This window comes from Acartia tonsa, chromosome 12 (assembly GCF_053477335.1).
Source record: "Acartia tonsa isolate MP-2025a chromosome 12, ASM5347733v1, whole genome shotgun sequence".
NCBI lineage: Eukaryota > Metazoa > Arthropoda > Copepoda > Calanoida > Acartiidae > Acartia > Acartia tonsa.
The window spans coordinates 19,765,132-19,872,832 of NC_137271.1; the positions used below are offsets into that span (position 1 = coordinate 19,765,132).

Genomic DNA, 107,701 nt, shown 5'->3' on the forward strand with positions numbered 1-107,701 from the left:
ACTCTATAATCGTTACCAGAAAGTCCGTACATCCATTTATAACAAGCTGATTTTTACTTTTTTGACAACAAATAATGGTTTTGAATGTTAAGAATATCCTGTTCATCTGATTTTTTTAATACTGATTCCTATTTCAACGTCTATTGTTATAAGCGAAGCATCTCTATAATCAAGTCCTAAAAACATCAGTATGTCCTTAAACAGTAACATGTATTTAATCAGTTTTAATTACAATTTTGTATAGACATGCATTAATATTCAGTTCTGACACTTCACAAGTGTTAATGTTCGTTTGTCCTTCCATTTCAGAGCTTCGCTTCTTTCATTGATGTTGTCATCCTTGTTTAATTACATCTTGGGGCAAATCCCCTAGAGGCTAGGGGCGAAGCCGCTAGTGTACATATAAACAGTAAACAAGAATCATATAATATCATTATAAATATAGATATTAGTTAATAAAAATTTATGTTAATCATGCCCACATTTATAATGGATTTATTAAACATAAAAATAAAGTGAAACTTGTAGCTTGCTAAAATCCACCCCCATTTACACCATCCCCTCCCCTCCTACTGAAATGAATTCCATGACCCCAAATTTGACACTTTGAACACTAAAATTGGACTACAATTAACCTAGTTACACTTTAAAGGGCCCAAAAAGCTAGTGATAGGGTAGCTGCGCTACTAAAAAATTCTCATATTGCTCTGATAACCAAAACCCCTAATTAGACATTTTAAACACGAAATTCAAGATAGTTGATGGATAGATAGATGGATAGATAGATGAATAGGTAGATGAATAGATATATGGATAGATAGATGGATAAGTAAATGGATAGACAGAAGGATAGATGGATGGATAGATAGAGGGATAGATTGATGGATGGATAAATTGATAGTTGATGGATAAAGAGATGAATAGTTGATGGATAGATAGATGGATCGATATATAGATGGATAGAGAGATGGATATATAGATGGATAGATAGATGGATAGATAGATGGATAGATAGATGGATAGATAGATGGATAGATAGATGGATAGATAGATGGATAGATAGATGGATAGATAGATGGATAGATAGATGGATAGATAGATGGATAGATAGATGGATAGATAGATGGATAGATAGATGGATAGATAGATGGATAGATAGATGGATAGATAGATGGATAGATAGATGGATAGATAGATGGATAGATAGATGGATAGATAGATGGATAGACAGATGGATAGACAGATGGATAGATATATGGATAGATATATGGATAGATAGATGGATAGATAGATGGATAGATAGATGGATAGATAGATGGATAGATAGATGGATAGATAGATGGATAGATAGATGGATAGATAGATGGATAGATAGATGGATAGATAGATGGATAGATAGATGGATAGATATATGGATAGATAGATGGATAGATATATGGATAGATAGATGGATAGATTGATGGATAGATAGATGGATAGGGTAAGGGGGGGCTATTTTTGGGAGGGGTTGATCTGGTAATTTTCTATCTACCTTCATAAAATGACCTTTATCTCCATGTTCCTTTCAAATGACAGAAAAAAACATAAAAGCAAATTTGTTTGTTGTCAAATTACCTACAAAAAAAGATAAAATGAAATTTTTGTGAGATGAATTTTAAGGGTACTAAATAATTAAATCCCCTTTTTGGTTGATTTGCCCCAATGTGCATTGTCTCATTCCATTAGTTCCCTGATGGTCATAGAAAAGGGGTAAAAAATGTATATTTAAATAAAATCTACATAATAAGGTATTTTTAGTAAAGCACGGCATTTGATAAAATTATTTTGTCCTTCTGTCTTCGCGTTATATAAAACCATGTTTTGATTTCTTATATATATGGAGCATAAAACTTCCCAGGACCTATAAGAAGCATCACTATGAAGGAGAGCCTTATAGCAAAACAGACACACATCCCGTTATTTTTACATAATTGTAATTGAATCTTACCCCCAAACTTTGTGTATACAATTTGTTTTTAGTAGCTAAGATTTTTTTCGCATAGATATGATACAAATTTTAGATTTACGTGATTAAAAAATTCGCACTTTTTTGCTAAATCTTATTTTTTTCCTATCATAATAATCAACTTGATTTGATTTTTTTCCCCATAAGACTTGACACCTTTGCAAGAAAAACATACTTGTTTTTTATCAAAGATTATTTCCAAATAGTTTAATAAATTGAGGGGAGGGGCTTAATACCCTACCCCTCATGTACATTATAGTATTTTGAGGAAGGATTATTAATGGGATAGATCAATGAAAGATTAGTTTTTTCTTGCATCGTATTATAAACAGCTTTCCGAGGATAAAAATGTACAATTATAAGATTAAAAGAACTGGTTTTAATCATATGATAGTATATTTTTAAATGCGTAGAAAACTGGTGGTATGAGAGCTGTTCTTTGGTATGAGAGCTGTTCTTGCACGAAGTGTACCTGCCAGTGGTTCAAGGAAGTGGAGAGCAATACTGAAGGTTCTACCATGCAGGAAGGTCGCCACAGAGGATCCAGTCTAAACGCAGCTCACCCCCTACCCCTACGGGGGGTTCAAGAAGGGCTAACTCCCCATCTTGGTAGAAAAACATAGTTACTGAAATGTTTACGAATCAAAACCAAATATTACCTGACCAAAGTGCACAAGAAGCTTCAGAAATGGAGAACAGGATGGCTGGCTGGCAAACCCAACGTGGACCAGACAGGCGGATGATCTTGAGCACAAGGTCTTCAGTTAGGATAGGATGCTGGAATGTTCAAACAATGTTTCAAGCGGGGAAAACCGAAATAGTGTTAAATGAAATGAATAGGTACAATGTTCAAATTCTGGGATTAAGTGAGTCAAGGTGGATAGGAACAGGTGAAGAAAACCTCAGAGATGGTGTCAAGCTACTTTACTCTGGTCACAGTCAACTAAATGCAAAACATACCCAAGGAGTTGCATTTATGCTATCTAAAAATGCACAAAAGTCACTCAAAAGCTGGGAACCCCATGGACCAAGAATCATAGAAGCATTTTTCAAAACCTCCATGAAAAATATTAATCTGAGGGTTGTCATGTGCTACGCTCCAACAAATGAAGCTGAAGATTTAGCTAAAGACAACTTCTACAGTAAGTTGGAGAGTGTGATTCAAAAAAAGTACTCAGCTAAGGATATCCTTATCCTTATGGGTGATATGAATGCAAAAGTTGGAGACAATAATGATGGTTATGAAAGAGTAATGGGTAAACATGGCCTTGGAACTATGAATAATAATGGTGAACGGTTTGCTGACTTTTGTCTGGAGAACAACCTGGTTGTTGGAGGCACTGTTTTTCCTCACAAAACAGTCCATAAATATACATGGACATCACCTGGTGACAGAGTTAGGAACCAAATTGACCATATCTGTATTTCCAAGAAATTCAGAAGATCTCTTTTAGATGTAAGAACTAAGAGAGGTGCTGATTGTAACTCAGACCATAACCTAGTCATAGCAAAAATACAGCTAAAACTTAAATTTATGAGAAATGAAAATTCCTACAGAGAGAAGTACAATTTAAATAAACTAGTCAATCCTGAAGTCAACCATGAATTTACATTGAAACTTACAAATAAATTTGCAATTCTGACAAATAACATAGATACAGATGACGAAGATGATGAAAACTCTACCAACAACTTAGATACTGTTGATACAACATGGGAGTACATCAAAAAATCCTACAATGAAGTATGCATAGATGTTTTGGGTAAGAAAAAAAGAGAGGAGGAAGAATGGCTTTCAGTTAATAGTCTGAATCTTATTGAACAGAGAAAAGAGTTAAAGTTAAAACTCTGCAACTCTGACAGCTTGGAGCTCAAGGAATCCTACAGAATCCTGTCAAAAAGAATCAAAAAAAGTGTCAGGAGTGATAAACGGGACTACATTGATGCACTTGCTACCAAGGCTGAAAGTGCCGCAGCAAGAAATGATTCAAAAGAAGTCTACAATATCACTAAAAAGCTTATCAATAAGAAAGCATCCTCCACCCCTCTCATAAAGGATAAAGAAGGAAATACTCTCTCATCCTTTGAAGAACAGCAAGCCAGATGGGTTGAACATTTTAATAATGTTCTGAATCGGCCCCCTCCAGTAGGTAATATCAATATCCCTGATAACGATGAAGACCTTGCTGTGAATGTGGCTGCACCTACAAAAGAAGAAATCCTTAAATCAATTAGCTCTCTAAAAAATGGTAAAGCAGCTGGTCCTGATGATATACCAGCAGAAGCCATGAAAGCCAGCCAAGAGGTTTCTGCAGATGCAATAGAAGTACTTCTCAAGAAAATTTGGGAGAAAAACGAGATCCCTCAAGACTGGAAAGATGGACATCTTACTGTCCTTCCTAAAAAAGGTGATCTATCCATCTGCGATAATCACAGAGGCATAATGCTTCTGTCAGCTCCTGGCAAAGTGCTTAGCAAAATACTGCTAGAAAGATTAAAATCTGCTATTGACCAAAAACTGAGGAAAAACCAAGCAGGATTCAGGTCAGGAAGATCTTGCTCAGACCAAATAGTAACACTAAGAGTTATTATTGAACAATGCTTAGAAATGAGAAAACCCTGTATTATTAACTTTGTTGACTACCAAAAGGCGTTTGATAGCTTGGACAGGAACACCTTATGGAAAATACTGGCCTTCTATGGTGTCCCCAGAAAGATTATTGATATAATTAAATGCATGTATGATAATCAAAATGTTAAAGTTCTCTTCAAAGGCAAGCTCTCTAACTCTTTAATGTACTAACAGGAGTTAGACAAGGCTGTCTATTGTCACCATTTCTATTCCTCCTTGCAATAGATTTCATTCTAAAATATTGCAATACTGGAAATGGCTTTCCTTGGGCTGAAGATGAAGAACTGGATGACCTAGATTTTGCCAATGATCTAGCAGTAATCTCTGACTCAGTTAACAAGATTCAAGACAAAACCAACGAAATCAAAGATAGATCAGAAGCAGTAGGATTACTAATCAATGCAGCTAAAACTAAGATTTTAAGAATTAACATTGACGACAACACACCTGTTCTGTTGGATAATGAGGAAATTGAAGCTGTAAACAGCTCCACATATCTAGGAAGCATTGTCAACAAAGAAGGTGGAACTGAAGAAGATGTGAACAGCAGACTAAAGAAAGCCAGAAATGCGTTTGGAATGCTTACTAAAATATGGAGATCAACACACATCAGAACAAATACAAAAATCAAAATATTTAACTCAAATGTTAAGTCTATTCTATTATATGGATCCGAAAGCTGGAGTCTTACTAAGAAACTAGAATCAAAAATACAAGTTTTTATAAATACCTGTCTCAGAAGAATATTAAAGATATTTTATCCACAAATTATTTCTAATACTGACCTCTGGAACCTTACCAAACAACCCCCCGTACATATGCAAATTAAGAAAAGAAAATATAGATGGATAGGACATACTCTGCGGCGACCTATAACCGAGGTGCAAAGAGAAGCTTTGACCTGGGAACTAGAAGGCTCCAGGCGGCGTGGTGCACCAAAGCTTACCTGGAGACGCAAGCTCATATCTGAACTCAGAGAGCTAGACAAAACCTGGGAGGAGATTGAAGCCTTGGCACAAGTCAGAACATCTTGGCGAAGATTCGTGAACAGCCTAAGTCCCCCTGTTGGATAATATGGCTGTAAGTAAGTAAGTAAGAAAACTGGATATAATATCATGCTAGATGTAGCTTTTAATCCAACGGATATTAACCGGTTTCGAAAGAATACGAGAAAGATTGTTTTTCTCATAATGAATTGAAAACTAGAGAATAAGTATATTTCACCCTGAGCTGGATCTTTAAATAATTTTGATGGTGATTTAGATCGGGGTGCGCCGAATTTCAGCCAATCACAGCGCGGCATTTTTAAAATGCCGCGCTGTGATTGGCTGAAATTTGGCGCACCCCGATCTGGTTCACCACTAAAATGATTTAAAGATCCAGCTCTGGTGTCCGATGGCTAGGGACAATAACAAGTGCTCTATGCTATGATTTTTATATTTTTACAAATCCTACAACAAGGTGTTTGTTTTCCATACGGTTTAGAACCGGTTCAAATCTAAATGCTATAAATCTGATAGAAAAATATTTATTTTAAGTTAAAAGCATTATAAATCATAGTATGATAGTTTAATTTTTAATACCTTCTTGAATGAGGAGCGCCAAAAAATTTAGAATAATTGTGACTATTTCAAGGCTATCCTGTAATGGTTTTAGGCTATTTCATGCAGTTTCAAAGATCTTAAGTGCATATAAAGAATATGCTATTTGTTTCTGTAGTTTATAACATTTTTATTCATCTAATTATCTATTATATTATCCCTCTACCTTTCCACATTACATCTATCTATATATCCACTTTTCTATCCTATTCCTTCTATCTATCTATCTGCCTATCTTGTAATTTGTTATAATAATTTTCTCACATCAAATTTCATTGTTTTCAAGTAGTCAATGTCAAATGGTTATCAGCGTCAGAGCTACTCTATAATTAGGCTCTTACAGTGTCCATACGTCCGTTAGAAAACGTATCTAATATTGTAAGACATTCTTTAGTTTCGGATTGATTTAAAGGGTTAAGGCAATGGCCGATTAATTTATATACATTCCCAATGTTAATACACAAAATTACCCATTCTGAAGATTACAATAAGTGGTTGAAACGTATATGTAAATACTCAATTTAATATACCAACCAATCAAAATTCAATAAAAGTCCCCAAAGTTGTTGAGCCAATAAGAAAGCGTTATCATAAAACTTTTGGGACCTGTGTAATAAACATTTCCCCCCCTCTCTCTCTCTGGCATAAAACAGTGAATATTCAAAGAGTTTTTGGTATTGAAGTTAAATTTACTGATGCGCTACTTATGGCCATAATTGTCCGTGTTATCCTTATTTTTTAAGAATTGTATGTATAGAAAAGCGGTATTTCAAATTCTGCACTTCATAGCCTGATCAAAAAAACATATTACATTCTTAAACACCATTTTCATTCTCTCTAGCCTCTAGCGGGGTGAAAAAAAAACCTAATAAAACCCCTAGACAATGTAGAGCATTCCTAAAAAGTAAAACTATGTAGTATCCAATAATTTATTTTCAAAAGAAGGTGTATCAACTTTTTTTTTTATAGCTAGCCGGTTCTTTTAGTAAGTAGTAGATGTAAAATTTTTCATAGAATTCAGATATGCAATCGGTTTTTTTGTAGACCTCTTATTTTTAAGTAATTTAAGTTTTAAAAAAAAAACAATTAAGTCGGTTTTAAGGTACTAAAACGCAACAAAATAAAAGAAGAAAATGGCCAGTAAGAACAAAAATAGTAAGATCTTTAATTTGACACCTTACTTTTAAAATTCTGTTGAGTAATTATTGAAAAAATCTATTTTTTTAACCTCGGTTTAATAAAAACTTTAGACCTAAATATTTTCTCAAACAGACATAAAAAACATGGGTTCATATATACCTTTAGAATCAGAAAAATATTACGAATCCATTGTAAGCAAAATTGAAAAAAAGTAAAAAAATATAAAAATATAAAAATGGCCAATTGTATTTTTTGTTCTGGCAACACTATCGTCTTCCCTTTTTTACCCCCTCTTTACCCCCTCTATACCCCCTTCCAATTTTTATACTCAATTCAAAAGTTAAGACGTTGCCTGTACAATATAATATGATATTTTCATATAATTCCTTTTATTGTAGTTTATATACTATATTGTAAACTTTTTTTTCAATTTTGCTTACAATGGATTCGTAATATTTTTCTGATTCTAAAGGTATATATGAACCCATATTTTTTTACTTGTGAAATGATAAAATTGAGTTCAAAGTTTTTATTCTCGTGGGTTTAAAAAAATCGATTTTTTCAATAATTACCTGACAGAATTGAAAAAGTAAGGTGTCAAATTAAAGATCTTACTATTTTTGTTCACAATGGCCATTTTCTTTCTTTTTTTTGTTGCATTTTAGTAACTTAAAATCAACTTAATTTTTTTTTTTAAACTTAAATTACTTAAAAAATAAGAGGTCTACAAAAAAACCGATTGCATATCTGAATTCTATGAAAAATTTTACATCTACTACTTACTAAAAGGACCGGCTAGCTATATAAAAAAAAGTTGATACAACTTCTTTAATGATTTATTAATAGTAAAGAAATAAAGAAAACAAGGATTAAAACATCCATAAAAACGAAGCATAACAAAACATACAATAAGACAAACAAAGATTTTGATTGTTTATTGACAAGGCTATTTTCATGTCTGTATGTATATTTGTATGTCTGCTAAGATCTCGTAAACGGCTATACTGGTCGTTTTCAGATGATTTTTTCATTAGTCTAAAGAAAGTTTTTAGGGAAGATGGAACACAACTCCCCCCCCCCCTACGAGAGAAAATACTTAAATTTAGTGGCATTCTTTCATCCACTTCTTGTGTGAGGTCCCCAGAGCTTGGGGCGCAGCCATAAATAAAGAAAAACTTATCTAAAAATGACAAACAAAAATTAAAAGACACAAAAACTGATAAAAGCCTTTGTTTACCTATTACATAAACTTTTGAAATAAACAAAATTGTGGGAAATCTAAATATTATACTTTAGCACAGTTATTGCCAAAAATGATTTATTAGGTATCTTAAATGACAAATAAATTGCCATATTTTTTTATGGCAATTTTCAACATCCATAAAATCGATGCTCTGAAACGGTAGGACAAACGATCATTAACTCTTGTAGAGTGTCAGAACTTATTAAGCAGAATTTAAATGTATAAGTTTTAACAAAATTATACGCAAAATTTGTTTCAACTGTTAAATACAGGAAACTGTTTAAGTACAAACTTAAGGACTTGATTATTGGGATGCTTCGCTTTTAAATGGACGTTCGGGCATTCTGGAAAATTAATAGATTTAAACCAGTTTTGTTAGACCCGAGGGACCCATGGACCTTGCCAACAAAATTAGTAAGAGCATTACCTCTATCTTTGTTTATTTTTTGTTTGTTTTGTGCTTCTATATCTAATTGCAATTTTTCACAATAATTATAAACTACAACAACTTTTGCCCTTGTTAATGGAAGGTTAAAAAGACGCTCTGTCCTAAAGAAAAATAGTTTTATTTCTAAAGAAATTATGGATCATGGAAAGAAAACGAAGTAGCTGGTTTCATCGTATTTTCGCAGTAGCTTTAGGTTATGTTAGGATAGGTTATGCTAGGTAAATGCCATGAATGCCCCACAGGGTTAGGAAATTTGGCCCCGCAGGGGTCAAAACTAATGGGAAAGCTATTGTGAAAATACGACGAAACCTGATACTTCATTTTCTTTACATGATCTGAAAATATATTATGAAGTCAATAAATACTAATAAGATTAATCTAAACATGACATCAGGGAAGGAATGGATTTTGGACTGTAAATTATACTGGTCCCTAAAGTTTCGTTAGACTAAAAATTTTTAGAACTTTTATTAAATTATGATTGGTTGGTGCATACTAGAAGTGTCCAAACTTTTTATACCAATAATTGTTATTTACAGATTTGTTAATTTATTTATCGGCCATTGTCTTATCCCTTTAGATCCCTGCTTGTTAAGGCATTGACATTATATTTAAAAGTAAGAGTGTGCAAACAAGCGAAAAACAGGCAGGACGTACGAATATTCCCACGGTGTATTATAGCTGCGATACTTTTAAAACAATGATGACATCATCCATAAAAGCGAAGCTCTGAAATGGCAGGACAAACAAACATTATCACGTTCAATAATAGAAATGTCACACTCACATTTTTAAGAATTATTATAAAGATGCTTTGCTTATATTTGATATTGTATACCTTGTTGCATTAGGAATCAGTATTCTAAAAATCAGACGATATAGAGCAATTATATTAAATAAAAAAATGTTGATATAAAAGTTAAAACAACAGGATAGTGTCCTTTGAAAATAAAATCAGTTATATCTCTTTGTTCATAAATTATCAATACAACATTAACATTATTTACAATTAACTATTTAGGGAAAAATCATCAAAGGGCTAAACAATTTTTCATGGTGAATTTAAAAAAAAAATCTTTATAAATGAAAACACAATAGTGATCCGAAAAGTAAAAGAAGGGGATATTTGGCTGTTTACTACACAAGTTATATAATAAAGTTTTCTTGTTCGTTGGATGAAAAACTTTGGGGACTTTTATTAAATTTTGATTGGTTGGTTTATCAAGTTTAGTGTCCAAACGTTTCAACCACTAATTGTAATCTTCAGAAGTCGTAATTTTGTGTATTATCATTGGATTAATCAGTGTTTTGCGAAGGGGGTGGGGCATCTCCATTTAAAATTTTAATTGGGTGTAAACACCCCTTTCCGCATATCAAAGATTGAAAGAATTTTTTTTGGGGGTAGGGTGTCTATTATAGGTGCGATTTCTCTTGGGAAGGTGGAGGTACCCTCCCCAAAAATAGTCATATACGTTTCCTGTAATAATAGGTTACTGTTCATGTAGTGAGAGAGATACTTTAACAAACAGACAGACAAGAAATAATGATATTAAGGACTTTTAATTTCTTACTAATTAACGTCAAATAAACATAAAAAGCTAACTAAGACCTTGAAATGATAACAAATCTAGCAAAATTACATTTCCCTGTTTATTCTAAGCGTAAATTCTCTACAATTTTGCTACAATAGTTCTTTTCTTTTTATAAAAGAAACAGTATATAAGTATTACTGTACCGAGTGATCTTTCTATTCTAACCTATGAGCCAATATGTTTCTCCTTTACAGTGAAGCTTCTTGTACTAAAAGGTAAGTTTTTGAGATATCATGGGTAAAATAAAAGTCCTCTATATGTCCTTACTTATTCTTCATTAACTGCACTTGTTTTGAAAAAAATTGTGTGTCAGCATTAATGTCTTTCAATACGACGAAGTTTTTAAAGAAAATTTCAAATATAAGCTTCGCACCTTAACAATTGTGTCATCCTTGTTTATTCCATGTTTAATTTGTATTTCTTTTTATAATTTTCCACAGGGAAATTCAAATGAGAAAAAATAATAATAATAATCTTGGACATTTCTAGTCATTAGATAACATAAACGATAACATATACCAAAATATTAATTTCCCTATTTTTGATTAGTCAATGGAAGATAAATTTATTGGAATCCGGTAGATTAGAACCGTTCTCATCTATACTGAAAAATTATGTATAGCATCGTATTATTTCTAGGATTCTATCTAGGATAAAAACAGTTTTTTTTAGCCGCGGAAAGCTGTTTGTAATGTTTTTAATTGTAGACTTCCTGCCTTGGTATTGTTCAATCTATTTTATTTACGTTTCCATTGCTTCCTGTATTTCCTGTATGTAGTAATTTAGAGTGCCATCAATTCCACCAACTTTATAATACAATCATAACAAGAACCGCAAATTGTTACAACAGCACAAAGCGCTTTTCCCCCTATTATTAACTCCTTAAGTGCAGGGTTGTCTTTCAAATTTTAGGTGATCCTTTAGATAATCCAGAGAAGCGTCCGCTTGTAATGGGATGCGATACTCTAAATCCAAAGAATATTAGGTTAAGTCACATCCAACAGACACCTAACCCTTTAATAGCACTACCTTTGTCTAAGAAGTCCTACAAATGCATGGTGATGAGCTGTGCCTGTCAATGGGCACCTTAACTATTTATGTCGCACACCTGACATAGAACCGTTTTGAAACACTATGCGAAAATGGGGGAATTGATTGCACACAATTAAGTTAATTCTTCATTTTTAAGGTGCTCAACCGTTAAAGGTCAATTTCAACTACACTTCATAAAATAAAACAGGGTCATTTAGGTTAATAAGTAACGAGATATATGATTTTTGAAAAGCAAAGCTTTCTATAATTAGGGTAGGTCCGTCCATCAGTACGGTCATAACGGTTAGCTCTTTTCTTTTCTATTGATTTTAAACTTTGCAAGATGATTCCTATAACAGTTAGGTATGACTTAGAAAGCAGAAAGCATAAGAACTGTGTAATCGTTGCCAAAATGTCCATTTAAAACATGATGTTTTTAACTTTTTTTGGCAACAACTTTTTGTAAGATATAATTATCCTACTTATCTGTTTTTTAGAGTACTGATTCCTATTACAACAAGGTACAATTTTATAAGCTACGAATCTTTATAATCAATATATTATAAATTTTTATTTTATAGTTGTTTGAGTTTTAATGATTAGCTCTCATATTTTACTCGTCCCCAAAGCTTTTTAATAACGTTTTCTTATTGGTAGTCTCATCAACTATTGGGACTATTATTGAATTTTGATTGTTTGGTTCATTAAGTTGAATGTCCAAACTTTCAACCAGTTATTTAAATCTCAGGGGTGTATATTCTGCATGGGATCCCCGGCTCAGGGGGGGGGGGGAATAAAAAATAAGTGGTTGGAGGGGAAAAAAATGTAAAAATTAAGAAAAATAAAAACATTTTTTCCATTTCGCCCCCCTCCTTGGTTAAAAAAAACTAAAAAAATGTGTGGTAGGAGGGATAAAATAAATAAAATATAGAGTTTTTTAAATATTTTTCTATTTCCCCCCCTACTTTTTAAGAAAAATCTAGGGGGGAAAAAAATAAAAAATTTTGTAGCAGGGGAAAAAAAAATAAATCTTGTGCAGAATATACACCCCTGTTAAATCTACAGAATGGGGTAATCTTGTTTGTCACCATTGCATTGGGGATGTTCATCAATTTGTATAAACAGACAGACTTGCAAACATTTTGTTACTTGTGTATAATCTTTTTATTATTATTTGTGTTTGACCTCCAACAGTTAATTTGAATTGATATTTAAGCTTAATGAACATCCTATAATTATGATAATTTAAGTGCAATTAAAAACTTAAACAATAAGATTGTGGATAAACTTTTATCAGCTTCAATTGTTTATCTCCTTTTTTCTATTTTACTTTTCTCTCTTTCTCTCTCTTTTCCTTTCTATCTCACTAAGATTTTTTTTATGTCTTCCTTGATGATATTTAGTATTGTTTTTCAGTATTGCTTAGAAACAGGTTAATATTCGCTGAAGCAGCTATACAAAGTGTCTCATAAAATCAGCGTGACGTTATAGAAATGAGGGATGAGAGAGGAAAGTGGAAAAGAAAACCCATAAAAAGAGATGGATAATCCCTCATTTTTATGACGTCACATTTCTGACTTTTTGAGACACTTTGTAAAGCTGCTTTACTGAATTATAACCGGTTCTTAGCAATACTGAAAAGTCATGTATCGTAAGATATTATAGAAAATTTTCTATGAATAACATTAAATTATAATACCAATTTTGTTATCATCATGCAATCATCATACAAAGTTTGAAATTGATAGAACAATTTTAGCATGTCTAGATTAATAAAAAGAGCTAACCGTTACGGACGGATAAACTGACCTCAATTATAGAAAAGCTAGACTTGTTTATTAATGTTATCTATTATCAATTTATGTTTATTAATAATAAATTATATTGTGCCTAATTGTTCTAGGAATTCGTATTTTTAACGTGGTTAGAGTTACATATAGTTCGTGTCGTCTCTATCAGGAATCTAAATGGCTAAGACAAAGGCCAATAAATTGATGTACATCCCCAATACTGATACACAAAATTATCCCTGCTGTAGATTAAAATTAGTGCTTAAAATTAATTGAGCTAACCAATCAAGATTCACTACATTTTCCAAAGTTGTTAAGCAAGCGAATTAGTTATAATGGTTGTAGTTGCACCTCTAGAAACAAGGATGGCAACATTCCTTAAAGAGAAGCTCTGAAACGGTAGGACAAACGAACATTAACACTTGTAGAGTGTCAGAACTAAATAATCAGAACACTAATGTATAAAAGTCGAAAAGAATTGCAAGTCAATTTGTTGAAAAACTGAATAAATATAGGATAATGTTTAGGGATATACTTTAATTTTTAGGACTTGATTATAGAGAGGCTTCGCTTATAATATTGTACTTTGTTGTCCTAGGAATCAAAATCATTCGGATAATTATATCATATAATATTTGTTGTTACAAAAAGTTAAAATCGTCATGTTTAAAATGGACGTACGAAAATTCTGGTAATGCTCATAGAGTTGCTATGCTTTCTAAATCGTACCTAACTACTACAGGAATCACCATGCAAAATTTGAAATCGATAGGACAATTCTAACAAATTTTCAAAAAAAAGCTATCTGTTCCGGACGCACGGACGGACCAACCCTAATTATAGAAAAGCTGCGCCTCTTGAAAAAAATGTGGTGAATAAACATATGAACATATGCATGCATTAATGAATACAACTTTGACCTTAACCACACTTTAAACATAATTTTCTTTAACAATTCAAACATGAAAAATACAAGTAAAACACATAAAAAATCAGGAATCAAAAGGGATAGGTCAATGACCAATAAATATTTGTTGATACACAAAATTAGCCCTTCTGTAGGTTAAAAAAAGTAGTTAAAACGTTTTAACATTCGACTTAATGAACCAACCAATTAAAATTTAGGAAAAGTCCACATAGTTGTTGATTCAACGAATAAGAAAACGTTATTATCAAACTTTGGGGACTAGTGTAATAAAAAGCCCAATGTTCCCTTACTCCCTGCAAAAAAATACACAAACACATTTACATTAACAAGCAACAAGTATATAAATCAGGAATAAGACAATAGATTATATTTTGAAAAACATCCCCATTTATTATAAACAAAATATTCTCTATAGTAGATGAAAATTATTGGTTCAAAAGTTTGATCTCTGCTAGGCGGAAGCAATTATCAAGTTTTAATGAAAGTCCCCAAGGTTTTTAAGCCAACGAATGAGATAACCTGTTTATAAAACTTTGGGAACCAGTATAAATTACAGTCCAATGTTCCATCCCTCCCTCTACATTAAATTGAAACAATCTTGTTATTATTTTGGAACTTTATGGTTAGCTGAATTTTATTATGAAAATATTTTCTTGTGGTGTGCTTTCACTTCTGCATATTCTTAGTGCTTCATAACGCAAAAAGACACAATAGCAAATAAATAAGAAATAGTGTGATATCAAGAAGCAATGGGGATATTGGTAATGCTGTTATAATAATCAGAGAGAGAGAGAGAGAGAGAGAGAGAGAGAGAGAGAGAGAGAGAGAGAGAGAGAGAGAGAGAGAGAGAGAGAGAGAGAGAGAGAGAGAGAGAGAGAGAGAGAGGTAACAATGGGCTGTTTATTACACTAAAGTTTATAGTAACGTTTTCTTATTCGTTGGCTTAACATCTTTGGGGACTCTAGTAAATTTCGATTGTTGATTTGATAAGTTGAGTGTTTAAACGTTTCAACCACAAATTTTAATGTAAAGAAGGGGCGTCATCATTAGGGATCTACATCTTTTTGTCGGCAATTGTCTTATCCCTTTAGATCCATGAATATTAATACCTATATAAAAGTAATAGGATCTGTGTCTGTGTACCGGAAGGAAGGATCTCGCTGAACCGATATGGTTCTCTTTTACAATGTAGCTCCTCATATGTCCTGAGAAGGATTATAACTATTTTTGGGGAGGTTACTACCACCTTCCAAGATAAATCGCCCTAAAACTTAAAATAAAAAAAAGGGTTGGGGGATGATTGGCCGCTAGTGTTTTGATACATATGCAGAAGTGAAGGAACGCCTATCTTCTTGTATTTAAATACTAGCGGCTTCGCCCCTAGCCTCTAGGGGCTTCGCCCTATATAGTTATGGGAAGTCAACCCTCCTTAATAGAAATATTCAAAAAAAATATTCTTTGTTTAATTACTCTGTGGTAAAATTAAACCCAGGTTGTGCGCTTTATGCACAAAAAATTTAATTTGTACAAATTAAACCCAGGTTGTTTGCCGTATAAACAAAAATTTCAATTCGTACAAATTAAACCTAGGTTGTTCGCATACACAAAAATTAAAATTGAAAAAAAAATATTTTTATTTTTTTTGTTGGGGGGGGGTGGATTCATGGGGGCTTTGCCCCTTGTTGCAGTGGGGTTCCCCCACCCCAATTACTGGTTTTTGTTTACAAAAATTTTAAAAAATTAAAAATTTTGGAAGTGGGGATTTTTCTTATTTTTGGGGGGGTTGGGGTGTCCCACCCCCCCCAGAAAATAGCTTAAAACCACCCAAGGACCAGTAGGTATATTCCCAGAAGAGTAGAGCCCAATTTGATCAGCAGTTACTGAGATTTTACAAAAAATGTAAAAAAAAAATTTGGGGTTTTTATTTTTTTATTTTTTGGGGGGTTGGGGGTGTCCCACCCCCCAAGAAAATAGCCTAAAACCACCACAGGACCAGTAGGTATATTCCCTGAAGAGTAGAATCCAATCGGTTCAGTGGTTACCGAGATCTTAAGGGACAGACAGACAGACGGACAGACGGTCAGACGGACAGACGGACAGACAGACATCGTTCTACTTTGTATTATAGATATATCACGCCAGGCTACAATTGAATCAAGACAAAAGTAAAACCAAAATATTTCAGCGGGATCTTTTTGAGAAAATTAGATTTGAAAATTTCAAATTCAATTTTCACCCCCTAGTAGTTGCTGCATAATCATGACAAGAAAAGCAAAGATTATATATTTAAAATTTTGAACAACTTTGCTTTTATTAAGTCTTTCATAAAACCTATCTACATATGATTTATTTAAGGCTGAATTTCCGTGACCTTAGCAAAGCAACTGATAAAAATGGCAATTAATTAACTCCCTTCAGGAGTAGTTTTATGAAAAACTTTATAAAAGCAAAGTTGTATAAAATTTTAAATAAATGATCTTTGCTTTTCTTGTCATGATTATGCGACAACTCCTAGGGGGTAAAAATCGAACTTGAATTTTTAAAATCTAATTTTCTCAAAAAGATCCCGCTGAAATATTTTGGTTGTACCTGGAATCATCATGGTTTTATGTCTAATTTCACCATACATAGGTCCCAGAGCTCGGCACTTACTTTTGTCTTGATTCAATTGTAGCTTAGCGTGATATTAGAGCAATGCAATAATAGATGTAGAATAAACGTGGATATTATGTCTGGGGAAAAATTTTCTTAAATTTAGGTTGCTAACATAGACAATGACATTATTTATTGGTAAATTCATTCATCCAGAAGGAAGGGAGGAGATGGGATAAAGAGGGAGGATCGTTATTTTAACCAGCTCCAAGATTCACTTTATTAGAGTACATGATAATCTGGTGTAAGATCCAAGTAATAATAAATCCATTAGTGCAATGGTTCTCAGGGGTTTTAGAGATAAATCAAATTTACTAATTATAAAATCAAATAAATTTTGATATTATTTTATGGGCGATACTTTATATTTATCAATTAGCTCTTTTATACTTGAACGACTAATTTACTGAATATTGAATGATAATTCATATCTATTTCTGTATTTCGGTTTACTGTTATTTGCAAAACTTATTTTTTATTATTATTCGTTTTTCCCTTTTTCCCATTGATTGCAATGGTATAACTGTTATAAAGATATAAAATCTTATAAACATATACAATATAATGGTAAAAATATTTGGAATCTGATTTTTCTTATTGTAAGTTGCAAAACAGCTCTATGAGTAAGTATATCTGTCCTCCTGACTTCTGTAACGTTTTCTTATATTTTTTTTTTATTTTCTTATTGGGACAAACAAAAAAACCTTACTGCTTTTTATTGTAGGATATATATCTCTCCCTCTCCTCTTTTTCCTCTCTGTCTCTCTCTCTTTCTTTCTCTCCCTCTTTCCCCCTCTCTCTCTTTCGTATATATTCTCTTTTTTCCTTTAAATTAGAATATGAATTAGATAGTTAACAAGAATTTGTTTATTGTAACTGTTTATCCCATTTATTAAAATTATATTTAAATTATTATCATAAATATGTGTTAATACAATATAACTATTTTTAAGAGAATCAAACGTAAAAAGCGATATGTTAGAACTTGGATGCTGCACCAGATTTTTATGTATTCTGTAAAAGTGAAGCTCGCAGCTGGCTAAAATAACGATATCTCCCTCCATCCTTCTTAACCCCCTCACCTCTCTTACTGACCAATAAATAAGGTTCATATTAGGAAGTTGAAACAAATTTTCTCCTTTCATAATATCCACATATATCCTATCCTTATGATAAAGTAACATTATGTTTGTTTGTACCGATGGAGCTATCTAACCGCTGAACCGAAATGGTTCTCCTTTACAGGGTAGCTTCTCATAGGTCTCAGGAGGATTTATAATTATCTTGCCAACCCCCCTCCCCAAAAAAAAAAAATTTGGATGGGTTGAACTTTTTCTATTTGACATTAAAACTAGGGTCCCCCCCCCAATCAAATCCTGTTATCACTACTTTTACATAATTGTCCTTCAAATTATAAGTTTTTGCAACATCGTATGCACATATGTGGCTTTATTGATGAATGGATTTCAAAATTAATTGAACTTTTATACATTTACAATGATTGTTATGAAAAAAAGTATAAATGCATATATTCATTTACTACATATTAGAAACATCATATCCATTTAAAACCCTTAAAGAGCATTCGATATATAATGATTCAGAATAAACTTCAGCTCTATAATTGTTTTATCAAAGACTATGCAACTATTATAAATATTCCAACTTTTATATTGAATATTTATGAGTAATTTCAATGATAACAAGAAAATAGCTTCAAACCAACACAGGACCAGTAGGTATATTCCCTGTTCAGTGGTTACCGAAGTCTTAAGCTTCAGACTGCCGGACAGACAGACATTAAACTACATTGTATTACATAAGGGGTAATTTTGATTATCATCATTTGGAATGTATATCTTATTTCTATCCAATGTCTTACCCCTTTAATACCTGCCTTTTATGAATGTTAGGTTTTATTCTCTCTAAGTAATTCTGTGATAATTTTAACATGTTGATCTATTAATTCTAATTTAAAAATTGACAATGATAATATTATTTTTATTAGTTTATTATATGGTAATTATTTTAATTACTTTAGTTTGGTTGATATTCAATAAATGTGTAGCTCTGAAACGGTGGGACAAACGAACATTTACACTTGTTGAGTGTCAGAACTGAATAACCAGAATATAAATTTATATAAGTCTAAACAAAATTGTAAGTAAATTTGTTGAAAAACTGCTTGATTCAGGATAATGTTTATAGACTTGGACATACTAACATTTTTAGGACTTGATTATAGAGTTGCTTCGCTGATTATATCATACTTTGTTGTCCCAGGAATTAATATACCAAAAATCAGATCAATCGGATGATTAGATCACATTGTTGTTAAAAAGTAAAAAAATCAACATGTTTAAAATGGACGCACGGACATTTTAGTGATGATTATAGAGTTGCTTTCTAAATCGTACCAACCTATTAAAGCAAACACCATGCAAAATTTGAAATCGATAGGACAATTCTAACATGCCTAAATTAACGAAAAAAGCTATCCGTTACGGACGTACGTACGGACGGACCGACCCTTATTATAGAAAAGCTTCGCTTTTAAAAATTGACAATGATAATATTATTTTTATTAGCTTATTATATGGTAATTATTTTAATTACTTTAGTTTGGTTGATATTCAATAAATGTGTAGCTCTGAAACGGTGGGACAAACGAACATTTCCACTTGTTGAGTGTCAGAACTGAATTACCAGAATATAAATTTATATAAGTCTAAACAAAATTGTACGTAAATTTTTGCAAAACTGTTAAATATAGGATATTGTTTAAAGGACATACTTACATTTTAAAGACTTGATTTTATATTTGCTTCGCGTCTTTGTTGTCCTAGGAATCAGTAGTTGAATTTATTGGTGGAATAGTTTCAATGTCACTAGTAAGTACAACCCAATCCTCCACGTTTATGAGCCAACAAATGAGAGATTATGTTTGTTGGTTCCAGTATCATTTTTAGCCAAATGTCCCCCTGCCTTTTTGCTTTCGCTACCATACATTGCATTTAATTTTGATTGTTAAGCTTGTGGCGCGGGCAGAGAGGTTGTTTTATTGGGAAGGAATAGTTATTTCTTTCATCGTATTATAAACAGCTTTCCGCGGATATAGAATGTACAATTATAAGATTAAATCCAGTTTTTAGCCCCGAGGTGCCGAAGGCACGGGCTAAAAAAACTGGTTTTAATCTTATGATTGTACATTTTTATATTTGTAGAAAGCTAGATATAATACGATGCTAGACATAGTTTTTTCGTATGTATGAAAACCGGTCCCTATCCGCCGGATTCGAATGAATACGAGAAAATTTTATAACAATAGTCCCCAGTGTTTTATAATAACGTTTTCTTATTGTTCGGCTCAAAAACATTGGGGACTTTAATTGAACTTTAATTGGTTAGTTCATTAAGTTGAGTGTCCAAACTTATCAACCACTAATACAAATCTACAGAAGTGTTTTTTTTGTGTATCATCCTTGGGGATGAACATCAATTTATCGGCCTTTGTCTTATCCCTTTAGATCCCTGGAAAATATTCCTTCCTAAAACTTGTTTTCCATAACATGCACATGATATCCCTGAATTGAATATTCATCTTACATGGCGGAAATGATTAGTAGAGCATCTCTCAGGGAGACAGGGAGAGTTATTCTCAACAAAAATATTTCACAAAGATCTTGTTCTGTTAATTGAAAGTGAATATTTGTGAACAGACAACCAACCCTTTTATTGAGTTATGAATAGCGCCTGTTTCTGGTCAAAGCATCACTCTAATCTTACTATTAGTGTCATGCGTCGGACATATATCAGCAGAATGTACATTTTTAGACCTACAACTTCCTGATGACAAAGGACATATGAACGTTGACACTGAACACGGATACTCGAATCCGTGAAAAAATTGACAAGGAAATGTTAATTTTTTTCAAATCGGGAAGCTGACAATTAATATTTTGGACGGATGGGAATATTGCCCCTAGCTTTCCCGTGCAGTTTAACATGTATAGGGAGCAAACCTACCCTATAAGTTAGTTTGTCCGTACGTATTTTTGTTTATTTGAGGAAATAGCTACGTTAATATTACTTTCTTGTTAAATCTTAAACTATTCTGTTATATCTGTTTTATAAAGTAGTAAAGTATTTTTGTATAAAGCTTAAGATTTTGCTGCTTTCTGAACCGATTGAGTTCTTCTTTTGAGGGAAGCGTCACATTTGTCTCAGAGTGGTTGTATGCTATTTCATTTTTAGATTTAAGTCTTTGGATGGTTTTAAACTAGAACTTAAGCCTTAGTGCATAGGATTTAATTGGAGAAAATGTACATCTTTGAACTTGTTTGACTCTAGCAATATTGCATGATAATTGGAATGTCTTCTAGGATACTTTAGTGGTTAATTGTTTTTGTATTCAATAACCTAAAAACTGTTTAAAAATTATTATATTTTGATATATCATCATATGCGTTATTTTAATATTTAATTTTAATGTAAAAATTTTCAAGTTAATTAAATGACAACATTCAAAATTAGTATAACCAGATTGCAATAATTATGTACCTTATTAAAATAGGAATCAGTATTCCAAAACTCAGATGAATAGGATAATTATAACATACAAAAATGTGTTGTCAAAACTGTAAAAAATGAGCATGTTTTGAAGGGATGTATGGACTTTCTGGTAACTATTATAGAGTAGCTACGCTTTCTAAATCGTTCTTAATTACTATAGGAATCATCATACAAAGTTTGAAATTGATAGGATTGATTCTAACCTGTTTAAATTAACGAAAATACTAATCCCGGACGGACCTATCCTAATTATAGAGAAGCTCCGCTTTTAAAAAGTTTTCAACCAACAATTTTAATCTACAAAAAGGTTAATTTGTCTACCTGTATGCATAACATGGATGTGATCCGGATATAAAAAAGTTCGAACCACCCAAAGTTTTAAAATAATTTCATGTAACTTTTATTTGACACGACATACTACATAGAGTGCAATTGTTAATACACTCCATTAGTTATACAGTGGCGCCGCCTAGTAGGATTTAGATTTTTTTGGGTTAATTCTCTAGGGAGGGTGGTGGTATTCTTCACCCAAAATAGCTATAAACCTTCCCAGGACCTATGAGAAGATTCACTGTAAAGAAGATTCATATCGGTTAAGACTGACATTGTTCTCCTTTTCAGTGAAGACTCTTACAAAGCCAAGAGAGGTTCTTGAATATTTTTGGGGGTAAATCCGCCTCAAGGAAAAAATTACTGTCCCCCCCACCCCTTCCCCGAGATTCATTTTACTTTTCTACTAAGACAGCGTAGAGATTTTAATGGATATAGAAACGAAAAAATAAATCTAACTAATTTAGTTTAAGAAATCTCAATGAAAATGTTTGTTAGGATAATTATTTGACATTTTTGCTTCAACAAAGCATCATTTTTATAATTCATTATTATTTTTAAAAGCGAAGCTTTTCTATAATTAAGGTCGGTTCTTTGCATGGTGATTCCTGTAGTAGTTTGGTACGATTTAGAAAGCGTAGCAACTCTATTACCGTTACCAGAATGTCCAAGTTGATTTTAATCTTTTTTAACAACAAATTATTATGTGATACAATAATCCGATTTTTGGAATACTGATTCCTAGGACAAAAAGTACTATGTTATCAGCGAAGCATCTCTAGCATCAAGTCCTAAAATGTAAGTATGTCCTTAAATATAATCCTGTATTTAAGCAGTTTTGAAACAAACTTAAATACGATTTTGTTTCGACTTTTATACATTTATATTCTGGTTATTCATTTCTGATACTTTACAAGTGTTAATGTATGTTTGTCCTACTGTTTTAGAGCTTCGTTTTTGTGGATGTTGTCATCCTTATTATTTTCAATTTATTCTCACGAAACATAGCAAAAAATCACTATTAACACTAATGATATAAATATTAAAAATGATCTTACTGAACAGTTAAAATCATAAGATAATTGTTGATAAAAGAAGTTGATTTATTACATAACGTAAAGCACATTAAATTAGGACATTTTAACACTTTCTTGTAAGCTATATATTAGGTTTGTGACTATTTATGTAAATTTAGGTCCATTATTTAATTTTAAGTACACAGGGAACTAAAGGGATAAGACAATGACAAATGAATAAATATATATCCCCAATAATGATATCCCTTCTGTAATTTACAAATAGTGATTGAAACTTTTGGACACTTAACTTAATGTACCAACCAAATTCATTAAAAGTCACCAAAGCCAACAAATAATAAAACGTTATTATAAAACTTTGGGGACTAGTGTAATAAACAGTCCAATGTCCCCTCCCTCCCTGACTAACGTAACAATTGGCAATATTGTTTAGTGAACAAAGACTTGCGGAATTAGATAAAAATATTGAAATGTTGTGCGATGCTATTTTATGTTTTATGCTGTTTGTTGGTCTTTCACTCTTGGATCTAAAGGGATAAAAGACAATGGCTGATAAATTGATGTACAACCCCAATGAAGTTTTATAATAACGCTTTTTTATTGGTTGGATTGTAAGCTTTGGGTACTTTTATTGACTTTTGATTAATTGGTTCATTAAGTTAAGTGTCCAAACGTTTTGACCACTTAAAGGAAAGGGCATGATGATTTAACCAATCAAGCCTTGACTTGGCACCCCCACACAGGAAAGAGGAAACCAGGTAGACCATAAACAACCTGGAGGAGGGAACACTTATGTATACTGAAAATTGAGAAAATCAAAATCTCATCTTTCAGTGATCCCTCAAAACGTGCCCAATCCTAGGGAGATTGGAGAACCATTGTGCGTGGCCTACGTCCTGACGAGAACTAAAAGGCAATGATGATGATTGGGGATGAACATAAATTTATCAGTAATTGTCTTATCCCTTTAGAACTCTGCGTTCATGTGATCTTTGCTTTACTTTCTTAGTATACAATTGTCCTTGTTTAAGAACAAATGAAAGAATGAATGATTGATAATGAAATGAAACAAGAATGCCAACATTTGTAAAATTGAAGCTTATAATTAACAAAGAATGTGCTAATAAATGTATAAGTAAAGATGTATAAACTAAACAACTACCTACTTTAAGTTTTGAAGACCCTTTTCATCTGCTAGCAAATTCCTTTCTCTTCTTTTGTAGGGATTCGGCTGTGTTTATATTTCCGACGCTAATAGCTGATTTCAAAGACCCAATACAAAATTGGGACAGGTTCCCCGCACTCAGGGCAGAGTTTCATAAAGCTAATACCGCCTTGATTCTTTTATTTTAATATTGTGTTAGACAAATGACAGCATAAACATTTGTGTACAAGGGATCCAAAGAGATAAGACAATGGCCGATAAATTGATGTACATCCCCAATAATGATAAACAAAATTGGCCTTTCTGTAGATTACAATTAATGGTTGAAACATTTGAAAAGTCAACTTAATTAACCAAGTAATCAAAATTCAATACATTTCCCGAAATTGTTGAGCAAACGAATAAAAAACGTTAATATAAAACTTTAGGGACTAGTGTAATAAACAGCCCAATGTCCCCACCCTACCTGGGTTTATACGCTATCTCTTTTTTTAGTAGCGAAGCTACTCTATAATTCACTTTGTCCGTCCGTCAGTCAGTCAGTCCGTCAGTCAGTCCGTCAGTCCGTCAGTCCGTAACGCTATGGAGGAAATGGGATTTACTCAGCTTCTATATAAGATAGAATTCTGAAATTTTTTGACAACATTCCCATCATTAAGGAGCACAATTAACTATAAAACATCACTGGCGGTCGGACGGCTTTTTAGCAGGTTTTAGGCTATTTTTAGATTTTCCACATTTTCCCCCATATCTTTGGTGTTTATGGTCCGATTTTCAAAATTCTTTCAGTTAAAGATATCAAAATTAAATTTTCCGTCGTTTGGAGAAAACAACAATAACGGTCAGACTGCCTTTTTGCAGGTTTTTAGCTATTTTTACATTTTCCACCATATCTTTGGTGTTTATGAACCGATTTTCAAAATTTTTTCAGTTATAGATATCAAAATCAAGTTTCCCGTCGTTTGAAGAAAACAACTATGAAGGTCAGACTGCCTTTTTTGCAGGTTTTTGGCTATTTTATATTTTTTTTACATTTTCCCCCATATCTTTGGTGTTTTTAGTACAATTTTCAAATTTTTTTCAGTTAAAGATGTTAAAATTAAATTTCCCGTCGTTTGAAGTAAACAACAATAATGGTTAGACTGCCTTTTTGCAGGGTTTTGGCTATTTTCAAATTTTTTACATTTTTCCCCATATCTTTGGTGTTTATGATCCGATTTTCAAAATTTTTTCTGTTTTAGATATCAAAATTAAATTTCCCGTTGTTTGAAGAAAACAACCATGACGGTCATTCCCATCCACGAAATTTTGTGCTTCGCTACTTATGGATGTTGTCATCCTTGTATGCGTTTAAGTCATTTCAAAAATTAAAAAACATACAGAAATATGTTACTATAATATAAATTTTTGTCCAGGTTTAAATTTCCAGTGGGTTTTAAAATTGTTACATATTAAGCAAAATTAAATGAAAATTGCATAAAAATCTTATTATTTTGTTTTAATAATGATTATTTTATTTTCCAGAGCTTGAAAATGTGAAGAGAAAAAAGAAGGAATTTTAAAAATGGAGAATTATTATCTTTGGAGACCTGCCCCTCCCCCTAGAAGGGTAAGTATTCAGTGATATGTCAATAGAATATTATTTAATTCTCCCTTCCTGAACCTTAACAAGTAAAAAAATTTCCAATGGTTAGAGATATTTAATTTAAATACATGTGTGACAACAGATCTATGTATACAAGTAATTACCTCCCCCCCTTTTCCAATGACCTTTTTCATCTGCTAGCAAATTGTTTTCTGCTACTTGGCTGTATTAATATTCCCGACACAATTGAGAGTCGGCACAAGGTCATAGGTATAGAGAAATACAGTTGTTTAACCCTTTATCCCCCTAGGGGATAGAAAAATAGCTTAAAACCGTTCCAAGACTTAAATATGAAAATATGAGGCTTACCCTAAATAGAGAACTTAATCGGTTCAGTTGCTGAGATTTTAAGCTTCAGACGAAAACCTTACTACTTTTATTACAGGATATTGCACCATGAAATATACAAAAATAGACGGAAATGAAAATTAAATCCAAATCATATAATCAAAACCTGGTTTATTGGTAACTTTACAAAGGAAGATGAGATGGATATTCTCTCATTTTATGACGTAACATGGCTGATTTTTGAGACGCTTTTTATTAAAGTTACGTTTATTGGCCCGCAATTCCGGCATTGATCTAATAACTTTCATTTTAATATCCACTGAAAACTATTTGATAAGTAACTATTATAAAATTTTAATTATCTTTTAAACTTAAACTTAATTTTTAATTTTTCTTTGTACTTTATTTGATTATATTTTTAAAAAAACATGAAAATATTTGATTACTTACAGTTTAAGCGAGTGGAAATTTTTTTGACAGTTTTGGTAACGGTTTATATTTATAAAATATTAGTGCTGAATGATTTTTTAAAACAAGGATTACAACATTCATAAAAGCAAAACTTAACAATAAATTCAATTTCATAATAAAAAAAATTCAACGTTGCTTAGAAAAAACATATTATTTCTAGTATGGCTTCAAAACCGATCAATATCCGCTGGATTAGAACCGGTTCTCAGCCATAAAGGTCTTCATGCGAAGTATCGTATTATAGACAATTTTCCACTGATGATAACTTGAAAATTATAAAACTGATACCAGTTTTGTTCGCCCGGGCCTTTAAAACTGGTTATAGTCTGATATTTTTTCACTTTAATATCCGTGGAAAGCTGTCTATAATACGATTCGATAAATAACTATTAAAGTTTCTAACATATGGACTACTAATGTTTGGTCTAAAAAGACCATATAAAATCATGATTTAAAGCTTGGGGGTATAAAATATATAAACAAACAGATTTTAAAATGACGGTCAAACGCACAGTCGGCCAAAAAGTCATATACAAAAGCGCTGTATCTTTAAACATGTCGTTTAAGCAAAAATGTTTGTAGTGTTTTTAATAATTTTAATAGCGTAGCTACCCTATAACAAGGGTTTGGACTTACTCAGTATATTATTATGTGTCAACCACTTTTTTTGACTATTGGACCATTACACTAGTTAACTAAATATTAAGCTTCAGACAAAATTCCATCAGTTATTAAAATCTTAAGATTCAAACAAAAATCCTTACTTCTTTATATAATACTATTGCTTTTAATTTTTTCTACGGGTTATTTCTATTGGTAGGGGGTTGGTACTCTCCCCCATATTAGTTATAAACCATCCCAGGACCTATAAGAAGCTATCCTAAAAGAAGAACCATATCAGGTTCAGTGATGAGCGAGGTCCTTCGGTACAAACAGACAGACAAACAGACACACTATCTTCATAATACAAAGTAGAACGATGTCTGTCTGTCCGTCTGTCCGTCTGTCTGTCTGTCCCTTAAGATCTCGGTAACCACTGAACCGATCGGATTATACTCTTCAGGGTATCTACCTATTGGTCCTGTGGTGGTTTTAAGCTATTTTCTTGGGGGGTGGGACACCCCCAACCCCCCCAAAAACCAAAAAATCTCCCCCCTATTTTTTTTTTTTTTGAAGGAGATTTCCATGGTCCTTTACGATTTTCGCCATAATTTTTTTTATCACCTCTTGGGGCAAAGCCCCTAGAGGCTAGGGGCGAAGCCGCTAGTATTACTATATTATAAGAATGATTGTTGTGTGTTTACTGTTCATGCAATGCACTTAATTATCCTTACTTTTCCAGAGAATACATATAAACAAAACGCTTAAACGTCATGTTATTACTGCGCTACTTATGAACATATTAGTCCTGGTTTCTTGGTTCATGTGCATTCATGTGTTACGAAGATTATTGTGTGCGATAACTTCCGTACAAATATATCACATTGTCAAATTAGCAAAACCGCTTAACCCGGTAATGTTGCTTAACACGTAACGCATCAACTCTGCATCGGGGAGGTGATAGGTTCGAATCTCGACTCAACAATGCATCACAACTAAAGACACTCAAAATAGTTCTTATTGGTACTATATCAGATGCGCGACTTTAATAGTTAGATTAGTGTGAATGCCTTGGCTCAAAACAGGAGCAACCTATTACTATGCACATATAGGCGTTTTTCGAGAGCGGTTTATTAAGATAGGGATAATTTGAGATGAACCAATTTTTTTAAGCGAAGCATTTCTGAACAAAGTTTTAGTTTTGCTATTTTGTCGTTTGGCTGACCAGTGTCGTTAAGAAAATTCTGTGGAAACAATAGGACACTAAATATTATAGACCATGGTCAAATAAGTTCTCAAACTTTTACAGGAATAAATTGTATGATAAATAAATTAGGTAAAGACAATGTCCTATATAAATCAATGTACATTCGCAATGATGATACACACAGTTACCCCTTCTGTAGATTATAATTAGTGGTTGAAATGTTTGGACACTTAAAGTTGTTAATCCAATGAATAAGAAAATATAAATAGTTGAATTATATAATAAGCTATCAGTTTGTCTGTCCGTCTGTCTGTTTTTATGTCTGTCTGTAAAGGACCTGCGCTACAAGGCGATTTTACTTTTTTGTTTATGTTTGAAACAGTTAATAATCGTGTTGTATTATAGAGAGTTTTTCGGTGGATATTTAAAGAAAATATATAATACTAAAAACCAGTTCTGTTAGCCCAGTTTAGCCCAGGCTAACAACTGGTATTGATTTTATATTTTTTTACTTCATGTTCTAGGAAAAATGTCTGTATTATGATGCTATAAATGATTTTTCAGTAAGACTGAGAATCGATTCTAATATAGCGGTGATTAATCGGATTCGAATCCATACTGGAGATAATTCTAAACTTTAATAGTTAATTAATAATGATTAATAATGAATAAATAAACAACGCTTAAACTGTTTTTAACCTATTTTTGAATGGGGAGTCAAAAATATACTAGGACACCTATAGAATCAGACTGCAGAGCCCAAATTTGAATTAAGTCCCCAATAAACTTTTTTTGGGGGATTTAAAAATTAATTTTTAGTGTTGCTGTAATCATTTTGACTGAAGCAATAGCTCTTTTTTTACTTCGGGTAATATTGTGGCTTACAGAACATTTTTATAAAATTCACTTTATATTGATACAATAAAAAAAACATTACTCTGTTCATTGGAAATATTTTTTTTTTCCAAAACAATTAATTTCATTGAAAAATCTAACATTTACAATAAAACAAATAATTCTGAAATCTAACCAATAAGATGTCTTGTTTTATTTCAATTCCTAACAATTTAAAAAAAAAGAGTGTTTTCACAAAGTGACTTATTTCCAATGGAGTTAAATAATTTTTATTTAATTAAAATGAAAAAAATGAAAACCATACACATAAAAGATACATTCTTTTTAAAATTATTTTAAAAATAAGTTTGAATAATCTTATTTTATAACGCATTTGTATATGTGACAAAAATAAATTTGTTGTATTGCATAAACATTTGTTGTCATTTAACCCTTTACAGCCATTTTTTATATTTTTAAAATAAGTGAGAGAACACAAACATGTTAATGTTAATTCGTTGATATATTATAAAGAAGTAACTTTTTAGTGAATTTTTATAGTAAAATCATAAGGCCTAATTTTACTCTATACCAGAATACAATATTTATGAAGCAAAGCACTCTAAAAGCTATGAATTTTACCCAAATAAAAAAAAACCTTTTGCTTCGGTCAAAATGATCACGGCAACAGTAAAAATTAATATTTAAATCCCCCCAAAAAAGTTTATTGGGGATTTAATTCAAATTTAGGCTCTGCAGTCTGATTCTACTGGTGTCATAGTATATTTTTTATATACGTTTTAAAAATAGGTTAAAAACAGTTTAAATAATAAAAGACGTGCAATAAAGAGCTACTAGCTTGTACACAAGTTTTTAAAAGCGAAGCATTTCTATATTTAGGGTCGGTCCGTCCGTACGTCTTTCCGTCCGTACGTCCGTCCGTCCGTAACGGATAGCTTTTTTCATTAATTTAAGCATTTTAGAATTGTCCTATCGATTTCAAACTTTGCATGGTGATTCCTTTAGTAGTTAGGTACGATTTAGAAAGCGTAGCAACTCTATAATCATTACCAAAATGTCCGTACGTCCATTTTAATCATGTTGATTTTTTTCTTTTATAACAACAAATTTTTATGTGATCTAATCATCCAATTGATCTGATTTTTGTTATATTGATTCCTGGGACAACAAAGTATAATGTAATAAGCGAAGCAACTCTATAATCATGTCCTAAAAATGTATGTATGTCCATAACCATTATCCTGTATCAAGCACTATTTCATCAAATTTGTTTACAATTTTGCTTCGACTGACTTTATTCTGATTATTCAGTTCTGTCACTATATAAGTGTTAATGTCCGTTTGTCCTACCGTTTCAGTGCTTCGCTTTTATGAATGTTGTCATCCTTGTTTTTGTATAAATATGTTATTTAAATAATGTACAAGTGTACATTTGTTTATTTTGTTATAGTTTAATAAGTTTCTAAACGTTATTGTTTACTAATCAATCATTTAATTAAAGTTTTTATGTTGATTTTCCTTTTGATGTAATTTAATATGAAATCATACACTTTTTGATACAGTTTGAATTACAAAAAAAGAAGATAGACACATGGAAAATTTGCTGATATTTACAAATGAAACCTTTTAATATCCGCTGGTTTAGAACCGGTTCTCAGACATACTAAAAAATCTTATATAGGATAGTATTACAGACAATTTTCAACCAATAATAATAAAAATCTTAAAATCAATACCAGTTTTGTTAACACGGCCATTTTACTACCAACACCTGTTTTAATCTTATATTTATTAATTTTAATATCAGCGGAAAGCTGTCAACAACACGATGAAAAAAATAACTAGTATTATTACCCATAACAAAATATACAAAATAAATAGACATACTATATATAGATTACGCTTCTGACCCGATTTTTCGTCAAATCTTAACAGAAACATTATTAGCAGACGATAGTATTGTTTACTTTCGACTCAAGCTGAGGTGGATTCTTTAAAATAAAATAGACTTGCCACTCGATGGTGTGGCAAAATTATTTTTGTGAAAAATCCTCCAAAAGCTTATTAAAAATCTACAAAAATTAAACAAAATCATATGTAAATAACCATTGTATGATTTTATTTAATTTTTGTAGATTTTTAATATTTGAGGATTTTTCACAAAAATAATTTTGGCTCACCAGCGAGTAGCGAGCCTAATTTTTTTAAGAATCCACCTCTGTTTGAAGCTTTCTCATTTATGACGAAATTTTTGAGCAAGTAAGTTTGATTCAGTAAAGCTTTCTACTAAGAAATTATAATGTTTACAGCTGACTTTTAACATGTATGAAATGAAAAAAAAACATGCATTCATAATGAAATGTGTACATAATTTCAACCAATGAGATATAATGTAGGTTCCGATGGGATTCTCCTATTGGCTCAATCAGACATTACCTCTCTTGTCTTACTACCTTTATTACAAAATATTAACTTACTAGGCAAATTTAGATATAGGTCGCACAAACCTTCAAATTGTGGCGAAAACATAAAAAAAAATTGTTCAAACAAAATGTAAAGTCTAAGTGTTAAAACCAATATATGTTAAGTTTTGTTTATCTGCAAATTTATCCAAGCGCAAAACCACAGTAAAATTGTACAAAAGAAAAAAATTAATAAAAATAACAAAGAAATTTTTGGCAGGGTTAGAAGTTTAGAACATTTTAGTGCTTTCCTAACAGAGACACAGATAGTTATTCTGAAGTTAAAACAAAAACCTTTTGGAACGCATCTTTTAGTAACTACAAATGCAGTAACAAAACAATTTATTTAAACGAAATACGAAATAATATCCAAAAAGGTATATATTTGGTTTTATAAGTAAATCTCTAACTCTTCACACAATTTAAACAGTTTTTTACCTTTCCAGAACCCAACTGGAGGCCTGAAGCACCTGAACCTAAGGTCAAAATCCAATATTTAAAACATATACGAAACCACATCCCAAAAGGAAACTTTTTTACCCAAATAACCTATTCTCTCAATTCTAAGATAAAGCCTATGCTCCCTGTTAACAAAAAAGGGTCAGAACTCCCCCCCCCCCCTCAACACAAATATTTGATTCTGTATTTCATTTTCGACATATTATAACTGTGTTAAACTGTATAGACAGCTGTCCGTGCATAAAAAATAAGATGGTATCAACTCAATTTTTATTGTCTCTTAATGAGCCATAAGCCTTATCCAATCAAATACGATTTTATATTGGGACTTTTAATTGTTTTTTTTTACTTAAGACAGTAAGGATGTTAATGAATTTATTCTAATCTAGTCGTTCTTATTATTAATTGTATACTATAATTTTAGAGGCAAAGCTGCGATGTTTCGCTATCAACTGGAGTTCTCGTTCTTGGTGTCGTTGGAGGAACTTTAGGTAAACATTTTCCACTATGGCTTTTTATCCGGTCAACTTTACTGAATTAGAATCGCAATGAAAGATCATGGATCGCATCGTATTATTGAGAATTTTCCGCAAATGATAAAATAAACTTAATGCATGTTAGTCACGGCCCGATGAGTTAAAACTATTATAAAGAATGCATGCCAATGATATGATTTTTTGAGTTCTTCAGTTCTCATAATATCATACAAATCTTCACTGTAAATAAGATCTATATAGGTTCAACAGTAAGTTAAATATTTCGGCACAGACAGAGACAGACAGACGCTCATTGTGTTACTTTTTTATGTACAATTTTCGTTTTCTTTAGTTTTCTTTTATGGATGTTTTCATCCTTTTGATTTAAAGTTTCACCATGTTGATTTTGATTCATAAATTGCTTGGAATTCTGAGTAATGCAAATCTCGACAAGCTTTTAATAATTTAAATTTTTCCGAGAATAATGAATATAGCATTTGAAAATTTATAAAAGTTTGTCCAAATGAGGTCCAAAAATAAAATAGCTTTTGGTTTAAAAGTATTTTTATTTCATTAGAGTCATTTTTCCAATTATATAAAGTAGTAAAATTTTTTTTGTCTGTAATGAAGGATCTCGCTAACTGCTGAACCGATATGGTTCTCCTCTACAGGGTATCTTCTCATAGGTCCTGGTAAGGTTTATGACTATTTTTGGGGAGGGTACCACCACCCTTCCAAGAGAAAGCCCCCCTAGTTGCTATGATAATGTAGTAAATATTTTAATGAGGGACAAGGGACAGTGATTCTGACAAACAATTCTAAATGAAAATTTTCCCACAACCCTCATCCTCCCCACTTCTTACTCTCTTCCCTTTAGTTACAGCACAAAACAAGTTTTACTCCAAATGGCATAACACAGCTAGAATATCCAAATTTACAGCCCCTGAGCTGGATCTTTAAATCATTTCAATGGTGCGCCAAATCGGAGTGAGCCAACTTTCCACCAATGAAGGCACAGCATTTTACGAAATGCCGCGCTGTGATTGGCTGAAATTCGGCGCACCCCGATTTGGCGCACCATTAAAATGATTTAAAGATCCAGCTCTGATTATAATTGAACCGGGTCAATGACGTACACATAGACTCATAATTTTGTATATGTTACTAGATGCTAACGGCGCAGCCACTAGTTTATTTATAGTATTGCATATTTCTATGTAAATTTGCAAATGTAAATTATTGTCATGAATTTGATGGTGTACCTTAACTTTCGCAAATCATCTTTACCTTAATTTTTCTAAGTAGCAAAATGACATAATAGTCAGTGAGATGGGGGGAGGGGGGGCATTGGGCTGTTTATTACACTACTCCCTGAAGTCTTACAATTACGTTTTCTTATTCATGGATTAACAACCTTGGGAACTTTTATTGAATTTTAATTGGTTGGTACATAAAGTTGACTGTCCAAAGCATAGACGTCCAAGGGGGGGGGGGGGTAAGGTGGGGATTCCCCCTCCCCATTTAAAATTCACCCCTACCCTGGCACCCCCAACCATTTAAAAGGGGGTATTTACCCCCCCCCCCCTATGAAAATTTTTTACCCCCCTCCCAAAAAAAAATTTAGACGCCCCCTGGTCCAAAATTTTAACCACTAATTTTAATCTACAGAAGGGGTAATTTAGTGTATCATCATTGTGGATGTACATCAATTTATCGGTCATTATGTTATCCCTTTAGATTCCTGCATTAGAGTTACTTAATATAGAAGGGGGAGCAAAATTACGTTAAAGAAATGATGAAGGTTGATTTTGTGCTTTTTTAATATTTTGATAAAATTTACCAATTGCAGAAGTGTATGCTCACTTTAAAATTTTTCAAATGTAAATTGTTGTCCAACATTAAGTCATGAATTGGGCGAGGCCATAGATATCCAATAATCATCAATCAAAACAGCAAATTTTAGAAACAACAAAAGATAATTACGTCCAATAGAGAGGGGCTGTTAGTTACACTGGTCCTAAAAGTCTTTAAACGCGTTTTTATTCATTGGCGTAACAATTTTGGGGACTTATAATGAATTTTGATTGATTGATCCATTAAGTTGAGTGTTTAAATGTTTCAACCACTAATTTAATCTACAGATGGGATAATCTAATGTATTATCATTGGGGATGTACATCAATTCATCGGCCATTGTCTTATCCATTTAAATCCCTGATGATATAAGGAGAGCCAGATGTTATTATTTGTAGAGTAGCTTCACTTCTAAAAAAAATAATTACCATTAAAATTAATGTATAAGTTTAGATGTATAAACCGGACAAATACCTGGTTCCAGTGGTGGAGACCTCTTTTGTCCGTTAGTAAATTACTTTCTGGTCTTTTGTAGCGACTAGTCTGTGTTAATATTTTCGACGCTATTGGCTGATATTTCAAGGCCTACTTGAAAGTCTGCACAGGGTCCCCACTCTGTAAACTTACAGTTATTTCACCCAAATCCCATTTATTCTTTTACTTTAATACATTTATAGTTATTTATCGCATCGTATCATAAACAGCTTCCCGCGGATATAAAAATGTACAATTATAAGATTCCAACTAGTTTTATTACCCACACGAGATGCCGAAGGTACGGGCTAGCAAAATTGTTCTTAATATCATGATTGTATATTTTATGTTCGTAGAAAACTGGATACAACACGATACGATACATGATCTCTAAGTATGGCTCAGAACCGGTTCTAATCCAGGGGATATTAATCGGTTTCAAAGCCATATTGGAAAAACTTTTCTCTGAAGTTGACAATAAAAGTTATTTTGTTTGGACATATTATTGTTTGCTTTTATATTCATGAAATTTTAATATTAAATTAAAAAAACACAAAAATAATAAATAGAAAACAATATTACACAATTTTATAGCATGCTATAAATAATGCGTTAAACTTTTTTAATTCAACAATGTCCAAAAGTAGCGAAGCATTTACTTGCTAAAATATAGAATTAGTTTTTGCAGTAATTGTCAATAAATCATTGAAAATGACTTTTAACTTTGGTAACCCATGAAATTTTAGGTTATTATAGCTGTTAATTTGTTGAAATTAGCCAATAAACAAGACAGACTCATCATACAGTATATTTTAGGACAATGACGGACGTACAAACATCCCAAGTAGTGTAGTAGCTGCGCTAATATCTAAACACAAATGGCAGAGTTTAATTGTTTATAAATTGGCAAAGAAAATATTTTTTTTGCAATGTTAAGTTATTTTTAGTAGCGTAGCTATTATTATTAGAATAAAATCGTTGGTCTGTCCGGTATTCGTTCATTTTGACATCTAATCTAAATGATTATATTACAATGCATACCGATGTAGTTAAATTAGGCAATATTTAATATTTCAATACTTTACGTTTGTTGTTACCATTATAACCTTTACTGAATATTTCGGCAGGTTTTCATTAACTCGCCTTTGGAAAACAAACGAACTTTTAAAAAATCATTTGGAATGTTTTAGGTTACGACAGATTAAAGCTCCACAAAAATTGGGAAATGGTCAAAGTTGCCCATTTATTAATAAAAGTATTTAACTGTTGCATTTTTCATTAAAAAAAAGTTGCTGCGCTATTTATGGACATAATTGTTCTTGTAATTAATTGCAACATTTTTACTGTAATAATTTTCACATACACAGTTTTATAACAAGTTTAGACTTATCATAAAATACCGGCCCTGAAATATGAAAAAAAAATATGCCACAATCCCTCCCACTGGTTTTTTGTTCACAATAAATAGAAAAATGCGGGGGGGAGGGGTGAGATTTTTTCGGGGTATAGTTTTATTGTTACTATATAAACATAAGACTATATTGCTAATGCAGTTATGTCTAAAAGTATAAAGTATAAACTTTATATAATTATATTTCTTATTGCATATTATAATAGTGAAACTATATCTTACTTTCAAAAAATTAAATCATTCCTTCTTCCATCGGATGAAATATTACGCGATTATTTCTTTGATTACTTTCTTTTGATATGATTATGAAAGTTTTATGTCATTAAGGTGTAACAAACAAGAAATAATTTTATATTTCTTATATTAGCCTGGTCCATTTTGATATCATGTTACCTAAGTTTTTGTCATTATAGTGTAACAAACAAGAAATAATATAGTTTTCCTTTATTAGCCTGCATCATTTTCATATCATGTTATGCAAGATTTTTTGTCATTATGGTTTAACAAACAAGAAATAATATAATAGCCTGGACCATTTTTATATTATGTTATGCAAGTTTGTTGTCACGACGCTGTAACAAACAAGAAATTAGACATTTCCTATATTAGCCTGGACCATTTTGATATGATTATGCAAGTTTTATGTCAATAAGGTGTAAAAAACAAGGAATAAATTATATTTCCTATATTAGCCTGGACCATTTTGATATCATGTTATGCAAGTTTGTTGTCATTAAGGTGTAAGAAACAAGAAATAATATATATTTCCTATATTAGCCTGGGACATTTTTATATCATGTTATGCAAGATTGTAGTCATTATGGTAACAAACAAGAAATAATATAATAGCCTGGACCATTTTTATATTATCTAATGCAAGTTTGTTGTCAAAACGATGTAACAAACAAGAAATTAGACATTTCATATATTAGCCTGGACCATTTTGATATGATGTTATGTAAGTTTGTTGTCATTATGGTGTAACAAACAAGAAATTAGACATTTTCTATATTAGCCTTGATCATTTTGATGTAATTTTATAAAAGTTTGTTGTCATTATGGTGTAACAAACAAGAAACAATACATATTTCCTATCTTAGCCTTGGTCATTTCCATAGTATGTTACGCAAGTTTGTAGTCATTTTGGTGTAACAAACAAGAAATAATATAATAGCCTGGACCATTTTTATATTATGTTATGCAAGTTTGTTGTCAAGACGCTGTAACAAACAAGAAATAATTTTATATTTCCTATATATTTTTTTCTATATTAGCCTGGACCATTTTTACCTGTATTATGTAAATTTATTGTCATAATAAGCTTGGATAATTTTGATACTTTAAAAATAAATGTTTTTATCATTATGTCCAAGGGAGACAATGGATGTAGAATATATGTGGATATATGACAGGTCAAAATTGTCTTTAGGTTGTTATTTCATTTATTGGCCAGTTCTTTCATTTAGTAGGAGGAGAGGGGATAGAGTTTAAGGGGGAAATCGTTATTTTAGCCAGCTTTGTCTTTCACTTTATTAGAGAACATGTAAATCTGGTGTAAGATCCAGGTAAAAACATCCATTATAGAAACGAATTAAAAATCACAGATGACACAGCCCTACAATTAAATTAGTGCAAATAAAAATGCAATTTCTGTACCAGTCTACTATAAGTGTGTTGTTATAAATAGTTGATTGGCACACCTAGAAAGGCAACAAAAATGCATTATACAACATTTTCATTATCAAGATTGTTGCATTCGTGTATTATAAGATCTTAAAAACGGATGGTTCTTCTAAATTTAATATATCTTTAAATTAATTTTCTAATTAGTAGGTTTTGACAAGTTTTCATGTTCATTTTTTCTACCGTTTGACTTCAGAGCCTCGCTTTTATGAAAGTTGTTATCATTGTTCTTTTAATGACAGACAATTAAAAATCTATTTTTCTAATTTGTGGGAATTATTTTTAGAGAAAATCTATGTTTAAAATTACATTTACTAATCATTCTAACTTTGAACTTGAAAAATGTTGGCGGTTTCCATAAAAGTGTTATTCGAGCACATACTCTCCCCCCCCTTCCTTTTTTAAATATTGAAATAGGGGGGTACAATGTAGCCGCGCAGTGTTAGGGCACAGTACGTATTGGCCCCGCAGGGGATATTTTTAATTTATTTGACAAACAAGGGATGGAGTCTCCGTGCTCGCAAAGCTTTTGGAGGGAATGTGCCAAAATATTAGATAAGACACAACACAATTTATGATTCCCTTTAAATAAAAAAGAACAAAATAATGTCTGTTTAAAAGAAAAATGGTGACAACATCCAAAATAAAGAAACAAAGTTCAAATATATCTACACAAAATTAAATTGTCCTAGGATTCTCCATTTCAAATGATTTATGATTTTTTCAAGCATTTCTAAATTGTGAAAATTTAACATCCTCATTAAAATTCATTATAAAGTACTGGCTTTCCCTTTCTCAGCCCCCTTGATGGTTTTACACCCCCTGTTGAATCACTGTGCACGCCACTGAATAAAATGTTTTTTTTACAGGTGTAGCAGCGCTTGTTGCCTATGGGATTGTTCAGCCGCCAACTATAAGGTAACTAATTTAATGTTCTTAAATGAGAGCTATCCTATCAAAGAACGTATTTATATCAGTTTATCCATCTATCTATTTCTATAAGTACAACTCTATCTATTTTTCTATTTATCTAATTAGCTTCAACTCTATTTAGGGGTCAAATTGGGGCTCACTAAATCTCATACAGATCTATCTTTTCATCTATCTAACTATCCATCCATCTATCTATCCATCAATATCTATATAATTAATCTATATATCCAATAAAACTATCTATCCAATAAATCTATCTATCCAATAAATCTATCTATCCAATAAATCTATCTATTCAATAAATATATCTATCCAATAAATCTATCTATCCAAAAAAAACTATCAATCCAATAAATCTATCTATCCAATAAATCTATCTATACAATAAATCTATCTATCCAAAAACTGTCTATTTAGGGTTCAATACGGAGCTTATTTCAATACTACATCTCAAACAGATTTATATATTCATCTATCTAACTATCCACAAATTTATCCATCTATATCTATCTAACGATTCATTAATCTATCTATGCAAAAACTATCTATTTAGAGGCCAATTTGGAGCTTATTTCAACACTACATCTCAAACGGATGCTGATAGTATACACAAAATTGCTTATTCGTAAGTATTTAAGTATAATTCTTTTCTAGTATGGCTTTTAAACCAATTAATATCCGCTTGATTAGAACCAGTTTTTAGCCATACTGAAAAATCTGGTGTAGCATCGTATTTTAGACTATTTCCACGAATATTAAAATAAAAATCATAAATACAGATTAATTATCCCGGACCTTTAGCATCTCCAGGCTTACAAAACTGGTTTTAACCGCCAGAAAAGTGTATTTTTATTTTCCCTTCTAAGATTAAGAAGTACCCCTAAGAGCTTCTAGTGGCGTAACCGTTAGTACTGTATGATACTTTTGTATTCTTTTCTTGTAGGTTAGAAATAATTGGAGTAGTAGTTGGAGGAATTCTGGGAATTCTAGCAAATATTTTACTTATCTATGGAGTTATTAAATCAAAAAGGTAATCATTCTATCTATCTATCTATTTATCTATCTATTTATCTATTTATTTATCTATCTATCTATCTATCTATCTATCTATCTATCTATCTATCTATCTATCTATCTATCTATCTATCTATCTATCTATCTATCTATCTATCTATCTATCTATCTCTCTATCTATCTATCTATCTATCTATCTATCTATTTATCTATCTATCTATCTATCTATCTATCTATCTATCTATCTATCTATCTATCTATCTATCTATCTATCTATCTATCTATCTATCTATCTATCTATCTATCTATCTATCTATCTATCTATCTATCTATCTATCTATCTATCTATCTATCTATCTATCTATCTATCTATCTATCTATCTATCTATCTATCTATCTATCTATCTATCTATCTATCTATCTATCTATCTATCTATCTATCTATCTATCTATCTATCTACCTATCTATCTATCTATCTATCTATCTATCTATCTATCTATCTATCTATCTAGATGGTACCTAGTGCACTGGTTGATATTCCACGTGGTATTGATAGCTGTTGGTATAGCTGCTAGTCTGCTTATTATTCTACTTCAGGAACATACGGATACATAATGCATACCCCCCCTGAAATCTGTTGGCAGGGATAAATTTTCTTTACCGCCGCCAAAATTTACCCCCGGGGTAAAATCTTTTTGGGGAAATTTAAATATTATTAAATATTTAGTATCAAAAATGCGCGCGAAGCGCGCAAAATTTTTTTTTGGTAGGGATTATTTATTTGGGGGGGGGGGGGGTGTCCACAGCACTCCCAGGGTAGGGGTAAATTTTAAATGGTGGGGGGATAAATTAAAAAAAAATAGGGAAGTAATCCCCACTTTACCCCCCCCCCCTCTTGGACGTCTTTGTTTCCAGGACCTATGAGAAGCTACCCTGTAAATGAGAACCATATCGGTTCTGTGTTTAGCGAGATCCTTTGGTACACACAGATCCTTTTACCTTATAATAAGGATTAAAAACCATTATTAGAAAGTAGGACAGGGAGATTATTCCTAACAATATAAAGGCTTCAATATGTACTGAATTTCCATTGTCCTATCCCTATATCCCTGCAGAGAGATTTGAACATGTTGTATGCTGTTATACCTGTCACCATGACGGCCATTGTCATTTTCAGCTGGATTAAGGTAACTGGCGGAAATTATAGTATACATGTTTTTTTATGCTTTAAGCATTTTTTTATACATATGGTATGTTAGTACGTCTCGTCCGTATCGGCTAGCTCTTGAGTTAATCTAGGCATGTTTGAACTGGCTTATGGATTTCAAACTTGATTTCTGTATTAGCAGGGTACGTTTTTGAGAGCACTAACTAAAAAGTCAAAAGGTTCATTTGAAACATGTACGTTTTTAAAAACTTTTATCTAATATACTTTCTATTCATTTTATTTTTGGGGTAATGATTCATAGGTCCACCTAGTCAAGCACTTTATTAGTAAGATATAGTTTAGATATACATAAACAAGGATGACAACATCCATAAAAGCGAAGCACTGAAACGGTAGGACAAACGGACATTAACACTTGTACAGTGTCAGAACTGAATAATCAGAATATAAATGAATAAGAATCAAAGCAAAATTGTAAGTAAATTTGTTGAAAAACTGCTTGATTCAGGATAATGTTTATGGACATACTAACATTTTTAGGACTTGATTATAGTGTTGCTTCGCTGATTACATTATACTTTGTTGTCCCAGGAATCAATATACCAAAAATCAGATCAATCGAATGATTAGATCACATAAAAATTTGTTGTTAAAAAAGTAAAAAAAACAACATGTTTAAAATGGACGTACGGACATTTTGGTGATGATTATAGAGTTGCTACGCTTTCTAAATCGTACCTAACTATTAAAGGAATCACCATGCAAAAACCGAAATCGATAGGACAATTCTAACATGCCTAAATTAACGAAAAAAGCTATCCGTTACGGACGGACGGACGTACGGACGGACGGACCGACCCTACTTTTAGAAAAGCTTCGCTTTTAAAAAGACCTAAAAGCTTCCTCTAGAGGTTATCCATTTAAATTCAATTTACTAATAAAATGCATATGTGTATGTATTGACATCTAGAAGGTAATTCATATTGATATTTAGGTGTATCAATTGTTTTGCTTAATGAAACCAAAGTCTATTGGACAATGTAAGGTAAGAAATTTATTTCAGGTACTCAAACCCACAAAAAAAAACAAAAAATCCCCCTCCATTTTTAAAAGAATTTTAGCGAATTTGCTAATTTGCCATTTTTCGCGAAAATTTGCGACCCATTCGCATTTTTTTCTGTTTGTCTGTACTGAAGGATCCCTCTAACCGCTAAACCGATTGGGTTCTCCTTTACAGGGTAGCTTCTCATAGGTCCTGGGAAGGTTAATAACTATTTTGGGGGATGGTACCACCACCTTCCCAAGAGAAATCGCTCCTAGAAACCCCCCCCCAAAAAAAAAAAAAAATATTGTATCAAAATTTTAAAATGAAAGGTTTGGTGATTTTTCTTAGGTGCATTCCCGTGAATATTTGAATGGTTCTATGGGAGACCTGGACTGGATGCCTCCCGCCCCCACTTATGGAAAAATATGGCTGCCACCTCCAAAACAGGTATCCAAATTTTTATAAACATTTTCTCGTATTAGTAGGCTTTAAAACTCTGGGTACTTTAATTGATTTGTGATTGATTGGTTCCAAACTAGTACAGTAGAGTCCAAACTTTCTTAAAATAATTTTGATCTACAGAAGGTGACATTTGGTTGATCATCATTGGAGATAAATATCAATTTATCGTCTATACTAGCGGTTACGCTCTAGCACCTAGGGGCTCTATATTTGAAGGGATAGGGAATGGCAGAATAAAAGTCTAAACCCATACCCAAACTAAAAATGAAACACTCTTAACCATATCAGGACCTAATAGAAGTCTCACTGTAAAGGAGAACGATATCTGTTAGCGAGACCCTTCGCTACATAAAAGCTTACTACTTTTTATAATATCCATAGACACAGTGTTTCGCCCATTTAGGGTTCATCAGTATGGCTCAATTCATCAGAGTTAATTTTATAATTGGAAGATCCTCATTAATAATAAATATTTTAACTACAGGATGATAGAACTGAATTCTATCCACAAGACACTCTTACAAAAAGTCTTCAGGTACAATTTTTTTTACAAGGTTTAGGAGGGTTGAATTGGATGATACTAGCGGCTACGCCCCCTAGGGGCCTCAAAAGGCAATTAAGGCGGTGCAGAATTAAATTCGACTTGCCCATTTTCTTTGAAAGGTAGGGTACCCTTCCCCAAAATAGTTATAAACCTTCTCAAAACCTATGAGAAGCTACCCTGTACTGGAGAACCATTTCGGTTCGGTGGTTAGCGAAAACATTGGTACAAATACAAAAACAGACAAAGACATCCAGGATTGAAATCAGGGAATGTTGATGCCAATCTTTCTAGTGTCTGTCCGTGCCGCGAGCAGACTCTCTAAGATTAAAAAAAAACTTGACGAACCCCAAACTGTCCCAGTTTTGAGCAAGACGATTCCTGCGACGTCATATAAAAAGGGAAGGGGAGAAGAAAATCTCTTCCCTGTTCTCCCATCTCTTTTGAAGAGATTTTCTTCCCCCCTTCCCTTTTTCTTTCCCGAAACGTATATGACGTAACTGGAATCGTTTTGCTCAAAACTGGGACAGTTTGGGGTTCGTCAAAAAACTTTCCTGTAAAAACAGCCATGACATTAGAAACTGTAAAAACAGCCATGACATTAGAAACTATAAAAACAGCCATGACATTAGAAACTGTGAAAACAGCCATGACATTAGAAACTGTAAAAACAGGCATGACATCAGAAACTGTAAAAACAGCCATGACATTAGAAACTGTAAAAACAGCCATGACATTAGAAACTGTGAAAACAGCCATGACATCAGAAACTGTAAAAACAGCCATGACATTAGAAACTGTAAAAACAGCCATGACATTAGAAACTGTAAAAACAGCCATGACATTAGAAACTGTAAAAACAGCCATGACATTAGAAACTGTAAAAACAGCCATGACATTAGAAACTGTAAAAACAGCCATGACATTAGAAACTGTAAAAACAGCCATGACATTAGAAACTGTAAAACAGCCATGACATTAGAAACTGTAAAAACATCCATGACATTAGAAACTGTAAAAACAGCCATGACATTAGAAAGTATTTGTTTTAGGAGAGACTGTATGAAGTGCCTTGGTGGGATAGTTTCAGGAGACCCAGCCATGACAGAGAACATATCTATGTAAGTTTACCTATTTATTTTTACACATTGGATATATGTATTATTACTTGGATCCGACACAACCCAATCTTTCCCGATTTTGTATAATTTTTTGAGGAACACGACTCCAGTGACGTCATATTTTTCTTTCCCGAAAAAGGGAAGGGGGGAAGTAAATCTCTTCAAAAGAGATGGGGAAAACCCCCTTTTCTCCCATCTCTTTTTTTCTTCCCCCCTTCCCTTTTTCGGGAAAGAAAAATATGACGTCACTGGAGTCGTGTTCCTCAAAAATTATACAAAATCGGGAAAGATTGGGATGTGTCCTTGGATCCTACACCAGATTTTCATTTTCTCTAATAAATTGAAATTTGCAACGGCCTAAATAACCCTTTACTCCCATCCCCTCCCGTCTTACTGAATGAACGAACTGACCAGTAAATGATGTCCATGTTAGAAAGCTAAAATCCACGTAAATTCTACCTACATCCAGGAACGTCCAACAAGTTAATATTTTGTTTGCTCTTTTATTGAATGTAGTCTAATTTTTTTTATATGTAATCTAAGTAATTCTTCTTAAAAATTTAAGGTTTTAATTATATTTGCAGTATGGCTTCTAAGTCGATTAATATCCAGAATATTAGAACCGGTTTTCAGTCATATTGAAAAATCATGTATTTTCTACGAATATTAAAATAAAATCATAAAATTAATACCAGTTTTGTTAGTCTGAGCCTTCGGCCCGGTAGGTCTAATAAAACTGGTATTATTTTTATTTTTTTTCATTTTAATATCTAGGGAAAGCTTTCTATGTTACAATGCGATAAATAACTGTTAATGTTTTAGGACAATACCTATATTTATTATGGATCCGAATCTACTGAAAGCAGTATTGTTCCTTATAACAATGATAGAAAAGGTATTTTTTAAATCTTTTGTAAATCTATTTCTCGTATTCATTCGAATTTATGGATAGGAACCGGTTCTCATCTATACGAAAAAACTATGTCTCGCATCGTATTATATCCAGCTTTCTACGAATATAGAAATGTACAATCATAAGATTAAAACTAGTTTTTTTAGCCGGTGACTTCGTCACCTCGGGGCTAAAAAAAACTATTTTAATCTCATAATTGTACATTCTATATCCGCGGAAAGCCGTTTATAATACGATGCGAGAAATAACTATTATACAATCATAATTTGCTCTATCTTATTGCTGCTAAAATTATTGCTGGTTTCCCTCAAAGCGCGTCTATTGAGCCAGAGGGTAGGGGATATTGGGCTGTTACACTAGCCCCCAAAGTTTTATATTTTCTTATTCTTTAAACAACAACTTTGGGTACTTTTGATCGGTTGGTTCATTAAATTGTATTTCCATCCAATCACTAATTGTAATAAACATAAGAGGTAATTTTGTGTATCATTATTAGGAATATACATCAATTTATCAGCCATTGTATTATCCCTTTAGATCCCTGCTATCGAGTACCGACACCTCCACCCACCCCCCATTACCTTTAAAAAAATAAATAAGGGCTGCTAACTTTGATGGGCCCAAACCTTGCGAGGGCTACACAGTACCCACTATAAGCTAACCTAACTTGACCTAACCTAAAGTAGCAAACAAACAAATGAAAAAGTGGTATGAAATTTAATCGAGAAGTCATTTTAGGGAAAATTGTCCAAATCATTATTTAAAAATTAATACGCTACACGCTTCAGACTATGATTATCCCACGATGCCATCAACAGCTCAAGTTGTTGTACAGTGCCATCTCCATGAAAACCGGTTCTGCCAACTCTGTGGTCAAAATACTAGGGAGACCTCTATTGAGGTAAATTTGAACCAATAATTTAGCATTAAAGTTGATCAATTAAAAAAGCTGTTGATTAGCTGTACATTATGTAGTAAATTATCATGTAAAATTTTAAGTATTCTGAAGTAATCATAATGACTAAAAAGTTACATGGTAAAAAATCTTAAAATATTTATCAAAAATTTTAAAAATGGAGTTTTTTAAAGATCACCCTGTATTTAGACAGTTTTTTTCATCATCCTATACAATATTTTTGAATGGACTTTATGCTTACTGGCCATCATAAATAAGATATGAATTGCAATGCATATCTTTAATTCAACATTCAAAGTTATATTTGTTTTATTTCCTAGAAAAATATTTAAAAATAACGGAATCTTTATAATGATTATCAAAGAATTTTTGTCAGTGTATAGTAATTGTTTGTACTACTCCTATATCAGTGGTTCATTCTTTAAAAAAAACAGGTATCACTGAACAGGCTATATGGTAGCTAAATCATCAAAAAAATCATATGCATACTATTCTAAAATCATTTTGAGGGTCTCCTAAAATGTATATAATCTTATGTTCATAACTCCAATATGATTTTTGAACAATTTTCTTTAAACTCATCTATAAAGTTAAACAAAATAAAATTTTGTGATCTGTCTACCAAACCGATATAGCTTTACTTGTTTCTTCAGATTTGCCATATTTATTAGGGGAATGCCTGGCCTCATAACTTATATCTATTAAATATCTTTTGTTAAAATTTTGTTACACTTTTATTGTAGATTTTCTTTGTGTTTAGGAAGAGAGAACAGTGATTAGAGCCACTGCAGGGTATATTGAACACAAAATTAGCCAGGTGGGCGGGATCTTGTTTAGGGTTTTCCATAGAGCCCCAACTAAAAAATTTCCCTTTTTTTTTGTAATTTTATAGGTGGAAGCTTTGGAAACTGTTCTTTTGTACAAACCTATTCAATCACTACCCTCCAAGTTTATAAGCTAACGAATAGCAAAATGGGCTTTGGAAATGTGGGTTGATGTAATATACACAAATCATTATTATATTCTAGGACTTCCGGAAAAGGGTTAGGATATTAAAGGATTTTGCCAGTCGAGTATTCTAACATGGTCTGACACATGTCATCTGTAGAAAGACTTGGTTTCCAGTTTTACCGCATTAAAATATTTAAATAATTTATATTGATTTTTTAACTGTCCATTTATTTTTAGGATTCTGGCAAAACTGACCCTGCTCTTACAAATGCTGAGATTTAAATACTTGATTATAATTCTAAGTAATATAATTTTCAAATTTTCAAAAGTCGTCTCTAATTCAGTTTTTTTTACTGCGCTATTAAAATCAAGAAATACTTTAGGATTTATTGCCTTTAATCTATGTATATTATGTAAGAAATGCCAATTATTTTTTTTTGAATATCATTATTTTTATTGATAACAATTCCTGCATTTTCTAGGAGAAAAGGACTGTTTAACTTACCCTAAATTATGATTATTTCTAAGACAATGGGTCAAATCCTGGCAAGCCTAATTTTAAAAAATAGGATTTGGCCTAATGGAAAGATAAAATTAAAAATTAAATTTGATATTGTTTTGATTTATCATTTATGTATTTTCCTAGAAATGCTTTGCTTTTTCATTTAAATCTATTATACAGATAATCAAAAATTGTTATTATTTTATGATATATTTGCCTTGTAATATAATTAAATATGTTTTATTGTATATTTTATGCCAAATATTATTACTACAAATCTTCCAATATTATTTTATATCTCTTTTATGCCAAAGTTTTTTTTTTATCTTCCATCTAAAATGTATATAACACAATAGATAAAAATAGTTTTTTATTCAAATTAAAATGTATTAAATATTTTCAATAATACAATTATAAAAATATGAAATAAAATCTTCTAAAAGAAGTGATTCTTAAGTTTGTTGATTTTGAATTTAATTTCACCAATTACCAAACATTGTTGGCCTTAGCTGTCCAATGCTCCCAAAAGAGAAGCATGGAACCTAAAATAATATTTAATTAATAATGGATGTTATTTATGATATTTGAAAATTGTTCATTTTGAGGATATTATAAAAAAATTTCAAAATATTAAAAGGCTTACGGTGCTGGACAATAGAATTTTCTGCCTCTCCTTTTTAGCTTAACACATGAAGCATCCACTAAATTTTTAAAAATTTAGAATATCAACAAACATTTTTTTTATATAGTTGATATAGTTCTAGATAATAGAATGTTACAAATATTTGATTTTGATAAAAATTTCTACCTATGCAGGGTTTGTAGCTTGGGCATGAATTGCTCAAAGTACCCACGGATGATGAAGATATGAAAGAAGAACCTATGCAATAAAGAAATTAGTTTAGAATTCTTTTGCCTATTTTTAGTAATATAAATTTGATTTTTTAAATAATTGCAACCTGCTATTGAAGATCCAATTGTCAACTCTTCAGCTCCCCCGGCGCCCATACATGGAGTACCTTAATGAATACTTATTTATTTTCTTCATATATCCATGACTTACGTTAAAAACTGATAAAAGTTAATAAATATTTTCTTCCGTTTTAAAAATTGTTTTATACATTTGAAGGAAAAATGTGAACAGGATCATAATGTAATTTTAAAGATAAAAATTACCAAATCCTCTGGTGCAGACATTGGCTAGTTTGCTCTTTGCACTTCGATCACTCTGTATTTTTGAAAATATGATATAATTATATTAATATGTTTTAAATTTTAGTCCTGATCTTTTAAGGTCAGTTGACTGGGGGTAAGGTCTTAAATGGTTATTTATCTCATTTTCTGCAAGTTAAATATATAGGGTTAAGTTTTTTGAAATTTTTTTATTTTAACTGAGAGGGGAAATTTTTTTTGAAGATCTAAACCTGGCGGGCACATGATGCCAGCAAACCTGCCAGGGTTATTCAGGTAAGAAAATAAATTTATTTTTTAAGGGTCGAGAAGATTGCTCAATTGATTGATAAATTCTAGTGATAATAATTTATATGAATTTAAATTTTAAAACTTAGGTTGTGTTTTATAAATTACCTGCAAATCTTTGATCTTCAAATATATATTCCTTAATAAAATATGCTTTTATTATTAATCCGCCTCTTTTAGCATGACAATAAGATGAAAATTCATAATAAATTACATTAATTCAAATATGCAAAAAAAACTGGATCAGTATAATATGACTAAAACAAATTTACCCGTTTTTTAGTGTCTGGTCATTTTTGCTAAACATATTCCGAACCTATTACTCATGGAAAAATTTCAATAAGATAAACAAAATAAAATCAATTTATGCTTGTACTAAATTTTTATTTAATTTAAACATTTGTTGAGAAATCAATCAAAATATAATGAAATAACCTGGTTGAAATCACAACTCAAAGCAACTGGTACAGCACAATCTTCTAAGTATTGAATGAATTTTTAGTAAATATCTCATCATTAGTTCTTATAAAATAAAATTTTATTTTTAATTCAGGTTTAACTTGAATACATAATGGAAAAATTTAGCTTAAAAATATATTTTACAAATAATGTAAAATAATTTTTAGTGTATTTGAAATTATTAAAACGGATTTCTGAATAGAAATAGCTATTTGGTAAATTTATTATTTTTTCTTTAACCCTTACAGATCGGGCCCCTATTCCCACCTTAATAGATGGGGGGGGGGGCATATTGACCCCCCCCCCCCTCTATCTCGGCTTCTGTTACAGATAAAGACGTAAATTTTTTTTCTGTGGTGGTTTATGTGTATTTTTAGAGAAAATTACTTTTTCTAGTCATAGCAATCAGGCCGCTCCTTAGCCGCTTTTTAGCGGCCAGCCGCTAAATTGTAAAACAGCTGTAGAGCGGCCAATTTTGCAGCTAGGATGACCAAATTTTAGGACGAACTTTTATTTTCATAACAAAAAAATTACTTTTTCTGATCATCGCCAAAAAACGGCAAATAACGGAAAATAACGGAAACCGGTAAAACGGCGGTTGGCGGCGCCAATTAATATTTTTATCTGTTAATTATTGCTCAAGGATTTACCAAAAAAATGTATAGGTCTCTAGCTGTAATAGAAGCTCAATATTCATGATATATGTCTGTAGTAAAAGCCGGACAAAAATCGGTCATAAGGTCGGTCAGGGTGCGGTCAAACGGTCATAACACCACTTTTCTCATTCACCAAAAAATTTTTAGGTTTCTACCTTATATACAAAGTCATAATGTAGAAATTAAGATTTATCTAGAATTTTTTTAAAATTTCGGTGCTACCCAACCGACTTTGACCGGACACCACGACCGACACAGAACAGATATCCTAATAAAATCAACTCTTGCCGACGTATAATTACTAAACTTAAAAAGTCATGAAGTCACAACTCTCTATCTTACCTACAAAAATATGACATTGAAAAAATAGAGGGGGGGGGGGTCAATATGACCCCCCCCCCCCCGAACTGTAAGGGTTAAACTAGCGGTTTTGCCCTAGAAAATAGCCTAAAACCACCACAGGACCAGTAGGTATATTCCCTAAAGAGTAGAATCCGATCGGTTCAGTGGTTACTGAGATTTTAAGGGACAGACGGACTGACGGACAAACATCATTCTACTTTGTATTATAGATAGTTTCTTACTTAATTTTCTTAGGATACATGACCAGTCAGAATTTTTTTGAGTGCAGTAAACAGTTTCCTCATAAAAACTACCTGCGTCAACATTTTTCATGTACAATTGATTTTTTGTAAATTGTATTTCCAGGTAAAAAAAAATAATTTCATATCTTTCAATCAACTAATAAAACCTGTAAAGATGACATCTGCAGGATAGCATCCTCCAATCAGAATCACCATAGAAATGTAGAACAATCCTAATAAATTTGTTTTTTAATAAAATAATACATATATCTTTTTAAAAGAATTTCATCGACAATCCATTACTTTGATCTTAAAGGGACTGTGAACGTAAATTTTTCTCATCTTAATATCAAATCTTAACATCATCTCATTCATAATATCTCACAGATTGAGCAAAACGCGCTTTTGTTTGCTTAAAAAACGGCTTGTTCCGACGATTTTTATAAGGTACAGGGAAAGGAAGAAATTTTCCGTATTATATAAAATGTGCATTAAATTGCTTTTTTTTCCCATTATAGCTAAAATTAAACTTTTTCACATAGTTCTAGATTTTTCCTAACGGTTAAGCTGACTTTTAACATAATCCTTGCTTTAAAACAATGTATAGTTACTTAGAAATTGATAAAATAAGCAATATTTTTTATTGAAAACCAAATACAATAACAAAGCCAGAAACAGGTTTTTTATTATTATCCAATTAACTTTAGATGGCCCATCTCTCGCCCACCTTTAATTACAAATTTGTTAAAAATAAAGACGCAATATTTCTTTATGAACAGTCTGATAAAAGTGTAAACTAATTCTCCAAAGTGGGTTATTTATTGTCCAACACAATAAAAAAGGATATTATTATTTTAAATAACCTATGAGATTCAACCCTTTGTAGACAGTGAGGTATTTTTTTGTCAATAATACGAATTTAAAATAGGTCTTTATTACCTAATTACTACGTTATAAAAAAAAACTAATTGGCAATTTTATAGCATAAAATAAATCCTTAACAGTAAGTAAATTGTTTCAACTATATATGACACGTTAAATATCCCTACAAACATTATAAGAAATAAAAATGTTCAGATTTTCCCTGTTTTTTCCTTTTTCCCTCCCAAAATACCATAAAATCAAGGCATTATTCCTGGATATTTTTGTTAATAGGACGTTTTTGGTTGATCAGTGTAGTGAAATGTGCTTAGAAAATGTTAAGATTTGATAATCAGATGAGAAATTATTACGTTCACACTCCCTTTAACAATACTTCTCAAAAATGTCATCATACTGTACTAACAACCGTTTAAATGCTCTTCATAACTTGCGGCTTTTGTGTGTGTCAAACATAAAATTCTAGCCGAGCGGCAAAAATAACAGTATTTTCTTGTATTCATTTGAATCCGGTGGATAAGAACCGGTTCTCATCCATACGAAAAAACTATGTCTAGCATCGTATTATATCCAGCTTTCTACGAATATAAAAATGTACAATCATAAGATTAAAACCAGTTTTTTTAGTCGGTGCCTTCGGCACCTCGGGGCTAAAAAACTAGTTTTAATCTTATAATTGTACATTCTATATCCGCTGAAAGCCGTTTATAATACGATGCGAGAAATAACTATTCCTTGCCTTGGCGCACTTCCCCACAAACAAAAAAAATGGGGGGGATTTTTGTTTTTTAGGGGGTTGGGAGTGTCCCACCCCCTTAAAATAGCTTAAAACCACAGGACCAATAGGTATATACCCTGAAGAGTAGAATCCAATTGGTTCTGTGGTTACCATGATCTTAAGCTTCAGACGGACGGACGAACAGACATCATTCTACTTTGTATTATAGATTGACAGTATACACTGTTGTTCTTACCTAATTTAAAATGGCGCAACATTTCCAAGATTATAGTGACAATAGTCAGACTTGATCTGAAATACTTTTAATTGGATTCAGTATTGCTCGGCCAACTAATGAATGTATTTGGAAAGGTAACTATGCATAAACAAGAGTAAGTTATTTTGAGCACCTTCCAGCAGTGATTCTAAATATATTTTGGTGAATATATTAGGGTTATGTTTAATATCGTTAATTGAATTTTAAAACTGAAGTTTCACCATGGTTTTATATGAAAAAAAGTTCCAAATGTTGGGCATATTTTGACCAAATATCATCAAATGTTTTATTGAGTTCAAACTACTGTGTCACATAAGTAAACTTTTTCAATGAACAATGTTAATTTAGAAAAAGGGATAGTAACTTGTAATATTTAAACAGTTACTGTACTTTTGTAACTTACAGCAATTGACTATGTTTTGGCATGTTATTTTATTTGAACTTTTGAACTCTACAAAAAATTTCATGACATTTTGTAAAAAATGCTTAACATTTCAAAGTTTTATTCTTAGAAAACCATGGTGAAACTTAATTTTTTGTAGTCGATATAACTATATCAAACATAACCTAAAACATAAATCACTGCTGGAAGGTGCTTAGACTCACTTGCTCTCGTTCGTGCATAGTTTCTTTTAGCTCGAAAGGTTTAGAAGAGGCGTGCATAAGTTGAGAGGATAGGATGCAGTCGCAACTCATTACTATGCATTGCACAGCTAGGCTTTCCTTACAATGGTCATGCAATTAAAAGGTTGGTTGTAAGTTACTTAACCTTAGTATCCTATTACGGCTTTATTCTCTTAGAATTTTTTTTTCAATTTTGAAAATTTGAGTACCCATTCCCCCCCCCCCCCCCCCCCCCCGACAACGACGAACAACTATTTTAGGTTAGGTTAGGTTTTAGGCTAGGGAGCCGAGCGCTGCGGCTAGGCAGGCAAGGGGGCCGAGCGCTGTGGCTAGGCAGGCAAGGGGGCCGAGCGCTACGGCTAGGCAGGCTAGGGAGCCGAGCGCTGCGGCCAGAGTTCATGTGGGGCACTTGCACATTCTGTCTTTTCTCTCTCATTCGAGCTAGGTTTGAGCTACATAAGATCTAAACACTAAAATGACCGTCTCAATGAGCTTGACTTGCGTATAAAATTTGGGGTCGAGATTCCAACTCCTTCCCTGTCGGACCCTACTGTTTGCACTTTCAAAATTGAAAAAAAATTCCAAGAGGATAATACCCCTATTACAAACGGATGGTGCCCATGGGATATCTAAAATCCCTTGAAATCAAAGGAGAAACACATCACAATGAGGTAGTTAACTAAGTGAAAAACAAAAAAAATATTTTTTAAATTAAGGATAGAACAAAACCCTATGCGGACATCTTTTGGTTAAATGTAATACTTACTAGAGCTGAGCTTAAACTAAACAAGAAACGTGTTCAAGTTACTCCTTTTAAAGGAGATTGGCAACAGGGATAAGCCTATACTATGAAAAATAAATTTACAAGTTGGGACGTTCATTATTTTGTTATTGAAACTTTTGTCTTTTTGCACATTTATAGTAAATTTTTTAGTAAATTATTTGTTTTTAGTCCCTGGAAAGGTCCGTGGATACACAAACTTTCGAATTAAAATCTGCAAGAACAAAAACACTCCATTCTCGGACAATTGTTGGGGACAAAAATATAAAGGTACACACATATTAATTCTAGATTGTTTTAAGTGAGAATACAGAAAAAAAAATAATTAAAATTGTTTGGCCCCTAGCTTATCTGAATATTTCGGGGTATGCCTCCCATAAACTATTCTATCAAAATTTTATATTTTAAGTATAAGGGTTTTAGGATATGTAAATATATCATATGATGTTCGGATTGAATTTTAGAAAGCATACCATGAATACATGTATAACAACCTAACCGATTGTTTAACATAAAAACAAAAAAATAGTGCCTTTTTGTAGAAAAGATTATTGATCGGCGCAAGGGTGAAAATAAGCTGTTTCATAAATTCACGATGTACTTTAAAGCACATTTTATACATAGATATTCTATAAAAAATAATGTTGTCCTTGCCTTTTATTACATTTCTTTGTACTATGGTCGAATCCTGCCTTTCTAATACAAATTGTAAAACATTAAATAGACCCATATAAGCTTTCCTAAAAATAGTACGAGTCATATATTGCAGAGATTTACTCTAGTTTTTATAAATCTTTTATGTGTCCATGAAGGATCCACGTGATATTTCATAAGAATACAAATTACGTGCTGTTTGTAGCACAGAGCATCAAACTTAAGAAAAAACGACCAAATTCGAAAAACTGCTTTTTATTTCTATATTTTATTTCTTTTTTTTTGAGGGGGGGGGTTGGAGGAGGTATTGGTTACTTTATTATGACAAAATTTAAATAATACGCGCATTCAAGAATATGGACAATACATACACTGTTACTATGCCTAATGTACAACTTTTGTAAGGAAAGTCTTGGTTCAATGTACCATTACAACACGTACACACTTATAAAGAATAGTTATTTCTCGTATCGTATTATAAACGGCTTTCCGCGGATATAGAATGTACAATTATAAGATTAAAACTAGTTTTTTTAGCCCCGTGGTGCCGAAGGCACCGGGTAAAAAAACTAGTTTTAATCTTATGATTGTACATTTCTATATTCGTAGAAAACTGTATATAATACGATGCTAGACATAGTTTTTTCGTATGGATGAGAACCGGTTCCTATCCACCGGATTCGAATGAATACGAGAAATTATTTTACTAAACTCTTAGAAATCTAAGAACTTCAATAAAACATTGTGCCCCTGCAACGTTTAACAGTTAGGGAGTTGAATCCATTTTTATAGAAGCAGAAATATAATCTATGATTATGGTTTGGACCCTCTAAAACTGTAATCTACCTTTCCACTTTCCCCTCTCTTGGTGAAGATATCTTCAACGTCGATACGATTTTTGAAATGTAAGATTCTACTTTCCCTTCTCTTGGTGAAGATATCTTCAACGCCGATACGATTTTTGAAATTTAAGATTCCACTTTCCCCTCTCTTGGTGAAGATATCTTCAACGCCGATACGATTTTTGAAATTTAAGATTCCACTTTTGCCTCTCTTGGTGAAGATATCTTCAACAAGAGAGACAAAAGTGGAATCTTATATTTCAAAAATCATATCGGCGTTGAAGATATCTTTACCAAGAGAGGGGAAAGTGGAAGGGTAGATTACAGTTTTAGAGGGTCCAAACCATAATCATAGATTATATTTCTGCTTCTATAAAAATGGATTCAACTCCCTAACTGTTTAATATTATTATTATGTCAATAAACGTTATGTCATTGTAATGTCATGTTTTCATGTTTTGTCTTTGTATACTTTCAGTGAATAAAACCATTAAAATTTCATATTAACAGAATATAACAATTTTAAAAAGGACTATCAAGCTGGCCTTTTTAGACACGTTTTAGTAATTTAGACACAAAATATAATCTTACATCTAACCATCCGCAAACAAATACAATTATGTCCATAAGTTCTATTTAAAAATTAAACTAACATCTATATAATAACTATAGTAGAGTATCACACTTTAATCTTCAAAACATTAATTTCCAAGTCTAAACAAAATTGTATGTAAATTTGTTGCAAAATTGAGTAATTATAATGGATTTACTTTCATTTTTAGGAATTTATTGTAGAGTTACAAAATCAGCATGTTTTAAATGGACGTACAGACTGTCTGGCAAAGATATTGAGTTGCAACGCTTTCTTTATTGTGCTTAACTGTTACAGGAATCATCATGCGAAGTTTGAGATCTATAGGATAATTATTAGGGTTGGGCCGGATATCTGGCCAACGTTCAATATCCGGCAATTTACCGGATATCCGGCAAGATAACCGGATATCCGGCGTTAAAAATCAGCCGGATATCATGTAACCGGATAGTTTAAATATCCGGTATCCGGCCGGATATTGAAAATGACCGGATATTCGGCCCAACCCTAATAATTATTACTTGTCTATCTTAAAATTATATCAAAAAAGCAGCATTTTTTTAACGGACTGTCTGGTAATGATTATAGAGTTGCTATGCTTTCTAATTCGAAACTAAGTTTTATAGGAATCACCATGCAAAGTTTCAAATCGATAGGACAGTTCTAACATGTCTAATTTAACGAAAAGAGATAACTATGATAGGACGAGGGATGGACGGACAGACCCTATTTATAGAAATGTTTGCTTTTAAAAAGTAAAATTTAATAATGAGTTAGAAGAGGGAGATAGAAGAGAGATAAAAAGTGAGTTAATTAGAGAGCAGTCTGGCTGATAATGTTACTAAGTGGTAAAAAAAATATGCTTTATAATGGGTACCCTGGAAAAATCAGGCAACATTTAATAAAGTATCTGATAAAATTAAATTCTTTTATACCTACTGAAACGGACGGTTCTAATTATTCAGATAAAGTAAATTATAAACTTGCGGCTGAAACGGATATGTAATAGGTTAAAGCTTTTCATAAAACTTTTAATTTTTTTATTTACTTTATTAAACAAAATTCAATTCAATAAAACTTTGGTTAATGCTTGTAACTTTATAAAACAAGGATGACAACATCCATAAAAGCGAAGAACTGAAACGGTAGGACTAACGGACATGAACACTTATATAGTGTCAGAACTGAATAATCAGAATATAAATGTATAAGAGTCGAAGCAAAATTTTAAGTAAATTTGTTGAAAAACTGCTTTATACAGGATAATGTTTATGGACGTACTTACATATTTAGGACTTGATTATAGAGTTGCTTCGCTTATAACATTATACTTTGTTGTCCCAGTAATCAATATACCAAAAATCAGATCTTTCGGATGATTAGATCACATAAAAATTTGTTGTTAAAAAAGTAAAAAAATCAACATGTTTAAAATGGACGTACGGAAATTTTGGTAATGATTATAGAGTTGCTACGCTTTCTAAATCGTACCTAACTACTAAAGGAATCACCATGCAAAATTTGAAATCGATAGGACAATTCTAACATGCCTAAATTAACGAAAAAAGCTATCCGTTACGGTTTTAAAAATAATGAAAAAGTGTAAACAAATAAAATAACAATTTTTAATTTTTGTAAAGTATGATTTTCCTATTCATCTTATCTTAAAATAGAAACAAGATATAATATTTATAAGCGAAGCATCTCTATAATCAAGAAAAAAAATGTAAAACAGTCCTAAAGTATTTTACAATTTTACAAATAATTGATATTATTTTGGTTTATACGTCAACAGACACTCTACAAGGATTGGAGTTTTAGAGCATTGCTTCTATAGATATTGCTATCCTCGTAAATTGTTGTAAACCTTGAAATATTATTTAGATATAAACCTTTAAGTTCCCACCCAATGAAAAAACAAGATATTAATGTTTGATTTCTGTCAAGGGTAAGTGGATCAAATAAAACAAATTATTCAATTTATTTTAAGAGGAACACTATCAAATATAGTTTTAAATATCCACACCAGATGAGTTACTCAAAATACAATAATTTATTTTTCTGCTGTCCTAAAAAGTTACTTTAGGAGCCTATAAGTACAAGTAAAAATGACTGGCATTGCGTTTTTATGTTTATTCACCAATATGTTGGTTTTTAACTCTTATGCATACTATTTAAATTTACTATTAACTGCATCCTAAACTATATTTACTATTTAGACATACATCTCGATTGGTCATAAAGACGCTGCACGAAAAGACAATAAGAAAATTTATTTCAATTTCTATTTAAATAAATGTTTTTCATCCTTTAAAATGCAAAGATTGATGACAACTAGTGTCCAACTTAGTTTTTTCAAATATGAGGATTTATACATCTCATTGATTTAGTTGAAAGTCTACATAGAAGCTGTCATTTTCTAAATTAGATTTTTTGACAATAAAATTTCATTTCATCATTAATCTTTGCATTAAAAAGGAAATAATACTGATTAAATGATGATATATGTTGGGTTGATTAATGACATTAATGAAGAAATTAAAGATATTTACATGTTATACTTTTATTTGTAGTATTGAAATAATAAAATAAAAAAAAAGCATGATATACCTAAAGAACATAAAATATTTTTTATAAAAAAGATTATTTCTTGAGTTATTTTAGATAGATATTTAACTATAGCATTTGAAAATTTAAAGGCATGAAATAAAATGGAAGGAAAATTAGTTTTTGGTTGATTTTGGAACACAGTAATAGTGTCTGACTGATTATGACGTAACAAAAAAAATTAGCCAATGAGAGGCCGTTATTGACCAATGGTAAAATTTATAGTCGCCTCTCATTGGCTAATTTTTTTTGTTACGTCATAATCAGTCAGACACTATTTCTATGTTCTTTCAAATACATAAATGATTTAGTTATTTAGAAAATCTGTGAATTTAGAACAGTCGTCTGACTTTTAATGCTGAAATGATTCTATACATCACATTTTCACTTATTATTTCATAGTAAGAAACAAATATGTTTAGTATATATGTAGAAAGAAACATGTAACATAAAACATTTTTTAATTTATTATTTGGCAAACAAAATTTCTATATGCTGATCTTCTGAAGTTATTTGTAAAGGTATGTATTCTTTCCATAAAATTTATTAGGTTCCCAAGAAAATTTCATAGCCAAAAATAGAAAAAATATTGTAGTGAAGATCAATACACAATTGAATAAATAATTTTTAACATTAAATCCACGAGAAATTTTAAATTTCAATAACATTAAACTTTAAGGGAAATAATTATTATCTTTAGCATTTCATCAATAAATTTTAATTTTGTTGAATTAAACCATCTTCAGATAGTGCTGTTCTCACTAAAGATTTAAGAAAATAATTCATTTTCATGTCTCATATTGAGAGAGAAGCCAGCACATGAAAACTCAAATTTAATTCACAATTCATGTCAATTACACTCTCACTAAATTAAATTAAAGTTTTATGAATTTTGAATTAAATAAGTTTTTTTTTTAACTTCACTCATCATTTTCCTTAGAAGTTCCATTTGTAGTTACTTTGCTGTTTGATGACACCATTGATTCAAATTCTTTATCCATAAGTTCAGATGCTAAAAAATAAGTATGAAAAAAATATTTGAAAGAAAAATTATTTTATAGATAAAAACTCAAATTAACCAACAAAAAATCAGGGAGATTCTTTGATTCTTTTCTTGACAATGATGCAAATTTTGAAATATGAAAAAGGTAACTGATTAAATGAATAAATAAGAAGTTTTTTTACTTTGCTAAGAAAAAAAAATACCAATTATTTCATTTTTATACCTACCATAAAATACTCAGAGAAAGATATTGTGGTATGCGGCAGCTCTGGACCATGCAGAAACCAAGACATTATAGTGATGCTACGCACCTAGTTAAATCCTGTTATTCTACAATTATGAAGCCACCTGAAAAGATGTCAGATAACGGTACTGATTTTATCTCTCAGTTGTCCTGCAAATGGAGGGAGGGGTGTTACCCCTCCCTCTCCCATCTTAAGCACCGGAACCTTCCCCTTCAACCACCAAGTTATCAGCACCACCTCAACCCTGAGGATAAAGGATCTAAACCTGCCCCCACACAGACTGTTGTTGTCACAAGTAATCATCAAACCTTCCCTCTTTAGTACCCAGACCTACCACTCAACCCCTCTATGCTTATCTACCTATTGTGCTGCTCCATGGGCTATCCTGCCTGCCCCAGACAGGGATAGCCATCTACCTAACCATTGCAATCATCTATGTTTTACTGTATGATTTATCTTTAACCATCTTTATTCCTAATCCATATGTATTTATATTATGGTTAACTGTATTCTTAATCCCCCCCACCCTTTCCAGGGATGGGGAATCATGATTGCCCAAACTGACTATTGTATATGTATTATAATGCTTTTATGTTATGATCATTTATTCCTATCCATGTAGTTATTGTTTGTTGTATATAGCTTTAGTATCCTTTACACCTTCAATAAAGTGACAACTGAAATAGATGTTGATTCTTGTCTAGTGAATGCTAGAGAAGCGTAGCTTCTCTATAGTAAGGTGTCCACGTCTGTTCACACTGCCGTAGTCTTTATTCGAACTCTGGTGTCTGCCATTTACCCTAGGCAGATACCACAATATCACTTTCAGAAGATGTGCCTGAAAATTTTAGATTTCTGTACAATTATCAATATCATTCAGCTATTCAATACTTTAGCACACTTTTGTCATATATTTTTGTGTGAAAAAAAGAACACCATTTCTATCTTCAATTAGAGTAGATGAAGATGAAAATAACATATAAGTATACAAATGCATATAAGAAAAAGAATCAAACAATCACACTGTAAGACTAAGTGTTCAGTAGATGATTTATTTCCTTATTGTATAAATTCAAGATGATTTCATTATGCCATTGACCATATCTTTTTAATTTAGCCACATAAATCTTAGTAATCCCTAAAAAAACGTAAAATTGAAACAATTTAAGTCCAGATTAAAATCATCAAGAGTGCAGAACTTTTAATTTTATAAACATATGATAAGGTTATTTAAACTTTAAATAAGTCTAGTTTATTTCAACTGAATAATATCTAATAATCATCTCAAGTTATATAAAAAAGGAAAAAAAATATTTGTGTTAAGTGGTAACTATAAAACTCTACAAAACAAACTGTGCTAGAATTATAAATGAATGAATTAATATATTATAATATAATATTAATACAAAACAATGGTTTAATTCTGATTTATTATTACTTACTTTTATTTGACTTATGAATTAATATTAATTCTAAAACTATTCAAAGAACTGCAACAAAAACATATGATTTTACATGGTTCAAAACAAACAAATAAAATCCACTTTTGATTGTTTTTAGAAAATTTAGGTATAAAAAGCTAAGAATTTTGAAAGTGGAAAATATTTGTTGAAAAAGAAAATCATTAATTTTCACTGTGATACTATTCTACAAATACAAGTGCTATAAAGACTTTTTCACTGTGAGTTCATTAAATACTAATTTAAGTGTATTGAGTCTGTACTAAAATTTCTAAATCACAAGTTTAATCGGTGTTGCTGATCAGTTTGTTTTCGAAGAAATATTTCTACTTTTTTATCATTAATTTATCGTGTTTTGTGTTGGTGTAGCTGTGAAGTATTTTCGTGTAGGCAAAATGTCTCAATATTGTTTCTAGATTCAACTAAAACCAAATATGACTAACGTCAGATAAATTGAGCAAATTTGAGCACGTGGGATTATATATGCTACGCGGCAAATGCACACACAAACAAACGGCACGCCAAAATAGAGCGCCACAAATGCGCAGGTGTTAATATTTATTCATCTAGATATTCTAATTCCTCTGCCTCAAATCTGATCATTTCACCGATACTTTGATCACATGCGGCACCTCCAGAATTTAGAAGCTTCACAAGGTCGTCATCCTGCAGGCAACCCTGAAAATTTATAATTTCTGAATCAAAGTTGTTTGTTACAATAGATATCGTTGCATCATCCTCAAGATTTGATGAAAACGGCTGAATTCTATATAAAATTGCAAATTTAATGTTAATAAATTTTTATAATATTTCAAAAGTGTTTTACATTTATAACATTTTATAATGTGCTATCCTTCCAAGTTCCTACCAAACACTAAAAAAAGGAAGGATTTTTGGCTGCTTTTTAATTTAGATTAGGTTAGGTAATTTTGGGTGGCTATACTCAAAAAACGCCTATCTCAAAAAACGCCCATCTCAGAAAACGCCTATCTCAAAAAACGCCTATCTCAAAAAACGCCTATCTCAGAAAACGCCTATCTCAAAAAACGCCTTTTTCATAAAATGCCTACTACATTTTTAAAAATTGTCTTGTAGACATGGCAGTCTAAGGTATTGTGAATATTGTACAATATGTACATTATAAATCTTCTTATCAAAATATCTATCCCTAAAGTATAATATCACTCTTGTACATTCCTTAGGCACTTTTTATTTTTTTAAGCATTTTGAGCAACAACATACTAAAGGTTTGCTGTTTGAAAATTGATCACAATTGAATAACAAAAACTTTTACATAGTAAATTCATGTTTTAAGTTTCTTTACTTCATATATCTACTGTTTACTTTTCAGTTATTACAATAAGATGAACAACTATTAGCTCTATAAAACATAATTCTTATTTATTATGCTATCATTTGACCTAATATCTTGAATGAACAGAATATCAAGTTGAAATGTTGTAAATATGACTAAGCCTAATAAATTTGTTAAGAGACATTCATAAAGATGTTGTGTAATTTTGTTCTAGTTTTTATTTTGCTTAAAAGAAGTTTTAGATTCATGTTATATAATTATTAACATACACAAATAATATACAAAATATTTATTGAGTATGATATGCTTTAAAATTATCAGAATTATATAGCTGTTCCTCAAAATAAAAAAAAAAATTTAGAATAATTATTATAAATTATAAATTAATTATAATTATATAGCTGTTCCTCAAAATAGAAAATAGTTTAGAATAATTATCATAAATTATAAAGCAATTTAATATTTTGTTAAATCTTACTTTCCATAGATGATGAATTTTGGGGGAAAAATAGGATGAGGGTATTTTAATGTCTTTTCCCTATATTCCTTTTTATTTTTATTAGATTAAAAAATGATGTACTTTTGAATAAGCTTCAATAATTAAACCCTTTCCTCTAATGATTTCTCCCTCCAATAATTTTCTCCAATCCCCCATTTTCCATTTATTTAAACCTTCTCTATTCTCTTAAAATAGCAGCTACTCTTAAGTTTACCATTTTATCCATCTTTGTACATAGTTTATTGACTGGTTGATTTGATAACTGTTTATTTGTGTTTTAAATTATAGATCATGAATGACAAGTATTTTATTATTCTATTGAATACTAGTTATAAATTAGGCTTTATTTTTTTTTAAATGTAGTAGGCATTTTATGAAAAAGGCGTTTTTTGAGATAGGCGTTTTCTGAGATGGGCGTTTTTTGAGATAGGCGTTTTCTGAGATGGGCGTTTTTTGAGATAGGCGTTTTCTGAGATAGGCGTTTTTTGAGATGACCCTATTGGGTACTGGCTAGGTACTGGGTATTGCCTCGCAGGGTAAGGGCCCCACGCAGAGGTTAGGCATGGAAAATATACCCTGTCTTAGTATATTGAATTTTATTGAAAAAAAGATGGATTTATAAAAAAAATTGTATTGTTTTATTTTACAGTTTTACCAAGTGTAACACTTTGTAATTTTACTTTGTATTTTGACCTGCCCTTTATTTACTTGGAATGCAATGATGAAGGACAAACAAGTAACAAGGTGTTCAAAGAAATCAATAAATATTAATATTAAAAAGTATATTATTTGATTGTCCTCTAATATTTAGTATCAATGATAATTAACCCTTTATTTTCAGTTTTGAAAATGCGTTTCTGGGAGATTCAAAGGTCTGTGACCCTTCTTTAATTTATCTGTCATTGTCTTATACCCTTAGATCCCTGCCTATCTTTACAAATACTACAAATCTTTTACTGACTTAACTTGAAATAAGATACAAAAAATATGCTTTTTTAGGCCCTAGGACAAACGCAGGAGTCCCAAACGTCGGAGTGGAAACTTAACCTATTTTAGACTATCTTATAGGTCTTTAATGCCTAACCCTAATGCGTGGGGCTTATTTGTATATTCATATCTTAAACTAACCTAACTTGTATAGAAACACTTAATTAAATGAATATTTTAACACTCCTGCGTTGGTCCCCTCCGACGTTTGGGACTCCTACGCTTGTCCTGGAACCTATTTTTTTATTGTTGAAATATTATTCATATAATTATCAAAGAAATTATAAAAATATTATAAGAAAAAAATTGACCTTTTATACCGTAGTTAGGAGGCCTTAGTTTATACCTGGGATCTAAAGGGATATGGCAATGGCCGATAAATTACACAAAATTACTCCTATTAATCAAAATTAGCGGTGAAACATTTAACACTCAACTTAATTATTCAACTCAAGTCCGCAAAGTTGTTAATTCAACCAATAAGAAAATGTTCCTAACACTTTCGGAACTAGTGTATTAAACAGCCCAATGTCCCTTCTCCCTGAGTTTATAAAAACCCACCAACATTCTGCTACTTTAAGGGTATTAAATTGGTTAAATTGTTTGTTAGTGAAACACCTTTTTAAAAATATGCAATGTATTTAATTTAAAACTTTATATGTTTACTAAACTTTTTATAATTAACACAAAGTTAGAATTTGTAATTTTATTATTTAAAATGACCTGCAGACAGCTCCATTCCTACTGCTGGGAGGGAATAAAAGATTATTGCAAGCAATATCTGTTTTTGGAATGACGTCAATTCACCGGAGTGGAGACATTTGTCCCTTAATTTATTTAAAACATATTGGTTAAGTTGCTCTTAATGTCAGCTCACACTTTAATTTGAGTTATTTGAGTCCTTCAAAAAGCCTAAAACTTATGATGAATTTGAATAATGCTTTATGACGAGAAGGAAACTGTCCCAATTTTGTATAATTTTTGCGGCACAAGTTCTAATTACGTCATATAAATAGTAAGAGTTGATAGTAATAAAATTAACAACTTATTTTAAAATTACCAATTTTAATGCTTTAAAAAAATATTAAAAATCATAAAAACAATCAATAATTTAAAAAAAACGTATTTGCTTCCTTCGTTTGTAACAAAATTATTTTTTTTGCTACTTTTTAAATAAATTAAATCTTCAATTTTCATTGCTGATCAAAGATCAACAGCTGATCTTTATTTTTATTTTTGTTTTTATAGTTAAAGGGGCGTGTTATAATTTTCATAACAATTTTAAAATTTGTTGTAAATATTAAAATTATTTTAGAAATGCATTATTTAGATATTTTAATACTAAAGTAACAGGATGTTTGTCTGTCTGTGTGTACCGAAGGATCTCGCTAACTGCTAAACCGATCGGGTTCTCCTTAACAGGGTAGATTCTCATATGTCCTTGGAAGGTTTTTAACTATTTTGGGGGAGGCCCTGAGATGGTTTTTGACTATTTTATTTTTATAAATAAGCCTGGGTATGGTTTTAAGCTATTTTTCTCCCCTTCCATATCACTTCGAATATGCTAGGGGCGCAAACGCTAGTTTTAAGAAAAGTGATTGTTCTCATAATTATTTAATCATATGGTCTTGCTGTCTGTCTGTTTGTAACGATTAGTTTTAGGGTCGGTCCATCCGTCCGTCCGTACGTCAGTCCGTACGTCCGTCCGTCCGTACATCTGTCCGTACATCCGTCCGTACATCCGTCCGTACGTCTGTCCGTCTGAGATAGATAGCTTTTATTCGTTAATTTAGGCATTTTAGAATTGTCCTATCGATTTCAAACTTTGCATGATGATTCCTGTAGTAGTTAGGTACGATTTAGAAAGCATAGCAACTCTATAATCATTACCAGAATGTCCATACGTCCATTTTAAACATTTTTCTACTTTTTTAACAACAATTTTTTATGTGATCTAATTATCCGTTTGATCTGATTTTTGGTATATTGATTCCTGGGACAACAAAGAACAATACTATAACCGAAGCAACTCTATAATCAAGTCCTAAAAATGGAAGTTTGTCCATAAACATTATTCTGTATCAAGCAGTTTTTCAACAAATTTACTTACAATATTGCTTCGACTCTTATACATTTTTATTCTGATTATTCAGTTCTGACATAATAAAAGTGTTAATGTCTGTTTGTCCTACTGTTTCAAAGCTTCGCTTTTATGGATGTTGTCATCCTTGTTTGGTTATATTTAGGGCAAATCCATTACAAAACTTATCTCCACATAATACTCTTTGCCCCTCCAAAACATTTTCAAACGGTTTTAGCCGGTAGTTGCTGGTACTAGAAATCTATAAAATGGTTTTTGGTATCATTTCACATAATTTGAAGCCAAAAAAAACGACTAAACGTCAGAGCTGCCAGCCCTTACTGTTCCAACTTTAATGTTCAATTTATTTTTCCCCCTTATTAGCTTGTTATGCTGCATTTTTTTTCCAAAACTTATTTATCCACTGGTCCAGGGTGGTGGTGGTGGATCCAAGATGGGGGGAGTTGGCGGTAGTAACTCCACTGTCAAGATTATGGTCCTTGGCAACAAGGTGAGTTGAAATAAAATTTTAAATTTATGGTTGTTCTGTTTATAAACTGAATGATTTTTTTAGATAGATTAATAATAATCAGGGATAGTGATCTGATGCATTATGCACATTGCATATAATAGGATTCTCAAATTATTGTCGGATTAATCCAAAGGGGTAGTTTCACGAAATGCATTTGAACTTAATTTAGTGAACCGCATATTTTTTGCTAGTTAATAGGTTTGTCTATATTTATATGGCATATATTTGAAACAATTTAAATTTTCTACCACGTAGTTTTTAAAATATCAAGACTTGAAAATCGTCTTTTTGTGATATATGCAATTTAACTGACGATTTCTAAGTCTTGATATTTTAAAAACTATGTGGTAGAAAATTTAAATTCTTTCAAATAAATGCCATATAAATGTAGTTTAACCAATTAACCAGGAAAAAAATATGCAGTTCAATAAATAAGTTCAAACGCCTTTTGTGAAACTATCCCTTTGTTGAAAAACTGCTTGATACAGGATAATGTTTATGGACATACTTACATTTTTAGGACTTGATTATAGAGTTGGTTTGCTTCTTTGTTGTTACAGGATCAGTAAACAAAAAATCAGAACAATTGGACAATCATATCACATAAAAATTTGTTGTTAAAAAATTAAAAAGTCAACATGTTTAAAATGGACTTACTGACATTATGGTAATGATTATAGAGTTGCTACGCTTTCTAAATCATACCTAACTACTACAGGAATCACCATGCAAAGTTTGAAATCGATAGGATAATTCTAACATGCCTTAAGATTAACGAAAAAAGCTATCCATCTCAGACGTACGGACGGACCAACCCTAATTATAGAAAAGCTTCACTTTTATAAAGTGTTAGGCAAGGCTCTTCATTCAATTTTTTGTTCCAGGATCGGCCCGGCAGCTCACAGGACTCTAGAAGGGATGATAGGAAATCCATTGAAAAGGTATTTAATATTTTCATTTGAAACCAGTGGATTAGAAACGGTTCTCATCAATACTAAAATTATATCCAGTTTTCTACGAATAATGTAAATGTACAATCATAAGATTAAAATAATTTTTTTTGTCCATGCCTCCGTTGGGGCTAAAAAAGGTTTTAATTTTATAATTGTACATTTTATCTCTGCGGAAAGCTGTTTATAATACAATTTGATAAATAACTATTTATTCAATACTTCAGGTATTTCCCCTGCCCCCGCAAGACCATGACCGCCAGAAGTCTGACGGTGACAGCAACCAGTCCCCGGGCACAACTACAACGGTCCAGACTCCATGAGAGGTATCACAGACGGCCTACCCCAGAGGGAGGGGGGTAGACGCAAACAATAGGATAAAACGAAGGTAGCAATTCATCCTATTGCATAAAGTATTAGGTTTTTTTGTCTTTTGCCTAAGATATCAATAACTACTGAACAGATTTAGTTTTCCATTCAAGGGAAGCTTCTCTAAGGTCTCGGGATGGTTTTAGGCTATTAGAGATTTAAGTTTGGTTTCCTTTCACTTTTCAAATATTGAGCCCATAGATGCTAGTGGTGCTGCCGCTAGTATGAAAAAAACCCCACTCCCCTCTAATAAGTTTGAGGCTAAAAAGGTTAAATAAAAATTATTAATACGATTATTAGCCATGCTGGGTTTTAAATTTTCTCACAACATGACAAACAAAAGCACATGTATAATAAAATTATTGGTCGACAGATTTGGACACAATATATTTGGAACTAAACATCATAATTCAAGAAAAGTACCAAAATTTTTTGTAGTAATATTTTCATATCGAATATGTTTAGGAGATTTCAAACTGAAAACTTCGGATAAAAATGTGCCGCCAATTTTATCGCCTTCCAACGTTCCCCCGACGGTCAGCATAAATGCCTCACCGGCAATGGGCAATGACCAACAGGTAAAGTTTTTATTTCTAGAGTTGCCACATCATTTATTCTTTCTTCCTTACAATTCAGAATTTTACCGAATCAAACATCAATATAGAGTTTGATTCGGTAAATATGTACTTCAGAGGTGTATATTCTGCACAAGATTTATTTTTCCCTGCTGCAAAATATTTGATTATTTTCCCTCCTATTCCCCCCCCCCCCCAAGGAGGGGGAAAAAAGAAATATTTCTAGTACTCTTTATATTATCCATTTTCCCCCCTGTTATTTGTTTTTCTTGTTTTTTCCCATCATGGAGGGTTAATAAAAATGGAAAAATGTTTTCATGACTGCTTATTTCTTCTGTATGCCCCCCTTCAACATATTTTTTATTTCCTTCCCCCCTCCCTTTTTATCAGGATCAAATTTCATTTGCAGAATATACACCCCTGAAAATATATTAAAGTGAGGATCACTGTTTTTGCTGCATTTCACCATATTATTTATGTTAATTGCCTATCTAGGACAGCGGACGGCAGTCTGGCAGCCGTCCTCATGACCAGCGGCCGTCCATCAGTCCCAGAGATTCCACTGGACCTACCCCTAATCAGCATGACAGGAATGGGTTTCATACATTTGATTTAATGATTCAGCAATAATCTTTGAATTATGATATGTTCAAATGTACCAAATTCTGTTTTTTTAAAATACCTATTGCTCATAGGCGTCCAAGGGGGGGGGTAATGGGGCGATTACCCCCCCCAAACGATTTTGGGGGTGCCGTAGGCACCCCCAACCATTTAGGAGGGGGTATTTACCCCCCCCCAAAAATAAAAAATCTCTAATAAAAAAAATTTTTGCGCGCTTCGCGCACATTTTTAATACTATATATTTAATAAAATTTTAATTACCCCCTCCCAAAAATTTTACCCCAGGGTAAATTTTTAGGGGGGTAAACTAAATTTACCCCTGCCAACAGATTTCAGGGGGGGTAATTACCCCCCCAAGCAAATTTTACCCCCAGGGTAAAAATTTTGGGGGGAGTAAAAAAAATTTGCGGCGCGCTTCGCGCGCCATTTTACCCTCCCCTAAATTTTTTTACCCCCCCCAAAATAAAAAGCTTGGACGCCCCTGCTATTGCTAACCCCTGCGGGGCCAATAGATCCAGTGCCCTAAAGCATTAGAAGAAAATTATTGGCCCCCACCCCCTGCTTTTAATTTATTTCATACACAATAGGATGGGAGTAAATTTGAACTAAATATTATACAAGGTACTTTGAGAAAAAGATTAAGCGACATTTCTTTAATTATAGATAGGTATGATTTACACAAAATTGCTCATGAAATAAAAATGTTTGAAAATCACAAATGAATACAGGAACAGTCCCCGTAATAGCGTGGCTACCGGCCTGCCCCCAGGAATGGGAGGACCCCCCACGGATGGCGGAGAAATGGGTGGAGCAACCACACCAAAACCACTTTCTATCCGTAACCAGGTAAAAAATCTCAATATGAAAATGTAAATCAAAACTAGAGAGTAAAACACTAGAGGGGGAAGGGGTTAGATAACTGTTATGTTCCCATCCCAAGAGCCTTGTGTCAACCTACAATTGGGTCTTTAAAAATCAACCAATATTGTCGGGAATATTAACACAGCCAAGTAACAGAAAAAATAATTTGCTAGCAGACAAAAAGGTTCTTGGAAAAGGGGGACAGGTAGTTATCTGTATACATCTATACTTACTATAGATCTTTTTATCAAAACTAAACACTGAATCACTTCATTATGCAATTTACATTTTGCTAAATTTGTCTATGGTAGTCCATAAGTGTACAGCTTTACAGTACATTGTTTCTACTTGTTAAAGCAACACATATGATAAAACAAAAAGATTCTGTTTAGAGTAAAATGCTTATGTATCAATCAAAAATTATATTTTTTGATTTTGTACTGATCCACTTCATTTTGCAAATCCAAAGAAAATCAATGGGAAAACATTTATTTTGCAATTTTCTCCTCTTTTAAACATTGATTCTGATAAAATAACAATTTCTTAAACTGTTTTTAACCTATTTTCAAATGGGGTGTCATAAATATACTAGGACACCTATAGAATCAGACTGCAGAGCCAAAATTTGAATTAAGTCCCCAATAAACTTTTTTTGGGGGATTTAAAAATTAATTTTTAATGTTGCTCTGGTCATTTTGACTAGAGCAAAAGGTCTTTTTTACTCGGGGTATTATTGTGGCTTTTAGAACAATTTATATAATTAAATTTTAAATTTTGCCACCCCCCCCCCCCCCCCCCCCAACCCTAACCTTTTTTTAACCTGGTCTAGAACATTTTATGTTTCATTAATCTGTGTTATTTTAAGGTAAAGAAGCCCTGGTCTCATTGTAAAAAGGAGTTTGCTACGTCTTATCTTAGTGTGCATATCAGACAGGTTAGTTCACTTTCATTTGGGAGGAAGGGACTAAGTTTGATCAAATAAAAACTTTGGGAACTTAAATGAACTTTTGATTGGGTAGTACAAACTAGCAATGTTAAAACTTTTCAACAAAATATTTTAATCTTTAGAAAGGGTTGTTTTGTTGATCATAATTATTTCTTTCTCAAATGTTACAATCAATTCGATAATGACATAATTTTTATGCTTTAAAAGATATGAGATGAAAATAATTTTCCTTCTGATAAAGAGTATAAAAATTTAGAATGACAAAACCAATATAAATTGATATTTCATAAATATAAATCTTGTAGAATACTTTTATGGTCTTAACCTTTCTTCTTAAAAGCAAAGCTTTTCTAAGATAAGTTTTGCGACAAATTACTTTGGTACAATTTTGTTTTGACTTATGAATAAACTTTTTTTGGCCGATACAATAGAAGACAGTTAGGCAAGCCTTCCATGTGTAATACATTTGAAAGGTTTAAAGGTAATTTATCTTGTCATTTGTCTAAAAGTTAAATCTGATTTCAAGTAGCAGCGCTACTCTTTAATTGGTACTCACTATTGTGTTGTCTTCACAAGTGTGTGTTATTAGATTTTATTTTTAGTAGCGAAGCTACTCTATAATTTTTATAAACCAAAACTTTTAAATCTCTACCTAACCTTAGCTTATCCAAAAGAGGATTTGTGTCTAACAAGTCTCCAGATACTAATGCTACAACAATATTTCTAGTGTTTTTGGCCAATATATTGAAAGATTAGATGTGAAATTGTTTGAGAATATTTTTTCTTGTGAAATTTCAAAGTTAAAGGACGATTCTAACATGATTTAATTCACTAACGCTTATTCTATGCATGTATCAAGGTATACCTATATAGAAAAAGATTTGCCTAAAAATTATAAATTAATATTTTCAGGCTCACTTGAGTTCTTCTCTGACGAGTTTTTCCAGGCTGAGATTCAAACTGGAAATGGTAAACCTGTTCCAAGCGGAAACTTTGAACTTGCTGAGGCCCTCAGCTTGTGGTGCTTCAAGGTATAAGAAGTTAAAATCAACATTCACAAGTTTTGATAGGTTTATGTTTTTAAGTATAAGTGAAAATAAAGAAAGATGTATTATATGACTACAAATAAAGTGGACTGAAAGATAAATAGATACCTAAAATGTGGGTAAAGTAATTTTCAACCTAATTTTTTAACCATCATTTATTGAATTTTAAACATGTAGGCGACCAAAAGTTTAATTATTTTAAGGTCTTAAGTATACTTTTAATCTAAAGTGTTTTTATCATTGAACCCCCCTTCCTTACTCTTTCGATAAAACGGTATAATAATGAAATTAATGTTTTTTTCTTATTCAGGAGCGTGGAGTTCTCCGTGTGGATGGAATCCAACATTCTAAGCTTGGTGAAGGAAGTGCCCCTGAGTTCTATACTATCAGGTTTGTCACTTATTTATAAGCACATTTTAATAATTTGTTACCTACCTCTATGTAATGGATACTTAATTACTTGGATCTTACACCAGATTTTAATGTTCTCCAATTGAGTGAAACTTGTAGCGGGCTAATTAACGATTCCGACCTTCCTCTTCCTTTTTTCTTCCCCTCCCATCCTATTGAATAGACGAACTGACCAATAACCGATTCCTTTAGCAAACTAATTTGATGACAATTTTTCCATTTTTATAAGCTTTCCCAGAACATATAAGAAGCCACACTGTAAAGGAGAAACATATCTACACACCCACAAAATTTTTATTTCCTTAGGGAGATGGTTCAGTTCTATATTGACGTGAAAGAGAAGGTGAATGGAGAATGGGTACCCTACCAGGCCACGGATATGCAGGTCAATATTTTATTTTTCATACTTCCGAATTGTTTTAGTGTTTATAATCTTAAACTAAATTTACAAATTGAGCTTAAGTACCTACCTAGGTACTTTCCAAGTTCGTTTGCTTAAACACCTACATCTTAATTGGTTTGTACAAATAGTATTGTCATAACTTTTCAACCAACTTTTGAAGGATAATTTTATATTGTTTATCATGATTGAGGATGCACATCAATAATTTATTTTCCATTATCTTTTCCTTGAAGATCCCAGAATTGTGATCATACTCTTAATTTCAGGTTGAGTTTGTTAGGATTGACCCCTTTGTTCGCGCTAACATGCAAGTGAGCAAGGGAGGTCTCATCTATTTACTCCAAGACAAGGATCTAATAATATTTTAAAGCAAATTTTACATAAAAAAAGTAAAAAAAAATCTGAAGTAAGGGGGGGGGGGGGTTAATGGAACCATCTCGTTTAAATAATTCTTGATAGGGTAGTACAAAATAGCAGCGTGTGCAAGCTGTAAATCAATAAATAAAAGGCGTATATCAATTAATCCTTTATTGTCTTATCCCTTAGGATCCCTGATTATGATAATAGGATATAAGTGGATATTATGACAGGAGAAAATTAGTTTGCTAACATGAACATCTTTTATTAGTAAGTTCGTTCATCCAGTGGGATGGGATGGGATTTTATTTTAGCCAGCTACAATTTTCACTTTATTAGTTCATTTATCCAGTTGGAGGGGAGGAATGGGGAGAATTGTTATTTAATCCAGCTACAAGTTTTACTTTATTAGTTAATTTTTCCAGTTGGAGGGGAGGGGATGGGGAGAATTGTTATTTCAGCCAGCTACAAGTTTCACTTTATATAAAAGTAACAGGGTAAATGACTGTCTGTGTATATCTATATAAAAGTTTGGGTACCAGTAAAAATCAGTAAGAAATAGGGGACAATGGGCTGTTTATTACACTAGTCCCCGAAGTTTTCTTATTCGTTGACTTAAAAACTTTGAGGATGTTAGTCAATTTGATTCATTGATTCATTAAGTTGAGTGATCAAACATTTTAACAAGTAATTTTAATCTAAAGAAGGGGAAATTTTGAGTATCATTATAATATTATTGGGGTTGTACATCAATTTTTCGTCCATTGTCTCATCCCTCTAGATACCTGTTAATTCACTCTCCAAAAATTTCCGTCGAAAGTTTAAAAGAAATTAAAACTGTAAGTGGATGGGGGTAAATATTCTTTCTCTCTCCCCCCTTTGTTATACCATGAAACAAGAAAACGTAATTATAAAATATTGGGGACTAGTGTAATAAACAGCCTAATGACCTAATATTTTTTTTTTGGGGGGGGGCGGGTCCTAGGGGCGCTTTCTCTTTCCTTTCTACTTTCTTTTCCCTTCCCTAAAAAAAGAACCTTAGGTCCTTAGATGCTATCCTGTAAAAGAGAACCATATCAGTTCAGGGGTTAGCGAGATCCTTTGGTATAATCAGACAGACATCTTGTTACTTTATTATAAGGATATGATTTAAGGTTGAGGAAGGAGATGGTATATCCGCTGGATTAGAACCAGTTTTCAGTCATACTATCTGCATAATATCCGAGGAAAGCTGTCTATAATACGTTGATATAAATAATATATAAAACTTAGGGATCTAAAAGGGATAAGACAATGACGGATAAATTGATGTACATCCCAAATGTTAAGACACAAAATTAACACTTTTATAGAATACAATTATTGGTTGAAACGTTTAAAAACTCTACTTAATGAACCAACCAATCAAAATTCATTAATAGTTAATATATTTTTTCAGAAAAGCCAACCAGAGGCCGTGGGAGTGTCCTACAACTGCGCATGTTGTAGCGGTCATGGTGGTAACGGCGGAGGCGGCAGTGTAACATTCAACGCCGCATTTAGAAGCCGTTTTTGTGACATGCAGTACGCTGGAAAAAATGCGGAAGTGTTTAGTAACCGGACAACAGTTAAAAACACCGCCGTCGATAAGGGGGAGGGGGGTTAATGCAACCATCTCGTAATCAGTGAGCAAATGGTACTTAGAATTCGAATTTCGATCTCAACTTTTGTATGAGTAAATCCTTGATAGGTCTATTTTCCCTAAATCGAACAAAAAGTTGGAAAAGTAACGGCTAACAGCTTGCGGATAGCCGTTTTGCCATTTTTTGGATATCTATATTGCAAATTAGTCATGAAACCTATCTCCACATAATACTCTTTTCCACTCCAAAACGCTATTAAACGGTTCTAGACGGTAGCTGTTGTTACTAGAAGTTTTAAAAATGGTTATTGCTATCATTTAACATGAATTAAACCAAAAATATGTTTAAAAAGTTGATTCCTACATAATTGATGATGGATTTACCCTGAAAATACGCAAAAAAACGACTGAACGGCTGAGCCGCCAGCCGTTACTTTTCCAACTTTTTGTTCGATTTAGGAAAAAATATACCTACCAAGGATTACTCATGCAAAAGTTCAGATCGAAATTCGAATTCTAAGTGCCATTTGCTCACTGAATACGAGATGGTTGCATTAACCCCCCCCCCCCCCCCCCTTAGTGAAATTTTAATGAACCTGGTCCAATCCGTTAAAGTCACACCACAAAACTCATGTATAGAATATCAACTATATAAATGATTAATTATCACAAAAACAAAAAAGAGTAACCTTACTTGATAAAATTAATTTTAGAACTTTTAGATTATATACCAGTTTGTTTGAAATAATTGCTAGTCTAAAAATATAAATTATGCATATCTTTTTGGGTTTTTTTTTGTACAATTTCAATTGTTTGTTTAAAAAAGTGGAATGGAAATATGATTTTACCCTTATTTTCATATGAAAAGAGTTAATTTTTGATGTTTTACATAATGAAATAGTTGTTTATATAAATGTTAAAAAAACAGTCAAACCTTTTTTACTATTTGTCTCAGGGTATGTAAACATTGCATTTACTTTTTAAAAGCGAAGCTTTTCTATAATTAGGGTCGGTCCGTCCGTACGTCCGTCCGTCCGTCCGTCACGGATAGCTTTTTTCGTTAATTTAGACATGTTAGAATTGTCCTATCGATTTCAAATTTTGTATGGTGATTCCTTTAGTAGTTAGGTACGATTTAGAAAGCGTAGCAACTCTATAATCATTACCAAAATGTCCTTACGTCCATTTTAAACATGTTGATTTTTTTACTTTTTTAAATAGCTTTTTTCGTTAATTTAGGCATGTTAGAATTGTCCTATCGATTTCAAATTTTGCATGGTGATTCCTGTAATAGTTAGGTACGAGTTAAAAGCGTAGCAACTCTATAATCATTACCAGAATGTCCGTAGGTCCATTTTAAACATGTTGATTTTTTTTACATTTTTAACAACAAATTTGTATGTGACCTAATTATCCGATTGGTCTGATTTTTGGTATACTGATTCCTGGAACAACAAAGTACAATATTATAAGCGAAGCAACTCTATAATCAAGTCCTAAAAATGTAAGTATGTCCATATTCATTATCCTGTATCAAGCAGTTTCTCAACAAATTTACTTACAATTTTGCTTTGACTCTTATACATTCGCATTCTGATTATTCAGTTCTGACATTATACAAGTGTTAATGTCCGTTTGTCCTACCGTTTCAGAGCTTCGCTTTTATGGATGTTGTCATCCTTGTTTACATAAAAACTAATTAGAAAACATGGACAAATCAAACTTTTCATTTTAAAAAACTAAAGAAAAGTTCCCAAAGATGAAAACAAAAAATATACCTTACATAATCAAAAGCTTTACTTTTTTATCCCTTTTTTATTTAATTTTCAAAATCTAGTTAATGTTGTTTATAATTGTTTTTTTTTTATTGTGATAAAGTATAAAATGTTGTATTTTTTGTATATTAATAGTCATATATTGTTTTATAGTCAGCTTTCTGTAGATAATGAAAATTAAAAGCTTAAAATCAGTTTTGTTATACCTGCCGTTTAGAGCTTCGATTTTATGGATGTTGTCATCCTTGTTTTCACCATGATTTGTGAAATTATATAGCCTTTTTTAAAGTTTGTAGTTGTTATGTATATACAATTATTTATGTTTAATAAAAATTAAAACTGTTATTTTTTTTCTGTTTTAAGACTTTTGAAAAACTATTTGGTAGACCCGGTCGACCGATACACATTGCCCATAACTAAGAATATTTAGACAGTTTAGGCTTTTAGGTAACGTTAGTTTATAAAGGTTATAATTGACCCGCAGAGTTAAGCTCCTCGATTAGGTAATTAAAGGGGTAGAAGTGCCTTGGAGAGTTAGCCACCTATGGGTGGCTATAAATAGGTGAAAAATGTCAAATTAATGGGCATTCGGGGAAATGTAATTAAATCAACTAGATCCAGAAAGTCTAGTGCAGATAATATCCTCTAAAAATTTAAGATGCCGTCATAGCCATGGGACGCAGTTTTTATTTCAATACTGTTTCCATGCTTTTCTGAACACGAATAAAATATAACGCATAATCCTTATACTAAAGTAACAGGATGTTTGTCTGCTTGTTTGTCTGTGTGTCTGTACCAAAGGATCTCGCTAACCGCTGAACCGATTGGGTTCTCCTTAACAGGGTAGATTCTCATATGTCCCGTGAAAGTTTTTAACTATTTTGGGGGAGGGTACCACCACCCTCCCAAGAGAAATCACAAAAAATCGAAATACATAGACATATTTTAAATATAAAAAAAAATTAAGTGCCACTAAAGGCATCTAGGTGCGTAGCCGCTAGCAGTCATATATTTCAGTTCTGTTTTTAAAAATAAATTAGTTCGAGTAAGAAGAAAGTTCTTTTTGTACTTCGTTGATTTCTCTTTATGTTGTCTATTTTCTCTATGTTAGGATATGGCCCTGTAGGGGCAATAAACAAGCAAAATACAAAATTCTACCTATATCCTATCCAAGCTGGATGAATTTAAAAGTTAATTATTTTCTAGAAAATACAAATTAATTTATCTATGGAAAGGCAACATAAAGTAGATTTACAAAGAGCATAGCAAACATTGCAGTTTGCACTCGTTGCATCTTTATATATGATTTTTTTTGTCTAATCAACTCAGCCTATTATAGTAAGAAAGCCCCCTTTTCTCCCATCTCTTTTGAAGAGATTTTCTTCCCCCCTTCCCTTTCTCTTTCCCGAAACGTATGTGACGTAACTAAAACTTGTTCCGCAAATATTATACAAAATTGGGACAGTTTCCTTCTCGTCATGCTTTATGTTTTGAGAAAAAAAATGGAAAATAAAAGGCAGGGGGGCGGGGTGGAAGTTTTTTCCTATGCATTATACCTGTAGGGGAGCCTAACCATGCGGGGCTACCTAACCTGACCTAAATAAAAAATAATAAACCACACCCTATCCTCCTTATTTTCGATTTAGTTCTAAATGTTGGACCGGAGGGGATGGTTTCGTTCTCAACAAGACACTATGAAGGTAAACACCAAATTTTATTTTGTATTTTGTTCTAACTCCTTTTCAATAAAAGTATTAAGTGGGTATTGTTTAACTTATATATTTTCTTTTTATAAATTTGTTTCAATTTATTCCCAAAGTTTAATTTTACAATAAAATATTTTCATATTTTTGAATAATAGTGACCTCGCCCCAAGCGAAAATTTATTCTATAGTAAACCCATAATTTTTATAGAGGCCCTTTCTCTTTTATAGAACTAGCGGCTGCGCTCCTAACATCTAGGATCTATGTATTCAAAGGAGGAAGGAAAGTAGAACAAAACGACCTAAACTAAACTATTGACTTTTATTGGATCATCCGTTTTAGATTTGTTTTTAATTACATATGTTGTAAAATGTTCACATAAATGTTAATCACAGATATGTTTTTAAACTTTAATAAATATGCAGATAATAATTAGAACATGTAATTAAGAGCTATAGAAAAGCTATTTGACTATTATAGACAAGGAATTAGACTTATATTATAATAATTAGCAATACAAAAACACTTAGACACTCAATGCAGCAAAATACCTTGAAGGCAAAATGTTAATCGAACAATACTTCATTAACAACCTAAATGTTTTAGCATTTTCTTAAAAATCTATTGGAAGATTTAAATATGATTACCCTCTAGATATTTCCCCCCCACCCCCCCCCCCCCCCAATCAAAAGTGTTTTTTAATTTCCCCGGGTGTAAAACATTGGAGCAGTAAAAAAGATTAAACCCTCCCCCCTCAAAAAAAGCCTAATTATCTTCAGACCCCCCCACAAAAAAAAACATCTAATAGTTTTTATTTCAACTTTTGTGATTTTGTGTGGGGTAGTTCGAAAGTTATATGCCTAAGAAACTCCTAGGATGCTCTTTATAAAGCCTAAAAAAGGGAATAAATTTAAAAGCTTTTGGACAAATTTTCCTGAATGACGTCATATTAGAATAATCTGTTTCTCTAATAAAGATACTTCAGCAAATATTTTTTTAAGGGGGGTGATTTTTTTCTCACGTTTTCAGTGTTGTGTTTAACTGTTTAGTCAAATGAGCTTATTAAGCAAACAGTTCTTTTATGATAATTTCATATATATACATTTGGTCATAATTAAGAACAGTCTGATCTAATAAGCACATTTGACTGAACGGTTACATACAGAAAATACACAAAATAATGACCTTTTATTCCCAATTTTTAAAGGTACCGATTGAAACAAGCATTGAGCTGAAAGTGTTAGTTTATAATAATAAAGAAATAAAGATTTTTTATTCTCTAAATAGAAAAATAGAACAAAAAGTATTACTTTTAACTAAGGTGTAATAAACCTTGTTGTATAACAGAAATTGTAAAATCCAATATCAGAAACAAAATTAGTTTTACCTTACAACTAAACAAAAACTAGTGCATTATACAGCATGACCCTCGAAAAAGTATTTTTAAGCATCTGCAGCCCTTATTTCTCAATGAATTATTAAAAAATGCATATGTCCTTGTTCTCCATAGTATTCCACGTAAGTAGATATAAAAATATTTTTTTTACCTCCATTAACACCGGAGATTTTTAGAGCTAAAGTTTTGAAAAAGTGACTGAGAAAAAGAATTTTTTTTTGTTTCTCTTATTTTTTGGATAGTTATATTATGTTTTTCTGGCAATTGAATAATGAGACACAAAGAAAAACAAGTTAACTAAATATTTCTTTTTTATTCCACCAAAAAATATAAATTTTTAATGGCAAAAAATACTACTGAATGAATTGATTATTTGCAAATTTTAGGTTATTTATTAACCCTTATTTATAGAAAAGGATTAATTATGACAGTTGCTCCGCCTACTTTTCTGACATCTCAATTATTTAATAAGGGGTAAATTAAGCTTTTTAGACTAAAAAATCATTATGTTTTATTTTTACTTCTTTATAACTTTTTTGTTATTAAAGTTAGGATTGTGAAACAAAAACAATTTTCCTGCTATATTCATAGAGATTTATTTGGTTTTTTAATCTTAAACAATTTTGCCTAATAAGTAAGTTTTTCAAAATATCATTAAACTAAAAAGACTCAAAAAATATGTGTAAAAAAATGCTTTTTACTCAAAAACTAAATTTTTTATTTTATTTTTGTATAAAGTTTCTGCTAGTAACAAAAATAAAAGGATTTCTAGCTTAATTTTGCTAAAAAAGTCGTATCATGTTAAAAGTTACTTTTTCCTCAGTCACTTTTTCAAAACTTTAGCACTAAAAATCTCCGGTGTTAATGGAGGTAAAAAAAATATTTTTATATCTACTTACGTGGAATACTATAGAGAACAAGGACATATGCTTTTTTTAACAATTCATTGAGAAATAAGGGCTGCAGATGCTTAAAATTACTTTTTCGAGGGTCATGCTGTATACAGATTTATTTATTGCATTTTTTAAAGCAAAGCTTTTCTATAATTAGGGTAGGTCCGTCCGTCCTATTCATCTGATTTTTGAAACACTAATTTCTAGAACAATAGAGTACAATGTTATAAGCGAAGCTTCTCTATAATCAAGTCTTTAAAATGTAAGTATGTAAAAGTTTTGCAACAAATTTATTCAAAATTTTGTTAAAAATAATATATTTATATTCTGCTTGCTTATTCTGGAAAAAGTTTTGACACTCTTACAATTGTGAATGTTCGTTTGTTCTATCATATAAGTTCTTCACTTTTATGGATGTGGTCATCCTTGTTAGAGATTATCGTCATTTCTAGTGATTATATGTATGTAAATTAACCCTTATATAAAATAAAATTGTTGGTGAAAAAGTTTAGACTATGTTACTTGTAAAACAGTCAATCATGTATCAAACTTGTTCTGTATTAGTTTTTTAATTCAACGAATAAAAAAACGATCTTATGTTGTTCTTAAACTTCTCCGTAATTTAATGCTAAAATAGACCAATCACATGAAGGGATCTAAGGGATAAGGCAATGGCCGACAAATTGATGTACATCCCCAATGATGATACACAAAATAAACCCTTCTGTAGATAACAATCAGTAGTTTAAACATTTGAACACTCAACTTAATAAATTATTCAATTGAAATGAAAGTTCTTAAGGTTGTTAGAACTACGAATAAGAAAACGTTATTATAAGACTTTGGGGACTTGTGTAAGAAACAGCCCAACGTTTCGATCCACCTTCCCTGAATCTTATGTATCATTGTGTCAAAAGACATCCAATAATAATTTGTTTTAGAAAAAACTAGACACATGATTGGTTCAATTTGAAAAGTAAACACGTGATTGGTTCATTTTGAAAACTAGACACATGATTGGTTCATTTTGAAAACTAAACACGTGATTGGTTCATTTTGAAAACTAACTAAACACGTGATTGGTTTATTTTGAAAACTAAACACGTGATTGTTTCATTTTGAAAACTAGACACGCTATTGGTTTATTTTGAAAACTAAACACGTGATTGGTTCATTTTGAAAACTAGACACGCTATTGGTTCATTTTGAAAACTAGACACGCTATTGGTTCATTTTTTCGCCATATGTGTCCTTGTTTGCTCTTACCTTTGTAAATTCATCCACGTCTAGTTCTCCATCCCCATTGATATCCAGAGCGTTGAATATTCTGTGCGCCCGAGATGCTAAAATAATATTAGCCTATAATCTTGAAACGTTCATAATATCTTTATTACAAAGTAACAGTATGTCCTGTCTATTTTATTAACCACTAGCGGCTACGCCCCTAGAGGCCTCTAGTGGCATTTAAATTTTTTTTTATTTTAAATATCTAATTTGAGAAATAATTTGTCTCTGTTACCCAGGTTGTTTTTAGTATAGGTAGAATTTTTTTTTGTATTATAAAAATTATACAAAACATACAAAAGTACTATTGTATAATTTTTTTTTAAATTTTGTACAGTAAATTTTTTTTGGCAAAGTCCCCTTGTACATGTTGTATCAATTTTGTATATAAAGTTTGGGACTTAGCCTGATAATTGAAAAAGTGTACAACATATTAAAATTAAATTAAATATGTTACTATTAAACATAAAAGTACTATTGTAGACAAAATTGATACAACATGTACAAGAAAAAGATTAAGGGACTTAGCCAAAAAAAGGACAGTACAAAATTACAAAAAAATAATACAATAGTACTTTTGTATATTTTGTATAATTTTCATAATACAAAACAAATTCTACCTGATATTGTTCAAATTTTTGTTGCTAGGTGTCTTTCACTTTTTAGAATTTTTTTTTTTTAAATATTGTCTAACTCTACAATTTCAATTTTGTATCTTGGTTTTTTCTAAGTACAAAAATGGACTGTACAAAATTACAAAAAAATTAACAATAGTACTTATTTATGTTTTGTATGATTTTCATAATACAAAAAAATTCTACCTATACTAAGAACAACATGGAAAGACTCTTAATCTTCTTATTATATAAAGTAGTAACGATTTTTTGCCTACAGCTTAAGATTACATAGACTACTAAACTAATTGAATTCTCCTTTTAAGGGAAGGTTCACATAGGTCCTGTGATGGTTTTATGCTATCTTATTTTTAGATTTAAGCCCCTAGATGGTAGAGGCTATTTTTATGTCTCCTTATTACACTAAAAGGGGGGCAGCTGCACATGGACGTCCAAGGGGGGGGGGGGGGGGTAATGGGGTGATTACCCCTCCAAATGAATTTTGGGGTCACCCCCAAAATTTTGGATTTTCATTTTTTACCCCCCCCCCAAAAAAAATACCTCTATGAAATAAAGATTACCCCCCCCCCCCCCAAATAAAAAAGCTTGGACGCCCCTGCTGCAAGTGAATAATAACAAGGATGACAACAGCCATAAAAGCTAAGCTCTGAAATGGTAGGACAGATGAACATTAACTCTCATAGAGTGTCAGAACTTTATTTACAAAATAGAAATATAAAAGTTTTGAAAAAAATATATGTATATTTGTTGCACAACTTTTTAAAATACAGATTTCTGTTTAAGGACATACTGGCATTTTTAGGATTTGATTACAGAATTGCTTTGCTTGAAATCTTGGTACCTTATTGTATTAGGAATCAGTACTCCAAAAATCATATCTATCCGATGATTATATCACATAAATATTTGTTGTTAAAAAAGTTAAAAATCACAATGTTTAAAATGGACATACGGACTGATGCTAAATATAGAAAAGCTTCGCTTTTAAAAAGATATACATAGAGAAATATAAAAAAAGAATTCTATTATATAAAGTAGTTTAAGGCTTTATGTTCTGAAGCTTAAGATCTCAATAACTACTACTACTGCTTAAGCTTTCTATTTCAGGTAAGCCTAATATTTGTCTTGTGATTGTTTTAGGCTATTTTATTTTAAGTCGTAGATTGGTTTTTTGCTATTCTATTTTAAGTTTTGGGAAGGTTTTAGGCTTTTTCTCTCCCCTTTAAATACAGAGCCACAAGATTGTAGGGGCGTAACCGCTAGTATTATATAATGGATTATTATTAAATGGATTTCACACCAGATTATCATATACTTTAATAAAGTGAAACTTGTAGCTGGCTAAAAGAACAAACGCTCTTATCTACCCACTTTACCCCACCCCTCCCCTCCTACTGGAAGAACAAACTATCAAATCAGTGATATTCAAGTTGTGAACCATCCAATAAAAATTCAATTAAAGTACCCAAAGTTGTTAAGCAAAAAACAATACTAAGACTTTGGGGACTAGTGTAAAAAACAGCCCAAAGTCCCCTCCCTCCCTGTGTATAAAATTGTGGCGAGCTGGCTTTTATTCCTTTTTCAATGCACATTTAAAATGGATTGTAACAATTTTCTACCTTATATAGTTAAAATTTTTGCCGCTAAATGTCTCTTACTGTTTAGAAAAACTTTATTTTTAGGGGTTTTAAAAAATATGTATGGTTGTTTAAAAATGCAAGAAGTAAATCTTATTTAAATTTGTTTCCCTTTTAATTGTTTCTTTCAATATTTTGAAATATTTTGATTTTAATAGTTACAAAATTTAAACTATAGAGGTAAGTCAATCAAATCCAGTCTAGAGTAAAGTCAAGCCATGATAGAGTTGAAAAATAAAAATTTACACCCTACTTCAAATTATGAAGCTAAGGATGAGAATATTCCAAGTACTCTTATTATGCTAAAACAGAGTTAAACACATGGAAATATATCCCTTAACTCATTAAATTTTTTTTGATGAAATATAATTCTGTTCAAACTGTCTGGATGGCATCACATAAAAATTACAAAATTGTTAGTTCTTTTGGATAGAAATGTTAACAATTTGGGCTTACTTTTGCATCCCTTCGTATCAATTTTTTAAATGTTGTACGAAATTTGCAAGGGGTCCTAAATTTTTTCTTTTAAATTTTTGTATACATTTTTTGTGCTTTGTACTAATTTTTATTTGTATTAATTTTTACCGCCTCGTACTAATTTTCTAACCCACTAGATCACGGCCGAAAAGAATTATTGCATAACGATAGTATACTTTCGTAGAACCAACAAATTTTCTATACTATAGTATAACAAAATTGATACAATTTTAGAGTAAGACCATATATACTATCGTAAACAAAATGATTTACGAAAAAAAATTTCCACCTATACGAATGATAACCTGGGTATCAGCTGTTAAATTCATGCCTCTACGCAGCACGATTTTATTGCGATTTCTATTGGAAGGGTGGTGGTACCCTCCCCCAAAATAGTTAAAAACCTTCCCGGGACATATGAGAATCTACCCTGTTAAGGAGAACCCAATCGGTTCAGCGGTTAGCGAGATCCTTCGGTACAGACACACAGACAAACATCTTGTTACTTTAGTATAAGGATCTAGATCTTAAACTATCAACCCAGAAATACCTTCCTTCCTATGCCCCCTCCCCCCACAAAAAATACAAAATAAACCCATTCCTTTTTGACGCTAAGGGCCAGACAAATATTACATGGCAGTTTAAGTGCCTTATTGAACACAGAAACCCCACACTCATTGTCGGTTGTTTATTTATTATTGTAGGTCATATTAAGTACTGGGTAGCCACGAAGGGTTTGGGCCCTTCACGATTGTTAGGCAATTATTCCTGCTAATTTTCAATTTATTTCATGGGCAGGTGAGGGGGAGTGTTTCAGTGTTTGATGGATACATTGAGGGAAAGTAGCGACCATATTTACCTGCCGTATCAGTACTAACACCCTCCATACCATACAAAGTTTCAATAATTTCTACCATTTCTTCTCTTTCAATTGTTCCTTTAAAGTAGAATTTTTCAAATTTATAATTATTGGTAGTTACTAATTTAACAGATTTTTGTTTTAACATTAAAGACATAAAATCAATGTAATGAATTATTCAACCATGATATATTTAAAAAAAAACCATTAATTTAACTTAAGCATGTCTTTAGCCTTTATCAATTGATTATGTTGATTATAATTCTATTCTGAGCTGTATCTTTAAATCGTTTAGTTGTGCGCCAATTCGGGGCGATCCAGTTCGGCGCACCTAGATATAATTAGATTTCAATCTTTAAATCAAAATGGAAGGGCAAATCAGTGCGCCCAGTGGCGCGGTACTGGCGCGGCAATGACACTTAACTAGTGTCATTGCCGCGCCAAACCGGGGTGAACTGGATCGCCCCGATCTAGCGCACCACTAAAACGATTTAAAGATCCAGCTCTGAACAATAAACAGCTATTATACTTTGTGTATCTTTGACTATAACAAAGTGTTTGACTGTAATTTAAGTTTTAATTTCTTAGTAGAGCAACTTTTCTTTAACAAACCCGCGACCGTACCTGAACACGTAGCGCATCCGCTCGACGTCAGGAAAGTGATAGTTTTGTTGGTCCATAAGAAGGCGTAAATCATTACCATGCACAGTTAGGACTTCTCAGACAAAGGTGTGCAATCAAAGGATTTTTTAAATGTTAGATGTTACCTAACCTAATATCCACCAATCGGCCTTAGAGTATTGCATCTTATTACATCAGATGATGCCCTTGCAATCAAAGGAGAAACTTTCACCAATTAGATAATAGGTAATAACAACCTGAACCATCTTTATCATACATTTTGAATGCCCATCTCAGCTTCTCCTCTGGTGTGCCACTAGCTGTCATATCTGTTGCCAGCATAAACTCCTAAATAATCATCAGCATCGGAGATCTAAAGGGATAAGACAATGGCCGATAAATTAATATTCATCCTCTATGATAATACGCAAATTACCCCCTCTGTAGATTACAATAAGTGGTTCAAATGTTTGGACACTCAACCTAAATGAACCAACCGTTCAAAATTGAATAAAATTCCCGAAGGTTGTTAACCCAACGAATAGGAAAACGTTAACAGCCTAATTTCTCCTTTATCAAATTTTATGTATTGTTTTTTAATTGAAATAGTAGCAAATACAGGGACCGTAAGGGATAAGGCAATAGTAAATAATCTAATTAACCCCCTAAATAAATATATCTCAGTATCTCAATTATGTTTATTGTTCAGTTATCCCTGTGTTCAATTGATTGAGCTTTGTTTCTATTGCTGTTATCATCCTTTTCTTTAAACAATTAACAAGTGTCCCACCAACCAAGAAAATAGCTTAAAACCATCACAGGACCAGTAGGTATATTCCCTGAAGAGTAGAGCCCAATCGGTAGTTTCAGTGTTACTTAGATCGTAAGCTTCAGACGGACAGACAGGCGGACAAACGAACAGACGGACAGACAGACAGACATACACCATTCTACTTTGAATTATAGATAAAAGTTTAAATACTCACCCTAAAATCAATGGATCCATTGCCGTCTTTGTCAAATATCCGAAAGATTTGCTCAACAAAAACCTACATCCATATTTTATCAATAAATATCAATCAACGACTTACCGGGATTTGAAGGGATAAGATAATAAACGCTAAACTGTGGCTAAAGATATATGCTAAAAATTAGTTTGTAACCAGCAGGGCTCCAGAGGGATAAGACAATAGCTGATAAATTGATGGTGGTACACAAGATTACCCCTTCTGTAGATTATATTTAGTTTCATAAACGTCTGGACACTCCAACTCAATGAACAAACCAATAAATTTTCAATAAAAAGTCCCTCAAGTCGTTAAGCAAAACTAAGAAAATGGCATTATAAAAAATTGGGAACTAGTGTAATAAACTGCTCAATGACCCTTCTATGAAACAACTTCTAAAAAATTCAATAAATTTACCCAAAGTTTTAGGTAACGAATAAGGTATATTAATAAAACTTTGGGTACCAGTGCAATTTACAGACACACAGAAAACTGTCCCGAATTTGTATTAATTTTGAGGAACAAGACTCCAGTGACGTCATATTTTCTTTCCCGAAAAAGGGAAGGGGGGAAGAAAATCTCTTCAAAAGAGATGGGGAAAACCTCATTTTCTCCCATCTATTTTTTCTTCCCCCTTCCCTTTTTTTCTTTCCCCCTTCCCTTTTTCGGGAAAGAAAAATATGACGTAACTGGAGTCTTCTTCCTCAAAATTAATACAAATTCGGGACAGTTTTCTGTGTGTCCAATTTACAGCACAATATCCCCTCCCTCCCTTGGGGCTTGGCAGCTACAGCTGTAGTCAGCTGCAAACTAAAGAATCAAACCTTATTGATCTGTAAATGGGAGTCTGCCGATCAAATATGCAATGCATACAAAATATTTAAATTAGAATTAAATCATTTCTAAAATTATGATTATTCCAATTTTGAAAAATATTTTCCTTATTAACAATAAAATGCCTCTTTTTTTAAAGTCCGACCTACTCTATAATTCACTTTGTCTATCTGTCTATACGTCCGTCAGCCAGTAACGCTGTAAGAGAAATGTGATTTTCATGGCAACTATTTAAGATGGATGGCAGATTTGTTTTTGTAAATTATTTCCTATACCAAATGGGTATGCCCGTAGGTCTACCATTGATGCTAAAAATATAAATATCTTGTAATATAAAAATGCGTTTGAAAGGTTTCGTAATTTTCCGCCAATAAATATTAAAATATCTGCTTTATAATTTTCTTCCATGTTTTTTTGTGCTTCACAATAACATTTTTGTAATAGTTATTTAACCCTTCAAACAGATGATTTTCAACAACCACCCAAATTTTGACCATTTTGACCGCCTGTATTGTTATCAAACTAATTTTCCCCCAAAAAACTCATTCTATTCTTGACAATGCACGAAGATACTGCTAAATTTTATGTGAAAAAATGTATATAAATAACCATGTAAGTTGTTTTATTTTATAGAATTTTTTTATTACATATTTTAAATTTACATAGTCCTGTTGTTACTACGCTTTTTGTTGATATAATTGTCCTTGTTTCTTTAAATTTTGACCATTTTGCTAAAATGATTTGTTATGTTATTGTGTATATAACCATTTCTTATACTTTTTTGTGAAAAAAATTTAATATTTTTTTAGACCCTGATGATGTTTATGCCAATAAACGAAAAATTTCGGTGCCTGATGTGTTGATTTTTTTCCTTGTTGGGGAATAGAATAGTTGGTGCGCGTCCTTTTTATGAATATACTACTTATGGATGTTGTCATCCTTGCTTTTTTTTGTGATTTGTAGAATATTGATAAAATATGTGCCTGTGCATTTGAGGCTGGTAGGATCATACTGTACATCTCCAATATCTGTGCAGTGCAAAAAATTGAAACTTTTCAATATTATTAAAGTAAAAGAAAAGAGGGGGAAGTGGTTAAAAAACTGTATGTCCCCACCAATAGTGTCGGGAATTTTAACACAGCCAAGTCACTACAAAAGACCAGAAAGCAATTAGCTAACAGACAAAAAGGGTCCACAACAATGGGATCCAGGCAGTTGGATGATTATATATCTATATTTATAGCTTTTTTTTGCAATATTGTTTTTTTGCTACCAGTTTTTCTTGCCAATTTAAACAATTGTTGCCAATGTCGTGTCGCAAAAGCTTTTGTTTAGTGGAAGAGTTATTCTATAACGAGGTCACTCTGTCACAATTGAATTTTTAAAAGCGAAGCTTTTCTATAATTAGGGTCGGTCTGTCCGTCCGTCCGTCCGTCCGTCACAGAGATATAGCTTTTTTTCGTCAATTTAGGCATATTAGAATTGTCCTATCGATTTCAAACTTTGCATGGTGATTCCTGTAGTAGTTAGGTACGATTTAGAAGTCGTAGCAACTCTATAATCATTACCAGAATGTCCGTACGTCCATTTTAAATATGTTTATTTTTTTATTTTTTAACAACAAATTTTTATGTGATCTAATCATCCGATTGATCTGATTTTTGGTAAGTTGATTCCTGGAACAATAAAGTATAACGTTATAAACAAAGAAACTCTATAATCAAGTCATAAAAATGTCAGTATGTCCATAAACATTATCCTGTATCAAGTAGTTTATCAACAAATTTACTTACAATTTTGCTCCGATTCTTATACATTTATATTCTGATTATTCAGTTCTGACACTATACAAGTGTTAATGTCCGTTTGTCCTACCGTTTCAGTGCTTCGCTTTTATGGATGTTGTCATCCTTGTTTGATGATAATTCTACGAAACTGAATAACATCCGCTGGATAAGAACCAGTTCTCAGCTATACTAAAAAATCATATATAGCATCGTATTACAAAGATTTTCCACGATTATGAAAATAAAATCATAAAATCAAAATCAGTTATGTTAGCCCAAATCTTTTTGATTTGGATATTTGTGGAACTCTGTCTATAATACGATGCAATAAATAACTATTTATTGGTTTATTTCAAGTTCTTGTTTATTTTCAATGTTTCGCTACTTTTGAACACAGTTGTTATCTTCCTTGTTTTTTATTTTTCATTTTTTAACATTGTCGCATTGCATCTCTACAATAATGGATTTATCATTACTTGAATCTTACACCAGATTATCAAGTACTCTAATAAAGTAAAACTTGTAGCTGGCTGAAATACCCCCCCCCCCCCCACCATCCACCTTCTTTACCCCATCCCCTCCTACTGAATGAATGAACTGATCAATAAATCAATCCATGTTGGCAACCTAAATAGACGAATATTTTTCCCCTGTCATAAATTCCACGTATGTTAAAATTTTTTCTTGTTGTATGTATATCTAAGAAACAAGTGCATAATTTCGCAGCCATTCGTTCTCCAAATAACCAACTAATTGTAAGGAAGTTCTAACGGGAAAAGTGATCGTATAGAGCAGATGTTCCGTGATTATGAAAAAAAAACAGAGTGAGAAAATGAAGGATGTTAGAAAAAAATAAAACCTTTAAGAAAAATATAGCAAAGCATTGCATGGCCGAGAGACCTACGGACCAAACTCTTGATGCTTCTTAGCAAATAAATTATTAGTATGCATTGAATATAAATCTCAAAGAGTTACTGAATGACGTACATACACTGTAAAATATAGAGTAACATCGCAACTAAATACTATTAATAAAAATATACAATTGGCCTTCCCCGACATATATTGTATTAATAAAAAATATATAAATAAAACAATTATAAACTTTTCTAACCTTGACTTATAATAATAAAAAGTTAGCGAGTAAGTTTTTATGCGTAAAGTCATTTTATGAATCATAATATTTTCAAAAAAAAATTTTTTTCGTTGGTTTATTATTCATTGATTATCCTTTCAACATTTAATTTTTCTGAATATAATTAATTATAGATATTTTACCACGTTAAAAACGTTAAATTGATTTGAAAAACTTTGTATTTAAAAAAACCGTTAAGATGAACAAGGTTGAACAAATTTACCTCCCCATCTCTTTACCATAGTTATTTTAAAGAAAAATTAAATACATTTTTTTTGTTTTCTGTATTCCGAATCCGTACAGCGGGCCCTAGCCCTGCGAGGCATAAACCTGTAAGGCCTTAATCCTTTGGGGCGACCCTAAACCAATCAAAATCTAACTTTACCTTACACATACACATAAAAAAACTACCCGTACCTTCCATAATTTGGTTCTCTGAAAAATTTCCTAAAGTTAAAACTGTTAAAAATTAGGATATATAAATTGGAAGGAATTTTAATGTCAAGGAGATTTGAAATCTGCATCAAATTTTAAGGATTTTTTTGTATAAAATTCGTTTTTTGTATAATTCTTCATCTAAAAGTGGAAATACAATTTAAGTTCATAAATTTTGACCAATAGGATAGGTGGATTGGAAACTACCTGTGCTCTGATTGGTTGAATGATGTGCGACACTTAAGCTTCTCCAATCAGAGTGCAGATAATTTTCAATCCACCATCACAGATGTCAAAATTAATTAACTTAAATTTTATTTCCGCTTTTAGATAATGAATTATACAAAAAAACGAATTTTGTAAAAAAATAATCCTTAAAATTTGATGCAGATTTCAAATCTCCCTCTAACATTAAAATTCCTTCCAACTTATATATCTTATTAAACATCTCTTTATTTTAAGCAATTTCACAACAGTTGAATGAAAAAGTTTATTTCCTTGTCTCTTTTTAGCTGTCCATCTGGGCAATCTTGTTTGAATCCTCTGAAACAAAATATTTTTAAAATATTAAAATAGATATTTGTCGCATCGTATTATAGACAGATTTCCGCGGATATAAATATAAAAGATTATAAAATTGAAACAATTTTTAGCTCCGAGGGGCCGAATCCCGAAAGTGGTATTAATCTTATAATTTTTTTTAATATTCGTGAAAATTGTCTGTAATACGATGCTAAACATGATTTATCAGTATGGCTGTGAACCAGTTTTAATCCAGCGGATATTAATTAGTTTTGAAGCCATACTAGATTGTCAAAATTTTTTTTTTGACTTTCTGTAATTTTATCCATTAAGCTAAAACTAACTACTGGACTGAAACTTCATGCTTTTAGAAAATGTTTTCATCTATTTGGTGAATAGGTTAATTTAAAAATATTTTTTAAACCTAGACGTGATTTTCAGCTGTCGTTGGGGGTTAAAACATAGTAAAATTGGCGACCTTTACATCTGCCCCTCCCAATATTATTTTAAATGTATTTCGCTTGTAGGTTATACCTTTTTCCTGGTAATAAACAGCTAAATGTCCCCTCCCCCACTAGGATAAACAAGTTTTTTTTATTTAATTATATTTAGTTACTTAGACTAAAGGTTAGCCTTTGATAATAATTTTTAATATTTTTTTTTTAAATTAAAGATAATTTATATTAATGTTTGCACACTACGGGGTTGTACAACTCATTAAAGAATAAAGATTTTATAAAAGATCCCAAAATCAAAACCAATGAAATCGTGCTCAAAAAATTTAATTAAAACTTTTGGGTATAGTCCTTTCCACGACATCCCTCCATAAGGAGCGATTCTTCGTATTTTTCACAGTGGCTTTTCTTCTATTTCTAGCCCCTGCGGGGGGCTCTAACCCTGCGGGGCCAATTACCTAACCCTGTGGGGCAATCACCTAACACAATATAACCTAACCTAACCTATAAAAAGCCATTTTAAAAATACGAAGAATCGCTCCTTATGGAGGGATGTCGTGGAAAGGACTATACCCAAACTTTTTTTTACAGTCAATTGTCCCCCACCTACCTTGCTTAAAAACTTACGGAAATGTATAATTATTACATAAAATTGAATATAATAGGTTCTATTATTAAAGCAACTATTAATAGATGCAGATAATTTACAAAACTTTATATTTAATAGAAAAACATGAATATAGTAATTAGAAAATAATCTACTTTTCTGCTAAAGTGACACAAATTCTGGAAAAAAATATAATGTTTGATATACCCTTATAATAAAGTAACATGATCTCTGTTTGTGTTTGTATTGAAGGACCTCGCTAACCGATATGGTTCTTCTTCATAATGTAGCTTCTCATAGGTACTCAGAAGGTCTATAAGTATTTTGGGAAGTGTTTCCTCCAAAGATATATTTTTCTCGTTTAAGCTAAAATTAAAATAGGGGTATGGTCAACTCCCCCCCCCCCAAAAAAAAAAAGAACTTAAATAAAAATTGGGTCTCCGAAATTTACCATACCCCCCCCCCCCTTCAAGTATCCCTATAGAACTCTAGGGACGTAGTCACTAGCATATAAATAGATAAGTACCCAGTGAGAGAGTTGACTTTCCACTTTAGAAGAGAAATTAAAACTTAGAACTGGATATTTTTATTCTAAGAAAGGTGAAGGTACCCCTTCCCAAATTAATTCTAAACCCTCCCTGGACCTAATCTCCATGCACTGTAAGAAAGAACCCTATCATTCTTGTGAGACAATGCATATACTTTTTAATTCGAATAAAACTTGTATATGTCCCTGGGTTTCCCCATTGATAATTGCGCCCTGGGTATTTACCAAGAAATTTGCCAAAAAGCTTTTTAGAATTGGTTAGAAAATTACTGCGACAACAGTACTCTGACATGTATTTAGGCACCAGTGGTCTTAATATTTGTTATTGGAAGGAGACAATTTGAAGAGGGATCTAAAGGGATAAGACATGGGCCGATAAATTGGTGTACATTTCCAATGATGATAAACAAATTTACAACTTCTGTAGACTACAATTTGCTGGTGTAACGTTTAGACACTTAATGAACCATCTAAGCACAATTCAAAAGTCCCCAAAGTTGTTGGGCCAACGTATAAGAAAACGTTATTATAAAACTTTGGGACCAGTGTAATAAATAGCCCAATATCCCCTCCCTTTACTTTAAGTATAAAAGTGACCTACATTTGTAGGGGGAGGTACAAACAGAATAATAGCCTAAAACCATTCAAAGTATTAGATATAAAAAAAGAATAGCCTGGGATTCAATTTGATTCAGAAGTATTTGAGATCTTAATGTACAAACAAATATATCTTACTACTTTATATACTGGGATTATATTTCTCCTTTGATTATTAATTATCCGAAGCATGGTGAATTATGTGGTATAATTACATATTTTTGTCTGGAAACTTTTTTTGAACTCAAAAAGAATGTTTTTTGTTTTATTTTTAGATCAGTAAAAACACATAAATATACAGCATGAAATTATATATTTCATACTTTTTACTCTAACAAACTAAATTAACTAATTTTGTAGAAAAAACTCTAAAAATGCGCAAGTTTACAAAAAAAGTTAAAAATAAAAATCTATATTTTCTTACTTTTAACATAAACTTATAGCTAAGGCTCGATGGACCTTTAAGGGTAGGGTTTGGGATGTCAGTTGACTATATTTTTTTTGTGGGAGATGTGAGTATGTAAGTTTTTGCCATTTGCGAAATTTCTTAGGAGAGTTAAGTTACCAACCCCTAAATAAATGAAAACATTTCTTGGATCTATGAATAGCCTCACAGTATTGGGAAACAACAATTGGTTCAGTGGTTGGCGAAATCTTTTGTATTCTACCTTTTATGTAAAGTAAACTTTTGAGTAATTTTTTTGATTTACCAAAAGCATTTGATTGTATAGTTCCTCATTAAACATAATTTAACAATATTTTAAATTACAGAGAAGAACAGAATAGCAAAAAGATAGATAAGAAGTCAAAGTAGCGTTACACTTACGCATAAAACTTTATAAATGTAATATATGCAATGTCAGCAAACGTTACTCTTTTTATATATAGGATCAACGTACAGATTAACTGTTAAATTATAGAATAGCTGCGCTTCTGAGAATGAAATTGCATTCACCTGTACCACTCTTTGATTTCATTTTCATCATATCTAGTATTATCTTTCAGATAATCCAAATCAGACTAAATAAAAATTTAATTCAAAATTTGGAAATTCATTTAATATTAGTCAAAACTTCAATTTTTACAAATTGTCTGAGATTGATGTTTTATTAGGTTTGCTTCTTCTTTTAAAAACTATAAGTTTATTATAACGTTGCAGCATATTTTGAGGTGTTCGGAATATATATAAAAATATAATTATATCATTAAATGCCAACTACAAGTCCTAAGATTTGTAAAGTATATTTGCTCTTAATAAAACAAGGATGAAAACATCCATAAAAGCGAAGCTATAAAACGGAAACTGTTTAAAGGACATATTTTCATTTTTAGGACTTGATATTAGAAATTCTTTGCTTATAATATTGTACTTTGTTGCAGTAAAAATCAGTATTCCGAAAATGTATATAATATTCATTTAATTCATTTATTATTGTAGTTTTTTTTCTATGTATGTACACTCAAGAATAATAAATCTAATCTAATCAAATCTAAAGAGGGAATGAAAAAATCTTACTTGTGAAAGGCTATGCTTGTGTTTCTTTGTGTGGCCCTTCTTCCATTTCTTACCTTTTAATATAAAAAGCTCTTCATAGTGCATATAAAAAAATGACGTCATACAATGAGCAATGACAGGCCAATACACAGACTAAATTACCAATAGCAGGCCAGTATACATTTTAATTGAGCAATGGTAGGCCAGTATGACGTCATTTTTTACAGGCACTATAAAAAGCTTAGTGAGTAAGGGACAAAGGACATTAAAATCAGGTATCTAAAGGGATAGGACAATGGCCGATAAAATTATGTACATCCTCGATGATGACACACAAAATTACCCCTGCTGTAGATTAAAAATTAAAACGTTTGAACACTTAACTTAACAAACCAACCAATCCTTATTAGTTAAAATCTCCCATAGTTGTTAAGCCATTGAATAAGAAAAATTTTAAAACTTTGTGGACTAGTGTAATAAACAGTTCATTGTTAAATCTATTATTCGTTGACTTAAAACATTGGATACTTTAATAAAATTGTGATTGGTTGATAGAAAGTTGGAGATTCAACCACAGATTTTAATCTACAGGAGGGATGATTTTGTATATCTTCTTTTCCAGAAGGAAGAAAATTCTATTTAGAACACCTTCCCATCCATAAAAAAAGATTTTAAAAACATGAAATAGGGTTAAAAACTGGAGGACAATTATAATAATAAACTTTTGTTTGCTAATAAAGTACTGTAAAAGATCATCTATTAACAACTTTGACAATTGCTAAAACTTTAATTAACACAATTTGATCAGAGATATAGGGTATAAGAAATTATAAGAAAAAATAATATATTCAACTTAAACTTAAGTTGTCAGTAGTTTAAATTGATAATGTTTATTACAAATTTTGAATGGCCGCAGTCATATTTTGTTTACAACAACCTAAACCGGTATCTTAAGAAACTCAGGCATTTTGGAGAATCCGCAGTAGTTATTAGGTTAAAAATCCTCCAAGCCGCTTTTTCCAAACAAACTTTATCATTTTTTTAAAAGTATTTTAAATCCGAGGTGCTAAAAGGTCCAGCTTAACAAAACATGTTTTTAGAATTTTGTTTTAATCCAGAGAAAATTTATTGGAATTGGAGCCATACTGAAAAAAAGACATTTAATTTGGCCCTACAATGATTACTCCTTGCTGTGCCTATAACATCTAAGGGAGGTTAGTAAAACAGCCAAAAACAACCTCAATACACATATAAAGCTTTCCTAAAAAAAAATGAATTCGTACCATTATTTCCCGAGATATTCTGTATCAGACAAAAAAAATACTTACTACTTTATAAAAATACTAGCGGCTACGCCCCCTAAAAGCCTCTAGGGGCACTTAAGTAAGGAGGGGGAAAAGTCGACCTCATCCCATATTAAATTTGAGTTTCAAAAGAATAAAAAAAATATTTTTGGGGGGGAGAGGGGTGAAGACACCCTCCCCAAAAATAGTTTAAAACCTTCCCAGGACCCATAAGAAGCTTCACTGTAAAGGAGAACAACATCGGTTCAGCGGTTAGCGAGATCCTTCGTGACAGACAAAAAACGCTTACTACTTTATATAATAGGATTAGCGGCTGTGGCCCTAGAATCTAGGGGGCTCTTTATTTTAAGGGTTATACATGAGGCAGAAAAACAGCCTAAACCATATTACGGGTTAAATCTAAAATTAAAATAGCCTAAAACCTTCCCTTGACATATAAGAAGTTTCACTGTAAAGGAGAACCATATCGGTTCAGCGGTTAGTAAGATCCTTTGATAAAAACAAAAAAGCTTACTACTTTATAATAGGGTGATTGTAAATGACGGGAAGTAAATGAATTTTTTTTTTTATGGATCCATAACACTTATATTCTTTCCACTTACCTTTTCTTCCCTCTCTCGGCATTTTGATTGTCTTTATATTTATTTCTTTTTATATTTTTTTCCCTTCTTTTTAGGTTATATGCATTTTTAGAAATTAGGTTGAAATTAAGTTTATTATTCACTAAAATTAAGTTTGAAATAACCACGTTTTTTTCTACAACTTTGTATGAGTTTTTGTATGCAGTTGGTTTGTTATTTGTTGATCAAGTTACATGCGTCATTTTAGTAATTATGTATGTCTGAAATAAAAATGGATATATAATATATGTGGAGGTTATGACAAGGGAAAAATTAGGTTGCTAACATGGATATCATTTATTAATCAGTTTGTTCATACAGCAAGAGTGAAGGGGGCGGGGGTAAAGATGGTGGATTAGGAGGATCGTTATCTTAGCAATTTACAAGTTTTACGCCCCCTAGAAGCCTCCAGTGGCACTTTAGAAAATTATTTTTTTGTTGCGTTCAAGTTTATACGATATGTTGCGTAAGAGTTCCTTTACCGATACCTCGCGCCAATGTTACGTAGGGTGGTGTTACCCTTTCCCAAAATAGTTATAAACCTTCCCGGGACCTATGAGAAGCTACCCTGTTAAGGAGAACCCGATCGGTTCAGCGGTAAGCGAGATCCTTTGGTACAAACAAACAAACACACAGACACACAAACAGACATCCTGTTACTTTAGTATAAGGATCAAAGAGATTTAATAATAAAATACAATCAAACTAGGCATAAACTTATGATAAAATAACATTCTCTAATCATAACCCATTAGTGCCGAACCGGGCATTAAAACCCGGTTCAGAAAAATGGAAAAAAAACAGTTTCCGGCTTCATAATTGCATCATTCTCAGTATGAATCCCCCCTCTACTACCCTGGCTTTCATTTCCCCCTGGAGCAGGCAGTTTAGCTTACTTCCGTTTGCCGGTATAGCTTAATAAAATTTGAAAATCATGAAAATTCAAAATACCCCTTCTAACTTTTTTGTTTTTTTAGTAAACTCGCTGATTTTTTTCGTGAAATCTAATGTTTATTGACAAGTACATCTATTTGTGAATTTGTTTTATTCAAACTATTATTTTTTATATGATTTTTTTATCGTTTTTTTACGCCCTATTATGACCCGGTTTGGCTTGGCCATAAATACCCGACAGTTTTAATTACCGGTTTTTATTACACGGTTTTAACTTTTCAACCAATAAAAATAACAGTTTACGTCATTAGTAAGGGTTTGAGTCACCCTAATAACCCTAGTAATCTCTATATGTGTCACCCAATAGTTTTATGCTCGTTTTCTGGTATGTAACACACAAATTTTATATGTTCTTTTTTTGTAGTGTGTGTCTTTTAAACCGGGTTTTTTTTAACCAAAAAAGGTGGTACCTATAGCCAAAACACTAAATTTGAAATAAATCGCTTTGTATATTACTTGTAGCTCTATAGATTACATGAGGTTGTGTAGTTTTCAATTACGGATTGTATCAAAGTTCTAAAAAGTGTTCATCTCACTTTGGGCGTTCAAAAATTACATTTTTCAATTTTTGGTCGAAATAACCGGGTTTTTACTACAAAACCGGGTTTTAATGCCCGGGGAAACCGCCCAAAACGGGTCATAATGCCTGGTTGGTATTTATGGCCAAGCCGTACCGGTTTTTTTTTGCAACTTTCCTGTGCACGCCACTAGAGCAAAACAAAAAAATTGAATTCCGCTTTTACCATTATAAAGCTTCCCTGAGATTTTCAGCTCAATCGGCCCATAAAAGTGGCGCTCAGCACTAATGGGATAACTTAAAAATTATCAAAATATAATTTTTAATGAACAATATCTAAATCTTAAATGAAACAGAATAAAAGGTACAAAATGCAAGGTGAAATTCAAAATAATGTTTCAATGTTTTTTTACTTCTTTATAAAATTGAATTTTTAGGTAATATCAGCCATCATGAAAGGGAAGAAAAAACAGCTATTATTTTCTGGTATCTGTAAGTTCAATACTTCAAAACTAAGTTATAAATTTCACAGAATGGGGAGGAATAAAATTTAAAAAATATAATTAAACAAAGCTATAGTGACTTGGTAAGTTAATTGTAAGTAAAATGTAATAACAAATATGACATACCTATAATATAAAGTATTGGAATATTTTCAGAAATCTAATATTTTTTTTTTTTACAGCTGTAACTATTATTGGTGTTTTCATTTTTACATAATTTGGTACAGGCTAGCTAGCCCAAATCTTCTACCTGTATTTATATCTTTACTTTATTATCTTTGTGTTAAATCTAAATCAATCTTTAATCTTTAATACAAAGAAGAACGATGTCTGTCTTTTTGTCTGTCTGTCTGTTTGTTTGTCTGTTTGTTTGTAGCGAAGGATCTCGATAACCTCTAAACCGATTGGGTTCTCCTTTAAAGGGTAGCTTCTTATAGGTCCCGGAAAGGTTTATAACTATTTTCTTGGGGGGTGTGACACCACCACCCCCCCCTCCAAAAAAAAATAAAAATAACCCCAACAAAAAAAAATTCTTTTTAAAACTAAAATTAAAATAGTGAGGTCGACTACCCCCCCCCCCCCAAAAAAAAAATTCCTCCCCAAAATTTTTAAAAAAATTTTCCTTTAAATCTAAAATACGAAAAATTGGTTTGATCAAACCTCTTGGGGCAAAGCCCCTAGAGGCTAGGGGCGAAGCCGCTAGTTTACAATAAAGTATGTGTAAATTCAAAATCAACACAACTTTTATGCTTGCATCTTTAATGACAATACTCATTTGACCAAGAAAGTTTAAAAAGTACAAGGACAAATATTCTTTAACATACTCAAGCTCATTTGGGGGGGGGGGATAATCTTTATTTCATAGAAGCATTTTTTTTTATTAAGGGGTGGGGGTAAAAATTAAAAATCCAAAATTTTGGGGTGTTGCCTACGGCACCCCCAAATTCATTTATGGGGGGGGGGGGTAATCATCCCTTTACCCCCCCCCCTTGGACGTCTATGAACATACTTTTAAAAGTTTAATCAATATTTGATTTCCAGAATCTCTTTGTTCTACCATGCTTATTGAATAAAACCTTTTAAGACCAAGTTCAAATTTCATGATCACTACAAACGTTGAAAATGGTTTCTTATGCTGCTTTGTCAGGTATGGGTATGAGTGTAATAAGAGGATGGGTTGTTTGTAGGTCTTTTTAACCCGTCACCATCCTATTATGAAAAGTAGTAAGTTATTTGTTTGTTGCAAAGGATGTCACTAACCGCTAAACACATATGACTCTCCTTTACTGTGGAGCTTTTTATAAGTCCAGGAAAGGTTTTTAACTCTTTAGGGGTAGGTTATCCACCCCTCCCCCTAAAATAATATTTTATCTTTTTAAACTCAAACTAAAAATGCGGTGGAGGACTCTCCCCTCCCTTCTACGAGCGCATCCACTAGTAATTTCATAAAGCATGATGATAGGTTGATACAAAAATTACATGTTTTTTTTATTTTAAAAAAGATCTTACTCAAGGTTTGAACTTGGTTGACAAAATAGAAAGGATATTGGAAATTGCATTTTATCAAAAATACTTTCTCAAATCCAAGCAGACATTTTATTAAAAACAATTATGACAACATCCATAAAAACGAAGCTCTGAAGCTGGAGGCCAAATGAACATTAACACTTGTCGAGTATCAGAACTGAATAATCAGAATTTATGTAAATGTATAAAAGTCGAACAAAACAAAATTGTAAATAAATAAATCTGCTTAAAAACTGCTTAAATACATGATAATGTATAAGGATATACTTACATTTTTGGATTTGATTAAAGGTATGCTTCGCTTATAACATTCTACCTTCTTGTAATAGGAATCAGTATATTAAAAATTAGATGAATTAGATGATTTTAACATCAAAAATTTTATTGTCAAAAAAGAAAAAAAATCTTCATGTTGGAAATAGACTTTCTGGTAAAATTTATAGAGTTGCTGCTTTCTAAGTCGTACCTAACTTTTATAGGAATCATCATGCAAAGTTTGCAATCGATAGGACAATAATAGGACCCTAATTATAGAAAAGCTTCGCTTTAAAATAAGGTTTAAAGGACAATTATGTTCATAAATATATTTTTATTAAAAGTATCAGAATGTTTGTCCGTCTTTGTTTCGTGAAGTATCTTACTAACATCTGGTCTGATAAGGTTCCACTTCACAATGGAACTTTTTTAGGTTCAGGGAAGCTTTATAACTATTTGGAGGGAGGGTACCCCCAACCTCCAAAGTAAAATCATCCCCCAAATAAACAACTCCTCCAAAATATATTTTACTCTTTCTTTTTTAAAACTAAAAAAATTGCTTCATTAATAAGAGGCCTCTGGGGGCGTAGTTTACATAGAAAAAGAACAATGAACTTATCCTTATACTAAAGTAACAGGATGTTTGTCTGTTTGTGTATCTGTGTGTACCGAAGGATCTCGCTAACCGCTGAACCGATCGAGTTCTCCTTAACAGGGTAGCTTCTCATAGGTCCCGGGAAGGTTTATAACTATTTTCTTGGGGGGTAGCCGCTAGTAGTGTATATAGGACTAGAATATCCATTGCATGATAGAAAGAAACTGCTATGCCGTTCCTGTGTTTTTATTTCTCAGACCCAATTCACAAAACGGACGGACCAGCTAACCTTAATTCTGTAAAAACTCCATATAGTATTCTATTTGCATTGGTATTTAAATTTTATTGCAAAAAAAGACATTTGTGATGCAAATATTTTTTTTAATATTAACTGGTTTTAAACTAGATTTTGCTTTCGTAGATATATTTGGCCCCATTTCAGTTGAAAAACTGATTGATTTTATTTCAATTCTTTTTACTTCCTGAATTTATATTTCATTGACGTAAATAAAATGCATAATTCTCTTTTTTTTTGTTTTTATTGATCAAGTTCCAAATCTGTGAAACTATTTCTTTTCAAAAGATTAATAATAAAAACATCTTTTGGACTTTTATCAGAATTAGGAACCAGCTCTTTCAGCCGCTCGCCTTGTTAAGGAAGTCCGTTTTTTTAAGTTTTTTTTCGGGGATGAGGGGAGAGGATGTGCAAAAATCCGGGGAGGGAGGGGAGAACTCCTCCCCCTCCCCACAGAAAAAATTACCCACATTAAGGGGTGAGCTGTGGAATAAAAACACATATTTTATGTGATAAATACCACAAATTTTAGAACATTAAAAAAGGGATTTCTAATGTCTTGAAGGTAACAGGGGGGGGGGGGGGGGGGGTGTTGAAATGCAAATGTCTAAAACTTCAGACAAAAAAAGCCGTTTACCTTAAATGGATAAAAAAAAAGTACTTTGGTTTTAGGTCTCGTTGGTTCTTGAAAATATATTACGTTGTCGTTTATACGGCCAAGGCAATTACTGGGCTGCTTGTTACACTAGTCCCCAAAATTTTATGATAACGTTTTCTTATTCATTGGCCTATACATAACCTTGGGGACTTTTGGTTGATTTGTTTATTAAGTTGAGTGTTCGAAAGTTTCAACCACTAATTTTAAATTACAGAAAGGATGATTTTGTAATCATCATTGGGGATGAACCTCAATTTATCTGCCATTGTCTTATCCCTTTATATCCTTTCGTATATCTGTATATCTTTCCTTCAGTCTGTGATATAACATTTTAGATTTCCGTTTGTCTGAAGGATTAATTTTAGTTAAAGCTAGACCAAAAGTCCACTAATATTTTGTAAATGTACCAGTAGTTTCATAATTTTCCAGAAATAGGTCGTCAATAAATTAAGAAATTTGGCGCTATAAAAGAAATAGCGTGAGGGAATACCCTCCAACCGTATTCCAATTTGTGTCCTTTTCTGGTTTAAGGCTGTTTAAATCTGACACTTTTTTCCGCTTCTAACAAAGAGCTCATAGATGCTAGTAGTAGTGACACTAATCTTATTTTATCTTATTGAGCTTTATTTCCCAAATGAAAAAAACATGCAATCGGACAGAGTGTCTAAAAAATCAGCCATGTGAAGTCATAAAACTGAGGGATTATCCTTCCCTTTTTAGGAGTTTTCTTTCCCAATTCTCATCTCCTCTCCCTCATTATTATGACATCACATGGCTGATTTTTGAGACACTTTGTCCGGTTACGAAAAACATAAATATAAAACAACTTCGCTTTATAACATCAACTTTTAACAAAAAAAATATTGTAATAAACTGTGCATTATTCACATTTAACAATATAGAATCAACTCTATCTACAAAGAGAAGACAAAATTTTAAGTACAGTATTGATCATCAAGTCTTATGTAAAGTATTGGTCATCAATACGACTCAAGAGGACTGGATCTATAATATACATGGATATTATGACAGGGGAAAATTGTCATAAAATTAGGTGGCTAACATGGAACTATCGTATTGGTCAGTTCGTTCATCCTGTAGATAGGGAGGGTAAAGGGGTTGGAAGGGGGTAAACATTATTTTAGCCCGCTATGTGTTTCACTTTATTAGAGTACATTAAAATCTGGTGTAAGATCCAAGTAATAATACATCCATTGCAAGATGACTTACACACAATGCCAATGGCTGCTGTTGCTAAACTGAACTTTACTCGTTATCCTCCCAATAAGAGTGTATACAGTACTGCACAAAACAACAAAGCTTTTTTTATAGCTGAAATTTAATTTGAACAAAATATACATTTTAATAAGGCTTTGATGGTGATTAACAATCTAGAATAGTTATTTATTGCATCGCATTATAGACAGATTACCGCGGATATCAAAATTTGAATTATAAGATTAAAACCAATTTTTTTCGCCCCTCCACGAGGTCTCAAAAGCGATGTTTTAAGCGAAGCTTCTCCATAATCAAGTCTTAAAAATGTAAATATGTCGTTAAACAGTATTATGTATTTAAGCCGTTTTGCAATAAATTTACAAAAAAAATTTTGTCGATTTTAATAATTCATATTCTGATCATTCAGTTCTGACACTCTACACAAGTCACGGTTGGACCCTCAGATGTCAAAACTTTATTTTAGTGTTTGGCCAAAATGACTTTGCAATTGTATCTGTAAGTACGTCTAATAACACCCTTTGCTATTTTTAAAATCCTAGAAAATTTTTTTTGCAAGAAAATTGCATAAATTCGCAACCTTTTTTAGAACCACTACATAACTCGAGTTTTAAAACTTTTTATATAAAATCCTTTTTACAAAAAATATCAATAATTACTGAAAAAAATCTCATTACACATGTTAATTTGCATGTTTTAGGTCTTTTTTTGAGGAAAGTATAACTTCCACATTTTTGACAATAATTATATTTTTTTAACATTTCAAAGTAAAATATAATAAAACTTAAACGATTTTTCTTGAATTATCAGTTGAAAATTTCATCAAACATGCAATTTAAGTGATAAAAATTTAATAAAATCATTTTTTGAATGTTTAGAATTACCAATTTTCTACATTTAAAACAAAATGTTAACAAAATTTAAAAACATTTTAACATATAACTTCAAAAATCAATAACATTTTATAAAAAGATGTTTCAAAAAATAAATCATTAAAAGGTATTAAAATGCATTTCAAATTACTTAAAATTAAAACGAGAACATCTTTTTACAATGTATTCTGTGTAATAGAGTTTAAATGACATGATTAGTGAATGAAATATTTCCTAAACTCATTAAGCCTTTTTGTGACTATATTAAAAATAATTTATTTTGTTTTATAGTGTTTTTTTATTCAAATATTTGACAAAATTTTCCCTACGTCAATAAAATAAAGTCAGTTTTTTACTGTTTCCAGGTTTTTCTTTATAATTAAATATAATATAAATCTTCATTATCTTTTATTTGAATTATCATACACATTAAAATGTAAAGTATAAGCTAGAATAGCACTTTTTTTAACGAATATTTTAATGACATTATATCAAAATAATTCCTCTTAAATATCACACAACATATGATTGGGAAGTATAGCCATTTCTTGGAGGTATAATATTTACAAAAATACCATTAATTCTGTTTTTATCAGAAGTTAAAAAAATTGAACAATTCTAAAACAATGGTTGGCTGTCTAGATATTGAGTACACTAAGACTACGGCTCTGTTCTATTGAAATAACGTTGCAAAAAGAGGGTTTCTGAAAGTAATCTACCTAATTATTTTTAAAGAACCAACAAGTACTGTCAGTATCTTTTTTCTTGTAATCTAGCAGACAATCAAATCATAACACAATTTTCATGATAAAATATTCAGGTTTCTACTTCACATTTTAAAAAATATACTGATCAATAAAATGTTCAAAATTTTACTTTGTACTAATTGAAAAAATATGTTGTAATTCTTATTTTAAAGTTACATTTTTATCCCTGACAAAATCATAGACGACTTTTAAAGGCATCTTATCTAAACTTTTTGAAGAAAAACTTAAAAACGTTAATTAAGTATTAAAACTATTTTCTTCGATTTTTCTGAAGTTATTATCACATTCTATGGGTTTTTTATCATCATTTACTTATATCGAAAGTGCCAAACATTGTACCCTAACTTATTCATTTAATAAAAAACCAAGCGTGAAGTGTTAATGTTCGTTTTTCATACCGTTTCAGAGCTCCGCTTTTATGGATGTTGTCATCCTTGTTATATTATAGGATTTATAAAAAATAAACATTGTGTATGGACATAATATAACAGAAGACACTCTGGAGGAGAAATATAAAATTGGGAATAGTTTTATTGCAATGAAGGTTGTCAAGTGTAAATTAAAACATGGAGAAAGGGGATAGTAAATTGTAATTTAAACTGGTACCCAAAGTTTTATCAGAAGGCTTAAATAACCAATTCTAAATCTTGGTTGGTAGGTTGAAACTTCAAAACATTTCCACCAATTTATTTCTATCTACTGAGGTTGTATTTTGTCTATAATCAATGGGAACGTACAAAAATATATCGTCCATTGTCTTATCCCTTAGGATCCCTGAAAATAAAGTGTAGAAATTGGTATATGTATGTGTCCGGTGCTCAGTTTTATCGATTTCACAAGGGTGTGCATGCAATTCCGCATAAATATCATATAATCCCAGGGATCTAAAGGGATAAGACAATTGCCGATAAATTGATGTAAATCCCCAAATTTGATCACAAAATTACCCCTTCTGTAAATTAAAATTAGTGGTTGAAACGTTAGAATACTCAACTTTATGAACCAACAAATCAAAATTCACTTAAGTCCCCAAAGTTGTTGAGCCAACGAATAGAAAGATGATAAAACTTTGGGGACCAGTGTAATTATTAGACCATTTTCCCCTCTATATAATCTGAAGCGGTATGCACTCAATTCCGGACAAGTATCATATCATCCTAAGTGGTGTGCACTCAATTCCACAAAAGTATCATATTATCCTAAGTGGTGTGCATTCAATTCTACAAAAGTATCATATTATCCTAAGTGGTGTGCACTCAATTCTGCACAAGTATCATATTATCCTAAGTGGTGTGCACTCAATTCTACAAAAGTATCATATTATCCTAAGTGGTGTGCACTCAATTCTACACAAGTATCATATTACCTAAGAGGTGTGCACTCAATTCAACACAAGTATCATATTACCTAAGAGGTGTGCACTCAATTCAACACAAGTATCATAATATCCTTAGTGGTGTGCATTCAATTCTCCACAAATATCCATATTATCCTAAGTGGTGTGCATTCAATTCTGCACAAGTATAATATTATCCTAAGTGGTGTGCATTCAATTCTGCACAAGTATAATATTATCCTAAGTGGTGTGCACTTAATTCTGCGCAAGTATCCATATTATCCTTAATGGTGTGCATTCAATTATGCACAAGTATCATATTATCCTAAGCGGTGTGTACTCAATTCTACACAATTATCATATTATCCTTACTGGTGTGCACTCAATTTCACATTAGTACTATATAATTCTAAGTGGTGTGCACTTAATTCTACAAAAGTATCATATTATTCTAAATGGTGTGCACTCAATTCTACAAAAGTATCATATTATCCTAAGTGGTGTGCAC

At 31.8% G+C, this 107,701-nt stretch overlaps 4 protein-coding genes and 3 long non-coding RNA genes across 8 annotated transcripts; 4 read left to right on the top strand and 3 right to left on the bottom strand.

The window, feature by feature from the left end:
* The first annotated feature begins 2,693 nt into the window (after positions 1 to 2,693).
* Positions 2,694 to 5,710, top strand: LOC145333230 (uncharacterized). Its single transcript, XM_080178370.1, has 2 exons — positions 2,694 to 4,779; positions 4,863 to 5,710. Exons 1-2 carry the CDS (start codon positions 2,694 to 2,696, stop codon positions 5,708 to 5,710), a joined length of 2,934 nt encoding a protein of 977 aa, XP_080034496.1.
* A 19,968-nt stretch (positions 5,711 to 25,678) lies between these two features.
* On the top strand, positions 25,679 to 47,529 carry LOC145333496 (uncharacterized). 2 transcript variants are annotated; one of them, XM_080178649.1, is made up of 15 exons: positions 25,679 to 25,776; positions 32,579 to 32,645; positions 38,922 to 38,970; positions 39,539 to 39,610; positions 39,929 to 40,015; positions 40,513 to 40,594; positions 41,113 to 41,187; positions 42,163 to 42,213; positions 42,562 to 42,660; positions 43,160 to 43,210; positions 44,269 to 44,337; positions 45,160 to 45,232; positions 46,039 to 46,151; positions 46,927 to 46,983; positions 47,355 to 47,529. In XM_080178649.1, exons 1-15 carry the CDS (start codon positions 25,732 to 25,734, stop codon positions 47,397 to 47,399), a joined length of 1,035 nt encoding a protein of 344 aa, XP_080034775.1. In that variant the 5' UTR covers positions 25,679 to 25,731; the 3' UTR covers positions 47,400 to 47,529. The 2 variants fall into 2 exon arrangements, with proteins under 2 accessions (XP_080034775.1, XP_080034774.1); XM_080178648.1 differs by having other exon boundaries at positions 45,160 to 45,231; positions 46,032 to 46,151.
* A 536-nt stretch (positions 47,530 to 48,065) lies between these two features.
* Positions 48,066 to 49,232, bottom strand: LOC145333497 (uncharacterized). Its single transcript, XR_013884519.1, has 6 exons — positions 49,207 to 49,232; positions 48,796 to 48,847; positions 48,579 to 48,638; positions 48,428 to 48,499; positions 48,263 to 48,320; positions 48,066 to 48,161 (listed from the first exon to the last, which is right to left on the bottom strand). It is a non-coding gene; the product is annotated as an uncharacterized LOC145333497 (long non-coding RNA).
* A 140-nt stretch (positions 49,233 to 49,372) lies between these two features.
* Positions 49,373 to 50,872, bottom strand: LOC145333153 (uncharacterized). The gene is made up of 3 exons (XR_013884474.1): positions 50,798 to 50,872; positions 49,534 to 49,577; positions 49,373 to 49,414 (listed from the first exon to the last, which is right to left on the bottom strand). It is a non-coding gene; the product is annotated as an uncharacterized LOC145333153 (long non-coding RNA).
* Positions 50,873 to 58,627: 7,755 nt separating this feature from the next.
* LOC145333498 (neuronal calcium sensor 2-like) lies at positions 58,628 to 97,927 on the bottom strand. Its single transcript, XM_080178650.1, has 11 exons — positions 97,661 to 97,927; positions 95,776 to 95,828; positions 95,215 to 95,279; positions 92,029 to 92,074; positions 89,158 to 89,202; positions 87,320 to 87,382; positions 86,591 to 86,681; positions 85,713 to 85,790; positions 82,087 to 82,163; positions 62,112 to 62,157; positions 58,628 to 59,783 (listed from the first exon to the last, which is right to left on the bottom strand). The coding sequence occupies exons 1-11, from the start codon at positions 97,680 to 97,682 to the stop codon at positions 59,692 to 59,694; spliced, it is 678 nt and encodes a 225-aa protein (XP_080034776.1). The 5' UTR covers positions 97,683 to 97,927; the 3' UTR covers positions 58,628 to 59,691.
* Positions 66,815 to 75,060, top strand: LOC145334383 (uncharacterized). The gene is made up of 11 exons (XM_080179837.1): positions 66,815 to 66,871; positions 67,777 to 67,833; positions 68,123 to 68,168; positions 68,677 to 68,789; positions 69,282 to 69,382; positions 70,142 to 70,253; positions 71,134 to 71,202; positions 72,127 to 72,245; positions 72,571 to 72,650; positions 72,978 to 73,056; positions 74,870 to 75,060. The coding sequence occupies exons 1-10, from the start codon at positions 66,815 to 66,817 to the stop codon at positions 73,004 to 73,006; spliced, it is 783 nt and encodes a 260-aa protein (XP_080035963.1). The 3' UTR covers positions 73,007 to 73,056; positions 74,870 to 75,060.
* Positions 88,677 to 89,024, top strand: LOC145334303 (uncharacterized). The gene is made up of 2 exons (XR_013884801.1): positions 88,677 to 88,786; positions 88,984 to 89,024. It is a non-coding gene; the product is annotated as an uncharacterized LOC145334303 (long non-coding RNA).
* Positions 97,928 to 107,701: the final 9,774 nt, after the last annotated feature.

Bases quoted from the DNA above. Each gene is read 5' to 3' on its own strand.
- LOC145333230 (XM_080178370.1), top strand. From the start codon at position 2,694: ATGGAGAACAGGATGGCTGGCTGGCAAACCCAACGTGGACCAGACAGG. The intron at 4,780-4,862 runs GCAAGCTCTCTA...TCCTTGCAATAG, and splicing joins TGTTAAAGTTCTCTTCAAAG to ATTTCATTCTAAAATATTGC.
- LOC145333496 (XM_080178648.1), top strand. From the start codon at position 25,732: ATGGAGAATTATTATCTTTGGAGACCTGCCCCTCCCCCTAGAAGG. The intron at 41,188-42,162 runs GTAACTGGCGGA...ATTGATATTTAG, and splicing joins TCATTTTCAGCTGGATTAAG to GTGTATCAATTGTTTTGCTT. The intron at 42,661-43,159 runs GTATCCAAATTT...TTTTAACTACAG, and splicing joins GGCTGCCACCTCCAAAACAG to GATGATAGAACTGAATTCTA.
- LOC145334383 (XM_080179837.1), top strand. From the start codon at position 66,815: ATGGGGGGAGTTGGCGGTAGTAACTCCACTGTCAAGATTATGGTCCTT. The intron at 68,169-68,676 runs GTATCACAGACG...GAATATGTTTAG, and splicing joins CGGTCCAGACTCCATGAGAG to GAGATTTCAAACTGAAAACT. The intron at 69,383-70,141 runs GTTTCATACATT...ATACAGGAACAG, and splicing joins AATCAGCATGACAGGAATGG to TCCCCGTAATAGCGTGGCTA.
- LOC145333498 (XM_080178650.1), bottom strand. From the start codon at position 97,682: ATGCCGAGAGAGGGAAGAAAAG. The intron at 92,075-95,214 runs GTGAATGCAATT...ATTTTGTTTCAG, and splicing joins GAAATCAAAGAGTGGTACAG to AGGATTCAAACAAGATTGCC. The intron at 62,158-82,086 runs GTAAGAGCAAAC...ATAAATTTTCAG, and splicing joins ACGTGGATGAATTTACAAAG to GGTTGCCTGCAGGATGACGA.